The 122,768-nt window shown below is 39.1% G+C and overlaps 2 protein-coding genes and 1 long non-coding RNA gene across 6 annotated transcripts; 2 read left to right on the top strand and 1 right to left on the bottom strand.

Annotated features, from left to right (window-relative positions):
- Positions 1-857: 857 nt before the first annotated feature.
- LOC131228537 (probable amino-acid acetyltransferase NAGS1, chloroplastic) lies at positions 858-26,674 on the bottom strand. 2 transcript variants are annotated; one of them, XM_058224260.1, is made up of 10 exons: positions 26,070-26,674; positions 23,307-23,394; positions 20,650-20,858; positions 19,600-19,751; positions 18,646-19,069; positions 17,230-17,327; positions 15,999-16,110; positions 15,622-15,781; positions 3,130-3,202; positions 858-1,310 (listed from the first exon to the last, which is right to left on the bottom strand). In XM_058224260.1, the coding sequence occupies exons 1-10, from the start codon at positions 26,445-26,447 to the stop codon at positions 1,157-1,159; spliced, it is 1,848 nt and encodes a 615-aa protein (XP_058080243.1). In that variant the 5' UTR covers positions 26,448-26,674; the 3' UTR covers positions 858-1,156. The 2 variants fall into 2 exon arrangements, with proteins under 2 accessions (XP_058080243.1, XP_058080244.1); XM_058224261.1 differs by having other exon boundaries at positions 23,307-23,407; positions 26,070-26,188.
- A 23,391-nt stretch (positions 26,675-50,065) lies between these two features.
- On the top strand, positions 50,066-116,045 carry LOC131229289 (folylpolyglutamate synthase-like). Of its 3 annotated transcripts, XM_058225200.1 has the most exons (16): positions 50,066-50,219; positions 50,320-50,485; positions 70,508-70,573; positions 86,528-86,637; positions 88,239-88,299; positions 89,658-89,741; positions 92,726-92,782; positions 93,147-93,207; positions 103,029-103,075; positions 103,239-103,316; positions 104,179-104,337; positions 105,938-106,234; positions 106,753-106,831; positions 107,944-108,093; positions 108,364-108,560; positions 115,715-116,045. In XM_058225200.1, the coding sequence occupies exons 2-16, from the start codon at positions 50,336-50,338 to the stop codon at positions 115,772-115,774; spliced, it is 1,656 nt and encodes a 551-aa protein (XP_058081183.1). In that variant the 5' UTR covers positions 50,066-50,219; positions 50,320-50,335; the 3' UTR covers positions 115,775-116,045. The 3 variants fall into 3 exon arrangements, with proteins under 3 accessions (XP_058081183.1, XP_058081184.1, XP_058081185.1); XM_058225201.1 differs by lacking the exon at positions 103,239-103,316; XM_058225202.1 differs by lacking the exons at positions 50,066-50,219; positions 50,320-50,485 and adding an exon at positions 58,745-58,768.
- On the top strand, positions 66,268-69,721 carry LOC131229290 (uncharacterized). Its single transcript, XR_009163248.1, has 2 exons — positions 66,268-67,434; positions 68,723-69,721. It is a non-coding gene; the product is annotated as an uncharacterized LOC131229290 (long non-coding RNA).
- Positions 116,046-122,768: the final 6,723 nt, after the last annotated feature.

Here is a 122,768-nt window from a genome sequence, read left to right on the forward strand (position 1 = left end):
TGACCTAAAAGATCCTTGACATTGGAGGACCACTCAATCATGTGGCGCTTGGCCCTAGTAGCAACAATCCCTGCCAAACTAGAAGAATTCCTGAAACATCTGTTATTCCTTTCTCCCCAAACTGACCACCAGACTGCAAGGACTAACATCCTCCAAATGATTGTCTTCGCCTTTCCTAGATGAACCCCATGCCACGCTTGCAGGAACTGCTTAACTTCCCATTGCCAGTGGTTGACTCCCTATTTCTACCCTCCCTACTCTTCACATCACTCCCACGTGGCGAACCCCTATCCTACGATGATTCCCCAAACGACTATGCTCCCTCAATTGGCTTTGAGTGTCTTGCTTCTTACTCTGTGAGTAAGTTGGTGTGATTTCCATAATCTCGCCTCTTTCGCTAGTGCTAAGGTAGATGGTCTCCTGCACATCCCGTCTCCAAGCGCAGCCCCTTGCTTCCTCTCACTATTGGTCCAGTGACCAGGATTTGGAGAGGACTTGGTATCCCGATCTTGCAAAAACCCTCCAATGAGATCTCCTTGAAATCCCTCTTGAGATCCTCCAATACAAATCCCTAGATTGATCGTTGAGTGCTTCTAGCACTCTCTCATCTTCGAGTTTTTGATTGTTCGTGGTTTTCTTGAGAATATAGCAAATAGCAATTCAGCGAGACTGGAGAAGGGAAAGACTGGAGAAGCTATTGATTAAATGGCTCTAAGCATCTGATCAGTTCAATTTTCAGGCTATGGGTGGCCATACTCACATTATCAGGATCGATGAGAGTTTTTTATGAATGGACAGTAAAGATGGTTTATACACAGACTGTCAGTATATAGAGTTTCATCTGCTGAGTAATGATATGGGTGATTAAGAAACAATATCATTAATTTAAAAATCAAATTAGTGGGTACTTACAACACTAATCCGCAAGCTGAATAGTTTATTCACCTTTAAAATACTAAACCAAAGCATTAAGGTTGTAGTTTTCTGGCCAGTCAACAGGCAGGCCACATGTATATATGGTGTGGACCATTGGTCAATCCTTCTTTGTTATCATACATATACGGCCCACTGGACTAACCTGATTTCTGGCCACAGCACATACAGGGTAAGACCAGCCTGGTGAATGGATAACCTTTGCATTTCTTGTCCAATACTATCACCTTAAGGCAACCTTATCAAGAGGAATCCCGCTTCGCTCTGGCTGCAGCTTCTTCATATAGTACTTCGATCCACGGGAGAGATTTATCCTTTTCCTCCTTGCCTCTGGAATGGACTCAAATGGACACTCTGAGAAGCCACGGCGCACAAACCTGAAAAATGCGCATAGAAAGTTCATTTTTAATAAATATGGGTAATTATTTCAATTAAATAAAATCAAGTTAGATACATCAATGACTGCAAGTGCATCAAGAATCCTCCACAAATCAGATCAAAGCATGTATCAAGAAATGTAGGGATTCAGAAAATACCATTATGCCGGATTCCACTTTTCTGTTTTTTATTCCAGAAATCAACATCTAGAACACATCAGGTTGGACATGAAAGATTCTGGATATTGACCTGGGTTGATAAGTTCCATTTTCATTATATCAAAACGTAGACAAATAGGGGTCAGCTAAAGAAATCCTATTAACCCATTCCACTCTATCATGGACAATATCCCATCTAAACCATAGGTCCTCAAAAGTCTTTTCTTACTACCTCCAACACGTCCTTTTGGGCCTTCCCTTTGCGCTGTTACAGGCCTTCAACTTGAACCAAATCACTCCTAACGAGTGCAATTCTGGGTCTTTGTTACACATGGCCAACCCATCTAATTATACTTTCCCTCACCTTATTACAAATTGGTGTGACTAAGTTTTCTCAAACGCATTTATTTCTAGTCCTACCATTGTCTTGCCATTCATCCATCTCAACGTCCTCATTTTTGCTACACTTCCGATGAACATGTTCCTTGATTGCACAACATTCTAATGTTCCTTGATTGCAAAACATTTTATCCTATAAAGCATGGCTGGTCTTATAGCTATCTATCCTACAAAATTTCGCCTCTCGTTTCATTGGTTTGCGTTGATCACATAAAACTCAAAAGGCACATCTCCGCTTTATACACACAACTCTAATCCTATGAGAAACATCTTTTTCAATTTCTCCAGCCTCCTAAATTATTGACCCATGATATTGAAAATAGTCATTTTGGAGTCCCTCTTAGTCAGCACTGTCAACTAATTCCTTATTTTCTCTCCTACTGTTACTAAAATTGTATTCCATTAGATTCTGAAGCATCCCTCCATAATTCTAGCTTGTTGTTTACCTCCTCCCTCATCTTGTCAATCAAAACTATGTCATGAATTATCAACCTAACATCAAAGATATCAAAATGGTCATTTCAAGGTACTTATAGGTTAGAAATCTTAACAGATTCCTCGTTTCAACTCCTATTATTGTTACTAAAATTGCATTCTATATAATCTGTTTTTGTCCTACTGATTTAAAAACATTTAGATTCTAAAACATCCCGCTATTGTTCTAGCTTTGTGTTTGCCCCCTCTCTCGTCTTGTCAATCAAAACTATGTCATGAATTATCAATTTAAGATATTGAAAATGGTCATTTCAGGGCACTTCTTGGTTAGAAATCTTAACTTATTCCTTGTTTCCACCCCTATTGTTGCTAAAATTATTCTATATACCCTGTTTAGTCCTACTGATATAAAAACATTTACATTATAAAGCATCCTTCAAATAGTTCCAGCTCTGCGCTTATCTCCTCTGTTGTCTCATCAACAAGCAACACATACCACTGGACCTCTTCCTGTAAATGCCTATTTAAATCGCCCATAAACAATGCAAAAGGATATGGGCTCAACGCCAACCCCTGGTGTAAGCCTACAATAATTGGAAACTTGCTCACAAGAAGACCTTGCACAGATTAAATGGAAAGATATAAAATAGAGAGGGTGCCTAAAGTAACCAGTGCAAGTAGAAAATGTTAGTGAACGAAATAAATTAGAAAGGTGAGAAAATTCTATATTGATAGTAAGGTAAACCAGGAGTGATTAAGTCATTGGGAATTAAAATCGTTGGCGAGCATAGAATCACTTTGAAATTTAAGGGTTCATCGGGCATACCAATCTGCAGCACGAGTTGTAAGCAGAAAAAGTTTCTCCAATCCAAGGGATGATGCCTTCTTCTCAATGTAGTCTGCAAGTTGTGATGGCAAACAGGAAAGTTGATCAAAATGCAAAAGATATATCAAATATACATGCTTGATAAGAGTGCCAATTTTTGTTTGCGAACAAAAAGTTATAACCACTTATCAAGCCCAGGTGTCCCAGGGAGAGCTCAGTGTATATGCAGGATGGGGTGTGGGTATCAAGTATACTAATCTAGGTGTTGGACATGCGCAATCCTAATTCTCATAGTACGGGATTTTTATTTATTATTTTTCTTTTTTCGAAACATGTTGATTTTTAAATTTTCCCACGGTAAATTCTTAAAATGACATTTTTAACATTTTGCATAATTTTTTTGTTGCTTTATATAAAATATCCAAGGATGATTGTATCTAGCAAAGACCCATGAGCATACCCATGTATTGGCATATTCAACCAGGGGTAGTGTTTGTGGATTTGAAGGATGCAGTAACCTAAGACTCAAGTAGAAATGAAAATATAGTGGTAGATACCAAACTCTAGCAAATGCATTGAAGCCATGCAACACTTTCACTATATTCAAAAGAGTAAAAAAAATCAAAAGGTCCTACACATGTAAATGTGTCTGATATAAATCAAAGGAAAGACCACATCAATAGGGGACCAATAGTCCTCATGACAACATGAAAGCAAATAAAAGCAAAACTATACAGAGGAATGAGGATATGACATGCACAATTGAATCAACGACGAGAGGCAAGAACTACAGTGTATGCGAGGTGGCCCGCATAACAATCAATGAAAATTTATAGGCAAAAAATGAATTGGCCCCGTTTTTGCCCGCTAGACGCCTGTAACAGTATGTACCAGCCCCATATCAGCCCGTTATGGGCCATTTTTCAGACAGCAGTTACAGCCCCATACTGCGTAACTGGTCCCACCCTTACCATTATGTTACATCTGTTATGTAACCATTTTTTAATACCACGAGTCCATGGCTTTGGTATGAGAAGGTAAAACAGAATTTTGGAGTTTTGGTTTGAGGACCGTAGTATGAAAAAAAATGATCCATAGGTTTGGTTTGAGAAAGAGAAGTACGCGTTTACCAACTTAGTGGCCTTTCAGTTTAGCAGTTCTTGGAAAGCAAAAATTAGTTAATTTGCTATAAATAATATATATATATATATATATATATATATATATATATATATATATATATATATATATATATATATATATATTTGCTAATTTATTGCTATAAAAAAATATTTACTAATTTATAGTTGCCATTTTTTTTCCCTCAATTTTTCGTTTGTTTTCCTTCTCTTTACAAGGGTTGGAGAAACACACAGATAACTGTAAAGTAGAAAATATGTAGTACAATTAACCACTTGCTCTAAAAGCTCGAATTGTTAGAGTATGGCGAATTAATCCCTTTATCTCATTAGCCCAAACCCCACATCTCATGGGTTAGGACCTCAGCCGAACCCCCCCTCGTGGGCCCCAAATCACATGGGTCGCCCACCCCGAGTGTGTCCCCGCATCCCACGGGCTACCCTACTTGAGCCTGCTGTGAAATGCGCACTAATCACCCCCGGTAAGGAGTCTCGAACACGAGACTTCCTCCATGGGCCCCAAATCACATGGGTCACCCACCCCAAGTGTGTCCCTGCATCCCACAGGCGACCCCACTCGAGCCCGATGTGAAAATGCCCCTACATTAAAATATAAATGGAAAACAAGCGGAAAGACGAGGGAGAATGATAAATTCTATTTTTATTTATTGTGTTTTGTCTATGTGTTTCTTTAGTTAGTTTGTTAGGTACACTTAAGATACACGTCATATTGTAAGTTAGTAAGGGGTATTTTTGAGAAATGTCTTTTTAACTTTATATAAAAAGGAAGAGAGGAGGGGTGTGTAGCCCTAATTCACTCTCTCTATTGTCTTTTTCCCATCTCTTAGTCTTTCTCTTTTCTATTTCTTTTCGCTTCCACATAATTCCACATGGTATTAGAGCGGATGTCATTATGATTTACTCAACTTTCTTCTCTTCCGTCTCTTTTATCTCATAAAATTTTCTTTTTCTTTTCCTCTTTGCTCTTCATATCTGCCTTGTGCGGAAATTTCCTAAGAAACCTAGGGTTTCTTCTTTCTTTTTAGTGTGTCGGGCCTTTGTAATGGTCCACGTGTGAGAGGGTGAATGTTGTATTCGTGATCATCACTCCTCTCGTGTTTGGTTGGAACTTGTGGGCTGATTGTTTCAACAAATGTGGTGTGTACATGGTATAGAGCATGAAACTGGAGCATTCCTAGATCTGAAGGAGCCCATTCGTGTCAGCATTATGGTATTCTCTTTAATTTCCTTTTCTAATGGAGATGAAGAGTCAAAGATCCAGGTTCCTAAATCGATCTATTTTTAAGGGTTCAAAAAACCTCTATAAAACTAAATTGAGCAAATTATCTCTAATGGCCTAAATTGATCCAAGTATTTTTTACGGCCAAAGGCAAATTAAAATATCTTACCACAAATTAACCTGATGAAAGTGACAGCACATAAAATCAATGGATTGAGGAAAATGCTCAGATCATGACATAGTTTTAGAACAGTATGGAAACATTTGTTAATTGAAATGTGATGTTTCTAAATACTGCAAAGGAGGTGTGGAATACATTACGAGAGATGTATTCATTTGATAAAAACATATCTCATGCATATCAATTGCTTGAAGAGAATTTTGCATTCCAATAAGGAGATCAGTCCCCTTATTGAATATTATTCAAAACTCAAAGAAATGTGGAAGGAGCTAAATGTGTATTAGCCACTTACCAGTGATATGGAGAAATAACATCAGCAACATGAGTTCTGTGTGCCTAAATTTTTGTTTAGCTCAAAACGAAAATATGAGTCGATGCATGTGCATATCTGAGGTGTCAAGGATGTTCCATCTATAAATGATATTTATGCTTGCTTTCAACGTGTATCTCCTGGTTTTGTAGGTGGAGTTGAAAATAACTCTGCTCTGGCATCATTTGTTGGACAAGACAGAAGTGGTGGTCATGGTGGCCAAGGTAATCAATGAGGTGGCAGAGGTAATCAAGGTAATCAAGGTGGTCGTGGTGATGCAGGGAGAGATCATGGTAGAGATCGTGGACCTATAAAGCGTACTCAATGTGGGCTTACAAATGACATTGTTGAGAAATGTTGGGACATTCATTGGAAGCTACCTAGGGCAAATCAGGATTCTTATTTTGAAGGGAGCAGTGGATCTTGTTCTACTAGTTCTACTCCTACAACTTAGCAGCCAAGTACATTTGGTGACATGGTCACACTTACCAAAGATGAGTATTCTAAGTTATTGAAGAATCAATTATCTTTGTTGCTACTCCCACTTTATAACCACATTCGTGAACTCATGTACGACTTGTGTAGGTTTCAAAAGTCCTTTGCTCCATGGGTCATTGACTTTGGGGCCTCTAACCATATGATAGATGAGTCCAGTGCCTTGTCCTCTATTAATACATTGTTGTTGAGTTCACCGGTCACTTTTGCAAATGGTACCTAGTCCAAAGTGTAGAGAACAGGTATTGTTCATCCAAGTTCCTTTCTTTCATTGTCATTTATTCTCTACATACCTAAATTTCCTTTTAGTCTTATGTCTTTTAGTAAACTGACAAAATCACTTAACTGCTCTATAACTTTTTATCCTTCACACTATGTTTTTCAGGATCTAAAGACAAAAAAAAAAAAAAAAAAAACATTGGTAGAGTACATGAACATGGTGGGCTTTAATATATTGTGAAGTAATTAGAGCAGTGGTGCAGAACGTCTCTAATTACGAGTGTCATTGTCGTCTCGGCCAGTGTTCGAAATATTAGTATCGTGGTATGTATCGCACCCTTGGGACACAGATACGTATCGGTTATCGCACGGGATATATCGTTTGTATCGCATAATTTATCGCACTTTTTGGGAAACATTGGAAAAATGGTTGAATTTTTTAATGAAACTTTAGGGATGGTTAAAAAAGACCTTAATACACACTTTTAAATAATAACATCTCAAAAAAAAATGTGCATATAATAAGTTTCCTTTGTATAGGGTCCTAAGTTATGCAATGTTTTACTCAACTAATGCAAATATATTTAAATTGAATGCATGACATTTTATAAATGTATCAAAGACATGTATAAAAACACAACCAATTCATTGAGATCATATCCTGAAATGATCTTTCAAAATTGTTGGACGGTGTAGAATTAAGACAAATACATCATCCTGAGTCCTCACTTGGATTTCATGCAGAAGCCTTGGTAGAAGTTCGTGTGTTGAGAACCTAGGTGGGCTCACCGTGATGTTTGTGAGAAATCCACTCCGTCCATACGTTTTATGAGCTCATTTCAGGACATTAAACAAAAAATGAGCCAGATTCAATACTCAAGTGGCTGAAAAATGAAGGATTGAACGTTCACAGTTGAAATATTCATGGGGCCATGAAAGTTTTGAATCTGGTTAATATGTGTTTTCAGTTCATCCCAGCAGAAATGACATTATGAACAGTATGGATGGCATGTAAACATCACTGTCAACCCCAAGAAGGTTTTAACGGTAGAAATTTCCCTACCCACCTTTTCCTTTAGTGCGGCCCACTTGAGTTTTGGATCCCGTTCACTTTTTGTTTGAAGTCATAAAATGAGCTAACAAAATGGATGGACGGAGTAGATTTCTCACAAACATCACGGTGGGCCCCACCTATGTTTCTTGCTCAAGGCTTTGGTAGGAAAGCCGCGTGGGAGTCTCACCTAATCCCTCCCGTGCGGACGGAAGCAGTTGGCTGGTGCGTTGACGTCACCAAGTTATGCGTGTCCCATCATGAGGTATGTGTTATATCCAAACCGTCCGTCCATTTGGCGAGCTAGTCGTATGGCTTGAGCCGAAAAATAAGGTAGATCAAATTATCAAGTGGACCACACTGCAAAACGTAATAGGGGATTTAATGTCTACCATTGAAACCATTTTGGGGTCACAAAAGTTTTGGATCAATATGGTACTTTTTTTTTCCTTTTCATCCAGATATGTGTGATCTTATGAATAGATTGGATGGAAAATAAACATTATGTTGGGCCCTACAAACGTTTTAATGGTGAGAATCATTGTCCCACTGCTATTTATGGTGTGGTCCACTTGAGCTTTGGATATGACTCATTTTTTGAGTTTATGATCTAAAATGATCTCTCCAAATAGATGAACAGGGTTTATATAATAAATACATTATTGTGTGGCCCATGTAACATTGATCTCCTTTGAACCATTGCTACAACTTGGAATGTCAGCACTCATCTTTGCACCACACGTAACCACACATTGAGTAAACTCTGTGGGGTCCACCGTGATTTATATATTTTATCCACTCCTTTCATCCATTTTATCAGATAATTTTAGGGCTTGAGCCCAAAATTGAAGTATATCCAAATCTCAAATGGACCACACCACAGAAAACAGTATGAATTGAACGTATACCATTGAAAAGTTCTCCAGGGCCACAGAAGTTTTGGATCAAGATTATATTTATTTTTTACAATCATCCATGTTTTTTTGATCTTATGAACAGCTTGGATGACAAATAAACATCACTGTGGAGCCCAGAAAGGTTTCAACGGTGGAAATCATTATTCCCATTGTTTCCCAGGGTATGGTCCACTTGAGCTTGGGATATGCTTCAATTTTGGGCTCAGCCCCTTAAATGAGATGGAAAAAAGATTGGACAGCGTGGATAAACCACATACATTGGCAATGGCCCCACTGAGTTTTCTCAGTACAATAAGAGCGTACCGGACTCGGTACAAAATCCAATTTCGACATAGGCGGAAGCCATTTTCGAAGAAAGGGAGGGTTCCAAACCTTCCAGAACCCTAAAATCCCCAAATCCTTCTCAATCAAACCTAACTTTGAAAAAATTTTACAGATTTTTCGCCGGAATCTCCATTGATGTATCTCCGATTACGTGATCTTCATTTCCAGGTACCGAAATCCCCTTTTGACTTTTTTTTTTTTAAATCTTGATAATATCGAAGAAAATCCTGCGATATCGTATGATATATCGTGCGATACAAATATTTTTTTCTTTTTTTAAAACTTCCTGCTGGTTTCGTGTGGGTTTTGTGTCGTTGGCCAGCGATACCAATAATATCGCCCGATAGTATCAATATTGCGAACACTGGTCTCGGCCACCCGTCCTTCAAGATTTTAAAAAGTGTCCTCATTATCGTCTATGTCAACTTTAGAATGCGAAGTGTGTGAGTTAAGTAAGCATCATCGAATCACTTTTCCACCACATGTGGAAAGCCAAAGTCTAGTTCCATTTAATTTAGTTCATCAGATGTGAACCAGTTTGAGTCTCTAGTTTGTCAAGGTAGATGTATTTTGTTACTTTGGTTGATGACTTTTCAAGAATAACCTAGCTTTATTTAATGAAAGATAGAATTGAATTGTACTCTATTTTTTCAATTTTTCATATGGAAGTATAGAATTCATTTAACTCTAAAGTGTTTGCGTTTCGTTCAGATAATGCTAAGGATCATATATCCAATTTTAGCTTGTATTTATTTGAAAATGGTATTCTGCATGAAATAGTGTCCACAGTCCACAACAAAACGGTATTGCAAAACAGAAAAACCGTCATTTGCTTCAAGTGATACGTGCATCACATGGATGTTGCCCTCTACTATTTTAATGGGTTAGTCCCCTCATGCAATTTTATTTCCAAGTGTTCCATTGTTTTCTTTGCCCCTTTAAGTGTGTATGCTTTGCTTGTCAATTCAAGTCAAACCATGATAAATTAGATCCTAGAGCAATTAAGTGCATTTTTCTTAAGTATTCTGGAACACAAAGGGATTACAAGTTTTACAGTCCTCGTATTCGAAGATTATTTGTGTCAATGTTACCTTCTTTGAGTCAACTACATTCTTCTCAAGTGGCAGTAGATCTCTTAACCTAGAAGCTTCACCATCAGTGCCTGTGCCTATTCCGGTTGAAGAAGACACTATGCAATCACCTCCGTCCACTAGTTCATCCATTCTTGTTGTTATGCCTACACTTAAAGTATGCTCACAACGAAAATGGGGAGATAGTGCCATCAATCATGATGTGTTACCTACCATATCTTCTTCAAAGCATGTAGATTCAATCACTCCACCTATATCCCTATCGATCTAAGGAAATGTAAGTGTACGTGTACTGACCATCGTATCTCCAAATTTATTTCATTCTAGTATCTACCTTCCACCTTCCGTAAATTTCCCCTGTATTTGTCATCTCATTATGTTCCTAAGTCATACTAGGAAGCCTTGTCACATAACGAGTGGAAGCAAGCTATTGAAGAAGAAATGGTTGTAGTTCATCAAAATGACACTTGAGAGCTAATTAGTCTTCCCACCGGTAAACATATCGTTGGTTGTCAGTAGGTATATAACATCAAATTTCAGCGCGATGGCACAATTGAACAATTGAAGGCTTGCTTAGTTGCTACGAGATACACTCACTCTCAACATTGCCTATATTAAGACCTTCTCTCCAATTGCCAAGCTTAAATCCATTCGTGTCATTCTTTCTGTTGTTGTTAATCATGGATGGCCCATCTTTCAGCTCGATGTTAGAAATGCATTTTTTCATGGTGATCTCACATAAGAAGCATATATGAAGCAACCACTTGTGTTTATTGCTCAGGAAGAGTCAGATAAAGTTTGTAAACTAAGAAAGGGGATTTGTGAGTTGAAGTGGTCACTGTGTGCATAGTTTGGTAAATTCAGTAAAGTTATGTTGGCCTATAATTTTGTTCGAAGTCATGTTGATCATTCTGCCTTCATACGAAGAGATGCCTCTGGTTTGATTGTAATAGTTGTCTATGTAGATGACATTGTGATTATAGGAAATGATAGTACAAAAAATGAAGATATTAAGAAGTATCTTCAACGTCACTTCCTAACAAAAGATTTAGTCCATCTTTAATATTTCATTGGGTTAGAAGTTGTTAGATCTAAGGGAATAATCTATGTTAAATGAAATATGTTTTGGATTTTCCCACATAAATAGTCCTTCTTGAGTTGATACACTACACCAATGAATTCAAATAATAAACTAGTTAGTGACCAATGAAACATGTTCGAAGACCCATGAAGGTAGAGGATTGGTCAGAAAACTTATCCACCTAACAATCATCAAGCCAGATATATCATGTATTGTGAGCATGGTAAGTTAGTTTATGAGTTCTCCTAGGGCGCTTCAATGGATGCATTCATTCGGATCCTGCGATTTCTAAAGGAGAGCACTTATATAAAAGGAATAATCATCTTCAAGTTATAGGGTATTTTGATGCAAATTGTGCAAGCTCCCTAATTAATACAGGGTCTCCTATTGGGTATTGCACGTTTGTGGAAGAAAATTTGATCACGTGGAAGAATAAAAAACATGGCATTGTAGCCTGATCAAGAGTCAAAGCAGAATATAGGCAATGGCTCACACCACTTGTGAGCTTGTATGGATCAAGAAATTGTTGCATGAAATGGGTTTTATAATGTACCTACCAATGCAATTATTTTGTGATAATCAAGCAAACTCCTATAATTGCAAATAGTTTGGTTTATCATTAAAGAACTAGGCATATTGAAGCCAACTTCATTTCATACAAGAGAAGGTTGCTAGTGGTGAAATTTCTACGCCATTTGTTTGCTTTCAAGATCAAGTTACCAATGTGTTCACCAAAGCTCTTGGCCACAATCAGTTTGCACATATTTATTTCAAGCTAGGCATCAACAACATCTATGCTCCTGCTTGAGGGGGAATGTTAATGGCTGTGGATGGGGGTCGTACGTCTGTACAACCTACCTAGGTGAATGAAATAAGGGGTTGTATAGTGGTACACTCAACATATACATGACAACCTACTCTTGTATTTTGTTCATGTGTTCCTTACTCTATTAGGTACACTCAAGATATACATGTCATATTGTAAGTTAGCAAGGAGCAAGGAGTGTTATAATGGTAACAATGGGCATAACGGTCCCCACCATTGCTGTTACACGGGGGGGAGGGGTTTCCAAAAAAATCAAAAATATTGAGAGGATTCCAAATATGTATTCTTTTGTGGCTTTGAACATGTTTATGATGGTGTAATGATCCACACTTTAGTAGGATTTTCTTTATAATCAGACTTTAGTAAGAATGTTGTCTTGGCCTATCTAATGATTTTATTGATCTAATAGACTTAGATTCACCCCAACTTGGCCCAAAATTCATGCAAGCAATGACACTCATCCCAAAAATGAAAATCACTAAGCATTTGACATCATTCCCCCATGTAATTCTACAATAAATAAATAAAAAAAATAATAATAAATTAAATTCAGATGAATAGTATCAGGATTTGGGGACCACTCAAATTACCCCATATCGGCCTGAATTCATGTACTCTATGGTACTCATCCCACTAATGCATCTCTAAGGATTTGACAACAATCCCCCAAGTAATCAAAAGAAAAAAATAGAATTAGATTCAAATAAATAGTGTCGCCGATTTAGGGACCACTTAAATGCCCCTAAATCAGCCCAAATTCATGAAATCTACAGTACTCATTTCACTAATACATATTCCTAACCAATTGACGCCCCCTAAATAAATTTTAAGAAAAAAACGAAACTAAACTTGGATGAATAATATTGCAGACTCAGGGGACCACTCGAATTGCCCTAAAATGGTCAAGATTCATACAATTATAACACTTATTCCAATAATGCAATCAGCCTCAAATTATGATTATTTCATCATCTGACTATCTGATCAGTGGACATTTATTGGACGGTGAAGAATTAAAAATGTCTAGTGGTCCCATTTCAACAAACAAGTGTCCACAAATCAATGGTTAAGATCACTCAAACAACCTAATTTGGGATTGTGACTTAGCAACAACGGATCACACATTAATCGGGTTAATACATGCCACGTGTACAACATTTGAGCACAAGTGTATAAAGCGTTACACACCACCAAAGTATAACACAAGGAAAAAGAGGTCCCAAGTCAAACCGGTTGGACCACAAGGTACGGTCCACGCAGCATATGACTTCCAACTGGTTAAGTGCATATGAAAACCAACCTTTCCAATAGATTGGTCCCAAAATGAGGATCACCTAATGCAAAAATCATCCAGATCTACACATCAGGTGGGACCGGTGTTTCAAACAACGCTTGTAGCATAGCTAAATAGCGTAAATAGCTAAATACGTAGCGTAGCTAAATAGCGTGTACCATTAGTAGCGTATGCTACAATGTTTTTTTTTTTGTGTTTTTTGTTTTTTAATAGCTTTGTTTGTTAAAAATGGTGTAAAACTCACATCATGAAAAACTTAAAATGTAAAATCAAACCTTTCTTTGTTTAGTTTAACTTAAAATAGTAGTAATCCTTTGTTAAAGTTGGTGTGAAACTCACACATTAAAAAACCTTTAAAAGTAAATTTAAAAGAAAAAGGGTTTCGAAAGGGTGCTTTTGAAAACCCCTCTTCGTATTGATGACATTCGTATTGTACTTAATACTTTTGACCTATGGGATTTTATTTCTTTTTCATACCTGTCAATTGTGACTTGTCATTTCAATTAGACTATTAATTAAGGTGGTTTGCTTAGTTGCTGATGTGATAATTATTTGATTTGGTTTATAACTTTATATATCTAGATTGGCTTTTGATAAGTGATAATTAATAACTTTTTAAAACATGCTTATACTTGAAAAATGAATCATCTTTTATGCATATTTATATTTTTTTTGTTTTTTCTTACTATTTATCATGTTTTTACTATTTTTAAATTAAAAAATAGAAGTACCATGTAGCTCATGCTACACGCTATGCTATTTGCGCTACACGCTATAGAGGGTTGAACGCTATGCAACACGCTACCGCTATTTAAAACACTAGGTGGGAGATACCATGGACAAATTTCTAGCCATTGATAAATAGCAAAATACAAGTGCCACTCCATGAGTGGATATAGAAGAAGAAGAAGAAGAAATAGGTAGGTTTCTTTTTCGAAAGAAGAAGAAGACGAAGAGAAGAAGAAATAGGTAGGTTTCTTTTTCTTCTTCACTGGTAAATGGATTTTTTTTTTTAAGTTTTTTCAGGCTTTTTCCTAAAATGGGTTTTTGTGGTGTCGTTAAAGTGTTACAATGGACTGTAACCAATGTTATCGGTATCGTGTTACGTATCACATTCTTGGGATACGGATGCATATCAGTTACCACATGGGATATATCGGTTGTATTGTGTAATGTACCGATGTTGTTGGAAACATTGGGAAATTGGTCGAATTTTTCAATGAAACTTTAGTGATTGTTAAAAAAAGACATCAATACACTTAATTAAATCAAAAAATTTAAAAAATTTAAAAAAAAAAAAAAAATACAAGTGCACGTAATAGGTTTTCTTTATATGGAGTCCTAATATATGCGTTGTCTAACTGAGTTGATGCAAGCATATTCAAATTATATTCATTTAATTTATAAATGTAAGAAAATGTGTGGAAACACAAGCAATACATTCAAAAACGAAAGAAGAATCACTAGATTAGGTTACCTACATGTTTGAATTTATGTTTGGACACAAAGATTGCAATCGATTTGCGAGAAATTGAGATTTCTTTTTTCAGTTTTCCACAATTCGGCCCATCTCCGCCAAATCTCAAAATCGAAGCTTCGAATCTATGAATTTTCATACAAAATATGGAATAATAATAATAATAAATTGGATTTATAACAATTTGACACTGATTTAACATGATTTACAAAAAAAAAAAAAAAAAAGATTGAAATTTGAAAATGCTCACCGAATCAAACATGTGGGATATATCACACTACTTGTGCATTTCGTATCGCACAGGTGGGATACAAGATATATCATGGGATATATTGGCCGATATCGTCGATATTTAAAACACTGACTGTAACAGAGTTTCACTATTACGATGGACTGTAGCGGCGATTACGGCCCCATGACAGTCCATTACGGTACGTTTTTTCGAAGTGGCCTGTTACCCATGCCATTACCATTACATAATGGCCATTACATAACCGGTTTAGCATACCTTGGTGAGGGGTATTTTTGGAATATTTTCTTTTTTTACTAAATATATAAAGGAAGAGAGGAGGGGCATGTCACTCTCTTTATTCCCTTTTTCCCATCTCTTTTTCTTTCTCTTTCTCATTCTTTTTGCTTCTACATAATTCTACTAGTATGAAATATAACCAGCAGGTCAGTTCTTTCATTTCTTTTGAGCTCAATGGCAAGCACAATAAAAAGATCATGTTCACCAAGACAAGGAACTGATATTTACAGAAGTCTAAACCAGTTTCAATAACATCAATACTTGCAGTTACAACAAACAAAATGAGTGATGCAAAGTTTATATATTGCAATGTCATACCTAGCAATTTGTCTCCTTGTCCATGTCCACGGCATTCAGGAGACACAGCAATAGCGGCAACCTCTCCACACTTCTCCTCAAAGAAAGGGAAAAGGGCAGCACACGCAATGATTGAACCATCTCTCTCCACAATGCTAAACGAATCCAATGCTTCAAGCAGCTGAAAGCAAAGAGTGTGTAAGACAACAGCCTCAATACTATTCATTAAGCTTAAGCCCAATCCAAGTAAAGATTTAAGTTATAGATTATGGTTTAATCGTTCTTCGTGATCTATATTGGGTAGAGAAAACCTCACCAATTATTAGAATAATAAAATGTTAGGATAAACTTGGTAAATGCAGGTATGTATATATGCATGTATGCAGGAAAGCTGTTACCTCTTCATTTGTCCTTCGCACCAATGCACCAGATTCTTCTAAAGGTTCTATAAGTTGTTTTATTCCGGAGAGATCTGTAACCCTAGCCATCCTTGTGCCTTCATAAACATCACTGAAAAGAGTAATGAAAGGACTTGAAAGCATGAAGATTTAATATACCATGAGAAGTTGGCTTTTGAGCAAAAATTAAGAATAAAATGTGAGGGATTCAATTTACTGCTATGCATGGAGAAAAGATGTTCAGCAATATATTTTGTGATATATTATAGGTTTTGAAAATTAACATCTTACAACCTATACATCACATTGGTATGGTGAAATCCTAAAACCAGATCATATAAATCATGTTATCAATGAACAAATTAGTTTTAGTCATGAAACTGAATCACAATGGTTTGAGAAAAAGCATTCTTTTTTTCTCAGTAAAGAATGCATTCATTAAAGGAAAATGCTTTATTAACAGAGACCACAATAAGACTATAATGTCAGTGAAGGTGCCAAAGGGCCACGTCATAGCATACAAAATTTGCTGCATACCAAAAAAAAAGTTCTGACAGAATGGTCCCTCAAAATACAAATTACTGGGAATAAGATGTCAGGGAATCATTAAATTTTGGAAATGAATTCTTTGAGGAAACAGGTAGCAATCAAATTCAGAAAAGGCAAAAGTAACTACCAGCCCATCTATTTACATTAAAAAAGCATCATATCAATTAGTAGAATAAATTTTATATAGTCAGCAAGCCAACCAAACATAGTATATATTGTCATATTTGAAACAGTGAATTTAAAATCAAAAGCTAACCAAACAGAGCATACATTGTTATTTTTTAGACAATAAACTAAAAGAAAGTGCCTTTCAAATATTACTAGTTGAAACTGTATACAAAAATCACATGTGCTCACATCCGTGGAGATATTAGGGTGAAAATGTCTCAAGCTGTAGGAAGATTGCATTGAAGATTTCTCTAAGTGATTTAACAAGATGAAAGATTAATCCCATTGTAAAAATTGCAGGAAAAGAAGCGATATAAAATAAGGAAATAAAATGTGCAGCTAGGTTTTTTTTTAGAAGAATAAATGTGCAGGTAGTTCAGTATATGAATCACAAAATTGGATGGTTGCTAATGAGTAAGCATGTGATATTGCACGTAAATCATGGATTGCAGAAAAACATTACTGGGAGGAGCACCATGAACGCTGCAGCATGATAACAAGCAACGCTACATACCTCGCCACCATTGTCCCCACTCCATCTCGTGTGTACAATTCCAATAACAAAGCCCCACCAAGGGTTCCATCTAATAAATGAACTCTTTGTACACCACCCTAGACAAGTAAACGAAGATTAGAAAAGTTGAAAGTGACACTTCAAAGAGAATTCTCACAGGAAGCATTAGACAAAGGCATTTTGGTATCATATTTAGCAATATAGAAGATTTTATGGTAAAGAACTGATTATCTTTTGGGATTTTTATGAAATGCCACCTTCTTTTCTTCTTTTTTTGCCTTTATTAGACAAAACCATCCAAAAAGATTTTCTTTAGATTTCATCACCCATGTTTTGAGGGATCTCTTTATTTTACCATTTTCTGTCAAATTCAAGGGCTGTTAGTCTATTTCTGAAAATGACGAAATATCCATAATTGTGGAAACCGTGGACAGTGATTTGGGCCATTCAAAACTATGCAGACAAATATTTGGTCCATAACAAGATGGTGGACGGCAATCTAGCAACACTAGAAGTTTAGCAATTTGGACCATTCAAAAGTAAGCGGACAGCTATTTGGACAGTTCGAAAGTATGTGGACAGCTACCTGGATCCAAGATGAGGGACAGCGATCTAGACCATTCAAGAGTACGTGGACAGAAATCTTGACTGTTCCAAGACGGTGGAGAGCAGTCTGGACTGATCCTTCCATCAATATATGCATAATGGTTGTAACTTGGATTTGACAGAAAATAGTAAAATAAAAGACCCCTCAAAATGTGGGTCAATGTTGTAGTATCAGTATCATTACTTGTATTGTTTTTTTTTTTTAAGAGAGAGATTCATTACATGTATTGTTGGTTGGGGATATGAAAAAAATGTATCGATATTGCCAATATTTTTTTTCGTTTTGAATTATCGCCGATACCTGGAAATGTATCGCTGGTTGAGGGAAACATTGGGGAAATATGGGGAAAATGATGGAATTTCTCAATGAAACTTCATGTATGTAGACTTACTTCTCCATACTTTGAACACTGGGTAAGTTATTGTAGACTTACATGGAAGGCCTCAAATGAATTAAAAAAACAAGCATCCAAGGTTTTAGGAAAAGTGCAATCAAATAGCTGAAATCATGAAAGTGAAATAGATTTGCAGCAACATAATGCATAAAATGGGAAAGAAGACTCAAAACCCTGAGTATCATCATTCATCAATACAACAAAATGCGTAAATACTAAAGCACAGCCAACAGGAAAGGGGGCATCTGTGTATGATATAGTGGGCTTAGTCTGCATAAGAAAGCTGCAGATTACTCAAAAAGGAAAGAAGACTCAAAAACGTTATGCAAGGCTACATAACATCACTAATTAGAGATGTATAGATATAGAAAGGTGAACACCAAGGTAAGACCATATGTATTGTATAGTGGCTTACTCTGCACACAAAAGCTGCTGCAGCCAATTCTGAAAGGTAACCATTTAATCTGCTCAGTCGTTCCTCACCTCCAATGGCAAAACCCTGTTCACCAGACCACATCCCATTCCCATTGTCAAAACCAATGCCATTCTGAAAAGTTGCCTTATATGTTTCCCTGAATCCATTTCCATTCTGGGGAAGGTTGCTACTTCCATTTGAACCAACATATCCTGGAGAAACAATATCATCTTCACCAACAGCCTTCACATAGTTTGCAGCTATTTCACTTTGCTGAGCTCGCTTCCGTATCAGCATGTCTGCATCTTGAAGTGTCATGAAACGAATAAGTCGTCCAGATTCATCAAGAATTGGACCGTCTACAATGCAAATGAGTTTGTCTGCCCCGATAGCTAAAGCACAAGCAGTAGCAACCTCATAAGTGCTGCAACATTCAAAAGCATAAACCATCAGAATCCTCAAACAGCACAGAAAAGAGGTACACAGAAGATATTAATTAAAAGAGCAAAACCACATCAACGAAACAATAAGTTGCCATTCAGCATCAAGTGAAAACTGAAAAAGGAATTAATAATAGCACCCACATAGTAAAAAGGAAGCAAAAGCATTGTGGTTTACTAAGTTTTGGTTGAGCATACATAACACTTTCGAGTTTCGGTTGGCATGTTATTGTCTTGTTGGCTTACTGCCAAATGAATTATTTGTAGTAACTGACATAAGACTAACATATATCAATGGGCTTAGGCAAACTAGTTGAATAGCTCAGGCACTCAAGATGATTGTTCCGCCCCATGATTTTGCACCCATAATTACTGAAAATCATGGGGTGGGGAGAAAGCCTTTCCACCAAAAATTAGCATTAAGACAGCCTTGGCAAGATAGCAACATCTAGTAGAGACTATGCTAAGCCAAAATAATTGATCTATGGAAAAAGAAAAAAGCTAAAAAGCATACTTGCAATTTAAAACTTCTCCAGAACTGGAAAAACCCACGTTGCTTACTATAACTATACAGTCTCTGGCAAGCCTTTCACGTATTCGGGCAATATCGATTTTCTTCACCTCACCTGTTGCTCCATAATCAATACCTTCAACAACCCCTCTCCTCTGGTGAAAATACAGAAAATTAATTAACCTTCTCACAGTAAAATTGAAATAAGAAACACAGGGATACATGGCCTGATTAAAAATTCTATTTAATTTTTTTAAAATTTTTTTTAAAGGAGAGAGAGAGAGAGAGAGAGAATTCATCCTGTTAAGACAAGGAGGTGCAAAGAAACTGTCGGATTCAAAAGTTAACAAAAAGAAAAACTGTTGAGCATATTTTGTTAGGGAAGATTAGCCAGTCATAAAAAAAGAACTCAGTGCTATGTATCCTGGGTGAACCACAGGTATACATGGCCTGATTAAAAAAATCTATTTTTCATTTTATTTTTTTTTTAAAGGAGCATTCATCCTGTTCAAATGAGGAGGTGCAAAGAAACTGTCGGATTCAAAAGTTAAACAGAAAGAAAAACTGTGACTATATTTTGTTAGGGAAGGTTACCTGGTCACAAAAAAGAACTAAGTACTATGTATCCTGGGTAAACAAAAATGCCATTCGGATGAACACGGTTCAGTGGTGCAATAAAGGAGAAAAAAGAAAGTTGTGCCAACCCATCAAAAGAAGAACATCAAAGATTTGATCATCTTAAGGCCATAAATTTTGTGTTTGCATGTGTTCTTGCAAAAGATTTAGGTTAATGAGATGACAACATCAGGATTTCTATTTCAAATAGATATTCAAAACAACATTCAGCCAGGTAGTTCTAGCCAGAATCTTTTCAGCAAACTTCATTGAGCTGTTAAATACCAAATCATAGAAAACAAAGAAAACGTATTCGATAACTTCTCTTTCTTATCAAGATACCATGAGGAATTGCTTCAAGCATGCATACTGAAATTTAAAGCCAAACCAAAACAAAAAAAAAAAAAACTTGAACACAAAGCTTATGTGCGGACTCACCTTAGCTGCAAGAAAATTGCCGCTTGCAACACTGACACCAACATCATGCCAACGACTGTTGTCACCATGTCGACGAAGGCTCAATATAGGAGGTCCAGGAGACAGCTTTGCTTCAATTGTGAGTCTGATTCTCCCTGCCGCTTCCATTGCTGCCTCCAGTGAATCAGAATCTGTAATCCGGTATCGACCAACATACTTTCCCTTGCTTCCTGCAAGATGAATATTTGAAAGCAAGTGCATGCATGACCAAATCATGAGGATAAATAGCATGGCTTAATAAAGACATCAGAGCATGAAGCAACAAACCATGAACCAAGATTAACAAAATTCAGCATCCAGTAAGCATCATACAATAGGACATTATTTGATGCTGCCTAGATGTATTTATTCCTGTGTAATTTGGAAATGTGTCTTGGAGTCCGACAGTGGGATTAGAAAAAGTCAGATTTTCCAACATGTTTGTAAATACTTAATATAATACTATATTTTAACAGTAATATTATCGGCATGTAAAAACTAACAAATAATTAATAATAGTAATAATGATAATGATCCTATAAAGGGGCAGGTACACCCTGTCGTCATTAAAAAAATAGTAATTATGATAATAATCCTATAAAGGTGGTCCAATATGGAAAGCCCTGCCATTTGGAAGGTTCAAATTGAACTTCAATGGCTGCTCCCTCGGAAATGTTATTGTGTTCTCTCTCTGGGCCTACGGCCTTTGGTTACTTTTCTTTTGCGCAGTCAATGACAATGCTCTCCGGGTTGAGGATTGCAGCCCAGCAAAATATGGGGCAGATTATCGTTGAGGTTGATGCGAAGAATGTTATCAGCTGGATCTAGTCAGGCGTTGTTCCTTGGAGGCTAGCAGATTGCCTGGAGAAAGCAAAGGATGTTGGTGCCATTTTGGATGAAGGTGAGTTGGGCACTCTGCTAGTGCTCGGGACAACACGCTGGCCGACGAGGGTGCATCACGGAATTCCTTCTTGATTTCGCGTAAGGATTAGTTCTGGGTCAGATTTAGTCCAAGCTGCTGGCATTGGCTTCTTGTATCTTTTAGCGACCCTTTTTTGTTTTCTTTTTGCCTGGTTTGGCATTTTGTATAGTATCTTCACGCTGTTTTGCAACTTTTAATAAAGTTTCACCAATTATCAAAATAAAAATAATACTAGCCCTAAAAATTAATTATTCATGAGAGATGATCAGATACGGTGCCAAATACTATAAGATTTACCATAATGCATCTTTTTTTCCTGCAGATTTGTCACATGAGCAGGAGATCCACATGTGACACATATAGGAGATCCATGCCATGCAGAAGGTCAACCCCATCACTAAGATCATTTGGCTTGAAACTCAGGCTGATCCACTCATCAGGTGGCCATACTTAATCTTGGTTCAGATCATTGGATCTCCACTGACATCAATAGGCATGGCCCACCTAATCAGTGGATCGGCCTCTTTTGCACACCGGTTGATCTTGATGATGGACCAACCTTTTGCATGGCTCAGATGTCCTATACATTTAGCACATTCATGAAAAGAAAAAGGTGAATTATGGTAAGCATACGGTACTGGAGGCTGTATATGATCATTTCTCATTATTTCTATATAAAAATATCCTTAAAATGAATGATAGTTAAACATAAAAAGGAACTACATTTTATATGTGCCTTGTCCAAGAGTATAGAACCTGTATTGATATGGAAGGATTTCAAAAAGGTGGTCCTTGCTAATCATGGTTTGAAAATGCAGAATTGAGACCTTCTATTGAATCCCGCGACACCAACTTGGATTGGATGATTACAAGTTCATTTTGAATGGGATTTTATTTTTTATTGTTTATTTTTTTTGAAATATGGCATGGAAATGTTTATATAAATATACTTTTAAATATTAAAAGGTATATTAAAAATAGTAATAAAAAAAAACAAGAAATTTTAGCATAATGGGTTCAGTAGCAATACACAAGAGGTCCATTTCTAACAGTCCAAAGCTTTCATCTGGTAAGCATTGATGGTCCATTGTCCAAAACATGCCCCATCAATTGATCCTAACAATCCAATTGGTGAACTTTTTCACCAAACGTGGATTTCATCAAATTTTACAGTCCATGTGCAAACCACTGATCAGATGTTTAGAACCATCTCTGGAAGAGATTTTGAGATGACCCATCCCATGATAGATCGTCTAAAATGAGCAGTCAGGATGCCCAAATATTAGCTCTACTTTGATGGCTGTTAGAGTAGGGGCTGGCTTCTGGTTATTTGTTTTTGGCAAAGTACCTAGAATCAGCCAATTGATTGAATCAGCATCTGGTTCATAATTCAATTTAGGAAATCAGATGAATCCTGGGAAATTGGTTGAAACCAACTACTCGGAATGGATAATGGTTGCTCAGCATTGAACCGAATTCGGTGAGGAATCAACTGAATTTGTTGAGTATAATGTAAAAGAACCACTGAGTTGCAAAAATAGAGTAGCAAAATGAAATTAATGAACTACGAACCATATTTATAGAACAAAAATCATTCTCTTTTTAAAAACACATGGATATAGGAGCCCATGTCCAAAGCCGATAAGAACCTGATAAATGTAACATTGTGGAAAATAATAATGGAAGCGGAGTAGTAAGCTGCAATTGTTCCTCATACCTCTCTCTGCAAGAAGCTCGTCAATTTGCACATGAGTTCCAGGAACAAGCACAAATTTGATCCCTACACCATGAAGGAGTGAAATATCCTGCATGGAGATTCTTTCATTTCCATAATCAGTATCGAATCAGTTGCCAATGACTAGATTTAGAATAAACTCCAAATGGTAATCTATAACTCTTGAGGCATAAAAGCTTTCTCATTTGGGAAGAAAACACATGAGATGGAAAAGAATGTTTGCAAGTTCAAAAAAGAAAAATAATCACCATTGAAGTGCAAAAAGCAGACCATAAGAGTATTTCAATGTAGCTGCATATATCTACCAAGAGGCATGCTCACTTGCGCACCTGCGCACACGTGTCATGGGCGTCTAATCCGAACAGTCCATGTGATGCGGCATCCCGTGAACCCAAAGGGACCAATTTTCACCCCGATCTAAAACTCTAGTGGGCCATAGCAAAGAGAGATGCAAATCAAGGGAGGAAAATGCTTTCTTTTTTCATGGCCCACCAAAGTTTTGGATCAAAGTAAAAGTTGGGACCTAGGGGTTTCATAGGGTGCTGCACCACGTGGACCGTTCAGATTTTGGACTCACATCACATATTATAAGTTCTCAAAAAGTTCACATGAGTTCCGTGCAAACTGGTGCGCAGATGAGCATTCGGCTATCTACCAAAACTTGTTCATTCAGTTTCAGATCAGTCCTTTACTTTTCTGCTTCATGATAAGATTATGCAATTGTTTTCCTTCACGTAATGAAAATAAACAAACCCCTCTGGGATCCTTACTCTTGCTCCGGTGGTAGACTCTCAGGAGTTTCAACACCCGGTCAAGGGTTCGAGCATCCATAGGTGGTGAAATCCCACTACAGCGTGAGTGCGTGGGGGTGCGTGAGTGTGTTTTTTTTTTTTTTTTTAAATGCTTTAAAAATAATAATAATAAACAAACCCCAATTTTTTCCTTTCATGGTACTTTAAAAACGCTAAATTGAACTTGTAACACTTTACGGATATATGGTAGCATGCACCAGTAAAGCACGTCTTTGGTTCCATCACTTCTATAACTCCCCACAAAGCACATGCATTTGCTAATCTGATGATTTAGAGCGCATTAGCTCACTGACTGACATGCAAACACACGCTGTTTCACTTTTTAGAAAGTAAACTCTATTGTACAAGAATTCTTATTTTGGATAATCTTAAGGTCTTTTATATGTAATCCTCATATCTCTAGTGGACAGCTCGCCGGATCATCATTCACGGGTATTCCACTAGGAACAAAAGGTTCAGATTGTTGTAATTATGTGCACTAGAAGCCTCCAATTCAGCTTTAGATTGGCTGATAACATCAATGATCTGGTTTTTGGGTGCTTTTGGATGGACAAAACTAGATCATCTGCAATCATAGGCAATCATAGCATATTCCAAATACTGCATTGCTAAAAGAATCCACCCTCAGTACAATCTATGCCAATGAAATATATAAAAATAATCAGGTGCCCTGTTCCTTGTTTTCCCCTCACACTGTGCCCTATGCAAAGCTATACAACCAACAACCACCCAAACAGCCTGCACAAGCAGGTTCATAATACCAGAGAGTCTCACATTGTCATTCTGGATGTACTGTGATAAATTCACTCAGTGATATGATCATATGATACAAATGTCTGTGTCCCAATTTAACAGAAAGTATTATGAGTATTGGTTTCTCATATCGATGCTCAATAATTTTTTGATATAAATGCATTGCATCAGAATGTATTGTCAATTGATTCCTCCCTATCCAATTTTAAGGGAATACAATATCACAGTAAGGTCAATAATATCACAAGGTACCATACCATACTGAAATTGTATTTGACAAATCCATACAGCGATATGATATTTTTCAAACAATATACCAAACCTTGCCCAACAGTACAGTTTATATTCTGGATGACCAAGTGCGGTTTATGTTATTGTGATGGCATCTAATTTACAACCAAAAACTACAAAACAAATCCCTGCTAATGGAAAATTTCTTCACATCAATAGTATAAGTCCACAACTCCACATGGTAGTCTGCCGGACTTCCAAATTAAAACCCCGTGATAAAATCAACCACTTTCAACTATTTGGCTTTCCTATTAAAAATAAATAGACATTGTTATCGTTGCTATTATCACTTGAATTTTCTATAATTAATCCCAAAAACTGTTCATCCAAAGTACGAGTCCAAAGCTGCAAGCCGGTGTCGGTCAACAACTATGATTGTTATTTCTTTTATCAAATTAAATTGCAATAATGTATAATAGGGTGGAATTAACCAAGTTAAATTTCACTCCTTAAGGTGTGTTTGGATGTGGATACTGAATTGAATTGCAATGATTAGTTTAATATAGCAGAAATGAAAGAATTTTAAACCTACTTCAATTTGAGAGCTGTCTCATCACGAATACTAGATCAAGTTACCACAACTTGGACATTTCCCTTGATTGAACTGTTGTCAGCCATTGAATTCAATTGTGCATCCGAATGAGCCCTTAACATGCATGTTGAGGATGTCTCCAAACTGTAATTACATTACATCCAGATAGGAGTTGCAACAAACATGAAATGCAATTCAACCACTCAAGGACTACATCCATTTAAGCTGAATGTTTGCAATTCAATTAACTAGGGCATCCAAACGGAGCCTAATCGAAATACGCAAAAATCCAATCCAACCAAAACATTAATTAAAAAATTCAGAGACAGAGGAAATTAAAGAAAAAAGAAATTCTACCTGTAAAATGCCGTCCAAATGTGGGCTGCCTACAATCTCCCCCGAAATGATCACAACAAATGTGCTGCCACTGTGCCCGCGAATGTACGGCCAGGCCTGGCGAAACCATCCGACGAATTGCTCATTTTCCTTGCTGAAATTACCATCGCTGCCACCAGCGTTCTCCGTTTCCCCGGGGAACTCATTTGAACTGCAAACTAACGGTCGCCGAGTGATGGTTTGGGGTTTCGGAGTCAGGAAGCTTCTAGTTCTCCTCCTACTTATCGTCTGGCGATAAAAACACGAGATTTTTCTATTGATTGGTCGTTTCTCGACTGGAGGACATATTTTCTCGAGAATTTGCACAGAAAGCCATGGGCTCGAGCTCGAAGCGGCCATGAGAGAGAGAGAGGGAGAATGAGAGAAGACGCGGCGAGGAGAGAAAAAGAGGGGGAGGGGCTTTAATAGGCACGTGTTCAGGGAATCTGAGACACGCGGCACTGGTCCTCGGGTCACGTGACTAGGGGATGTAGTAGCCTAGGAGGTGGGTTTTTTGAAGGAGAGCGAGAGAAGAGGCCGCCATTGGTGAAGTTGAAGAGAAGCTTTGATTCGAGTGGGGCCCACACGTATATCTCTCTTTGTTGGTATTTATATTCCATTTGACTGCTCCTCTCGCTGCGTCCATTCCGACGACGCCGCCCTGAGAGCTGGAAAAATAGACTCCAATAGAGTTCTTTTTTCGTCCGCCGCGACTCTGGCGAAACCGGATTGCGTACGGACTTACTCAGTACCTTTTATCGTACTGAGTAAACTAAGTTGGGCCCACTGTGAATGTATGTGGTTTATCCACACCGTCTATCCATTTTTCCTGCTAATTTTAAGAGTTGATCCAAAATTTTAAGTAAATCCAAAGCTCAAGTAGACCATGCCACAGGGAACAGTGTGGAATAAGGATTTTAACCGTTGAAACCTTCCTAAGGCCCACGGTAATGTTTATTTGTCATCTACTGTGTTCATAAGATTAAAAAAAATACATGGATGAAGAGAAACCACAAAGATCCGGTTGATCCAAAACCTCAGTGGTCTCCTGGAATTTTTCAATGGTAGAGGTTAAATCACAATGTTTCCTATTACTCCACTTGAGCTTTGGATATGCTTACGTTTTGAAATAAATCACTAAAATTATCTGTTAACATGGGAGAAGAGTGTGGATAAAACAAATAAATAACCATGAACCCACAGAATTTACTCCGTACACTAAGGGTAAGCTAAGGGCGTGTTTGGGCAGTGGGATTAGAAGGGATTTGGTGGGATAGGATTCATCTGGTCTGTGCCAATTTCACTCCATGTTCAGGGAGGATGGAAAAGCTCGGAATTAGATTAGATGAAATTACATCGGTCCCGTGACAATTTCACTCAATGTTAGCAAGTTGTGTAGGTCCCACCATGATGTATGGGCTATATCCACACCGTCCACCCATTTTTTGAGATTATTTTAGAGCATGGGCCTAAAAATCAAGTAAATCTAAAGCTCAAGTGGACCCCACCATAGAAAGCAACGGAGATTGAGTACTTACCATTGAAAACTTCTTTGGGGCTACATAAGTTTTGAATCTACTTCATTTGTAGGCCCATGCCATAAAATGGGGTTACAAAACACATTTTTAGGCCCATGCCATAAAATGAGGTTACAAAACAAATGAACAGCTTAGATATAACACATGTATGTTATTCTCAATAATTTTTAATGCCAGTGAGTATATCCATTCAATGTACCACAATGTTACCAACAAAGCAAGGCATTAATCATTACCCATGTCAATCGGGGACAATCCCCGCCATGGGTAATAATTATGTTTTTTGAATCCCATCCCACATAATCCCTTCTAATCCCACGGGGGTCCCACCTGTTTGGGCCGTGGGTGAGACCCCTGTTTGGGCCGTGGGATTAGAAGGGATTAGGTGGGATGGGATTCAAAAAACATAATTATTACCCATGGCAGGGATTGTCCCCCATTGCCATGGGATAGGATTAATGCCCTACTTTGTTGATAATACGGTGGTACATTCAATGGATATACCCACCATCATTTGAAATTATTGAGAATAACACATATGTGTTATATCTAAACTGTTCATTTATTTTGTAACCTAATTTTATGGCATGGGCGTAAAAATGAGGTAGATCTAAAACTTATGTGGCCCTAAAGAAGTTTTCAACTGTAAGTATTCAATCCCCGTTGCTTTCTATGGTGGGGTCCACTTGAGCATTAGATTTACCTGATTTTTTGACCCATGCTCTAAAATAATCTCAATAAATGGGTGGACGGTGTGGATATAGCCCACACATCATGGTGGGACCTACAACAACTTGCTAACATTGAGTGAAATTGGCACGACACCCCATGCAATTCTATTTAATATAATTCCAAACTTTTCCATTCTTCCCAAACATGGAGTGGATTTGGCACAAGATCAGATGAATCACATCCCACCTAATCCCTTCTAATCCCACTGCCCAAACAGACCCTAAGGGTACTGCATTACTCAGTACGGCGTGAATGAGATACAGACAGGTAGAGCGGCCAGTCCGCTACTGAAGTGATGTCACTAAGTTCTGTGGGCCCACCATGATGTATGTGTTGTATCCACACCGTTCATCCATTTTAAGTTATCATTTTAGGGCATGAACGAGATAATGAGTACGATAAAAGTCTGTAGTGGACCCCATCATAGAAAATAGTAGGAAGAGTGATTTCCACCGTTGAAACTATCCTAAGGCCTATTCAAAGGTTTAAAAAAACATGAAATAAGGGAAAACTCAAATATCAGCTTGATTGTGGCCTTAAGAAGTTTTTAATGGTGGCATCATTGTCTCCACTATTTTCTTTGCTTAGGGTACACTGGAGCTTTAGATTTAATTAATTCTTTGGATATTGCCTTAAAATGATCTCTCTAAATCGATGAGAGGTGTCGATACAAAACAAACATCATGATAGGGCCCATGTAACTTGGTGATGTCATAGTAGCTAATCCGCCTGCGTGCATGGGAAGTGGATTGGCTGGTGTACCACACACCGTATATATAGCTAGTGTAGGCACATGTCATGCCAAGATGAGTGCCAAGGGACCTTGAGCTCCGAGTTGTACGAACTGTTCAAATGAAATCAAAGTTACGTGGCCCCACAGTGATGTATTTAGTACATCTATACAGCATTAGACCAAAAAATTTAATTATATCCAAGATCAAATGGACCACACCAAAAATAGAAGCTAGGATAATTATTTTCACCATTAAAAAATTTATAGGGCCCACCATAATATTTATTTTCCATCCAATCTATTCATAAGGTTAAAAAATATATGGATAAAGAGAAAAAATAAATTTCACATTGATCCAAAACTTTTGTGACCCCCCAAAAGGGTTTCAATGGTAGACGTTCAATCCCCCACTCTAGTGTAGCATACTTGATATTTAGATTTGTCTTATTTTTCGGCTCAAGCCTTAAGACAAACTCTTTAAATGGATGGACGGTTTGGATATAACACATACCTCATTATTTGATCCACGAACTTGCTTATGTCATTACACCAGCTATATAGCACACCAACTATATAGCTGGTGTGTGGTACACCAGCCAATCCGCTTCCGCATGTATTGCCACCACTGGGGTCAACACGCTGAGTAGTCACAAAAGCGGTTTGTGGGAGCTTTAAGCGTCGGAGCAGATCTGTATAGGCCCACTGTCATGTACCTGTTCATCGGCATCGTTCATCCTTTTGAGATTATGCTAGGGTGTGGGCCCAAAAATAATACAAATCTAAATAGTAAGCTTGTACGCTTGGTTGCGTTAAATGAAAAAAGCTAAGTTGCATTAAATGCAGAGTCCTATCTAATGAGGTTCACTATTGAGTTGGATCTACCTCATTTTTTGGGTCTTTTCCTTGACACGATCTGAAAAGGGGATAAATGGCATGGATAGATAGATACATCACGATGAGCCCCGCACAAATCTGATCAGACGTTTAAAGGTTCAACTGTGTTGGGGCCGAATGCAATCGGCTTCAATAAATCTGATGGTCTAAATCGGCCATGTCATAGAATTTATAATATAATGGTCATCCTAAGAACAGTTATGAGAAACATGAGTTTAATATGTTGCATCTCAGCACGTGGACTCCACTCCCAAGCGAGTGGCGACATATGCTGGTCTTCATGGGGAGGGAGGCAAAAATGAATTCCCTCGCGAATACATGAAGCTGAATCCACTAGGGAGTATTGTGCTAGTACTTGCCTCTCACACATGTTAGATAATTGGCACACGTGGGAGATATTTGAGCCGATCATCATGTGAAATTGATCATGTACATTTCTTGGAACGAAAATCAAAGGCCACATGTGTGTAGGTAATCCACTTAGATCATACGTGGGCATTACTTTTTTAACTAACTATCAAAGCCCATATGAAACGGCACCTAGGCTCCTCGATCACCATTGGATTGAACTGATTCGAAGATTACCAACGCTTGGTCCCACCGCAAAGTCCTTAGATGACTGTCTCTATAACTCACTACCCCGGCATATTATGATAAAATTACACTTACATATCAAAAAAACCCTTAAAAGCTCATTAAATAAAGATAAGTAAAAAAACTCAAGCTCATTAAATAAAGATAAATAAAATAACTCCTACCGGAGAAGGTAAATGGATTGGATCCCCTGATTTATAGCCGTTAATATCATAAAAAATCTCAAAAAACTCAAGGAAAAGTAAGATAAGTACAACCGTTGAACTTTAAACGAGGGAAGCGCACCGTCAACCAACCGCCACCTGAAGAAACCCTTAGCACCAACCGGAGATTGAGACACCCTCGGACAAATTGTACATGACAAAAATTCGTTATGTCCACCGTTGGCCAAGCCATAACCGACAGTTTCCTCTTATAAATATAATGTAATGCTCTGGTTTTTATCGCTTGAGTACGATGTTCTTATGGTTGAAACCCGGGGGTCACTCAAGGAGGCCGCACGTGAGGGTACTTCCCACATGTATACATAGTTAGATTAACGTTCATCACATAAGTAGATTAAATCGTAACAGCACATATTAATACAGCGATGGCCATATATGAGTAAGGATAACTAAATTTCCACAAGGAAGACAGATATCCAAAAGTATATTAATCCAAAAGATGCCCACAAGGACCACCATGGATAAAAAAACAATTCCAATATACGAGACATGAATATGAAAAGTAAAAGACATAATATATTGGCTCGAGCTCCTATGGCTCGACCAAGCTAGCGCTGCTCCGCTTCAATTACCCAATCTTTACTCGAATGTTTTAAGCTCCATGACTCAATCTATACCTCATCAACTATTGTTTTTTAAATTTAAATTGTGAGTTGCTAACTCAGTAAAAAATCTCTTCAAAATTACACAATGACATATTAATCAAGTATAGTTTTATAAAGGAATGCAACGCAGTAGCCATTACGATGCAATCTTTTTTAGCTGTATAAATGTGTGAATACACATCTAGATGGCTTTTGGGGTAGCTACCAGTGAAAATACTTTTAGGTACACACATCAACAATGGCTGCCCACACACAACAATAATTGCTAGGAACCCGTAAAAGTTAACAATGTATATGCTACTACAATATCTAGCTCACAATGTACGTATTCACAACAACTAGTACACCAAAAGGGTAATTCGAACGGTGGACTAGGAGTCAGTGAAAATAAATAATGTACGTACTACCACAACATCTACCCACTCAATAACATCAGCGTGCTATGGATGCTTGATTAATCTGACCTTTATTAAACCGATTTATAAACAACCTATTTAAACAAACTTCTACAATTAGTGGGCAATCATGATCCGACAAGTACACCTTACCATCGCTACACACACACACACACAAACACACACGCACATATATATATATACTCAACAAAATAGTTCCTCCCAACAAAATCAACTAGGAACCAAGTAAATTCTAGGACACAATAAAAATGGATTCCACCTAACCAAAACAATTAGGGCACAACAAGTGGAATTCCACCCAACAAAGCCAATTATGCTGATTAACTTACATGGATGGTAAGTCTACAATCAATTTTGTTTAATCCATTTTACATGATGGTTAATAGTTCAATATCCAAATACAAGTGTGTGGTCCATCCACACAAAACATGTGTGACTTTATTAGAGTATATTATAAATCATACCCACATAAATCCTATGAGACCAAGATTATATTTAGGTGATTTAGTAGTTTAAGGAGTACTGCATGTGTGTAAACGAACATGAGCAGAGGGTTAAGCATGTTATGTGTAACTAAACGGATTTTCAAAGTATAGAGTTATTTCAAATAATCTCAAAATTAACACATGTAACATACATTGCAATAGTTATCACATGATTCAAAGTTTAATTAACATGATTATCAAATACTGAGACTATCATAGGTCTAAAAATGTTTGCAGGAAATTCGAAAGGTATGTCTCTCTTTATAATCATAAATCTCGTGGTCCCATCGTGGCTCAGGTGTGAAAATTTGGGAGAAAAGCTTCAAACTCTATTTTAATAGCAAATATATCGTTAATTACTTATATTTTATTATGATTAAACTAACAATGAAGATACAGGGGTTTACCTACATCGATTTGAATAATCTCTAACTCGACTTGGTGAATGGGGCCCGAGCTTGGGGCAAAACTGAAGCTCATATGAAGCCACACTCAAATATAACTCCCGAATGAGAATAAGTTATCTTTAATTACTTGTTGGAGGCCCAAAACCTAACATGCACAAAATATATCATCAAGATTTCTAAGATTGGAACAAACAATAAATATTTCTTACCCTATTAGCTTCAAATCACAAGAAATTTGGGAAAAACAAAGTACATGCATGGCTAGAGCACCTCTTACTCGGTTAACTGAAGTTTATTCAGCCTACGATCAAAGGTTTCTGGCTAAAGAAGACACACGACAATGTACATGATGCGAAATTGAAGAGAAATAACCCGGAGTGATGATCTGCTCCCAAAGGCTCTTAATATTTATCTTACTCTCACATTATCACTCTCCTGCCCTCTCCCTCTCTCATTCTCTATTAGGTATAAGCAATGAAAGAAAACTGGACAAATGCGCTTTTATAGCCCCAAATAAAAGTTCAGTGATTCACTAGCATGGTGATTTACAGAGTGTCGGTCGGACTGGCAAGAGTTGCTGCCTAGAGTGACAAGAGCCGACAATTATGTCGGTCGAATCAACATAACATGGATTTCTAAGTTTTTGGGGCTTACACAGGGCGGCTGGACTAACAAGATTGTAGGTTGAACCGGTAGAACACAACATTCTCTTATAAATAGAATTTTTCATTGTTCTAAAAGTCCAGGAGTTTCAACCCATGTACTCTATTGGTTATTTGCTTGAATTGATCATTTTGATTAGTGCATCTCAACGAGATTTTATCTAACTACGCAACAGGGTCAAACGGACCGGGAATCCGATAGCCCGGGTCCTAAAAGTATCATAACGTGGTCCGACTTGCTGGGGTATGAACTTTAATTGTGTTCTAAATTTTTAAGTTTTGAGTTTTGGCTCACTATCTTTAAGTTTTTTAGTATACACGCATGTAAACATGGGTGATTACTGGTTTTAATCGAAAATTTATTGGTAACACCCGAGTACATCCAATACCCGAGTATTAGAGAGTTAGAGTGTCACATACTATATCCCTTCAAAACCCAATATCCGAGTACGGAGACCTCGATCCCGAGTTCAAGGGTGTTAACTAAATATAGTCGTATGTGGGTGGATTTCTTGTGTAACTACTAGTCAGATTAATAATCGTCTCACAATTAATAACTAGAGTCGTGTCTAATAACGCAATGTGTATTAAGAGATGAGCAATGATAACTAAACCATAAGATATTAGGAAAATTTTTTTTTTTTAATTACACTAAATCCAAACTCCCTCGACTGGTGACCATATAAGCATAATGGGAATAAAATGTACGGGATGTAAGACTAAACAAAAAATGGCTCAATAACTATTGAAACCTTGATAAGTTATACGAAAGTACTGTCGCTCTACTCTGATTCTAAATCACTTGTATATAGCAAATGGAATGTATTAAGGGCCTTTATAGTAAATAAATATTATTAAGATTTTTGCATTCGACGTGTTAGCCAAGTAAAGTATTGCTACAAATATGGATTCCCAAGCACACTTTAATCTAAACATGCACTTATTGTAAGCATACAATTATTCATGTCACCAAGTGTAATTGCAAATAAGTAGCTACGACATGCATACGATTTACACAAGTTTATCTTATTTGGATGTATGGAGGTGTGAAATACATTCAACTTGGAGATGCACATCCAGTTGAAAAGGACGCCTATAGTAAACTAGTCAGCTGGTAAAATACCATACAATACGTTCATACCGACTAGCAACCTAATAAAATCCATGCGGAAAGGACACCCATAATAAGTTAATCACTTGGTAAAATATACTCAGGTACACCTATAGTGATCAATCACCCGGTAAAATCCTTTCGAAATGACACCCATAGTAGACGACAACGCGTGCTAATGACTCATAGTCACCTGGTAAAATACTATAAGGTACACCTATAGTGATTCGAGAAACTTTGTGTCTAATGCCGACCACTCGGTAAAGTCCACGTGTCATATGTGCATTATTAGCCCAACCATTATTAGTATAGTTTACAAACACTCTAAGTTACAAGCAATATAATTTACAAACAATCTAACCAACAAGCAATCCAACTTACAATAATCCCCTCGACTAGTGGGCCTTTACAAATTGATAACAACGAGGTTTGTAATATATGTGAAATAATCATTCCCATTTAAAAGTTTAGTCACGGACGAATAAATGGTTCAATCGGTAAGGACACTTTGGTGGGAAAAAAAAAGTCTGAAAAATGACAACAAAATGGGTTCTTCTCGAGGAATGTCGAAATGGGCCCATTCATTGAAAATAAATTTCATCAACAGGTTCAATTACTCAAATAAGATGAGGCCATGAATTCAGGGCATACTTCAAACAATTTACAATACAAACATTATAACTCACAAGAATAATTCATTAAAACAGTATAATGAACCTACAAGTACAATTCATATTTTCATGATTTTAAATATGGTAATAAGACTAACACAAGAAAATTATAAATTAGCATGCCTAGGTTCATATTCAAAGGTAGCATTCATATTTACAGGAGTAAACATGGTTAAGGCTTAACATGAAACATATACAATAACATTTATTGAATTAAAATGTCAAGAAAAACTTGAACAGTAGATCTTCACTATGAAGGCCATTGACGCCTTCCATTTGGCATATACATGTAATTTAGTAGTAGAGTGGGGTGATGATGCTTGGATATAGCTTAGCAACGTTTTAATAATTATGCAACCTATTTTTAAATTATTATTTTTTTAATATTAATCCCACATATTATATTCTTATCGTGGTTATATGGTTCTCATTGAGGGAGTTTGGATTTGGTATATATATATTTTTATATTTTCCCCAACATCCCATGGTTTAGCTATCACTGCTCATTGTTTGACACTCGCTATATTACTAGACACGACCCTATTTGTTAGTATGATTAGCGGTCACGTGGGAAATCCGCCCGCGTTCGACTATTAGGGCCCGTTTGGCCGGTCGGATTGGAAGGGATTGGATGGTATTGGAAGGGATTGGAAGTTAAATCCTGGGATTGGCCGGGCGTGCCAAACAGAGTCGGTGATTTGATCCCAATCCCATGGATCTTAAGACAATCCACTGACAACACCATCATTACCTTTAAATCCCATCCAATCCATCCTAATCCTTTCAAATTTGCCTGGGACGTGTTTGGTTCGAGGGATTGGAAGGGATGGGAAGGTCTAATCCCGGGATATAGCAATTCAAGGATATAGCAATCCCATGGATCTCAAGACAATCCACTGACAACACCATCATTACCTAGAAATCCATGCCATCCACCCTAATACCATTCAATCCCTTCCAATTGTAAGACCCGTATCCTAGTCCGTACTGTTCCATCGAGTCCCGCGATCCTTCCTGTCGAATTTCGACAACCTGTGACGTATAATCGACGTTGCGATCGACCCTAAGTCGTATGTTGTAGATTTGAGTCGGTTTAATTCGAGACTTGTAGCTTTGCGACCGCACCGTCATCGCGGTTCTAACGCCGCGTCTCTTGTACCGATCCGATACCCTGGCAGGAAGATGTGAGCCGGCGTTTATTTCGAAGAAAACGCCGCGCGTTTGTAATTCCAAGGGAATCTCTACAATGTGTCAAATCGATCCCATCAATCAATCCCATCCATCACCTCATGTCAAGTACACATCACCTTTCTCCACAAGTAAAGCAACCCATGCTTTTTCTCACCAAAGTCAAACCACCTCTCACTTCACCCATCCCTCACCTCACATCACTCACCCATCACACCCATCACCCCTCCTTATCTCTCTCTCTCTCTCTTTCTCTTTTCTCACACCAATTCCAAGCAACCCATAAGCCTCACACGTCCATTTTTTTTTCCAAGGAGAGAAAAAAGAGAAGTGAGTAGTGTGGCCCACTTTCCATCCCAAAATCTTCCATCTTAGCCCTTGAATCTTCATCTCCCCCCATCAAAGTGAAGCTCAAGGAGGTCGGCTTTCCATCGGACCAAGAAGATCGGACGGTGGGTGCCTTATAGGATAAGTTTTTCATGTTTTAATGATGGACCAAGTGAGGCCTACCGATCAATGGTATGGATCTCACTTGGGACCTTAAGATGTGGTCGATGGCCCACCTTGATCTTCATGATCATTCCGTGATGGGGCCATTCTCTATGAACCCCATCATGATGTCTATTTTCTAGCTTGTAAAGGGTCATCTAGACCTTTCATTTTGGTGGAGAAGGGATCTCCACCGTTGATCCTTGATTTGGTGGGCCCACATGCAATGGGACCCACTCGATGTATGATTGCTTGTAAGGGAGGGCTCATAGTGGCGGAGCCCTCCATCATGCGTGTCCCATTTCTCTCTCTATCTCTCTCTTCCTCTCTTTTATTTGTTTATTTATTTATCTTTGTGTGTGATGGGGTGGCCATGTGACCCACTTGGATGGGCCCCACCTTAATGTATGTTTTATCCTTACCATTCATCCATTTGGTGGCCCACAGGAGCAAGGCCCACCTTGTGCAGGCACTATGCATAGGCCGTCCCTGTCCAGGGACGTCCCTGGACTGAAATGAAAGCACAAATATCAGCTTGGTTCACACCCTATTGAGGTGGTCCACTTGTGGGGACCCCACATTGATGTATGAGATCAATCCATGCCGTCCATTCCATTCTTGAGTTCATTTTAGGTGTTGAGCCGAAAAATGAAGCAGATCCGAGTAATTGGTGGGCCATAACATGAGAAACAGTGGTGGTTACCGTTAAAAATCCAACTGCTGTTTTTATTCACCAAAATATATTGAATATTGGGCTCATCCTTCTTGTCTTGAGCTATGGGGATCGATGGCGAGCTCAGATCTCCCTGATGCGGGCCCCACGTATGCAAAACCTTGAGAACAGAGGTTTTTCAAAAAAAAAAAAAAAATTAGATATAAGGGCAGCAGCTTTCGCTGCTGCCGCTGACAGCGCCAGAGGCGCAGGCGCGCGTGTAGGCGGGCGTCCGTGCAGGGACCCACGGCCCCTCATGTGGGCCCCACCATGATGTATATTTTGTATCCACGCCGTCCATGAGGTAGACCACCCCTTGAGGTGGGTCCCCTCCAAAAATCAGTCAGATCCAGACCTCAGGCAGCCCACACCACAAGAAAACAGCAGGTGATTGAACTCTACCATTGAAACCCTTTTATGGGCCACAGAAGTTTCGGATCAAGCTGAAATTCATTTTTCCTCTTCTTCCAGGCCCGTGCGACCTTGTGAACGGGTTGGATGGAAGATAAACGTTATGGTGGGCCCCACATGGGACCCACAGGGATGTATGTGTTTTATCCACCGCCGCATACGGTGGGGCCCACCTTGGTATATGTGCTCGTCCGCACCGTCCACCCTGGACGGTGGGACCCCCTGCTGTGCGCGTGTGTGTGCGTGTGTGCGTGCGTGTGGTGTGTGTGTATATACATATATATATATAAATATATATATATATAAATATATATATATATATTATATTATATATGTTATATTGTATATATTATATATTATATTATATAATATATATTTGTTGGTGGGCCTTAGGGATTTTAATGGTGGAAATCATCATCACCACTTGTATTTTGGTGTGGCCCACCTTGGTATAAATGTAAGGCCCATGTGATGGGGCCCATTCAATGTATTTGAGGCCCATGTTACAAGGCCCATTGTGATGCATTCAAAGGCCCATGGGTTATAGCCCATTGCAATGTACATAAGGCCCGTTGGTAAGGCCCATTAATGTGGCTCAATTGATGAATGTAAAGCCCATGTGATTAGGCCCATTCTGATATATTCTAAGGCACATGGGTTATAACCCATTGCAATGTACATAAGGCCCGTTGGTAAGGCCCATTAATGAGGCTCATTTGATGAATGTACGGCCCATGTGATACGGCCCATTTGATGTACCTAAGGCCCATGGATCGAGGCCCAACGGGTTGTCCTTAGGGTCCATTGCAATGCATGATTTCTTCATGGTTTGTGGCAAGCTATGCCTTGGGAGCAATGTTGGTTTGACGTCCATATTGCAAGTATAATGTTGGTTAAATGTCCGCATTACGACTCTCCCTAGGGCCCATTGATAGGTCGTACTTGTGGTGTGTAGGCCTTCTAGGCCCATCTGCATTGTAGGGATAATTCATCACTTTATAACATGCTTAGTATAGCTCCATAATACATGCTCATACGCATCATATGTATGCTTGATATGAGGAATGTTTGATCATAGCATAAGCCGTTGGGTTGAAATAATTACGGGACTCCTTATGAGACGGAGTGCCCCCACATGAGTGCGTGGTACGCGCAGGATTGCTATATGATTTGACGATGTGACTCATGCATTCCACATATGTGTGACTTGATTACTGCACGCCCTACTGACATTTGGGCCATGGCCTCCACAGGCACATCGTGGATGGTCGTATCGGATACCGAAAATATCAGCTCTAGCATTGTGGGCACTTAGAATATCCTTGGGTGAAAATCCCAGAACCTTTTGGTACCAGGAGATGCTCCAACGCCTAGACCGAGTGGATACACGAGCGCTCGAGTGCCGAATACCAGTAGGCCGCGTCTCCCACTGTTTCGTGGTCGGTTGGAAGGGGGTGTGGCCTTATCCGCCCGAGTGAGGGGGCTATAAGCTAGGCTGAGTTTGACCAGCTCGCAAATGAGTCCGCTATCGACGAGCCGGGTAGGTATTGGCATACTACTGGTCAGGCAGATAGTGTGGTCTCTTCCACTTGCTTGACTGTGCAACTAGGGAGGAGGCAGTCAGTGTGAGGTCTACTAGACCCCGGTGATATTAAGAGAGGAACTGTACTGATATGTGTACTTGATGAGGACTGACATGCTTGCTTCGCATCTCGCATATGACATTTGGCTACATAGGCCTCGCATCGCATGGCCTTGGTATGGCCGATAGCATTCATGTCTTGCATCATATAGCGTTGGTACAGCTGATAGCATTCATGGACTTATCGCATATTTCCGCATTACTCTGATATTGTACACTTGGCGCTGGCCTTGCACACACACTTACAGTACCCTCTAAGCTTTTGTAAGCTTATGCACGACCGTTGCGTGCAGGTAGTGTTGGACAGCAGCAGCGCTGAGGCAGGAGTGCACATCAGTTTATTTTGAAGCTTTTGATCACCCTGTATTTCCCTTTCTGCATTGTACTTAAAAGTTTTCGATATAGTGGATATGTGGTGATGTTGTTTTGTGACTTGGTTATGCTTATGGTTATGCTCTATTACAAAAAAAAAAATTCTACTGAAAATCCTCCTTGTAGGATCCCAGGATCGGAATCTGGCATGAGAGTGCCGGAATCCGAGAATGGGACACTACGGAGGCTGTCGGCACTAGATTTGGCGATCGGGAATTTTGTGAGCCCGTTTTCCGAGTTTGGGACGTGACACCAATCCACCCGGCCAAACGGGCCCTTATTTAATTAGTACGATCAATCTCGGGATCGAGATCTCCATACGCGGGTACTGGGTTTTGGGGTATTACAAAGGTGGAATCAAAGTGAGGTATTGAGATAATCTGGCCTTGGGGATATAACTCATACAACCACGATGACTTAATATTAGAATATTAAAAAATAGAGATATGAACCTAAAAAGGATATCCCTAAGACTATATAAACTTGATAATGTAGAGACACCACCCTTAGGCCCCCTTAAGAAGTCATAGGTTTACCTTTTTAAACTTATAAATGGAACAAATGCGCCATTGGAAATCATTGTCCATTGAACTAAAACTAAATTGAGTAAGAACGGTCATTAAGCTTGACCCCCTCGTTGAGAATTTAGATATTTAAAACTCATGTCTATTTCCCATATGCCCGGGGAAATCCTTATTGTAAAAGTCGAAAATTTATACAATATTCCCCTAGATCCTATAATGACTGGGGTCATGGACTTACTGAACAATGTTGAGCAAAATATTCACAGCTTAATCTGAGTTTTAAATCTTGGACAGTTACTAATGGATTCAATGCCCTAATCGAGCAGAATACCAAAATTTACCACGATCAGAAAACAATGCAATGGACTTCTTACCTTGGTCGGGTAAAAGATCAGTGTATCTGGCTCAAACCCATTACAATCATACTTTTGTGTTAACCGAACACTGGAAACATAATATTTTACCATAAATAACGAGAACTATCATTGTAAATTTTTATAATGAATTATATGTGTGTGTAGCACTAGTAATCAAATTATCTTTTATATGTTAGTTATCACTTGCATTAGTTCTTAACTTAGGTAGACGTCGAAAGAATGTGTGTATTAAAATAAACCCCTACCTTTTAGAAGGCATTGGATTAAGTTTCAAATTTTACCCCGTTTCGACTTATGGGATGAACATGAAAGTTATGCGAGTAACTGACTGTTCATCAGATCATTTTAATTTTATAAAAATTTTCACTTGTAAATTATAAATGTGCAAATTAGCTTATAATACAAACCCTAAACTCGTACAATAATTTTTTCGATGGAGTCTTAACCCGAAGTCGTCTGTCTTTATAGGAGATCATGGCTCTATAACATAAATACCAGCAAGAGCAAGCTAAGTACATGATAGTTCTTATAGATGGGCAAGTTAGTCTTGAGCTTAAGCCAGAGTTAGGAGTTGTCCCATTGTCATCGTTTGCGAGCCTCGATAGCCTACTCCAACTCCCTTGAGTGCCTGACTGAACCCATTACATTCACTGTATTAGGCCAGATGGTAGCTTTGATACAGCAATGACAACTTACTTTTTTTCTCGTGTTAGAGAATACGTAGTGTATCAGTCTGGCGTCGGCTCAACATTATGAGGAAATGCGGGAGGCAAACATATTTAAGAACTCTATGAAGTTAAGACATCCTATTTTTCACAGGAGTGATCGATCTTATGAAAGCTAAGCTTTAAGTGAAACGTATCGTTAAGTAAATGGGAATTTTCGGATGCTCTAACACTTAGAGGATAACCCTTGCCACCTTCGCACTGGAGGGCGAAGCCGAGGATTGGTGGGACTCCATTAAGAGGTTGACGCCCCGCTGGTTATTGTTAGACACGGGAAGTCTTTTATAATAAATTCTACAATAAATACCTTTCCCGGACATATATGAATGAAAAAGTGTCGCGGTTCCTCAAGTTAAAACAACTCTCAATACGAGACACGGTTTGCATAACTGTCTCAGTATGTGTTGATAGTGGTCGAGGATGTCAGAGTTAATATGCAGATGTTCACGTAGAGCCTTTAACTGAAAATTCAAATAGAGATGGGTTGTGGGTATTTTAAGAGTTATCATGAGGTCATGGACAAGGCCCTATGTGTGGAAGAAGATGGTGAGTATCTAATGAAGGAATATGCCCCGCTTAGTGAGTCGGCCCTTGCTCCAATTCATCATAGCCATTGCAGATATCATGGAAAATCAGGTCATAGAATATGGAGTTGGTATGGGAAGATGTGGACTAAGAGGGTCTTTCTCATGAGATTGAAATGTTGTAAATTCCCCTTAAGTCTTCGACCTCAAGCCTATAAGCTAGGAGGCTAGCAAGTGGTGCCTTGAAAATGTTCGACCTTGAAAGAGCTCATTAAGGTTTGATCCTCATCAGCTCACTTAGTAGTAATGTGGCAGACTGGTGATACTTGGATTAAAATAATATATATAACTAATAGTGGGTCGCCGGTGAGGGAGAATGGAGACATATGTTTGAAATCTTGAGGGTTAAATTATTTTAAGGGGGTGGAGCATTTTAAACCAAGTTCGTTAGCTTGGTGTGCGCGTTCACCTAGTTAAGGAGAATTGATCCAAATTATACATATGGTTAGATAATTAAATAACATGTTAGAGTATCTCATCATTTTAATTGTGTGATTTGATTAAATATTGTGAGACTAACACTTTAAAATAATGATTTATAACGTTAAGTATAATCTGAGTCCCCATCACATCATTAATAATGAGCCCATTAAAAGAACGCAATTAGAATTTATAAACTAGACTAAGTCATGCGAGCACTTGGATCGTTAAATACAATACAACTAAACACGTTATACAATTTTGGGGATGAAATTATTTTTCAAGGGGTAGATTGTAACACTCCAAACATTTCAATACTTGAGTATTAGATGTATTCGGATATTATCGTAAATTTTTTTATTTAACTATGAGAACGCATGTGCACATACATGCCTAAGTCCCAGCCTTGGAAGCGGTAAGCAGAACCTTAACTCCGGAAACCTAATTAAAACTCATAACTCGGTTCAAGTAAAATTTATTCAAAATAATAAAATTTACTAAAAATAATAAGTTTTATAGTAACATTGGTTGATCTTATATGATAAGGAGCAAATTATAAGAAAATATTCTAGGTTAAAACTTTAAGATAAAAGATCTACGTTCAACTTAAAACTTACTAAAAATAATAATTTTTTTATAATATAATGATTTTGAAATGCAGTTAGTTATTTTATCATAAAACGAGGTATACACCTGCTTATGAGGTATGCTGGCTCCTAACGAGGTAATCCCGTTAAGATTCACAGGTCGTGCGCCTGTGAGTCCCACACCATAATGATTTGTTGTATGTTGTATTGTCCTTTCCCCTTTCCGACTAAATTTATAATTCATTAAAAAATTAAGTAATCCAAATCTAAGGTGGAACCGTGGAAGTAGATCTAAATCAAAGATGGACCACATCATAGGAAGCTGTGGTGATCACGCCCACCATTAAAAGCTTCCCAAGCACACCATAAGAATATCCATTATGTTGACTTTCAATCCTAAACGTTGATAAGGTCAAACAAACTAGGATTTAGGTAAAATACAAATATCAGCTTGATCCAAAACATTTGTGGATAATAAATTTTTTTTAATGGTCATTCACAACTCTTTCCATTGTTGTGCTCCACGAGAGATTTAGATCTTCGTAAGTTTTGGGATAACATCATATGATTAGATTAAACAACGGATGGACGGCGTGTATATACAAATATTTATCAAGTTGGGCCCCACCTGGTAAAGGTAACACCTAATCTGCTCCCCACAGCGAAGTCCTGCTCGGCCGATCTTCCACACATCACGTGGGCTTGCATTCTTTAATGCTTGGAAACGGGAACGGATTGGCTACTCCCCTGTGGTCCACTTGATATTTGGATACACCTCATTTTTTGATTCATATTGTAAAATGATATGTAAAAACAGTATTGAATGAGGGTCGGCCATTGAAAACATTTTGGTGGCTATAAAAGTTTTGGATCAAGCTGATATTTGTTTTTTATCTTCATCTGGGCCTGTATGACCTAATTAACAGATTGGATGTCAAATAAACAGTATAGTGGGCCTTAGGAGGATTTTAATAGTTGATATCCAATCACTATTGTTTTCATGTGGTGTGGTCCAAATGAGATTTATATCCCTTTCATTTTTGGGATAAAACAATAAAATGATCTTTAAAAATGGATGAACAGAATGGATGAAACACATACATCATGTGGAACCCACAGAGCACCGACCACTAGCCAGGGAGCTGGTGTCAGGGGGAGTAGCCAATCCGTTTCCCTTGGAAACATCGGGACCATCGAAAGAGGGGATACGATGCAATAGGAAGCGGATTGGCTGGTGTACCACACACTACCGACCTGGCTGGCGTGGGTACGTGTCGTGCGAAGACGAGCTCCATGTTGTACGAACGGTTCAAAGTAGATCAAACTTATGTGGCCCCAAAATGATGTATTTATTAAATCCACACCGTTCTTCCATTTGACTAGATCATTTTAGAGCATAGTCCCAAAAATAAATCATATAAAAAGGTCAAGTGGACCACACCATAAATATAAGTGGGACAATGGTTCTCACCGTTTAACATCCGTGGGGCCACCATAACGATTATTTTCCATCCAATTGGAAATCATTGTCCATTGAACTAAAACTAAATTGAGTAAGAACGGTCATTAAGCTTGACCCCCTCGTCGAGAATTTAGATATTTAAAACTCATGTCTATTTCCCATATGCCCGGGGAAATCCTTATTGTAAAAGTTGAAAATTTATACAATATTCCCCTAGATCCTATAATGACTGGGGTCATGGACTTACTGAACAATGTTGAGCAAAATATTCGCAGCTTGATCTGAGTTTTAAATCTTGGACAGTTACTAATGGATTCAATGCCCTAATCGAGCAGAATACCAAAATTTACCACGATCAGAAAACAACGCAATGGACTTCTTACCTTGGTTGGGTAAAAGATCAGTGTAACTGGCTCAAACCCATTACAATCATATTTTTGTGTTAACCGAACACTGGAAACATAATATTTTACCATAAATAACGAGAACTATCATTGTAAATTTTTATAATGAATTATATGTGTATGTGTAGCACTAGTAATCAAATTATCTTTTATATGTTAGTTATCACTTGCATTAATTCTTAACTTAGGTAGACGTCGAAAGAATGTGTGTATTAAAATAAACCCCTACCTTTTAGAAGGCGTTGGATTAAGTTTCAAATTTTACCCCGTTTCGACTTATGGGATGAACATGAAAGTTATGCGAGTAATTGACTGTTCATCAGATCATTTTAATTTTATAAAAATTTTCACCTGTAAATTATAAATGTGCAAATTAGCCTATAATACAAACCCTAAACTCGTATAATAATTTTTTTGATGGAGTCTTAACCCGAAGTCGTCTGTCTTTATAGGAGATCATGGCTCTATGACATAAATACCAGCAAGAGCAAGCTAAGTACATGATAGTTCTTATAGATGGGCAAGTTAGTCTTGAGCTTAAGCCAGAGTTAGGAGTTGTCCCATTGTCATCGTTTGCGAGCCCCGATAGCCTACTCCAACTCCCTTGAGTGCCTGACTGAACCCATTACATTCACCGTATTAGGCCAGATGGTAGCTTTGATATAGCAATGACAACTTACTTTTTTTCTCGTGTTAGAGAATACGTAGTGTATCACTCTGGCGTCGGCTCAACATTATGAGGAAATGCGGGAGGCAGACATATTTAAGAACTCTATGAAGTTAAGACATCCTATTTTTCATAGGAGCGATCGATCTTATGAAAGCTAAGCTTTAAGTGAAACGTATTGTTAAGTTGATGGAAATTTTCGGATGCTCTAACACTTAGAGGATAACCCTTGCCATCTTCGCACTGGAGGGCGAAGCCGAGGATTGGTGAGACTCCATTAAGAGGTTGACGCCCCGCTAGTTATTGTTAGACACGGGAAGTCTTTTAAAAAGAAATTCTACAATAAATACCTTTCCCGGACATATATGAATGAAAAAGTGTTGCGGTTCCTCAAGTTAAAACAACTCTCAATACGAGACACGGTTTGCATAACTGTCTCAGTATGTGTTGATAGTGGTCGAGAATGACAGAGTTAATATGCAGATGTTCACGTAGAGCCTTTAACTGAAAATTCAAATAGAGATGGGTTGTGGGTATTTTAAGAGTTATCATGAGGTCATGGACAAGGCCCTATGTGTGGAAGAAGATGGTGAGTATCTAATGAAGGAGTATGCCCCGCTTAGTGAGTCGGCCCTTGCTCCAATTCATCATAGCCATTGCAGATATCATGGAAAATCAGGTCATAGAATATGGAGTTGGTATGGGAAGATGTGGACTAAGAGGGTCTTTCTCATGAGATTGAAATGTTGTAAATTCCCCTTAAGTCTTCGACCTCAAGCTTATAAGCTAGGAGGCTAGCAAGTGGTGCCTTGAAAATGTTCGACCTCGAAATAGCTCATTAAGGTTTGATACTCATCAGCTCACTTAGTAGTAATGTGGCAGACTGGTGATACTTGGATTAAAATAATATATATAACTAATAATAGGTCGCCGGTGAGGGAGAATGGAGACATATGTTTAAAATCTTGAGGGTTAAATTATTTTAAGGGGGTGGAGCATTTTAAACCAAGTTCGTTAGCTTGGTGTGCGCGTTCACCTAGTTAAGGAGAATTGATTCAAATTATACATATGGTTAGATAATTAAATAACATGTTGGAGTATCTTATCATTTTAATTGTGTGATTTGATTAAATATTGTGAGACTAACACTTCAAAATAATGATTTATAACGTTAAGTATAATCTGAGTCCCCATCACATCATTAATAATGAGCCCATTAAAAGAACGCAATTAGAATTTATAAACTAGACTAAGTCATGCGAGCATTTGGATCGTTAAATACAATACAACTAAACACGTTATACAATTTTGGGGATGAAATTAATTTTCAAGGGGTAGATTGTAACACTCCAAACATTTCAATACTTGAGTATTAAATGTATTCGGATATTATCGTAATTTTTTTTATTTAACTATGAGAACGCATGTGCACATACATGCCTAAGTGCCAGCCTTGGAAGCGGTAAGCAGAACCTTAACTCCGGAAACCTAATTAAAACTCATAACTCGGTTCAAGTAAAATTTATTCAAAATAATAAAATTTACTAAAAATAATAAGTTTTGTTTTAACATTGGTGCGCCTGTGAGTCCCACACCATAATGATTTGTTGTATGTTGTATTGTCCTTTCCCCTTTCCCACTAAATTTATAATTCATTAAAAAATTAAGTAATCCAAATCTAAGGTGGAACCGTGGAAGTAGATCTAAATCAAAGATGGACCACATCATAGGAAGCTGTGGTGATCACACCCACCATTAAAAGCTTCCCAAGCACACCATTAGAATATCCATTATGTTGACTTTCAATCCTAAACGTTGATAAGGTCAAACAAACTAGGATTTAGGTAAAATACAAATATCAGCTTGATCCAAAACATTTGTGGATAATAAATTTTTTTAATGGTCATTCACAACTCTTTCCATTGTTGTGCTCCATGAGAGATTTAGATCTTCGTAAGTTTTGGGATAACATCATATGATTAGATTAAACAACGGATGGACGACGTGTATATACAAATATTTATCAAGTTGGGCACCACCTGCTAAAGGTAACACCTAATCTGCTCCCCACAGCGAAGTCCTGCTCGGCCGATCTTCCACACATCACGTGGGCTTGCATTCTTTAATGCTTGGAAATGGGAACGGATTGGCTACTCCCCTGTGGTCCACTTGATATTTGGATAGACCTCATTTTTTGATTCATATTGTAAAATGATCTGTAAAAACAATATCGAATGAGGGTCGGCCATTGAAAACATTTTGGTGGCTATAAAAGTTTTGGATCAAGCTGATATTTGTTTTTTCTCTTCATCTGGGCCTGTATGACCTAATTAACAGATTGGATGTCAAATAAACAGTATAGTGGGCCTTAGGAGGATTTTAATAGTTGATATCCAATCACTATTGTTTTCATGTGGTGTGGTCCACATGAGATTTATATCCCTTTCATTTTTGGGATAAAGCAATAAAATGATCTTTAAAAATGGATGAACAGAATGGATGAAACACATACATCATGTGGAACCCACAGAGCACCGACCACTAGCCAGGGAGCTGGTGTCAGGGGGAGTAGCCAATCCGTTTCCCTTGGAAACATCGGGACCATCGAAAGAGGGGATACGATGCAATAGGAAGCGGATTGGCTGGTGTACCACACACTACCGACCTGGCTGGCGTGGGTACGTGTCGTGCGAAGACGAGCTCCATGTTGTACGAACGGTTCAAAGTAGATCAAACTTATGTGGCCCCAAAATGATGTATTTATTAAATCCACACCGTTCTTCCATTTGACTAGATCATTTTAGAGCATAGTCCCAAAAATAAATCATATAAAAAGGTCAAGTGGACCACACCATAAATATAAGTGGGACAATGGTTCTCACCGTTTAACATCCGTGGGGCCACCATAACGTTTATTTTCCATCCAATCTGTTGATAAAGTCACACAGACCTGGATGTAGAGGAAAAACAAATGTCATATTGATACAAAACTTTTGTGACCCCAAACTGATTTCAATGATATATGCATAATCCCCGCTGATTTTTCCACTGTGGTCCACAGCATCTTTGGATTTGTCTTAATTTTAGGCTAAAGACTTAGGACGAGCTCGTCAAATGGACGGACGGTTTAGATATAACAAATACCTCATGATGAAACCCGCGGAACTTGGGTGACGTCAACCCACCAGCCAGTCGGTGGTGTGTGCTACACCAGCCACTATCAATGGCAACGAAGGACGCGGATTTCCTGCAAAAGCCTTGCGAGAAAGTTCCTGCGCAGGGATACTGGGTGGGGTCCACAGAGATGTTTGTAATAAATCCACCCCGTTCATCCGTTCTTAGAGTTAATTTTAGTGGTATGGAAAAAGAAATGAGTTGTATCCAACACTCAATGAAGCCACACGAGAGGAAACAGTGGTTATTCAGTGAGAACCGTTGAAGCATTCTTATGGCCATTCAAGTTTTGTATAAGGCTATATTTTTGATCTTTTCACTTCATCACATTGGGAATGACCTTATAAACGGTTTTGATAGCATATAAACGTCAAGGTGGAGCCAAAAGGTTTCAACGGTAGAAATTTCTTTCTCCAATTTTCCCTCTCGTGTGACCCAATTGAGTTTTTTATCCATATAATTTTTGTTAGTACGTCCTAAAATGATCTAAAAAAACGGATGAACGGAGTGGATTTCTTACATACATTGCAGTGGGCCCCACCCTCCATCCCTGCGCAGGAACTTCCTGCGAAAGGCTTTCGCGGCAAATCCGCGTCCGGCAACCAAGGAAACGGATTGGCTACTCCCCCTGACACCAGCTCCGTAGCTGATGGTCGGTGCTCTGTGGGCCCCACCATGATGTATGTGTTTCATCCATTCCGTGAATCCATTTTTAAAGATCATTTTATTGTTAGTCCAAGAAATGAGATGGATATAAATCTCAGGTGGACCACACCATATGAAAACAATAGTGATTGGATATCAACCATTAAAATCCTCCTAAGGCCCACTATACTGTTTATTTGACATCCAATCTGTTGATTAGGTCATACCGGCCCAGATGAAGAGGAAAAACAAATATCAGCTTGATCCAAAACTTTTATGGATCCCAAAATGTTTTTAATTGTCGACCCTCATTCAACACTGTTTCCTGTAACGTGGTCCACTTGAGATTTTGATATACCTCAGTTTTGTACTCATCTGTAAAATGATCTGTAAAAACAGATGGATGGAATGGATGAAACACATACATCATGGTGGGGCCCACATAGCACCGACCACTAGCCATTGGCTGGTGTCAGGGGGAGTAGCCAATCCGTTCCCGGCAACCAACGGTTGGTTGAAAGAAAAAGAATAAAAAAACGGATGCGGGATGGTGGGTAGAAATTTCTACGATCTAAAAAAAAAGCCCTAGATTGTAGAAATTTAAAACAATTCCTTTTTTTCAGGAACATTGAACTTGGAAGCAAAGGAGCTCTGTTATTATTATCAGCTGCCGTTGTGTATACCTTCAACCTCTTCTTTCTTGGAATAATTGTAAAAACCTCCCCTCTGGTTTTGATTATTGCAAGCACCTCCTGATTTTTCTTTTTGGATTCACAGGGTTGAGATTGTAAAGATGGCTTCCAAAGGACGATCCCAAGAAACGTGTCTTTCTGATTCATATGAAGCTGCAATGGAAGCACTGTCTTCCCTCATTACTAGGCGTAAACGTGGAGATGGATCAAATAGGGTCGAAAAATTTTCTTTGATGTTTAAGTATATGAAGGTAACTGCTTTTTACAATTTACTTGGATTGAAAAAGAAAATTTACTATGTGGGTGACTTTTTTTTTTTCCTTTCCTTTTTGATGTTTAAGTATAAGGTAACTACTTTTGGCAATTTACTTGGATTGAAAGAAGAAAAATTACCACGTGGGTGACTTTTTTTTTTTTTCCCTTTCCTTTTTGATGTTTAAGTATAAGGTAACTACTTTTAGCAATTTACTTGGATTGAAAGAAGAAAAATTACTATGTGGGTGACTCTTTTTTTTTTTTTTTTTTAAATTTTAAATTTTAAATTTTTATTTATTTATTTTTTATTTTTAATGTTTAAGTATCTAAAGGCTCGTTTGGATGCCTGTAAATGGTTTAAGTTGTAAATGATTTGTAAATCACGCCTATACTGTTTGGCTTTAAGCTGTAAATGATTTACAGGTAAATGATTGTATGTGTTTGGATAGCCTCTAAACTGTTTAAGTCTTGTAAATGGAGAGCCTGTAAATGAAATCCGAACCTGTTGCCTGTAAATGAGATGGGGGTAAATGCTGTAAATCATTTATAAGCACAAAAGGCCATCCAAACACTGAGTGTAAATGATTTACCTGTAAATCATTTACAACTTGGCCCATTTACAGGCATCCAAATGACCCATAAAGATAACTGCTTTTAACAGTTTACTTGGATTGAAAAAAAGAAATATTACTATGTGGGGTACTCCCCCCCTCCCCCCCTTTTCTTTATTGTCGTTCTTTTCTTTGTTGAAGTTCCATTAATGCAAAGCTGATGTAACTTTTGCAGAGAAAATATGGGTGTCACAGTTGATAGTCTTTATTTATTTATTTTTTATTTATTTTTTATTTTTTAATGATTATGAATTTATTAAGTTCTGTTTGCGATGAAGGAAATGAGACTATGGATTTGATAAATTCATGAACTTAGGATTTGTATTGGATTTGGATTCAACAATCTCAAACTCCAGTGTTTGGAAAGCAAGCTACAACTTCTTGGATTCAGGGGCATTTATGGCAATTTGAGAGCATTTCTTGCAATGCAATACCTTTTTATTGCTTTTAAACAAGTCTTTCATTTTGTAGATTTGCAAAGCATTTTATTTATTTTTGGGATTTGGATTTGCCCCACATCCATGGATTTATGGGGGGATTTGAGAAATCCATGAATTCGATAAATCTCCAACAAAACACAAACATGGGAGATTTGAAATTCATGGATTTCACATATCCCTGCCTCAAATCCCTCACTGGGAGCAACCCCAAAGTACCCAAAGATAGGTGGAGGGTGACCCTCTCGTCAAGAAAACAAGCTAAACAAAAAGGATGCAAGCCAAGGCACTTAGAACCATGTAAGCATCACCCAAATACAATTGAGACCCAGTGACTTTCAGCACTGTTGACAAAGAGATTCCAGTGAATTCAGGTTGAGCTAGACCCATTTGAAGGTCTAGAAGGCAATGGAACCAATATGAGATTCTGAGAATTCCTTTGAAGATGCTAGTGTTTCTTTCTTTCTATATCCCCCATAAAATGGAAAAAGGGGACAACTTCCAGACATGACTGCCTTGGAGAGAACAGACCAGCATACTTTACCTCTATCTCCTCGAAGATAGACCTTTCTATCACCCACCCAATGCCACATAACTGCCAAAAATGCTCCCAAACTGCCTTCTCTTCTGTACAATGCAAGAATAGATGATCCCCCCACTCTTCAGCATTCGTATACATAAAACACATATTTGGAATCACTGTGCTCTGCTTCTTCAGGTTGTCCACCGTTAGGATTTTGTTTGCTGAAGCAACTCACTCAAATGCCTGGATTCTGGGGACTTTCAACACATATGCACATGGGTGGCTGAAGCTTCTGCTGTCGGCTGTTGCATACTTGAACACAATTGATTTGGATGAGAAGGTTCTCCCAGCTGACCATCTTAGGAGGGTCTGATTGAAGGATTCAATATAGGCAGAGATGAGCTGAATGTTTTGCATTTTCAGTATACTGATGATACACTAATATTTGTTGACGGAGACAAGGAAGAGATGCTGAATCTTTGTTGTATTATGAGATGCTTTGAAGCGGTATCTGGATTAAAGGTCAATCTAAGTAAGAGCGAGATGTTAAGATTAAATGTGAATTAATCAACTCTTAAATAGCTTGTAGCTATCCTTTTTTTTTTTTTTTTAAAGATAACTCCTCCAGGGATTAAACCCTGTATCACTCACACATACAACAGTCTCTATGACTCTACCAGTTCATCTGATAAGCGGGATACAAAGAGCTTGTATCTATAGCTATCAATGGATGCAAATCTGGAACCCTGCCCTCCACATACCTATGTCTGCCTCTGTGTGTAGGCTGCCCTTCCAAAACGCTTTGGGACCTGTTTATCTTAAGAATGGAAGGAAGGTTTGCTGCTTGGAAAGGTAGTCATCTATCAATGAGTGGTAGATTTATTCTCATTAAGGTGGCAATGATAACAGTGCCAATCTATTTTATGCTTCTCTTTTGATGTCCAGCTAGCGCAAATGCATGCTTTTGAAAAAAATCAGGACTTTTTTTTTTTCTTTTCTTTTCTTTTTCTGGCAAGGTTCAGAATCCAAACTATTTTTCATCTGCTTGATTGGAAAGAGGTGTGTAGACCCACTAGTAGAGGGGGTGTTGGCCTTAGGACTGCTCAAAGCGACAAACAAAGCTTTGCTGGGCAAGTGGATTTGGTGATTCACAATGGAAAGGGAAGCTTTTTGGAGGCTCATTCTGGTAGAAAGATACAGAATCTGGGATGATGGTAGATGTACCCCGGATTCATCTAGATATGGAGCATCTGGTTGCTGGAAAGTCATTGCATCCATGGATACTAAAGTGCTTCATGGGATTGCTGTGGAGATCCACAATGGCTGAACTATGAGTTTATGGATTGATCATTGGTGTGGTGATGCTGACTTCCAATCATCCCATCCTTGCTTATTCTCACTAGCAGTGAATAAGACAACAAAAGCGAGGGGTTGCTACAAGATAGCGGGTAATCAGATTGTGTGGATTCTGGTCTCAAGAAGAAATCTAATGGAGGTGGAGGAGACAGAATACATGGAGATGATGAGCCTTCTCTCCTCAGTGAAGATTGATTAGGAAAGAGATGATTTTCTTCTATGGAGGTGGGATCTGCCCAAATCATTCATGATTAAGTCATTGGCCTCAAAATTATCTATAGAAGGAGCACATAGAGCGCCAATTGATGGGTTTGGAAGTTGAAAACTCCCGCAAGAACTATTGTTTTCGCATGGCTTGCTGGTAAAAACTGTCCTTTCTGTGGACCGCTTATGATGACATGATTATTGTTTATCAATGCAACTTGAGGGATGCTGAAAAGGTCAACCACCTCGTTATAGATTCTCTCTTCTCATATTCTGTATGGGGTTGGGTGCTGAGACAATTTGAAGCGGTACAGTCCATGCAATCCTTCATGCAACAACTGCTCGATTCTTGGATAATCAGCCACTCTTGTGAGAATAGGAAGATCCTTTGGCAGCTTTGCTTCGTGGCTGTATGGACTGTAACAATAGCATGTTTAATGGAATTTGCTCGTCACATGGGGGGAAGTGGTGAGTCTTTCCCCTCATTCTGTTTTGGGGAAGCTCCCTTCTCTTGATCGGTTTTCTTTGTATTTGCATTGTTTTGCCCTTTGGGCCCATTCTTTTTCTTTTTTTGCCAAAAAAAGAAGAAGTTAACTGTAAGAAAATCAACAGGAAACATGTTGTTGTTTCAGAATACTCTGGGAGCTACTATTTATTTGCTGCCAAAAAAAGAAGAAGTTAACTGTAAGAAAATCAACAGGAAACATGTTGTTGTTTCAGAATACTCTGGGAGCTACTATTTATTTGCTATGATGGTTCAAGAGAAGTTAGAACCTAACTTGTTGGGCTGATATCAGAATCATCTAAAATAATCCAGGACTATTTAAACCATCTTTGTGTTACAGATAGGAACTTCACTTTGTGAAAATGTTTTTAAGGCATTTGAGTATTATGCATTGGCCAATGGCAGCAAGATGACAAGTCTCTGTTGATGTTTGCACCAATTTAGGATGGGTCCCTTCGTTTATGTTGCCCAGGAAATGTAGTAAGCCAATAAAAATAAATTGATTTGTCAGTATTTTACAAAGTGGTTTGCTTCATTCTGCAGATTATGGTGGATAGAAGGCAAATAGAAACTATCCTTTTTTTCCCCCCCCAAAGAAATGAAAGAAATACAAAAAGTTCAATATATAGGAGAAGTCTTTTGATAACAAGTGACCTTTGCATCACTTGCTCCAGAAATAGAATCGACCATCTGATTCATCTCTCTTGGAAAATGAACAAAGGATACTTTCAGGCAAGAAGTAGTTACTCATAATGTTAAAGGAGGGCCTCCGTAGCTCTCGTCTGTGGACCTTTTAAGAAGTCATAGGGGGATCAAGCAAGGGGACTTGTTGTCTCCCTTCCTCTTCTCTAGATTGGGGCAGCCTTAAATTAGATGCTGGTGAGAGTGGTGGAAGTGGAATTGTCAAAGGGATGGAAATACGCAGTTCTTCCCCTAGGGTGACTCACATATAGTATGCTGATGATACTACTTCATTCAATTTAAGCGAGGTCTTAAGGATTTAAGGCTTCAGGGATATTCTCGGATTTTATAAGTTGTATATGGTTTGAAGATAAACATGATAAAGAGCAGTATATCTGGGGTCCTGATGTAGTGTTTTGGCTTGCAGAGAGATTGGGTTGCAACACAACTAGGTTGCTGATCACTATCTTGGGTGTGCTGGTAGGCGTGCAGAGATTGTCCATGGAAGCTTCGTATTGGGTAATTGGGCTGTGAATTTAGTGTTTTTTTTTTTTTTTTCGGAAGGCAAGAAAAAACTTTATTACCAACTAAGAAGGGCTAAAGCCTGAAAAAAGAAGTTACAAGGAGAGGTAGGAGAACCCAGGAAAACAAGAAAGCTCACATGCTTGTCTAAGGAAAAATAATGAAAAGAGCCCACGCCTCGGGAGGGAAGTAAGAAAGCCCACAACCTGGCCCAAGGAAGTCTTTCTAGAAGAAAGAAGGCTAGACAAGAGAAACTACAAGGCAAGATAGAAGAAAAGACGGGCGCATAAAGAAATGCCAGGTTAGGAATATGGCAAGTTTTAGAGGGCGTGAGGAATCTCATTCCATGCGTGGAAAGCTGAAAATCCTCAAGCTTGGCTTAATTTTGCGTTCTTTGGGAAGTAATTTTTTTAACACTTTAGGGATGAAATTTGGAAAGAAGTGATTGAAGGACTTTTTCCTACATATGATATTGCCAACATACCTAATTTGGATGTTGAATGGCAACCACAATATCGTTGTTATGCACTTCAAGACAGACAACAGGGGCAAGTTCATTTTTAAGCTTCAAAAGGTCCACATGAATGGCTTGTAAGGATTGGAGAGTGCTGCTAGAAAGATTTGCTAGAAAGAGGGGCATTTAGCGGGGGCAGTTTGGAGGAGACCAGCACATAATTGCTGCTTTATTGTCTGACAATATGGTGCAACCAGGAATCCAGCTAAAAGGAGATGGAGGGGGTTGATTTCTGACGCCGGTTTGTTGATGAGTCTGATGGATGGTCGGAAGGTCATAGGTGGCTGAAATTGAAATTGAGGCAGCAGAGATGATGCTTGGAGTTATAAATAGACATCTCGAGGGGGGCATCCTAAAAAATGCAGTGGAGGAGAATCTCTTTGGTGATTGCCTGATTTTTGAAAATTCTGCGGTTGCACTCCTGCTGGATGTTTCATGTTATTGATGGGAAGCGTAGCTTACCTAGGGTTTCGCCACAAGGGAAGAGGAAGCACCTGAAATGAAAATTGCAATTTCCTAAGAGAGATTGGTGGCAATAAATGAAGGCAACCCAAAATTTGTTCAAAATTTGTCCAAAGCCATATGGTGAAATTGCATCAAAAGGAAAGGTGATTACGACTTTTGCTAGCACTACAACAAAAAAACACAAAAATCATAAATAATATTCATGCTTTTAAGGAGAGCATTGGTTTTTAGCTTATTGAGGAAAGCAAACCACACAATAAATGATTGCCTGGGAATGTGACCTGAAAACCAAATAAGATTAGACCAAGAAATATGAGCATTACGAGGTCTGTAAATTTCAATGGCAAATGAAATAGGGAAATTCCCATGAGATTCAATGATCCACACTATTTCATCTAAGGTATCATAGATGAAGAATTTCATCAAAGATATGCATAAAAGCTGAAGAATTAGCAAGTGGCAAAGCCCGACCACCATTATTGATAAAGATAATGATTTCGATATCCTTACCAAAGCCGAGATTGTAGATTTCTTGATCACCGTAAGTATCAAGAAGCCTTGCCGTGGGCAGCCAAGGATTGGTCCAAAAATTGGTAGACTCACCATATCCAATAAGATACTTGATGTTAGGCTTGTCTAGATCTTGGATGCTACACCAAGCTGATAAAGCATCTCTGCTGATTTTATCATACCAAATGGGTTCACACTTGAGATATATACTTTTCACCAAATTGGTCCAAATGTTATTTTCATTCGACACCAAAGTTGCACGAAGCATGAAGCAAAGCAGCAACAAGTTTGAGTGTGGGAGTGGGGAAGCGTCCATTTCAAAATGTAAACAAGTACAAATAGGTAGGAAGTGAGAGTGAGAGTGAGAATCCAAAGCAGGGATTCGAAGCAGGAGCAACACCTACTTAGAAGGATCCTGCAACTAAATTTGACACTAATATCCAAAATTGTTTTATTAGGTAAGCTTTTTTTGAGCTGCGATTGGAATTAAGCCCAATTGTCCTTGCATTTAAAGAAAAAGGTGATTGGAATTTTGCTAGCATTGCAGCAAAGAACCCAAAAAATCATTAACAATGATGTTCATGCTTTTAAGAAGGCTTTGGTTTTAAGCTTATTGTGGGAAGCAAACCACACAACAAATGATTGCCTGGGAATGTGACCTTAAAAAAAAAAAAGATTAGCCCAAGAAATAGGAACACCATGAGGTCTGCATAGCCCAAGAATCATGCATAGACATAGATTTCCATTGCAATCCATGCTTACATTTGGAAAAAAATGAAGTTTCTATGGATTTTTCATCACCTTTGAGCTCCAACCCGTCTTCGTTCCGAGTTAAGATGTCTCTCCAAATCTAGACTTTGATTCAATAAAAACCAAGAATGATCAAAATCACCAAAGGAACAAAATTCTTAAAAAAACCAAAAAAAGAAAAAGAAAAAAAGAAAGGAGATTTTTCGGTAAATTTCCCAATTTTCTGTCAGTTTTCATCTATTTACGGATGTTTCACTGGTATCAGGGATATTATCGCTGGTATCGCCAATGCCAGGGAACTTTTTATAGGGATTTATCCCAAAATATCACTGATGTTGCCAAATATTGCCGATAAATATTGGCAATATTTAGAAAATTTTAAACTTCTAGCAGTTTCAGTATCGCTGTCCTGGCTATACTGATAGTATCGGTGATATTAATTACCTTTCCTCGAAAAAAGAAAAGAAAAGAAAAAGAAAGATAGCATCAGCAATATTATCAATAATATTGCCGATATTTGGAATGCTGCTTAAGACTGTTATTAGGTGTGCTATGAGTTAGGTTGGAGGTTTGAGGAGTAGGTGTAGAATGTTGCCCTGGGGCAACATTAACTTGCAAGGACAAATTCTGGACAGGTGGTGTCTCTTTCTTGGTTGGATGGACCCCAAAGGTTGGAAAGCTCTGCTGGATCCAACCCCCCACCCCCCTGTTGACTTGTAGCCACTTGCACTAACAAGTGTCCTGGCTCTACCCCTTTCTTACTGATGCTTTCAAGGTTCAACGACTTTCTCTTTGCTATGTTGGTGATGGGTATTTGGTTGCTAGAGTTATAGCCCCATTTACTGAGTTGGACATCTAGGCTGTTGGAAGAGCAGGGCTTTGAGATACAAACTTGCCATTGCCTTCCTTCGCATGCTTGTCCGCCATGGGCTTGAAGTTGGGATGCTGGACCTTCGCCCGAGCCGCTTTGACAAGGGCAAGATTGACATCAAATGGTATAATCTTCACACCTTCCCGAATTGCAGACGCTATAATTTCTATCTTCGTTTCATCATCTGCACCCAGGAACCGCTGTTAAGTCTAGGCTATTATCCTTCTCCACGACTTCTGTGGCATTGGCTTTGAGTTTCATCTTAGCCACGTACAAAGGATTTTGGGGACTTATTTTGGCAATAGATTGCTCTACCCTTTGATGATTCTGGTAAGGAACTCAACATGGCTTGTGTCATCTTTGCAGGCTTGGAAGTTTGCTTCAATATCTGTTACTCGCAAATGCTCTCCATAAAGCTCCATCTTTGCAGCATCCAACAAGGATATCAGTATGTTATTTGGCAACATAGGTCCATTTCCACCTTAAAACAATCAACTACAAAGCTAATGCTACTCTATCGTTGTTAAAGCCTCTGATTTTTGCAAGAATCTTGTCCCTTAGCTTTGCTTGAGGATCTGGCAGCTTCGATGGGGATCGATATTTTCCCATTATTGCTATAGATCTAGGCTAGGGATAGAAATCAAGATGAAAGGGGCTTAGAAGAAATTAAAGGGCCTTTCAAAGCCTTTGATCCTTGTTTTAAAGTTTGCTGGAAAGGGATGTTTCTGTTCCTCTGGGAGGTACAATCAACCTAATTAAAGTGGGGCTTGCTAATATTCCAACCCATGTCCTCTCATTATATATATGTCTGCATCAAGCCACCACACAAACATCTCATTATATAGATGTCTATACACCGTCAAGCCACCACTATAAATCTCTAGTGCGTGGAAGCTATCCGATAATCGTAACAGCCAGCATAACAGCTGGCCTTCTGACCATCACGATACGGCCAATACTGCCTGCATCATAATGGCCAGACGACTGGCTGTTACCGTTACCGTAATGGCCGATACAGTCCTGTAATGACTGGATTTTTTATAGAAAAAATGTAAAAGAATCAGAAAAATCCAGAAAGTGCGAGGATCCCAAATATGTATTCTTTTCTGGTTCTGAATGTCAATTTAACGAGTGATGACGTAATTACATAAACCCCAATCACACAAACAGAATAACTCACAACTATAATGTATGTCATGATAAATAATGAGTTTATCCCTAATCATGCAATATGTGGGATTGATTCCACTAATGCATACCTCTAATCATTTTACACCATTTCTCTTAAGGAATTTGAGGAAAAAATTTAAAAGTTTCTGTTACTATTTATCCAGGAAAGGGCCAGAAATGTACCCCCCCCCCTCCCCCCAAAAAAAAAAAAAAAAGAAAAAAGAAAAAAGAAAAAGAGAAAAGAAGAAAAAGTGTTCACAACCACTAATGCATGCATATTTAGATCTAAATTCCAAATATTCGAAGTAGAATAAAAAATAGAAAATCAATGGAAATCATTGAAAAACAGAGAAAAATAAAAATGCAAAAATGCTCAAATCAAACACAAATCTAGTAACATTTGGTCGATTTGGCCATAGCATGTTGAATTGACACAATTGTAACAAGAAAAAAAAGGAATCTCCACTTCCTTTTTCTCAAATTTCCCAAAAACCGGCTCCGGGTTTTTGATCGTTGATTCGAGCTAAAATCTTATAGTTTGATCTCGCAAATGGGCGTAAATCTGGTTGAAAATGGGTTAAAATAATCCCATGAAACTGAAATGAGGAAAGGAGGAGAAAATGAAAAGAATGCAAAATAACAACTCATTAGTGGCTTGCTTATATACACATAATGACCCAGGCTGATACACGTGTGCTGTTGAGGACCATTACAGCTTGTAATGGTCATTGCGATTGTTACAGGCTCGCGACATACCATTTTTTGGATAAGCCGTTACAACTTGCAACCCCGTAATGTGTAACAGTACCCACCATTCAGGCAGCAATCAGCCCAATATCACTAGCAAACATATCATTGAACCAACCAACACCAAAGACCGGCACTGAGCATCACTCTAATCCTTCAATAATTCCCATAAATCACCAAAAACACTCAAAAAGGATGGTTTACAGAAAACAACTCCCAAGAAAAGTACAAATGGTTTGGCAGCAAGATTTCCACAAAATTGCAACCACACTCTCCTGATTATTGCTGTTTGTCTACATAAACAAACAATAGTGGCAGCAACTCCACAAAAAAGCCCACAAAAAAAAAAGGTACATGCAAGAAACCCAAATCAAAACTTCTTGTCCTGAATTTTTTCTCTAGATTTGAGAAAACACACCCAAAAACTTACTGAAGAATCTTAGAAAAATCACCAAAAATCTTCTAAATTCATCCTCTACGAGGATATAATACACAGTGTTCGAAGTATCGGTATCGCTACGAGTTTCGTTGGTCGGGGATATGGAAACAATATCGATATTGCAGATAATATCGCTGATAACCAGAAATGCGAGAAAACATGGGAAAAATGGTAGAATTTTCAATAAAAATTCAGCAGATGCTAAAATACACATTTGCATATTTAGGAATAAAAAATTGCAAAAAGAATGTATACACAATAAGTTCCCATTTTACAGGGGCTTAAAAGCATGTGTCGTCGTAAGAAACAATCTTAACCATCCCACCCATCCCATTTAACCATCCAATCGTCCATCCAACCTTCCATCCAAACATCCATCGATATTGCAGAATATCGACAACTCGTGATATTTTGCAAAGAAATCATCAACAACAGTAAAGGAAACAAAAGATTGTAGTCTTGATATCGCACATGTTGCGATAATGATAATATTGAGATATTATCAATATTAGCAACAACAAATTGAAAACTGCATACAACAATGCGCTCATAAAATTTTTTGAAATATATATTTTTTTAATAAACAAACTTTTTGTGATATCTCTACGTTGATGATATTATTGAAATATTGCCGATACACTTGTGATACAAGTGTCACCTAGAATTTACACGGTTGAAAATATCGGCGATACATTGGTGATATCAATACATTAGCAATACACGCGACACATGAAATTTACGCAATTTAAAATATTGGTGATATCGATTCGTTGGTAGTACTTAGCAATACATTGTTGATGCTTGGAATTTCTAATACTACCGGTGTTATCGGTATTGCCAAGTTGGAGATAATGATAATATCGGAGATAATTCAAATAATGATAATACATACGTACATACGTAAGGTACGTTATGTATGTTACATATTCGTACGTATTTGTATGCATGCATGCACACACACCCGCGCGCGCGCACACAAACTACAAAAGATGACAAGATGTCATCCCGAAGAAAGCAAACTGGGGGGGGGGGGGGGGGGGGGGGTGGAAGGGGCCTTAGTGTGTTGCTTTGATATAAAGGTGTGATTGGTCCGGTACTCACATGACTACATAAGAACAATATGAATATAAAACTGGTACATGCAGGAGCCAAAATTGATTTTTTTTTTTAAATAAATAAATATTTTCCCCCTCTAGATTTGAGAAAACACTACAAAAAACTTACCAAAAAAATCTTGGAGAAATTTACTTAAAATCCTTTAAAATCATCCTCTACAGGAAGATGTATATTTTCATTCTTCATGAAGAAACGTGTACTAAATGACTTCTTCTAATGACATTTGTAGTGGGCCCCTTTGTCCTAGTCATTTTTAAAAAATGATGATAGGGTGTTCGCGCCTCTTTAGGGCGAGACTATTCCTTGCGGATGCACGTAATCACCTGCCAACCACATGCATTGGATAATCCATGGAGAGGGGAATCAAACTCGTGTCTATGGGAGAGCAAACTCGTGACTGGAGACATTCGCCCAAACCGTGATGAGTCCTTTGTCTTAGTCATAGTTGCACAAAGCGCGAAGCATATTGGCAACATGTTTGGGCACAAGAGCGGCCAAAGCGTCTGTGTGAAAATGTTGTCAAGTATAAAATTGTTAGGAAGTGGGAGTCCAAAGTGTGATTCAAAGCAGGAGCAACGCCTAGTTAGAGAGGAAGGGTGCATGATTAATAAAATGGGACAATTTTGTATTCTAATGTTGTTTGGCCTTACGAGTAGGTTTATTGTTTTGGGTGGTGGATGTTGATTTTGGAGAAAAAGAAAGAAAGAAGAAAGGAGCAGAAAAGGAGGAGAAAAACATGAGAGAGAAAAGGGGATGCACTAGTAGCCCCACACGTCCCACTACTTGTTTTATTATATTAGGGCTTTCACTTAAAATGTGAAATTACAAGAATACCCTCAATAGTTAACCCATTACCAAAGAGCCAAAGGCTCATGTACACTGCCCCCAATACATAAAGACTGAACCCATCAAGATGACCACACTTGTGATCATGTCACAAACGTGTCCACACATGTGATCACGTTACACATGTGATCATTCTAACACTTCCCCTCAAGCTGGAGCATATATATCGCAAATGAGCTCGACTTAAAGCCTTCGTGCACGTGTCGGCAACTTGATCTTCAGATTTAATGAATGGGGTTGATATTTTTCTTGTTCGCGGCCTTCTCTCTGATGAAGTGACAATCCACTTTAATATGCTTGGTCCTCTCATGATAAACTGGATTATTGGCGATATGTGATGCAACTTGGTTATCACAATATAGATTCATGAGAATATCAACCATAAAACCTAACTCATACATCAACGTCTTTAGCTAGCCACACAAGTTCACACGTGGTATGAGCCATGGCTTTAGATTATGCTTCTACACTAGAACGAGCAACGACTTGTTACTTCTTACTGCTTCAGGTAACAAGATTACCTCCTACAAAGGTACAATAACTTGTAGTGGATCGCCTATATGAAGGAGATTCAACCCAGTCTACATGAAAAAATCCTTCCACTCTAAGGTGTCTATTTCGCTTGTAGAGAATTCCACGGCCTGGGGTGCCCTTCAAATATTTAAGTATGTGGAACACAACTTCCATATGGGATACATGAGGGACTTGCATAAATTGACTAACTACACTGACTGGATAAGTAATATTCGGTCGTGTAATGGTTAAATAAATCAATTTACCAACCAACTGGTGATATTTGTCTAGATCATCAAATATGTCTCTTTCATCTGCACTTAACTTAGAGTTCATGTCTATGGGAGTCGTAACTAGCATAGCCCCCAGTAAACCTGTCTCACACATCAACTTGATGACCATACTTGTGATCACGTCACATGTCCACATGTGCGATCACGTTGCACGTGATCATTCTAACACTTCCCCTCAAGCTGGAGCATATATATCGCAAATGAGCTCGACTTAAAGCCTTTGTAAACATGTCGGCAACTTGATCTTCAAATTTAATGAATAGGGTTGATATTTTCCCTGTTCGCGACCTTCTCTCTGATGAAGTGACAATCCACTTTAATATGCTTGGTCCTCTCATGATAAACTGGATTATTGGCGATATGTGGCGCAACTTGGTTATCAGAATATAGATTCATGAGAATATCAACCATAAAACCTAACTCACACATCAACGTCTTCAGCCACACAAGTTCACACGTGGTATGAGCCATGGCTTTATATTATGCTTCTGCACTAGAACGAGGAACGACTTGTTACTTCTTACTGCTTCAGGTAACAAGATTACCTCCTACAAAGGTACAATAACCTGTGGTGGATCGCCTATATGAAGGAGATTTAACCCAGTCTACATCAAAAAATCCTTCCACTCTAAGGTGTCTATTTCGCTTGTAGAGAATTCCACGGCCTGGGGTGCCCTTCAAATATTTAAGTATGTGGAACACAACTTCCATATGAGATACATGAGGGACTTGCATAAATTGACTAACTACCCTGACTTGATAAGTAATATCCGGTCGTGTAATGGTTAAATAAATCAATTTACCAACCAACTGGCGATATCTGTCTAGATCATCAAATATGTCTCTTTCATCTGCACTTAACTTAGAGTTCATGTCTATGGGAGTTGTAACTAGCATAGCCCCCCAGCAAACCTGTTTCTTCTAACGAGTCCATAACATATTTCCTTTGCGATAAATTAATTCCCAATTTTGACCGAGCTACCTTAATACCTAGAAAGTATCGAAGGTAGCCTAAATCTTTTGTATAAAAAAGTTGCTGTAAGAATTTCTTCAACTCAGATATGCCTTTACGATCGTTTCTAGTAATGATGATGTCGTCCATGTAAACAACAAGAACTATAGTGTCAGTATCACTTTGCTTAACAAAGACCAAGTGATCAACCTGATTGCGTTTTATCCCAAACTGAATTACCACGTTACTAAATTTGCCAAACCATGCGTGTGGAGATTGCTTTAACCCATAAATTGATTTTTTTAGACGGCTGACTTTATCAGACTCCCCTTGAGCAACAAAGGCAGGCGGTTGCTATATGTATACTTCTTCAAGCAAATCACCATGAAGAAACGCATTCTTTACATCCAGTTGATATATGGGGCTAGTCCAAATTTGCAGCAATAAAAATCACCACATGAATTGAATGAAGCTTGGCCACCGGGAAGAAGGTTTCAGAGTATTTTACTTTCAAAGTCTAAGTATACCCTTTTGTCACCAACTAGGCTTTTAAACGATCCATAGTGCCATTAGACTTGTACTTCACCTTTTATACCCATCTGCCCCCTATTGCATGTTTCCTTGTAGGTAACTTAGCCAAAGTCCAAGTTTGATTTTAATGAAGCACAACTATTTCTCATTCCGTAGCTTTTTTCTACCCATCAGTATGAAGAGTTTTGAAATGATCGAGTGACAAACATAGGCGATAAGGACAAAGCAAACTGCGGAAATGAAGGTGATAGACCATTTAAAGAAGTAAAATTGAAAATAGGATGCAGAGTACAAGAACGTATACCCTTTCGAATAGCAATAGGTTGATTAGCTTCATTCAGCAAGTCTGGTGGAGACTGAAGAGGAGGATTTTCAGATGGATTGGTAGAACTGGTGGAGAGCACATTACTAGGAACTTCAGTAGTTATCTTGGAACATCTGGAGGAGACCTGCAACGGTGATGGATTTGGATGCAACTCGGTGGCTTGCTTTCCAGGTAAATCTGTGACTGTCACTACAGGAAGGGTGGTAGAGTTTTGGAAAATTGTAATGTTTTCTCACCATCTGAGAAATTTGGAGTATTTTCAAAGAAGGTGAATTTGTGGACACATTTCATTTACTGGTGATAGGAGTATAGCATTTGTAGCCACGCTAAGTATTTGAATACCCTAGAAACACACTTTACAACTTTGGGTTCAAACTTATCAAAGACACGATCAAATTTATGTACAAAATATACACAAATTTTTTTTTTAAAAATTTTATTTATTTATTTATTTATTTAAGAGGAAGAGAAAAAGAAGGATACTAGGGATACAAGATAGAAAAAGAAGTTTTACCTCCTAATACTGATGAGGGCATCCGATTTATAAGATAACATGCAACTGAAACGGCATCACCCCAAAAACTCTTTGGAACATTCATGTCCAATAATAATACCCTAGCCACTTCAAGCAAATGACGGTTTTTACGCTCCACAACTCCATTTCTTCACAGTGTGTGCGCACAAAATGTTTGATGAATGATGCCATAAGATAAGAGATAGGAGTGAAAAAGATTTGATGTGTACTCCTTGGCATTATTTGATCTTAGAACACACACTTTAGATCAAATTGAGTTTGGATTTGTGCATGAAAATTTTTAAAACGCATAAACACCTTAGAACGATCTTTCATCAAACTTTTGTGCGCACGGGTTCAAACTTATCAAAGAACGATCATTCTAGACCAATCATCCACAAAGATGACTAAATATTTAAAATCAGATAAACTAGAAATATGAATGGGTCGCCAAACATCTGAATGTATCCAATAAAAAAGTTTATCACTAACTTTTTCTTCACAGGATAGAAAAGACACTCTGTGATGCTTGCTTAACTCACAAGCTTCACATTCTAACTTAGACACATAGGATAAAGACGGGACGACTCTTCAAATTAGTTAAAAATGGGTGCCCAAGCTTGGAATGCCATTGATGAGGAGAGATGTTAGTTTGCAATGTGGCTCCAGCTCTGGTCGTTCCATTCTTGAGATAGTAGAGTCCACTAGATTCATACTCTCCACCAATCATACTTCCCATCTTTAGATCCTCAAACTCACAATAAGAAGTATAAAATTTGATAGAGTAGTTTAGGGATTTGGTTATACAAATAATAGCTTAACGAGAACTTGGGAATATACAAAACTGAAGACAAGGAGAGATCGGATGTAGGATACATAGTGCCTTCACCAGATACATCAGTTAAAGTACCATCAACCAGGGTGACAGATGAAATAAATGAAGACTGGACTAACTTGGACAACAAATTACGCTTATCGGTCATATGATCGAAAGCACCATAATCAATAATCCATGTAGTACTCTCAGAGAATGTAAGACAATATGTACCTGACTGTGCAAGGATAGTCGTGGAGGAAGAGGTATGAGTGGAATGATTTTTCAGAAGCTTGGCATATTCTTCCTTGGACATAGTGACTCTGTCACTTGAAGTACTCGACTCAGTAGGAGTAGCAGGATTGGATACGTAACCTTTTGAACTATCCTCTAGTGAGTTGACTTGAATAGCCTAGATAGGCTTCCCATGTAAATCTCAGCATGTATCAGCATTATGATTGTTGAGGCCATAAGGAGTGCAATGATGATTACTGTGACCATGACCACTATTGCCACCACGACCACGACCACGACCACCACTAAATCTATCACCTTGACCATGACCACCTCGAATTCTCCCATCACCTTTGCTCGATGTAGAGATAAAAGCCGAACGATCTGATGAAGCGGAATTCTGAGTATACATGCTAGTTGTCCTCTGAACTCTGGCGAACGTTTGTCACTGAGGGAATTTCACTACTTTCAAGAATCTGGGAATTCGTAGGCTTGAACTTAGGTCTAGAGCTGGGCATCGGTCCGGGTCGGACCGGATTGGGCCTAACCCGGTCAGATCCAAAATTATAATAGGCTGACCCGAAATTGATCCGATCCGAGACCGAGTCCAGGTCACCTGACTCGAATAGATCCGTTGCTTGATTGACTTGACTTGATCCGAGTCCGACTCGGTCAGGGAAACCGAGTCCGACTCGGTTTGGGCACTATTCGGATCATTTGATACGGTGTGGTCCACTTCAGTCTTTAATGTATCGTAATTTTTTGTTCAACGGCTAAAATGATATGTCAAAATGGATGAACGGCTTAGATAACATATATACATGAAGGTGGGCCCCACGTGACTATTAAAAATGTGTATCACGCTTTCTTTGATGTATTAATGTATTACGTTGACGTGCCTGCAGAGACTTTCTTTTCACGCTAAGTATGTTACTTGCTTTATTGAGTTTAGCTAGTTATATGGGTCTGATGGTGGGGTATATGTTATATCCAAACCGTCCATTCATTTGGTGAGCTCGTCTTAAGGCTTGAGACTAAAATTAAGACAGATCTAACTATCATGTGGACCACACAAATTGTTTAACGGTAAAAATCATTCTCTGCTGCTATTTGTGATGTGGTCCACATGATCGTTGGATATTATTCATTTTTTGAACAATGCTCTATAATGGTCTCTAAAAATATATGAACAGTGTAGATATAATAAATACATCACTGTGAGGCCCATGTAACTTTGATATCCTTTGAACCGTTCGTACAACTCGGAGCTCGAGGAGCGTCAGTGCTCGTCTTGGCACGACACGTAACTATAGCTAGCGTCTACACATAGCTAGTGCATATAGGCTACAGCTAGCTACATAGCTGTGTGCGGTACACTGGCAAATTTACTTGCTATTGGACACAACAAACTCTGTTGGGGCCCACCTTGAATGCGTGTGATTTATCCACACCGTCCATTCGTTTTTGCAGATTATTTTAGTGGTTGAACTCAAAATTGATGCATATCCAAAGCTCAAGTGGACCATACTATAGGAAAAAGTAGAAGGATTAATAAAAACTACTCCGGATCGGGTAGGATTGGATCTGTTCGGATCCAATCGGATCGGGTTTTCGGGTCGGGTCGAGTCGGATCAGGGCCAATCCGAACCCGACCCGAAAAACTATCGGATCTGGACGATCAGAATCGATCAGGCCCGATCAGACCGTCGGTTTTGTTCGGAACGGTACCGAGTCGGGTCTGGTCGGGTCGGATCCACCCAATCGGGCCTAAGTTGCCCACCTCTACTTAGGTCGAAGGCCAAAGAGGAATTTGGCAAAACGAAATTCCTCTCTTTGCCTAAGCACAACCTCAAAATCTATTGACAATGGTTGGTATACATCCAACTCTTCCCACATCTCGTGTAGGGCAAAATAATATTCTCCCGTACTTCTATCTCCCTGCTGGAATGCGAATACATTCTGTAAGAGTTCATAAATATAGATTAAGTTTTTCTCACCAGAATGCATCTCCTTCAAGGTGTCCCAGACGTTTTTGACGGTCTTGAGGAAAATTACATTGGCACTAATATGTGGTTCCATGCTATTCCACAACATGCCTTAATTTGGGCATCCTCTGCCACCTAATCATCATAGTCCGTCGCCATGATATTAGGTTTATGCGATGTCAAATATTTAACTTTTCTCTTTCCAGTCACAAAATCTTCTACAGATGTGGCCCACTGTAGATAATTCGTGCAATTCAATTTCGTTGATGTTATTTGGAGAGGCACCACATCCGATGAGTATAAAATACTGCTCTTGGGATCATTCTTGGAATCCATCTGAATAATAACAAATAATTTTTCTTCAACACAAATCCTTCTGCAAACTGACCTACTAAAACAATACGTGCTTCCAAGCTTCAACTTATCTCGATCAACACAATAAAGGAGGGCTTCAGGAAACTTCTGAATTTTCAACCTTCAAATCTAATTCCATGCTTCAAAATTGATTGTAGATTGCATATTGGATTGAAGATGACCTGTTTAGTCCCATCGCGCTGGTTGAATGTAAAAGCAGGCTACACGCCTTCGTTAAACATGATTTACCACCCATTACGTGGGAATACAACAACCGGAAGAGATTAGGTTAGGTCAGACCCAGGCACGTTAGGGTTTCCCACCAGAGAGAATGAAAAAAAAAAAAGTAAGATGAAGAAGTGAGAGATCAAGAAGAAAAATGGATCGACATAGCTCTGATACCATGTTGATTTGGAGAAAAAAGGAAGAAAGAAGAAAGGAGCAGAAAAGGAGAAAAACGTGAGAGAGAGAATGCGATGCATGAGTAGCCCCGCATGTCCCACCACTTGTTTTATTATATTAGGGCTTTCGCTTAAAAATGTGAAATTACAAAAATACCATCAATAGTTAAAAAACACTACCAAAGAGCCAAAGGTCATGTGTACACATGCCTCCAATACATAAAGACTAAACCCAATCAAAATGACCACACATGTGATCATGTCACACGTGTGGACGCATGATCACGTCACACGTGTGATCATTCTAATAGTGGAAATCGAGCATCTTCATGAGAATTGTGCATGAGGTGCACCACATTATGAGGTGCATGTCCATAGGATCCTACACCATGCTACCTTCATTATGCATTTGCTTATTGACTTGGTGTGTTTTTAGAACGCTCTAAAATGGTTTCTGTACCCATATCTAGCTCTTTAATTTTTAGTATATATGCTCTTCATGAGCCGGATCCACTGCCGTACTAGGGTAATGATGTGTGTTTGTTGGGAACCCTGACCTGGAATCTGGATTGCATTGATTATTTTTTGCTGAAAATAGTACTCTTTTTCTACTTTTTTGGTGCCTTTGCTTCAATTTTAGAGATGAAATCCTAGATTTTTGTGAGTTGCTTGAGAAATCTTCATAATTAAATGACTGATTAGCCAAATCAGTCATTGATTTGCATGATCAATTAAATGTAGTTATTTACTGCATCCTTGTGCAATAGCTATTTTATCACGGTCTCATCTTTGTAGAAGCCCATAATGTCTAATTCCTTTCTTTCTTTTTGTGCAGGTATTAGATCTGGAAGAACATATAGCTGGGCTTAAAATTATCCACATTGCTGGAACCAAAGGGAAGGTATAATTTTACGCTCCATCTTATCGTTTGAAATCTATACTATTAAAAGGTTAAATAACTATCTCCCGTTTTAGAACTTTTGCATGACGACAATCCCCTTGATATTCAGGTTTATTCTTCAAGTTATTCACCTGTGCATGAATTTATTCATTGGCATATTCATCTGTGCAGCAGGACATGCTTATTCTTCTAGCAGCTGCTTGTAAATAATTATTCACATGCATGCAAAATTTATTCAGCTTGTAAATATTAAATAGTTATTCACACGTGTGCAACATATATTCATTTGCATATTCACCTGTGCAGGCTTATTCTTCAAGTTATTCACCTGCTTGCATATAGTTATTTGCTTGTAAAATTATTCATCTGTGCACATGAAATAATTTGCCTATGTGGGGCCCGTTGTGTTGTGTATGCCATCTAACCATTCCATTAGGTGGAAACCACTATGATGGCGGGATGCCCCAAGAATCAGGCCTGTCCAATAATTATGTGGGCTACACCATAGAAAACAATGGTGCCCACCCAAAACCTTCAAATCTACGCGGTGGCCCACATGATGGTTACATATGCCTGATTTTTGGGGAGTCCAACTTTCATAATGACGTTGGATGCCATACACACTACAGCATGCAATCCTTGGAGAATAAGCTTATTCAACAAAAATACCCTTGATAATTAGGCTAGTTCTCCAAGTTATTCATCTGCTTTTAAATAGTTATGCGTCTATTGGTAGAATTTATTCATCTACATATTCACCTGCATATTCAACTGCTTATACAGTGTTGCCTATGTGGGGCCCAGCATGTTGTGTGTATACCCCCAAACCCACCTATTAAGTGGACTTTATGATGTTATGATGCCCCAAAAATCTGGCCTATCCAGTAGTTTTGTGGGCAACTGCCACAACATAGAAAACAATGAATAACAACCCCACTCCCTCAATCCACGTAGTGGCCCACATGATGGTTGGATCAGCCTGATTTTTGAGGTGTCCGACTTTCATGGGGAAACTCTGTTGGGCAGGTTGCATGCCATACACGCTCCACAGTGGGCCTCATGTGAATAAACTTACTCTATAGGGACTTGTAGAGGATCTGGCCTCTAACCAAAATAAGCGCCTAATAATTGCTATATGTGTGAGTGACATAGGCACATAGCTTGCAAGTTGATGAAAAAGTTGTTTGCTATATGTAAGTTCATGTCCATATCAAGGTATTCTATAACGGTAATGGTGCCCATAATAGCCACCACTGTTACCTTTACGATACGAGCTGTAACAGCCGTTACCACTGTTATGGTCTCTCTCTCTCTCTGTTTTATTATTATTATTTTTTAATTTTTATTTTTAAATTTTAAAAAAACCCAAAAAAACCTGTATCAGCTTCATAATCTATTACGGGGCTGTTACAACCTATACGGAGGGTGTAAGTAATGGGCCGTTACAGGGATTGTAACAACCGTTATGGGTCATTTTTTTTCGTACCTTTAGATAATGGCCTTTACGGCCTCGTAATGGTTGTTGCGACACACCATGGTCCACATTTGGAGCAATTGTGAGATCCTAGCCATCCATCAATGGTGTTAAAAAATGGTCACACTACGATCATAAAGGCCATTGCATAAAGTAAACAATCATCCCCGTTACGTGATACGAGGGTGAATAAGTCCGTAATGCAAAATTTGACCATATCAGCCGATATAGGCCGGGCCGATATGTGTTGTATAGGCATTGTTACTAGGCCAATACACCATTTCAGGTTGATACAATCATAAAGGGCCATTGTGATTTTATTTTATTTTTTCCTTTCAAATTCTCCCGTTTTTCTGCCTTTTCTTTCTTAAAAAAATAAAATAAAATCATTTCAATCTTAAAGGAGGTGTAGAAACTTAGTTTAAACTAGATGTCGGACTCTTCTTAGGATCAAAATACAAATTTGTGTGGGATTCAACGAACCAAAGCAGAGTAGACCATTTTGGTAAATATCGGAAGGGGAAAACTCACCTTTTTTTTTTCCCTCCATTTTTTGCCATCTTTGTAGTTTTTGTACTTATGTGTAATGGGTCATAATTCACCAAATCACGTTTGACTTGTGTTCAATTGGGGCTATTTGGTCTACTTTTAGTAGGCAAGTTGACACTACCCGATAGACAGCATTCTCATATGTCCAAAACAAAAAAAGAATACATATTTGGGATCCTTGTATTGTAGAATATTATTCATAATTTTTGAGATTTTTTTTCTCAAAGAAAAAAGTTTAAGCTGTTATAGGGCCATATCATATCAGCCATTACCTTACATAATAACTTGCATCATCAGATTGGGGCTATCTTTTAGATGCTTCTAGGGGAAAACCTACACATGTCCACTGATAAGCTGAGCTACAGTTTATGAAAGTAAGTGGATGTTAAAAAGACTAAAATTGTGGCCCATTGATGTGCAAAATGGCATGATTTTTGGGCAAGGAGATTACACAAACAATGAGTAACACCTTACGTATGGCTTGGATCTCGCACATGTCTGCCATGTTGGCACATGAATTGGTTGTATGCATTGTAAGTTTATGGGATGTAAAATAACAGTTGAGGCATTTTCCAAGTATAGAGTCCTCTCTAATTCTACTATTCCACTTTCTGTACTTTTCTTAATATACACCAATTGTATCGGCGCTGACTAAAAAGTTGGTCCATTGATTAGGGAAGCCATAATCTATAAACAAATCAATGGTTAAAAAAATATATTTAAAGTTTTTAGGCTATCTATTTGTTTAAGATATTATGACCCATGTAAAAGGTGTATTCCATCGCGAAGACTGCCTTGCGTAACTATGCTGATGAATTCATCAGGCAGCTCCATCAAAATCCATTGATGGTTGAGAAGCTAACCCCACGTACACGTGGCTAACTTGATGAGTGGATTGGCCTAATGTTTGTGTCAGGCCATCTTCAATTGCTGGCATCAAGTTAAGAAGAGTCAAACACATGTGTATGCATGTGCATATATACATCGTAGATTTTTTTGGAGGTTAATGGGAATTTTAATAAAGGCCTACTTGCATGCAAGGCAGGAAAGAATACAAAGGGAATCCTAAGGAACTACATCCTTAGAAGTTAGAACTAACATTATAAGATCCTGCTTGACATTTAGGGTTGTAGCGCAGTGAAAAACAAAAAAATTAACAAAAACTATCATGGCTTTGCTCGACGTAGATGTGTCCTGAAAGTGACGTCTATTTGGGTTCCCCCAGATAGCGCACCAAACTACTGGAAAGATCAACTGCCAAACAAGCTTCACCTTCCTATCCATGTCCCCTCCATGCCATACCGAAAGGAGATCTCGAAGCGACCTCGACATAACCCTAGAGATACCGAATAAGGGTAAGAAGTGTTGCCATGCGTAAAAGGTGAAAGGACAAAAAATAAAGAGGTGGTTGATGGATTCGACATCCTGATCACACAAGCAACACATGTTCGGGATGGGCATTCCTCGCTTTTGAATATTATCAATCGTCAATACTCTCTTTTTGCCCACCAACCAAGTGAAGATTGTCACCTTAGTGGGAGCTTCATAGGATCATAAATGAAAAGCATGCATCCTGTCTTCACTTGATGACTTCAGACTTAGCATCTTATAAAAAGAGGATACTGTAAACCAGCCCGAACTATGGTTAGTCCACACCATAGAATCAGCCTTGTCCGACGGCACCACAATATGAAGATGTGAGCTAAAAGGGACAGGAGTTGTTCCATCTCGCTATTCGATAGGTTCCTCCTGAAAGGGGGCATCCGACATACTGATGGCCCCACTTGAGAGAAGCAATCAGCTACTTTCAACTCTTCAGAAGTCGCAAGATTAGGTAGGCAAGGAAAAATCTAGATACAGGGGATGATAGGACACCAAGATTCCTTCCAAAATCTGATTCGCGCTGCATTCCCAAGAGAGAAGGAAATGCCTTCCTTGAATTTGATTCTCAAGGATGATATTTTTTTCCATATATGAGAAGCCCGATAAATTGAAGATTCCTTCATCTCCCATTCCCCCTCCTTAAGGCCATACTTAGAAGTTAAAATCTTGCGCCAAATATGACCTTCCTTTGTCCCAAATCTTCATAACCACTTGCCAAGTTCATAATAGACAAGCTTCAGATTTTTGCACCGCCTAGAGAGATAGGCTTACACACCTCTTTTACCATCTTCCGATCCTTTCCGTAAGAAATTCCTTCTAAGCTTGTCTAATCTATCCTGAACTAATTGTGGACACTTTTACAAGGACATAAAATAAGTCGGCATATTAGAGAAGGCCGTTTTGAATAGAGTCAAACATCCGCCTAGGGAGAGATACCGACTTTTCCACTTAGACAACTTGACGCAGGACAGCCCTAATTATGATGCATGCTCATGGAGATAATTAAACAGCGGAAATAAAAGGAATAAATGATCTAAAATTCTAACAATAATCATCATAACTGAGAAAATCATAAAGGAAACATGCAATGGAGCGGGCCAGCACTACAACCATGGAGTATGGAATTCAATTACTACTTAGGTTGGATCCGGCGAGGGATGAGACCTCCCGATCTTGCATGGTCACACCCAATCGATCAATGAAGATCACTAGTCCGAAGAACCAAGAAGTTTCTCGGATTAGGGATTTGAGAATTTGGGGATTTAGGGTTTAGATCGGTTCTCAAGATTTTGATCGAAGAGGAATTAGCCAAAACAAAAAAAATAGAAGAAAGAAAGTTATTACCTTGAGGAAGTTGGAGGGGCACAAGAAGAAATTAGAAGAAGAAGATTAAGGGGAGAGAAGAAGCACCATTAGAGAGAAGAGAGAAAGGAGGCAACCAAAGGGTTTGCTTTTCATTCATCAATAGTTGAAATTCGTGTTTAGGGCTTTACCCCACTTAAATAAGCACATAAAGACATAAAATTACTAAAATACCCCTAGGATAAGCAAATAAAGATATAAGATTACTAAAAGACCGCTAACTAAGTCAAAAAACGTGCAAATAACATAAGTATGGGAAAGTTTGGGCGCTCGGTCCTCTTTCTCCAATCTTCCTTCACATGTGTCTTCCCTAAGTGGGGTCTTCTATATGTCCAATCACATGTGAAAGGTCTTCAACTCCTCAATATTCGCCTATCCACAAGGACAGCACTTGTGGTTGGCGCTTTCTTCGTTGGTATACCTTGAATGCACCCGTGTCCGCATCAATTCCCTCGGGTGAGAAAAACTCGACCCCGACGAGTTGAAACTTTTGTAATGCTCAAGTAGATATACCCTGCAATGCGTCGCTCGACAGCCACATAGATTTAGACGATGGTTTGTTCTTCCACTTGATAAGATACCTTTGGAAACCCCCATCTCTCGTGGATACTATCTCGTCATCCAAGATTTCCTCAATCGCTTCTTTATGGGTAATGGGTGGAGGAGGGGGTGGAAGGGGTTGGGTAGCAAACTCAAAAAAAGGCCATGAAAGGGATGATGTATCAACAATGGGAGTATGGGCACGGACTAGATCTTCCACATTAAAAGTTGGATTAATGCTCATTTCAGATGGAAGGTCAACCCGATACGCGTTGGACCCAACCTTTTGTAATATCTTGAATGGTCCAGCACTACGCGCTTGTAATTTCTTTGCAGATTCTTGAGAGAATCGCTCTGGCCTTATTCGCACCATTACATAGTCTCCTTCTTGAAATTCTTGCACTCTACGATGAGAATCAGCTAAAACTTTATAATCATCATTGCTCTTATTTAACCGCTGTCTAATATGTGTATGCAAATCATGAATATGGCGTGCGAATGCATCGGTTGACTCAGAAGACCTTTGGGTAACAGACATAGGTAAGAGATCTATGGGCATTCTAGGTTTATAACTACTTACAAGTTCAAAAGGACTCAAACTTGTAGATCTATTAACTGACCCATTATAAGCAAGTTCAGCAGTTGGTAAAATTAGGTCCCAAGTCTTAACATGTTCACCCACTAGACAACGTAGAAGATTTCCAAGGCTACGGTTTACTACTTCAGTTTGACCATCTGTTTGTGGGTGGTAAGCAGTAGAAAATTGCAAATGAGTTCCCATAATGTGCCACAGTGTCTTCCAAAAATAGCTAGTAAATCGAAGATAACGATCAGGACACTATGGTTTTAGGTAACCCATGGAGACGCACCACACCATCAAAAAAAAGACGAGCAACAGACGCATCTGACATCTTCGAACATGGGAGGAAATGCACCATTTTAGAAAAACGGTCCACAACGACAAAAACAATCGTGCTTTTTATAGTCTTGGGAAGCCCGAGCACGAAGTCCATACTAATGTCCTGCCACGGAGCATTGGCAATGGCGTGTACAACCCAGATTTTGCTTTCTTTGCTTTGCGAGCTGGATGCTTCGACCGCCTAAAACTTTGGCTACGTCTCGCGTGAGGCTATAAACGATCTTCCACGAGGGCAATGGTCTTATCACGACCAAAATGGCCCCTATCCCTCCCGAATGAAGCTCCCATGAGGAATTCACGAAGGGACATACGGGAATACAAAGTCTGTCTCCCTTGAAAAGAAAGCCATCTTTAAGAACATATCCACCCATAATATGCTGGTCACTAGAGAGCGACGTGTAAGTACCCCCAAAATCAGGACATATGGGGTATTCATCTTTTAATTGCTCAAATCCGACTACCTCTACACTCAAAGAGTTGAGCAACGCCACTCTCCTACTAAGGGCATCCGCTGGTTTGTTTTCAACCCCGGCCTTGTGTTTCAAAACAAACGAATATTCCTGAAGAAACGCTACCCACTTGGCATGCCTTGGTTTCTTCTGAGAATGCAAATATCTGAAAGCCTCATGGTCAGAAAACAAAACGAATTCTTATGGTAGGAGGTAGTATCACCAATGTCTCGGGGATTGCACTACCGCATAAAATTCTTTGTCGTAAGTGGAGTATTTTTATTTTGCCTCATTCAGTTTCTCACTGAAATAGGCCACAGGGTGTCCTTCTTGACTCAACACTCCACTATACCGACACCAGACGCATCGCACGCTACTACAAAGATTGTAGAAAAGTCAGGTAGACGCATGACAGAGCTTCCACCATCTTGCCCTTAATTTCTTTAAAAGCCTTGACGGCGGCTTTAGACCACACGAACTCTCCCTTTTTCATGCACTTAGTAATGGGATGATCGTGATAAAACCCCTAATGAACCGACGATAAAAAGTTGCTAGGCCGTGAAAACTTCGCACCTCATGAATGTTCCTTGGTTCTGGCCACTCAACTATGGCCCTGACTTTTTCAGGGTCTGCTTGCATCCCTTCAGATGACACTATAAATCCTAAGAACACAACTTGGTTAGACATGAATGCACATTTCTTAAGATTAGCGTACAATTTTTCCTTCCTAAGGACACTACAGACCTTCTTTAAATGTTCAAGGTGTGATTCCTTAGTGGTACTATAAATAAGAATATCGTCAAAGTACACCACTAGGAATTTTTCCATGAACGGCCTCAAAGCTTGGGTCATCACCCGCATGAAAGTACTGGGTGCGTTAGTCAAGCCGAAGGGCATGACCAACCACTCATACAACCCATCTTTCGTCTTAAACGCCGTCTTCCACTCATCTCCTGGGCGTATACGAATTTGGTGATATCCACTCTTGAGGTCTATCTTAGAGAATATAGTGGACCTGGCCATCATGTCAAGCATATCATCAAGTCTAGGTATAGGGAACCTATACTTGACAGTAATTTTGTTTATGGCACGGCTATCCACACACATGCGCCACGTGCCGTCTTTCTTTGGCGTCAACAATGCAGGCACGGCACACGGGCTCATACTCTCTTGGATGAAACCCTTTTGCAAAAGCTCATCAACTTGCTTCTTCAACTCTGCATGCGCTGCAGGGTTCATCCTGTGGTGAGGAAGGTTCGGTAGAGTAGACCCTGGGACAAGATCGATGGCATGTTGTATGTCCCTCATAGGTGGCAACTCATTCGGTAAGTCTTCAGGAAATACATCACTGTATTCCTTCAGGACTGAGGTCATCTGATGGAACCTCAGGTGTAATTTCTCTAGCCACAAGGGCATACACCATAGAATCCTCCTTAGCCTCTTTTTCAAACTCTCTTGCGCTGATTACATGTAAAGACTTAGGTTTGGATTTCCCCATTTCTCTAGGCTCACTTGCCTTCTCATCCTTCTTCTTTCCTAGTGTATTCTCAGGTGGCATGGGATTAAGTTTGATCTTTTTACCATTATACATAAAAGTACACGCATTCGAACGGCCAAAGATCGTGACATCATTATCGAATAGCCACGGTCTACCTAGGATAACATGCCCCACATCCATAGGTAAAACATCACACCACAGAGACTCTTTGTATGACCCAAACTCGATGGGGACTAGACATTGCTGGGTGACAGGTAGGGATGTCTTGTCAACCCAAGAAACTTTATATGGGTCTGGATGAGGTGTGGATTTCAGTTTTAAGCGATCTAAGGTGCTAGTGGAAATCACATTCTGACAACTTCCACTGTCCACTATCACCTTACAATTCTTTTCACCACACTTGGCAATAGTGTAGAAGATAGTGCTTCGATGGTAGTCAGCACTACTTCTAGACTGAGCTAACACACGCCTGACTACTGCAAGCGTTGCTTCTCCATCCACTTCTTCTTTATCAGTAAGTCCTCCTTCAGGGTGATACTCTTCAACTTCATAATCACCCTGGTCATCTCCACCCTCGTGGGACTCGCCTATAACTAAGGCTCTCCCACTGCTCTTCGTAGGACACTGATTAGACATGTGGCCAAGGTTGCCACACTCATAGCACCTCACTTGGCTCATGTTACTAGGACCGGCACCACGAACCCCTTTGCCCTTGTCCTTCCTAAGCCTAGGCGGAATGATCACCTGTGCCCTAGGTTGATTACCAATATTAGGTCTAGTTCCTTGGGAACTAGATCTAGCACTGGAGTCTCGGGACTCAAAACAACGAACGACAGGAGCCTTCAGATATTGGTCTAACTCCTGCACGACTTGATATGCTTCATCTAAGTCCGTTAAGGGCCGAGTAATAAGCTCGCGTTGAAGATCCGCACAAAGGCCCGTCTTAAAACGCGAGAGCGTTACTAGAGGGTCTTCTCGGATATCACATCGCATCACATACTCTTCAAATTTAGCGATGTAGTCAGCGGCAGGCATTGACCCTTGGCGTAAGGATTGCCATTGGCTTTTGACGGTATGAGAGAGGAAGGTACTTCTCCTTCAACTTCTCTTTCATCTCATACCAATGTGTGATAGGGGCTCTACCAACTCTCTCTACCCTACGCTCGGTGTTGGTCCAGAAGAGCTTGGCTTGACCCACAAGCTTCATCTTAGCAAACCGCATTTGACGGTTTTCTGACATGCCATACCACTCAAAGTAGTGGTCCATGTCAGCAACCCAGTCAAGGAATGCCTTGGGATCCAAGCGTCCATCAAAACTCGGGGCCTCAACTCTCACACTCTTCATCGCACGCTCATCTGGATCATAACGGTCTTGATAACCACATGTGGTTCGTGCCTCTCGCACCATACCACGACCGTTACCACGATCTCTATCCTCACTACCACCACGTGTGGCAGCACGTTCTTCAATGATTCCTTCCACTTGGGAGTGCGCATCTTCCCCTACAGCGGGGTTTTCCTTTTGGGACGCCTCTAGTTGCTCCACCTTAGTCATGGTGGTGGTAATTTGGTTCTCAAGGCGGGCAAACTCACGCCTTTGACTCGCTTCTAGGGTGGTTATCTTTTGTATCAATTGAGCAAGTTGCTCAGATAACTGCTCGTTATTCATGGTAGGTTGAAGTCCGAAACCTCTACCTCTTCTCGTGGGCATACAATGAAGACTTGAACCAAACTCTACCTAACTAGACTACTAGGTGTTATGACTTTCAAGATGAATGCGATGAATGCAAAAATACGATGAACTGACAAAATTAAGTTGAAACAGGAAACAACTCAAATCTAAAATTTTCCAGATTAGAAACTTTCTAAAATTGGAAAGTTTCGAAAATTGAAAACTTTCTAAACTTGAAACTTTCCCAAGTTAAACCTAAAAATCAAAACCCTAATTTGATAACTCGATCTAGACAAAAACCATGCAAGCCTAGGCTTTGATACCAAATTTGACGCAGCACAGCCCTAATTATGATGCATGCTCATGGACACAATTAAACAGCGGAAATAAAAGGAATAAATGATCTAAAATTCTAACAATAATCATCATAAGAGAAAATCATAAAGGAAACATGCAATGGAGCGGGCCATCACTACAACCATGGAGTATGGAATTCAATTACTACTTAGGTTGGATCCGTCAGGATGAGACCTCCCGATCTTGCATGGTCACACCCAAACGATCAATGAAGATCACTAGTCCGAAGAACCAAGAAGTTTCTTGGATTAGGGATTTGAGAATTAGGGGATTTAGGGTTTAGATCGGTTCTCAAGATTTTGATCGAAGAGGAATTAGCCAAAACAAAAAAATAGAAGAAAGAAAGTTATTACCTTGAGGAAGTTGGAGGGGCACAAGAAGAAATTAGAAGAAGAAGATTAAGGGGAGAGAAGAAGCACCATTAGAGAGAAGAGAGAAAGGAGGCAACCAAAGGGTTTGCTTTTCATTCATCAATAGTTGAAATTCGTGTTTAGGGCTTTACCCCACTTAAATAAGCACATAAAGACATAAAATTACTAAAATACCCCTAGGATAAGCAAATAAAGATATAAGATTACTAAAAGACCGCTAACTAAGTCAAAAAACGTGCAAATAACATAAGTATGGGAAAGTTTGGGCGCTCGGTCCTCTTTCTCCAATCTTCCTTCACATGTGTCTTCCCTAAGTGGGGTCTTCTATATGTCCAATCACATGTGAAAGGTCTTCAGCTCCTCAATATTCGCCTATCCACAAGGACGGCACTTGTGGTTGGCGCTTTCTTCGTTGGTACACCTTGAATGCACCTGTGTCCGCATCACAACTTTCTTTTGATTTGTTCAATAACCTCGTCCCATAAATGCTTGGGAGGTTTCCCGATGCGTAGAGGCAACCCCAAATAGGAAGAAGAAAAGGACCCAACCCTGCATCCAACCCCTGAAGCAAGCCTCGTGCTCTCCACTAATGAAAGATGAATCCCCAACATTTCACTCTTTCCCACGTTGATCTTCAATCCTGAGACTGCCTTAGAACATGCGACTATTTTTCGAAGATTAGATGACATGGAATTGTCCGCATCACAGAAGATGCTCATGTCATCCGCAAACTAGAGGTGCAATGTTGAGTTTGTTGAATTGGCGACCTTAAAGCCGCTAATGAGATTGGTCTCTTGACCTCTGGCTAGCAGCAGATTGAAAGCTTCTGCTACCACCAAAAGAGGTAGGGAGAGAGCGAGTCCCCTTGGCGAAGCCCCCGAGACGGCTTGAAGAATCCTTTTGGGGATCCATTCATGAGCATTGAAAAACTAGGAAACTTAACACACAACTGGATCCATCTTTTCCATTTTTCACCACAACCCAACCTGTTGAACATATGGTCCAGGAATTCCCACTCTACATCGTAGGCCTTCCCGGCATCCAATTTGCATACAACCCCTGGGATCTTTTGCTTAAATCTAGAGTGTATGCACTCATGGGCTATGAGAGCACTATCTAGAATTTCTTTGACCACCACAAAAGCACCCTGATTTTTTGAGATAGCACTTCCCCACACATTTTGGAAGTGCAAAGCAAGAGTCTTGGCTAGAATTTTGTATGGGCTCCCTAATACATATATTGTACATGTGCATGGATGCATGTGGAACTAAGGGCGTTTGGAAGTAAAAATACTCCAAACCACATAGATCTTTGTCAATCACGAGGCTCATGCGCCTAGGTGTGTATCATTTGACAGATGAGAATCTAAATTTGCGTATATGGCTCACATGATGAGGGGCTCAACTTGATTTTTTTTTTTTTTTTCAAATGATTCTAAAGAAAAAGGAGCCAAAAGATCAAAGGCGGTTGAAATATTCTTAATCTATGAGTGTTTATTTTTTGGCTATCCCCCATTCAAGGGGAGGTGATGCAGGATATGAAAATTAAATATGATATGCAAGATTTCAGGCTTGAGATCATACTAATTTAGAAACAATCACATAAAAATTCACGTCCCACATATGATCAAGCATTTAACAAGGGGAATCTATAAGGGTACAAGCCTACACATGTTAGGGCTGGATCAATAATTAAAAATTATAGACCAAACAATGCTCAAAGGAGAGTAAATTCATCCACACATGCAAATGATTATTTCCCAATCTAAGGGATTCACATGTTTCAAATCGGGAAAACCTAGGGTTTGCAAAAGTGGAATAGAACTTGGGATTTAGGATTATGTAGGGTTAGGGTTATAAAAATAAGGTGATAAAGGAGTGAAAGAGAGGAGAGAGAGAACCTATAATCAGTCCACACGTGTGGACAACAGGTTGGCCTGATGCACGTGCATGGATTGTTGCCCGCACGTGTGTGGGGCCCACGAACCCAAAAAGGGCCAACTAGAGGTTGGTCGGCCAGGGATGGGCCACCCACACACCAAGTTTCAGGGCAAACGGATGATTGGTTTGAGCACGGTGCTCCACCGAAGTTTCAACCCTCCTGCAGAGCCTGATTCTGGAAATCTGTTGCGGAGAAAGATTGATTGCAAAATAAAGGTGGATTTGAAGAGTGGATGGCTGTGAGAGATGATGAATATAGAGGGTAGTAGGTGGGGGCGATTTGGGATGGGTGTGGCTTCGCACCACGATAGTTAACCCTTCGAAGAAGGGAGGGTTTCGCACCCAAGTAGATTTCCACAACTCAGAGAATTAGAGAAGCAGGAAAACTCAAAATTTTATTAATAATCTTCAATCACCAAAAACCTACAAGGGGTTGCCTATTTATAAGAAAACACTATACCTCAAAAGCCGCGCCATGTGCGCGCACTATTACTTAGAGACGAAGTAACAAAAATAACAACTAATCAAAATAATCTAAACCGTTCATGATGTTCCTAATAATGATAATAAGTAAAACTCAAAGTCCCAGATCATCTATGGTAGTGGGCCACGATCATGAGATTCAATGGTGGGATCCACATGATGATCGGGTTCACCCCAAGGATCCAAAACACAATCCTCTAACTAGGAGGTCCTCCATGGATGTCGTCATCGATCCAGATCGAAGGTGGGGCCCTCCTCCTTGCGTACATGCGTAGGGGGGGTGTGCGTGTGCGCGAGATGTCCCTATCAGGAGGCCCATTATAAAAACAGTTCAGATCATTGAAAGCGGGCCCCAAATGATGCATTTGAACAAACCTATGTCCCTATTGACAATTTAAGTGCCGTTGCACATGCATTTTAAAAATAGTTTAGATCACTAAAAGCTGATCCCAAATGATGCATTTGAACAAACCTATGTCCCTATTGACAATTTAAGTGCCATTGCACGTGCATTTTACTAGTTTTGTTAAATGACCATTTAATTTAATTTAATTTTTTTAAAAATGGCTTATTTGTCCAATGCCTAAATTTATGGCAATGAAATTCTACTTGACCAAGCATGCAAATTGATCATTACTACCCATGGAACTTGTCTTAATTATGCCTCGCATGAACTTGCGTCCTTTTTATGTGTTTGTTAGTGCTATTTAAGTTGGTAATTTATTGTCTTTTTTGTAAATCGGTATAAGTCCATTCCCATGATGGATTTAGGATATCATTTTAAATACTCTTCAATCATTATTATCAACTTATCCTTTCCCATCCCTCTGATGCTAGAATAGCTGTATGAATAGCATGGTTTCATTTCTTAAAGTATCGCGATGGGGTTGATCCTCATGTTGCTATGCCATGAGCAGTTTTCTAAGTATCGGTATCATTACATGTACCAATGACCAGGGATCTGGAAACATGTACAGGTATTGCAGACATTATTGTCGATACTCGGAAAAATATTGCTGTCTGAGGGAAATAGTGGGAAAAAGTGGAATTTTTCAGTGAAACTTTGGGAAATATTAAAAGACACCTAATTACATATTTAGGACTCAAAATATTGCAAAAAACAACTAAATATTGCAAGTTTCCATTTTATAGGGGCCTAAACCATGTGCTATCAAAAAAATCGGTACAAACTAAATATAAAATTTGTAGCCAATCAATAGATCAGCAAATACTCATTTAATATATAAAAATATCACATTAATCAATGGTAAAAAACATATTTTCCAATAAAAATGGAGAAATTTATGATTTCCGTAATTTTCTTGTTAAAGTTTCACCATAAATCCATGTCAATGTATGAGAATCGTGCATAGACATGGATTTCCATTGCAATGCATGCTAGCATTTGAGAATAGAAGAAGAAGATTGTATGGATTTTTCATCACCTTTAAGTTTTGGCCTATCTTTGCTTCAAGTTGAGATTCCTCTATCAAATCAGAACTTTGATGCAACAAAACCAAGGGTGGTCAAAATCACTCAAGGAATATATATATATATATATATATATATATATATATATATATATATATATATATATATATATATATATATATATATATATAAAACCACAAAAATGGAGATCTTTTGGATTTTTGGGATTTTTTTTTTTTTCCAATTTTCTATCAATTTTGTTTTCTGTTTACAGATGTTTCCTTGGTATCGCAGATATTATCATATTGCTAGTATTGGGATTATTGTCGATGGTATCACCGAACTAGGAAACTTATATAAGGGATTCTTCTAAAAAATATTGTTGGTATCGATAATATCGCCAAATATTGCCGATATCGAAAATATCGGCAATATTTGAATTTTTTAATAATGCCAGCAATTTTATGATCGTTGACCTAGCAATACCGATAATATCGGTGATATTAGTGATAATATCAGTGATATTTGGTAGACTGGCCATGAGTGCCTTTGTTTTGATGTATTTGGGTGGTAATGTGATTCTTCCTTGTTATCTTCTATTATCTGGGTTGGTTTTATTGAAAATTTACATCCATATTTGACACATACAGATCCAAAAACATTCTCTGTAACATATGTTGATTTAGAAGGTAATGTTTTTGGATTTTAGTGGTATATTATCTGGTTACTCCTACCAATCTAGCTTTCTTTGCCCTTTTTTTTTCCTTGAATGGAAATTGTTGCTGTTCATTTTATCAATGATTTATTTGCATGCCATCGATCAAGGGCTACGATTATACCATCAGAGCGATAGGTATGGGAAGGTCCCTTCACAATGGGGCCACTGGATCAATGGTTTGGATCACATAAATATGGGCCCCAACCATACAAACTCAGGGATAGAGGATACTGTACATATCCTGGGGCTGAGGATGATATAATCCATATAATCCCTTCATGGTAGATCTTCTGCTAGTGTTTCTCTGCACAGCTGGAGCTCTTCTGTGATTGCAGATTTAAGCTCATCATAAGTGACTGGAAACCTGCACACGCATGTGGAAGAGATTTAGAACATTCTCTTTTATTTATGTTCATGCAACACTATCTCAAGAAAATGGAAAACATGGTATGTCTACATGCTGGAGAAGTGCAGTCGGCTCAATCTCTGCACTAAGAGCACATGAAGCGTTGCACATTAATTACTTGAAAATGCAGTCTCTTTTAGTATCTCCATCAAGAATGCTGTTTTGACTCATGAGAGCACCAGTTTTATTACTTGTAACGAATGCCATGTTCAAAATTTCTTTGAACACTACTGCCATATCACTTGGCCTAACATGCTAGCCTTATTTGTGTGCGCTTGTAATACTTTTGTCCATCTTTTGATAAGCTTTGACTGTTTCCCCCCATTTTTACTGAGATGTATACATCACAGCTGAATTTTTTAAAACATACGTGCTCTTGTTCTCCCACCAATCATATTTCAGGGTTCGACATGCACATTTTCTGAGGCCATTTTGCGGGAATGTGGTTTTCAAACTGGACTGTTTACATCTCCGCACCTAGTTGATGTGAGGGAACGATATCGTATTGATGGGTCAGTATTCCAGAGTATTAGTATTTATTAATACACATTAATTCTTATGTTAGATGTTGGTTGAAACTTTCCATCTTCCAGTATGACACTGCAAACCCAACGAAATGCACTCAGCCAAGCTGGTTATCATTGTCACAAGCACGACTCCCTATTTTTATGCAAACTTGTTAGATGAATATCAAGTAATGGTAAGTAACCATTCATTTAATGCTAGTAGGTAATTAAGCGATGCAGGGGGCACATGTGGAAACACACTTCCCATGTGCCTATGTAGAGAGTTTGTGCCAGATACAAGTTGCTCAGTAGGTGGCCTCCATTTTGTATCTGTTGTGGCCTACTATCAGGATGACCTGATATCAGCCACACTTTTAAGAAAAGAGGAACACCCACATATTTCCTGGTAGACGAAGGGGGTGCATAGACCTGATAACCCAATGTCACAGATCTAGGACCATTCATAGATGAAAACCACCCTTAATATGTGCTGACACAAAAATAAGCAATCCCACTCATTATGCAGGAATAGATCTGATGTAGAATCGTACAGTCCACAGTCAACATGGAAGGAGATGAAGGACACTAAAAATGGAAGGATGCACATGCTTTGATTCACAAGTGGGTCTCATCGGTACAACCAATAATGAGTGGAATCACATAGAGATGTGTCTATCTATCTATCTATCTATCTATCTATATATATATATATCCTCTGTTCATTCTATCCCTCTAGATCAATTCTGCATCCGGAACTTAAAAAGTACAAATGGTTTTTGCAGTCATTCATTGAGAAATGGTAAAGGTCAAGAGCATATCTTTGCTTGGTAACTAGAAGACCTTGAGAGGTGTTTGAAACCTCTATACCCTTAAAGCAGTGAAGATTCTCCACATCTTTTGTTCTGAACTTCCAAGTGCCTGAAGAACATGATGAAAACAGGCAATTTCCTTCTGATCATTCCCAGTGAGCACTATAATCCTTAAGAAGCCACAGGATAATAAATATTAAACTACTATATTTAATAATACGCTGTAACTTTTTGGTTGGTAGTACTAGTAGTATTGTAAAAGATTCTGAAACTACAAAATACAAAAAAGAAGAAGAAAACTATCAGAAAACCTGAAAATTATTAAAACATAATGATGCATGTTCATACACATGTTGACACAACAAAAAATCTTAATGCTGTTGTATCCTTGTTATCTGTACAGCAAATTTACTTGCCAGACATAACGTTTTGCAGAGACTGGACTGTGAGACAACCTGTTCTTTACTAATGAGCTTTAATTCAGATGTCGGACAAATAATGGCAGTACTGTATTTAAAAACGCTAGATTCTCCAGCAAAATCCAGCTACACTAAACATTATCACTGTTACTTGACAGTTTATTGACAATCTCTCTCTCTCTGTCTCTCTATTATGTTGGATAGAATGCTAGTAACTTTTTACACGATGTTGTGATTAAAGCATCTCATAAATTTTTTCCGTAACTTGCTTCCTTCTTTTGACCAGAAAGTCATTGATTAGTTGTTTGTTTGGATTTTTGTGTGCTAGTCTTGGGAGTTCTTTATTTTGTTGACATGCGTTCTTTCATGGTCCATGTAGGGTTAATATTTCTGAGGATAAATTTCTACAGCACTTCTGGGATTGTTGGAATCAATTGAAGGTATTTTTGTGTCCCACCAAATGGTTGCTTGCTTGCAATATATGCCCTCTAGCTTCTTGTGTTTTATCTCAGCACCTTCTTTTGAAGGTGCTTTCCTCGGTTCTTGTATTCCACATTTTCTCTCACACTTCTTGAGCTGGTGACAAAACATCCTTCACTTCTCTTGTGGAATTTCTTTTGCATGCATCTTGTTTGGTTTGGGGAAAAAAATTGTTCTATTGAAGTTCTCATCTCTGTTTTTGAAGTTGAAAGCATGTTTAACCATATCACTCCTTTCTAAAAACTTTGTTTCCCAATCATCCTAAGCTGCAGTTGGTAGGCGTGGTTACAACAAAATAAAAATAAAAATTAGAGGAATTATTCTTGATGTTGTACTCCAATCTGAAGCAGTGTTATAGTAATCCCAATGTGATAAAATCGAGTGCAGATTGAGATGATTCAGTCGTTAAGCAATGAAAACTGGTGACTGCTATGGTACGGAGTGGAACATTGATTATGTTTGAGGTGCCTTAAGATGGTACGAGAGGAAGACCTAAAAGGACTTGGATCAAGTTGGTGATAAGGATAGAAAGATGTTTACTTACCAAGGGTAGGGTCTTGTATATGATTGGTTGGTGAAGTAGGGTTCGCAAAGTTGACACCAAAGTAGGGGTGCAACTCGGGTGGGTTGGGTCAGGCAGAGGGTCAACCTGAGCCCAAACCCACAACTTGACCTGACCCGAATTCCAACCCAAGGTGCCCAATCTGAACCCAGCCTGAATTCCTCTATGGCCAACCTAACCTGATCAAATTACATGTGACTGTTCCCAACCCAACTTAACCTGACCAGCATTTGTGCAACCAGAGCTCAACCTGATGTCTAATCGGGTTGGTGTTTTCCAACCCAAACCTGACCCCAACCCAACCCAAACTTGAGTTAGGTCAATTGGGTTCAGGTCTTAGTTGCACGATCCTTCGAACTAGGTGTCCCTCCCACTTCGAATTGCTTTTCTGATTTGCGCTTGTGCTCCTGCTCCCACTTTCTACCTGTTTATACTGGTAACATTTTGAAACAGACACCTCTTGGCTCCCGCACCCAATTTTGTTGCAGCTTTGCTTCACGCTTCGTGCAAACTATAAATCAGGTTGACCTGAACCCAAGTTGCAGCGCTACACCAAAGGGCTGGAAGAAGGCTATCATTATGGTTAAACGTAGTTTCATTTACTTCATCATCTGATCAATTTCTAAAAACCAAAAAAATAAAAATAAAATCAATTTCATAGGTAAAATTAGTATGTTTTATTTTCATACTTGCTCTGGCATGATGGCATGATGCTGGCAATGGAAAATGGCTTATCATGAAAATTTTGATTTGCAGGAAAAAGTAACAGATGATTTGCCAATGCCTCCACTGTTTCAGTTCCTCACCTTGTTGGCATTTAAGATATTTATATCTGAAAAGGTTAGCTGCATCTGTTTTGCCTTGTTTCTCTTTAATTGTAAACCTTGTCTGAACAATATTTTTAAGCTCAATGTTAATATTTTATGTTTTGTGAAGCAAATTATGTATACAATTTGCAAACAAAATGAAATAACAATATCTGAATTTTTAGTGATTGATACCCTGTAGTCCAGTACTTCATTAACTAATATTGTAGTCCATATGTATAGTTGCATGCATATGGACTAATATTGTTGTAGTTTATATGGTTTGGTCATGTTCAACAGAAACCAAGAATTGTGCTGGTTAGGAGTGAGTTGGTACAAGTTGAGGGGTCTAAAAGGCCAAGGGAAGGCCCAAAAGGAACGGTTGGAGGTAGTAAGAAAAGACTTGATGACCTATGGTCCAACTGAAGATCTGATTCTCAATAGAGTGGAATGGTGGAAAAGGATTCGCCTAGCCGGCCCCAATTAGTTGGGCTAAGGGTCAGATGATGATGATGGTGGTGGTGGTGATCTATAGTTGCATGCACATTTGAAATTTCTGTAAATGAATAAGAGAGCTATCTTTCACTAAAAAAAAAAGAAAAAGAAAAGAAAGAAAGAAAGAATGGAACTATCTTTGCATGTCAAAGATTCTATTTATTAAGTGTGGCTATTGTTTTTACAGAGTACCAGACGCTCTTTCTCAATTATTCGGCACAATATAAATTTCATGTCAGTAACTTGTTGCATTCTAATATGGAAGTTGAAGTGCTTTTGCCCCAAGAGTTGACTCCTGGATGCCAGTCCTATGAATTCATTTCATATTCTTCTATAGTACATCAAGTGTTCCAAATCTCGCTGATATTATCGCTATTGCCAGGTTTGTGATACATATACTAAAAGATACCAAATATCGCCAATAAATAGGTGATATTTAGCAGTTTTATCGACTCAATGATATTTTGGGTAGGTTCCTTTATAGAAGTTCCTTGATACTGGTGATACTTGCATAAATCAATGAAATTCGAGAGAAAATCAGGAAAATCCCAAAAAACTAAAAATCTCCATTTCTGTGGGGTCCCCCTCCCCCTCCCCCTTGTTGTCTCTGTGTGTGATGGATGCATGGATATATTATTTGTATGTATGCATGGGCGGATGATGCATGTATGTATGGATGCATTGACATATTATGTATGTATGTGTGAATGGATGGATGGATGGATGATGTATGTAGGTATGCATGGATGGTTGGATGTTTCATATGTGTATGGATGGATGAATCAGGATGATTCATGTGTGTATGGATGGATGATGTATGTGTGTATATATGCATGGATGGAGGGATATATGGATGGATGGATGGATGAATGATGTATGTATGCATGTATGTATTTTATGCATCGATGGATGGATGGATGTATTTAATGCACAAAGATTGTGACTTCTGATGCAAGACATGAAATTTAAGTATGATGTGCAAGATTTCAGGCTTTAGATCACACTAGTTTAGAAACAATTACACAAAATTCCATATCCCACACAAAAGTTCAAACACTCAATCAAGGAGAATTTTATGCGGGTCCAGGCCTACACATGGTAGGGCCGGATCAATGAAAATTATAGACCAAACAAGAATCAAAGGAGAGTAAATTTATCCACGCATGCACATAAATAATTCCCCTCATCCAAGGGATTCAAAAATTTCAATTTGGAGAACCTTAAGGTTGAAGAAATGGTATAAAATTGGGGATTTTAGTAATTTAGGGTTAGGTTTAGGAATTTTGGATGAAAGAGGAGTGAAAAAGAGGAGAGACGAAGTAGAGAAGTACCGCACGTGTGGACAACAGCAATGGCCCAGACGCACGTGCGTGTGATCTCGACCGCACATGTGTGGGGCCCACTATTCAGGAAAAGGTTACCTTGACCCTGGTTGGCTAGGGATGAACTCCAAAGCCCCCAAATCTCAGCTCGATCTGATGCGCGGTTTGTGTGTGGTGCTTCGCTGAAGTTTCAGCCCTCCTGTAGGGCTAGACTATGGAAATCTGCTGTAGAGAGAAAAACGGCTTCAATAGAGGATGGATTTGAAACGTAGATGATTGTAGGAGGAGAAATATGGATAGAAGAAGGTGGGGGCAAATTGGGATAGGTGTGGCTTCGCACCACGGTAGTCAACCCTTCAAGGAAGGGAGGGTTTCGCACCCAATTGAATCTCCACAACTCAAAAATTTAGAGGAGCAGAAAAACGCAACAATTTTATTAATTTTCATTGAATGAAAAAGATTACAAGGGGTGCCTATTTATAATAAAACCTTATACCCCAAAACTCGCGCCATGTGCGCAACCTATTACTTGGCGACAAAGTAATAAAAAATAACAATTAGTCAAAGAAATTTAAACCGTCCATGATATTCCTAATAACAATAATAAGCAAAGCCCAAAGTATTAGATTAATTAGAATAGTGGGTCACGATCATGAGAACCCATGGTGGGATTCACATGATTATCGGGTTCACTCCAACGAACCAAAACGCAGTCCTCTAACTAGGAGGCCCTCCCTGGACGTCGTCATCGATCTAGATCGATGGTGGGGCCCTCCTCCTTGCGTACGTGCGTAGGGGGGTGTGCGTGTGCGCATGATGTCCCCATCAACTTCGAGCTGCCTTGTAACTCTATGGGTTTACGGCAAAGGTGTTATTGTATTATCTTTAGTTTCTAGATGTATTGCTTATGATTTATTACTTGCATTCGTTGGTATTAGAATGATATGAGTTTATTTTCGATATAATTGCATTGTTTTTATTTATTTATTATTAACAGCGCATGATTTAGGCCCATGTAAATGGAAACATATTATGTATAGTTGTTTTTTGCAATATTTGATTCCAAAATGTGCAAGTATGTGTACCGCACTTTTGGTGTTTGTTGTTTTAAAATGTGAGCTTCAAGGTTGGATGCATGCCATATATAGTTCAAATAATATATTGGTACATTCATTGCTAACACTATCTCTCATGTTTTTAGGTTGATGTTGCAATTCTTGAAGTTGGTTTGGGGGGGAGGTTGGACTCAACAAATGTGGTATTTAGTAATCTTGTTTGGCTTGATTGGGGATATTTTTTCTTGTGGTTGTGCATTTGGAGATTTTTTGTTTTTAATGCCTTAAATGCAAACACGAAGAGTAAGCTACTTTATTCTTAGGAGCCACTAATTACACCACCCTCCATTGATAGATATGCTCATTCTTTCGTCTATTGGTAATACAATAGTAAATACATTTACTGTTGTGTCACTAGAAGTAGAAAAGAAGAGCATCAATAAAAGAGGGTGGATGTAGACATTAATTTTGTTATTTTCTCTCTTTAGCCCTTTTCAATTGAAATATTGAAACCACATTATCAAATGAACTTCTTGGTCATGGAATTCAATGGAAAAAATTTTACAGGTCAAAGAACCTGTTGTTTGTGGCATAACTTCGTTAGGGATGGATCATATGGAGATATTGGGTACCTCCTTTCTCTATTCAATATAATATCCTCAATAGCCAGTCATTTTCCTTTGTTCTTTGTTTATTGATGGATGGGCTTTATGTGTGCACTGTCACGGTTGCCAAACATTTCCCATAGATGGTTAGCCTCGTAGATGCCCACCTTGTGGAAATGCATCCCCTAGTGGCATTGGGACATTAGACATGTTCCCCCTAATTGCTCTTAACAAGGTGCAAAACTTGTGTGTGTGTGTGTGTGTGTGTGTGTGTGTGTGTGTGTGTGTGTGTGTGTGTGTGTGTGTATTTTATAATTATAGAAAAGCGTTGGGATGGCGCAAAAAACTACTACCCAAACAAAAAGGAAAAATTACAATTCTCAAGAGCTTTTATACAAGAGGTCCATTCTGCAACATAGAGCTTTGCCCTGATTGAGGACCACCACTAGCCTACTCTTATTTCAAAAGCATCTTGTTGTATTCTTACAACTTATGCAAATTATAAAAAGACTTGGGATGGGTCTTTTTAAACGCCAACCAGAAACTCTCCTTTACTAAACGATTCATTCAACTACTTTTGTAGATTAATATAGAAGAGAAAAAAAGTAGAAGAGGAAGAAAAAGCATTGTAGAGAAGAAAATGAGAAGGCTAGATAATAGGGCTAACCCCCCACCCCCATGTATTTAAGTGATGAAAAATGAAAACACCCAATGTACCCCTAAATTGACAAATAAGACTAAACACCAAGACTAGGTGGGCACTACAGTTGCACAACTCATACCCATGTTCGTTAACACTCCACCTCAAAGTTGGAGCATAGATGTCATTGATGCCAAACTTGGAGTAAATGCGAGTAGACTGACTGTGACTGAGAGCCTTGGTTAACGCATCAACAAGTTGATTTTGAGATCGAAAATATGGCTTAGAAATTTCTCCACTGGAGACCTCTCGTATGAAGTGACAGTTGACTTCAATATGCTTGGTTCTCTCATGATAGATTGGATTGTTCACTGCTAAACCCATTTCCTGCAACGACTTCTTGATCCACACAAGCTCACATGTGATATGGGCCATCGCTTAATATTCTGCTTTAACGCTTGATTTGGCTACAACATTGCTTCTTATTCTTCCATGCAATGTTCACAATATCGGTATCACGTTACATATCGCACCCTTGGGATACAGATACATACTGGTTATTGCACGGGATATATCATTTGTGTTGGGTAATGTATCGCACTTTCTGGGAAACATTAGGAAATTGGTTAAATTTTTCAATGATACTTTAGGGATTGTTAAAAAAGACCTTAACGAACACTTTTAAATCACAACATCTAACAAAAAAGTGCACATAATAGGTTTCCTTCGTATATGGTCCTAGGCTATGCATTGTCTGACTGAACTAATACAACTATATTTAAAGTGAATTCATAACATTTATAAATGTAAGAAGACATTTATGAAAACACGACGAATTCATTCAAACGAAAAAGAAGTAGAATTTGGGAAATTTCGAATTATCCCCAAAATGAATTCATAACATTTATTAATTTTTAATTAAATTTTTTTATTTAATTCTGAAAAATATAAAAATACATGAACTAATAGATCATGCCTCATACATGTTTGATTTCACGTTTGAAGTGTAAGATTGAAACGAATTTGGGAGATATTTCGAATTATCCCCAATTGCCCCTAAATCAGACATTCGGTCAAATCTTGAAATTAGAGTGTCTGTGATGATCATTTCATTAAACACTCCTAAATACTTTGAAATTGTACTCAATTGATTGTTGCTAGGAGTTGAATTTTGAATTTTTTTTTTATATATTTTTACAATTTTTTATTAATTTTGAATTATTTTTTTTTTTTTCCAAAATTTCACAAAAAACATCATAAATCAGTAGATCAAGCCTCATACATGTTTGATCTTGTATTTGGAGTGTAAGATTGCAAGCAATTTGGGAGAAATTGGGGAAAATTCAAATTTCCCAATTTTCCCTAAATTGGGCCAACCTACCCTCAAATCTTGAAATTGAAGGTTGAAATCCTTAATTTCCCATGCAAAACATGAAGAATCAATGATTTTTCAAAAATGATTTCACACTGATTTTATATGATTTAAACAAAAAAAATAAAAGAATCAAAATGCAAAATAATTCACCTTTTGAGAAATGGCCCCAAACGCAAGAAAAACTTTATTCTGACTTCAAATGTAGGTTTTTCTCCAAAATCAAGCAAAAGATTGACCAAAATTCACCCACAAACAGGTAGAAGAGAGAAAACTGAAGAAAATGTGAAAAAATCGGATTTCAGGTGGTTTTGGGAAGTTTTCTTGCGGTTCCTGGAATGTGTCGACGATATTTGTCGATATTGATAGGTATCGTTGTTATCTTTGTAGAGGGATATGTCGTGATATCGTGAGATATTGCTGATACATTGCGATATGGTGCAATATTTTGAGCGATACTCGAGATTTTTTGTTTTCCAGTTACACTCCAAGGATGTTTTGTATCCTTGGAGTGCGATATCGACAATATCGGCTGCGGTAGTAGATCGTCTATCATACGAATCTATTTCTTTTCTCTATTTTTTTATGGGCCATACGAATTGTATGTTTTGATGCCAACACAATTCAGGAGTCCCAAATTCAAAGGACATTCGGTGTGTTTTTTATTTTTATTTTTTTGCTTTTTATTGAAAAAAACATAAATCCCACCTCTCTCAAGGTATGTTTTTTAGAGAAAGGAGAGGATTTGTGGCTTTTGAATACTCAAAAACCTATAGCAAAGAACGCCACATATCTTTCTTGTTTCTAAACGGAATTGGACGGTGTTTATTCCAATGTGTTTCTACATAAAAAAAGGTACAAAAGAGTGCTAATATTTATAAATTCTTTTCTTTTTTCTCAAAAGATTTAATTCTTCTAAATTCTTTTCTTTTTTCTCAAAAGATTTAATTCTTCTCTTTTGATTTAATTCATTTTAAAGATAATTTCATGAAATCTCTTTCACCTTTTATTTATTTATTTCTTGTTTTTCTTTTTGTTTTTTAAAAAGCATTCTATTGGATCTTTTGGTTTGATTCTCAAGATGTTGACGGTAAAAGATGGTAATGACATTACATGGGAGTATTGCTCTAAAGTAAGGACACCAACCCCTTGTATGTAATTATTCTGGAAAGTTGTATTGTGAAGGTGTGTTTCAAATGAAACATCACCTACCCCAAACCAAGAAAAATGTTGCGGTATCTTTCCAAGTGATTCACGACGTGGCATTTAAGTTGTTGAGTGGCGTGGATAAAGAGAAGCAACAATACAAAAGACCATCTTTGTGTGCATGTGAGTGCATGCGTTAGTGTGTGCGATTTGGGTGCAACCAATATAGACTTTGGTTACATTTCTATGCGACTCTGGTGCAATCAAGCATAGTTTACTTTGGTTACAATTCTATGTGACTTGGGTGCAAGTGCAACCAATATTAAGCAGACTTTGGTTACAAAAGAATAGTTTAAGTTGTTGACTGGCATGAATAAACAGAAGCAACAAAAGAAATTACAATCTTTCCATGTGTGTGTGCGCGAATGCTTTTGTGCATGTGTGTGTGACTTGGGTGTAATGGATATAGACTTTGGTTACATTTCTTTGTGACTTGGGTGCCACCAATATAAAGTAGACTTTTGTTACAGTTCCAAAAAGTCTCTACCTGCTCCATGTTGACCATGATTTGGTGAATCTTATTTTTCAGTAGTATTTGAATGAAGTACATGTAAATACTAGTATAAGAATGAAATAACCAAATGATTTCTGCTTAAGATTGGCAGCATCAGGAATTCTTATTTTCGTATGTATACTGGTGGCATATATTTCTATTGTAATACTTATACTTGTGATAGTTGATCATATAAAGTTTGGCATCATAAACTGGCTGGTCGCTCAAAATTCCAGGGGATCTCAAACTAGAGATATTTCTTTAACTGGCATGTGTCATATAGTGAAGCTGTCTTCCCAAAGTTCTGCTTCACTTTAGTTGTCCACTGCAAGGGTGGTGGCAGCTCAATTTTGATGGTTCTTCATGAGGCAACCTTAGTCCTTGTAGCACAGGAGGTCTTCTCTGCAACAATATGTTCTGATGGCTGATGGATCAAGTGATCACTTTGAATGCAGACTGTGGTTCTTGCCCTTGGTGAAGGTTTGAGGCTTCTAGAATAGGCATGTTTAGTTATTATAGAAGGTGACTCTGTTAGGGCCTGTTTGGTTTTCCAATTACAACTGTAAATGGCTGGAAATGGATAATGATTATTTACTCTTGTAATTTTGTGGTGACATCACTTACATTTGATTAATGATAATTTTGCTATATTGTTTGTTTCACCCACAAATCACTGTAAAAATGGTAGTTTTATAATGTGAAAATGTAATGATTACAATTTACTTTACCTACTTTACAAGTGTATTTGACTCTTGATTTATGAACCATAATTCCTATTTAAACAAACTCCCGGAAATGATAATGATGGCTCATTTACTTTACATTTTATAGGAAATTGGAAAACCAAACAGGCCCATAATGTTATTAAATGGGCAAACGGGGATCATTCCATGCCTTGGAGACTCATTAGTTTTTGATGAAATTCGCTTCCTCTTGTTTATGCTAAACATTTTGTTTGCCCACGCATATTGCCACCGGGCCACTTGATGTCCTTTGTTTCTCCTTTTGAATAAAATCTTCGAGTTGCTTCTCTATATATGTGTTTTTGTGTGTTATTATTATTTTTTATATTACAAACTGGGCCTTGGGAAAAGGGTGACACGGGAGCCAATATGGGTGAGGGGTTGAGAATTGCCTACTTTTCAAACAATAGAGAGTATTATAATACATAGGAATCTTTTTTTTCTTTTTTTCTTTTTTTTTTTTTGGGTGGGGGGGGTGTAATCTCACATACGTTAACATGAGACCAGTGCTATTAAAATCTTACGATTCTACGATTTGAATAGTACACACAAATCTTAAATAATCGTATGAATCGTGCAATAATCATATTCATGATGTGAATTGTATGATTCATATCGTATCTTGTATGGGTGTATGATTTGAATAGCACACGCAAATCTCAAAAGACTGAATCGTATGATAATCGCATCAAATTGTACGAATTGTGTATTTGGAATTTTCTTCTTTCTTTTTACCTGTTTGCTTATAAAACATGAAAAGACACTTCACTATTAAAAGTATCCTCATTTTTTCTTTTGAGAGAGAGAGAGAGAGAGAGAGAGAGAGAGAGAGCAAGTCTCAAGTCCAACTGGTTGGACCAAAAGTTTTTTTTTTTTTTTTAAATTTATTTTAAATGATAACTGCATTCATAAGAGAAAAAGATACAAAGAAGGGAAAACAATCTGCCGAGATGGCAGAAAACTAGCAACCTAAGAAAAGAAGATCAACATCCTTAAGACCGTTTAAAATGCCCGCCCATTCAATAATCAGATTTTTAGCTCTGGACCAAATAGATTGAACCAAAGTAGCTTTGTCATTAAAACACCTATTGTTTCTTTCCTCCCAGATTGACCACCAGATGGCAAGAATAGACAACCAGATATGCGAGTCTCGGCTTTTCCTATCTTGGCCCCATGCCAAGCCAAAAGAAGATAGCTGGCTGATGAAGGATTGCACCAGTTCATATGAAAACGACCGAAAAATTCTACCCAGATTTGTGAGACAAAAGGGCAATGGATAAGAAGATGATCCATAGATTCCTCCTCTTTCATGCAACATAGGCAAATATTAACGATCTGCAAACACCCCCAAGCAACATACTTCCAAATGAACGGGGTAGAGTGGGCCGAGGAGTTAGAAGGGGGGGATAGCTGAGCATAGAAAGAACGAACCGAGAAGACTCCTGTTTTATCCTGAGACCAAGTCAGCTTGTCGGGGGTGGAGAGATCTGGGACAACTTTAGAGATAAGCTTAAGAAGATCGATGAATTCGGATATCTCCCAGTCATGAAGGTTCCTGGTGCATTTGACGTCCCAAGCAACATTCTCATTCGAGATGGAGAAGCAGGTAGCTTGGACCAAAAGTTACAGTCCACCTAATGGATAATTTCCAACCTGTCTAGTGCATAAGACATCCAACCCACCCAATAGCTTTGCCCCATCATGAGGATCACCTTGCACAAAAATCAGCCATATTGACTCATCGGGTGGGCCAAACTTGTATTTTCTATTGATCAATGGCTAGACAATTTTCTATGCTATGGTCTACCTAATGAACAAACAGGTTGATTCTTGCATAAGGTAATCCTAATGGTGGTATCAAGTTATTGGATGGGTTAGATTTCACATGCGCTTAACAGGTTAGAAGTTGCCTACTGGGTGGACCGTAACTTGTGAATGCAGGGGCATTTTCACACCGGGCTCGAGTGGGGTCGCTTGTGGGATGTAGGGGCACACTCGGGGTGGGCGAGGCCCACGGGGGAGATCTCGTATTTGAGACTCCTCACCGGTGGTGATTAATGCGCATTTCACACCGGGCTCGAGTGGGGTAGCCTGTGGTTGCGGGGACACACTCGGGGTGGGCGGCCCATGTGAGGCGGTACCCATGTGATTTGGAGCCCATGAAGGGGGTTCAACCGAGGTCCTAACCCATGAGATGTGAGGCCTGTGCTATGAGATAAAGGGATTAATTCGCCATGCTCTAACAGTTCGAGCTTTTAGAGCAAGTAGTTAATTGTCCTGCATCACTTGCGGTCCAACTACTTGGACTTGAGACCCCTCTCTCTATTTTAGAGGTGTACATGAGTCGAACCAAGTTGAGCTTGGCACAACTCGACTTGGCTCGGCCACTAGCTGACCTCATCTCAAACTCTGCTCGGCTCGATCCTTGAGCCTAACTGGCTAACTCGGCTCGGTTCGGTCAGCAGCTCGGGCCAGTTCGAGCCGAGTTCGAGCCTTTGCGACATTTTCTCAAACACATGGAGTGCACCTTCAATTTCTCATGGAATGTAAAATAACAACATCAGTTTACAGGTATTTCACCAAACACTTAGTAGGCAACATAAAAATCAAGATACAAGGGTATTTGTTTCATATCCATACCTTCCTCGCCACCAGCTGACACTTCATTGAGTCATTTCATCAAACACTTGCTGAGCAACATCAATATTAAAATAACCGAGTCACCGAACTGGTTCGATCCGAGTTCGATTCAAGTTGGGGTTCAATCCGAGTCGAGCTCGGGCAAGCTCGAACTTGGCTCGAAAATTTTTTGAGCTAAAAAAATCAGTTGCTCGAACTGAGTCTTAACCGAGCTAACTCGGTTTGTGTACAGCTCTACTCTCTCTCTACACACACACACACACACACACACAGACAGAGAGAGAGAGAGAGAGTCATGCTCACCTGCGCACCTTCTTAGGTGAACACCCGTGTGCACCTTTTCGCACGTGTCATGGGCACAAAATCTGAACGGTCCATGTGATGCAACACCCCATGAAAACCCTAGGGCCCAACTTTCAGCCACATCCAAAACTTTGGTGGGCCATAGCAAAGAGAGGCAAATCAAGGGACGTAACTATTTGCTCTTGCCATGGCCCACCAGAGTTTTGGATCAAATTGAAAGTTGGGCCTTGAGGCTCTCATGGGGTGCCGCATCATGTGGAGCATTCAAATTTTGAGCTCACACCACGTATCGAAAAGTGCTCACAATTTCTCGTGAGAACTGGTTCCTAGGTGTGCAATTTCTTTTTTTTCCTGTTAGCTTGTTAGTACACCCACTGTTAGTTCACACTTCACTGTTAGCCACCCCCACTAGGGAATCAATACCAAGACCTCAGTGTTAAAACGAGGTATCTTTCACTCAGTCTACCACTTGAGCTTCAGATCAAGGTGTCCTAGGTGAGCATCACTATTAGCCACCCCCTAGGTGAGCATTTCACTATATATGAGAGAGAGATGGTCTCCTGCGAAGTAGACCACGGGAAACCTCAATTACGGTCTCGAGTGGTGGACGACTTAAGTGGGCCCCATCACGATGTTTACGTGAAATCCACCCCAACCAGGTTGTCATCCGATGTTAGGCCTAAGGCCCAAAAATTAACACTATTCGTGATTCAAGTGGGCCACACCAAGGGAAACAATTTGGAGGTTGAGTGTCGCCTGTACACTATCCAATTGTGTGGTCCCCCCGAATAACCAATAGAGCTGATTTTTCATCCCTAGACCTAAAATTGGGTCACTAACCTGCTGTTTGGAGTGAATTTGGGAAATACATGATGGTGGGGCCAACTCTAACTACATCATTTACATTAAATTTAGGTAGAAGGCTTTACGTGGACGCCAGTTTGTTCAGTGAGGCGGTCACCACCATTTACCGTGCTGCTAAGACTGTGGGACCCACCGTGATGTATATGTTTATCCACACCGTCCATACGTTTCTCTAGCTGATTTTAGGGCATGAGCCCAACATAGAAGCAGTTCCAAAGCTCAAGTGGACCACACCACAAAAAAACAATGGTGATAATGACATCCGCCATTGAAACCATCCTAGGGTGCATGGTGATATTTATTTGTCATCCAAACTGTTCTTAGGTCATACAGACCTAGATGAATGGATGAAAACACAAATATCAGCTTGATCCAAAACTTTTGTGGCCTCCAAGAATTTTTCAATGGCAGGTATTCAATTTCTACTTTTTCTATAGTGTGGTCCACTTAAGCTCTTGAAATGCTTTAGTTTTGGGCTCATATCCTAAAAAGAGATAGATAAATATATGGACGGCATGGATAAAACACTACATCACGGTGGACCCCATAGTCTTCACACCACATTAAGGGGGTAACCACCTCACTCGCACAATTCTAGTTGACGTAGAAGTCTTTTATGTAAATTGCAGGTAACTTGTTATGTAGTTGGTGTGGGCCCCACCATCATGTATTTAAAAAATCCACTCTAGCCAATAGGCCAGTGATCCAATTTTAAAGCTACAGATGAAAAACCAGCCCCACCCGTGATTCAAAGGGACCATACAATTGGAAACAACGTATAGACAACATTCACCCTCCAAACTGTTTCCCTTAATATGGCCCACTCGAATCACGAATAGGGCTGATATTTGGGCCTTGGGCCTAACATGGGATGACGCACTTGGTGGTCAAGGTGGATTTCATATAAATATCATGTCGAGCCCACCTTAACAGGCCAGGCCTCCGGTACTTGCGGTTGCTTGGGCCTAACATGGGATGACGCACTTGGTGGTCAGGGTGGATTTCACATAAACATCATGGTCAAGCCCACCTTAACAGACCAGGAGCCATGAATAACATACACATGAGAGAAACATATAGTGCTCCACAGGAATACACGAATAACATACACATAAGAAGCACCTTAGGTAGAAGGTTTCTACATCTAGGGCTGGGACTCAAACCCGGAACTTGTGGTTGCTTAAGATTTCCAATTTGCCTTGTGATCTAGTTTTTTTGTTTTTTTTGAAAGGTGATACTTTATTGAAAAAGAAAAGCCAAAACAAAGAAAACAAGACAGACAAAAACCAAAACAGAAAAAGAAGAAACCTAAACAAAGAGAAACCTAAGAAGACTAAAAGAGAAAAGAAACCTAAGAAAACTAAAATGCAACAACAAAACCAGTTATGTCTATTTGTTTATTGTGACCAGTCTATGAACTAAATGGACAGGATCTGTTGTATATTACTTTCTTTGTCATCGTTGTCATCATCTTCTTCGTGCTTTCGTTATTCTGTAATCTTTATTAACTGGCTGCCACTAAGAACTTTGGCAGAGCAGCACATGTGCCTTAAACTCAGATATCTTGTGAAATCTCTATGCAGGAGATACCCTAGGTAAAATTGCATCTGAGAAGGCTGGGATTTTCAAGGTAAACTCTTATAAGTGTAATGGCTAAAAACCTAGGAAAAATGAATCTGACATGCGTTATTCAATTGTTTATCAAACTATTTCTTTTTCTTTATTATTCGATCATGCAGTCTTCATTTTCAACTATTTTCTGAAATGGGTTGATGTCATCGCTGCTCATGAAGCCTCAAGTTCCCGCATTTACGGTCCCTCAAAGTTTGGAAGCAATGGATGTTCTTCGAGAGAGAGCGTCTGAGTTGAAGGTTGCATCTCTGCCAAGTACCTCATGTGTGAAAGATTGTATGACAAATGGATTTTAATTGGGTGAATCTTTTTTCTTCTGTAGAACATCTTGCACATTATAGTTTTTTTAGAATGCACCCGTGATTTCTCTTGAAACTATCAAGCATTGATGAGTTTCTACAATGACCAACATTTAAAGATGCGCTCATGCCACCATTTTACAGATTTTAGTTGACAACCCAAAAATTGTGATAAGGTTTAGATGATGATGATGATTTGGCACTTGGCAAACCAAAAATTCCCAATAGTAGAAAGATAAAATCTATTCCAAATTGCCCAGTAACGTTATTTTTGGTTGAGCAATGCCGTTCTCTTTTCATAGAGCATTGGCCAATTACCTTGTTAGCGAATTTGGATAATTTGTGGCAGCATAATACAACTTTCTATTTGATCCACGCTATCAAAAGGCATTAGGTCATTTTATTGTCATTGCCTAGCAATGTACTTTTTTTTCTTTTTCTTTTAAAAAAGAACCTTTGTTTCCTTCAAATGGCTAAACTTATCCCGATTTTGAGGAGAAAATTCATTGCTCTTGATTTCTAAGCACATATGATTATCCGTATTTTTTCATTTTTGTAACCCTGATTTTCAGGTAAGACCAAATCTGTACAAGTTTGCAAGAAAGCATCTACATTGCCATTTTCCTTTCCTTTTTTTTTTCCCCTGCCAAGTGCAAATCCTGGGAACTTGTTTAGCATGAAATGGAGCATCTTAGAACTGCCAAATTTTAGTTTAACTTCCACGATTTCTTTCTATTTCCTTCCCCTCTACATGTCTGAATGATTGCTAATGTTATCATCTAATATTTCTTACCGATTGCAGATTCCACTAAAAGTAGCGTCACCGCTAGATCGAGGTAAGTTGGGTGGATTGGAGCTCGGCATGGCTGGTGATCACCAGTTCATAAATGCTGGCCTTGCTATTGCTCTTTGTAGATGTTGGCTTCAACAGACTGGCCACTCCAAGGTTCTCTTTCGAAATGTCAGTTCAGATATCGTTGACCCCCAAATAATAATTTGTTTCTGCCTTATATGGAGTAAAATGATATTGTTACTTATGGATTACATAAAGCCATCTTCATACCCGAATTTTTTTTACTAGAAGCATGGACGTCTAAAGAACTTAGTCAACAAAAGATGAGCAAAAAATATATAGTCAAAATATGAATGATCCATAGAAGCCTAATGATCAGTAAAAGACAAATGATCTTAGTACTCAAGAAATAATTGGGATGTAGCCATAGAGACCAAAAAATGCAATAGCCACTAATGAAATTTTGGGTGGAAAAGGAGCTAACAAAATTAGCTTTTATTTTCGATAAAAAGAAAAGAAAAACCAAAATTGGCTTTAGTTTACTCTATAGCTGCATCAAGAGCTCCGCTGTTGGTCATGACCACAACAAAATTAACTTTAGTTTCTTCAATAGCCACATCAAGGTAACTGCTGTCTCTCATGACCATACCTTGGAACATAAGTCTTCATCTCTATCGAAATGATCATAGACCTAGGAAACATTGGTCTTCATCTCTATGCAAATAACTTGCCACCCGAGGGTGATTGCCACTTTGCAATATAAATATATGCGACACATGGTGGATGCATAGTTTGTATTTTAGTATTTCTGTTGTTAAACACTCTCAACATATTCTTATTAATTTATCGATGTTTTCCAACCTTTCTACTTTTTTAGATTAATTCTTATGTACTGCTGAACGATGTCCAACATTGATCCCATAGTCGTACCTGTGCCTATGGTGTGTCATATCTGATGTGGAAATCTTCACTGATTTGAAGGATCCAGGTACAACAGATCTCAATGACCACCTACCTCAAATCAGCAAAAAACCGTACTCTTTACATTATGCTGGCCCTTCCATACCAACAGATGGAATTGTTGCCATTGTATTGTATGAACAATGGGTTCTGTCAACCATCATTAAATACATTTATAGACTAACCAACAAGTTATTGACCAGAATAGTCCCAATGCAGGACAGAGTTGAAGAATAAAGGATATGGGCATTTAATTTAAAAGTTTTTTTTTTTACTCATGAGTGATGTGCTGATCATTACCAATTTCTTGATGTTTAATGATTTGTGGATTTTGTTACATTGAGAAGTCAGTGATTACTCCAACTGCTATTCTCCTTGATCATTTTCACTATTAAGCAATCAATGAAATTTAAATGATAGGAAGACCCATTGATTTCAATCTTTTGTTGTGCTTTGATCAAATAAAGGACATCCTTCTTTTTCTTTTTTTCTTTTTTCATTTTTTTTTTTCAAAGAACTAGCTGCAAGTAAATGCATGTTTTTCTTTTGTATGAAATATCTTTGAACTATGAATTATGACTTTCTAAGATATTTCTGGTCCAAGGACCAAACTATTACACAATTAGCTTACACTCTAGATTTTATGTTTCCAAAAGACCATTAATTTTACGGTAGTTTTTTGACATAACAAAGTTGAAGTTTACATTTGTTGATGCTTCTTTTCCAGGAAGTTATTTGTGGTCTTATGAATCTTTTGGTTGTGGTATCAGATACTTCTACCGTCTGACTTATGAAGATTTCAAAACAGGAAAACCAGGAATCAGATCTGCCAGAGGCATTTCTTAAAGGTCTTTCCACTGCAAATCTTCCTGGACGGGCTCAGGTTGTCTATGACATCTCGGTGAAATCTTACGAGTCTGAAGTGAATGAGACTTCTTCAGGTGATCTGATCTTTTACTTGGATGGAGCTCACAGTCCAGAAAGTATGGAAGTTTGCGCGAGATGGTTCTCCAATGCTGTAAAAGAAGACGTACATTCTTCCAAGAATGGCATGACGGAACATGACGATAAGAATTTTGATCGGTCTAACAAAATTTCAAAGCAGGTGAGGTCCTTAATGTCCACCCCGCGCTTACCACATATTGATGTTTTAACTCATGGAATGGATCCAGTGGAAAATGCTAATATGTTAGTTGTTATCAAGCACCACATGTCCATGCATGTGGCATAAATATGTGGTCTGGACCATTCATTTGTTGAGAATGGACTGGTCGTATGCCAAATATCACACTGTCAGATGATCCTAGCTGCCGTTTGGTGGATGTTCTACCATTGAATGTTGACTGTTGGTTGAGATTTCAGTAAATATTCATATGTAATCCTCAAAAATCCTCAACCATCAGTGGTTAGGATCACCCAACTGGGTGATTTTTGGGGTACGTCCAATCCGCGGCAAGTGTCAATGGATAAAGGGTCTAGATGTGTGTTTGGAGATGGAGTCCTTGATAACTAAGATACTACACACTCCATCTTCTATCTATTTTTGTGATTTTATTTCAATTGATTGTATTTAGATTACTGATTTTTAAAAAAAAATTGTAGTCTAATGAGCTGCGTTTGTAGATTCTTTTGTTTAATTGCATGGAGGTGAGAGACCCTCTGCTTTTGCTTCCACGGCTTGTCAACACCTGTGCTTCATCAGGTATGCTTTCTCAAGGCACAGAATTATTCATTTCATGTCTACCTGCGGTGGGATTTCTTCATTGAAGTGTTACTTTCTCTCCAATTGGTTATAATTCGTCTCATATGCTGAAATGTAATTGTTGTTGCTATTTGTATTACTCTCTCCAAATTGTTATTGTTGTTGTTATGTTCTTTGGATTCATATTGGAAGTTATTTCATTAGTTTGATGCCGGCTTATGTTGGGTCCCTAGTCATGGCTCATTGGTAGACTGTGAGTTTCAACGCTGAAGTCATATGTTCGAGTTCCCATGCGGTGTGTGTGAGTGTGTAAAAAAAAGTTTGATGCCGGCTGCCAACCTAATGCAACCCTCCTTTATACGGGCTGGGGACCAGCAAAGAGCACAAAACTCCCATAGGCACAATGTAATGGACTATTACATAGGTTGATTACAATCAATGAGGAATTATTATTACTATTACCACTATTACTGTTGTTACTATTATAATGTCTCAAGGAATTTTAGTTTAGATTATGTGATGTATACTTCCTAAATGACCAGATTATTTGAATCTTTCCAAGTTGTTTGTATTGCGCCTCACCTGTGATGAGATGAACATCCGAAAGCCTGTTGGTATAACGAGAATAATTATTAGTTTTGGAGAAAACCTTACTGTTCTTCATTAATATTTTGGACATGATAAAATTTTGGCTTTGGATTTCCATGATGGACAAAATGCAATGGTTGTTGTCCTCAAATGGTTTTAATAATGTTGCTTCTTTAAGGAGAACCATAATCCTGATCTTGAATAAATGGTGCTCTCTGGAAGTTTTAGAATCCTCTGTTTCTCAAGTATCTGTGGTGACCATGATGTATTGGTCGTTGTCAGAATCCCTATTTTCTGAGTTCGAGAAAGGAGTAGTTGTTTCTGAGTTCAAGAAAGGTGTAGTTGCCCACAGAAATCTCCTTTTAAAAAGACCAAATAGTGTTGAATATTTTTAGAAGGTTATCACATATTCAATTTCTTTTGAACGAGCACATCTAAAATTTGGTGTCTGATGTGATGCCTGCATGCATGATATCTCTCTCTTGAAAGCTAACATGAACCTGAATTGGTATTGACTTGGCCAGGTGTCCACTTCTCAAAAGCCCTTTTCGTCCCGAGCATATCGACGTACCATAAAGTTGATTCTGCTGCATCTATAGCTTTAGAGACCACTAAGGACTTGTCATGGCAATCCACCCTCCAAAGAACTTGGGAAAAGATAATCCATGGAAAAGGTTTTTTGTTTTTCTTTTTTCCATCATTTGCAAGTTCTGCTCAATTTTCACTTTGGCTTCTACTAGGCTTTGGAAATTTTCAAATGGAACTTGTAAGTATTCAGAATGAGTTCGAGTTCTTCTTCTTCTTCTTCTTCTTCTTTTTTTCTCCCAGTTTTGGTTGCTTGAAAACAAACAGGAACCATGAATATGAGATTGTTCATAGTACCGCTGTCCAATAAAACATGAGTGATTATCAGATAGCTGTTATCTAACTGGTTCAACTTTCAGGTGCTATATCTGAAGAGAGCTCCAATTTTGATAATCCAGAGACATTGCCATCTTCTGGGTTTCTTTATGGAGATCCTTATCACAAGTGTAATCCCGTGAACAAACAGTTCACCTGCAGTGCAGTTATCCCTTCCTTGCCATCAACAATAAAATTGTTAAGGGACTGTGTTAAGGAAAACCCTTCTATCAGACTTCAGGTAAAACCATTCTCTTGAACTGTATTCTCATCATCATCATTATCATAGCCTTGTCCCTGCTATTTGGTGTCGACCTTGTGAATCTTGTTTTGCCAATGAATCCTATCTAAGGCCATATCTCGGTAAGTGAATGAGCTAATCCACTTGTTAACAGTGTGTTTGGTTACAATCTGTGAATTGAATTGCAACAGTTAGTTCAATAAAGTGTTAGTGTCAAAATTGTAGCTAGCTTCCTTGACATCCATATAAAGGGACCAGGCCTTATCACAGTTACATCACTTCCATGTTAGAATTGGAAGACACGCTACGGCAATTTCAGGGTTACTTCCTCATTATGAATGCTCGAAAAATGTCATCAAAATTCAGTCATTTCCTCTCAGTCGAACTATAGGTTCCCTATTCAATTCTGCTTTGTTTCCAGATACACTAACATGGTAACAATGTTTGGCCTACCCACTTTTTGGTTTGAGCCATGTTCTGATCTTCTTATCTGTAGCTTTACCACCAGAAAATTTTATAAAGCCGAGTCTTTCTTAACTTTGAAAACTGATCATGGTGGTACACAACTTTCTCAAAGAACTAAATAGGGATGATATGGCACAATTCTTGGAAGGTTGAGTCATTATAATGCTAGAACGAAGGTCGTCAAGAAGTAGATCGTTTGGACGTCAGGGCAGCAGTAACATAGGTCATTTTGGATCAAGTGGCATCGGTGCGCAAGGTTGGAATAGTTCCAGAGCTAGGATACGAGCATCATCAAGTTGGGTGTGGTGAAGAAGGGGAAACCTGGCTGCAGGGAGACAGACAAAGGAAAAGGGGGTTGTCAAATTGGAGTCTATGACAGCCAATCACGGGAATGAAGGTGAGTGGACATATGTAGAAAGGAAAAAGGGGGAAAAGGACTCCACTGCACGTGTAGAAGTAGAGCCTTTTCTGAGTAGCCCTGACGCTCTTCGTTTCAAGGTACCTAGCAAGATGGCTCCCTATCAACTTTTCGAGGGTTTTTGGGAGAGTAGGCGAGGTTTTGGAGGTGGTCATACCTAGATGCCGCGACATAGGGGCTCTTAGAGGGTTTGCATTTTTTAGAATGAGGATAGAGGAGCTGGAAGAAGAAGTAAAGGTTCTCAATGGTGAGAGTTTTACAGGGAGAAGGATGGTTGTGCAAAAAGCTAGGTATGGCCCTGAGATAGCAAACATGGAGGATAGAGCTAAGCTAGCAAGGAAGGGAGGTAACGAGAAAGCCAGAGTAGAGCATGGGGCCTTGGGAGACGACAAAGGTTGTGACTGGGGGAAGGAAGGAGTCGATTTGGCCATCAAGGGACCTACGAAGGGGGCAGTAGGGAGGGAGATGCTTCGATCCTTCAAGGAGGCTCTATCGGGGAAGGAATCTTTCCTCCAGGTGGAGAAGGGGATGGAAGGTGGCAAGGCAGTCGTCGCTCCCATCACTGAGGAAAGCAAGGTTTGGAGGAAGCATTCGGCAACAGAACCAGAAGTGTGTAGATCTGGCAATGGTGGAGGGTGTTCGCTTGTCCTTTCAGTGGTTGATGGTTGTCGAAACCAGGGAAGGGGCTCTTCCTTCTTGGTTAAGGGTCTGGCTAAGAGCATGTTGTAGATTGGAGGACTGTGACTATAGGCTCAAACCCATCTTAGCCTGTGAGGTTTAGATCTCAATGCAGTCGGGAACTAACATTGATTAGATGTTCATGGCCGAGGTGATGTTCAATGACGGCCCCATTGTTTATATTCAGAAATGGGAGGAAGGTTCCTTCCTCGGGGGTGAAAAAACCTAGTTTCTGTTTTGGGGTAAGGAAGTGTTTATGGCCTTGGGGGAGTGTATCAGAAAAGTTTTAGTTATCGACAAAGCGTCGGAAGTTGGCAGGGACATAAGTGTTGCCCGTTTGTGCATTAGCATACGTAAAGCCACATCAGTGTCGGATTCGATTCCTCTCTCAGTGGGAGAGATTCTCCTCTCAGTTAGGGTGGAAGATGAGGTAGAATGGGGAGTCCTGGGTAGACGGGGCGAAGCCTAGAAGCATCGGGAAGTGGCAATGCAATAACGGCTAACCGACTTGCATTTCGAGAAGACGGAACTTTAGTCCCGAATTTATCCACCTGCTCAGTGTTCGCGTCTGGAGTTGACACATGAGGTAGGTGGCCACGTGGCTTCCTCTCCTCCATCTTAGTTGGGTATCCTGCCGGAGCTCCGAGAAGGGTCGGTGCTTCATCTCCCCCTTGTGTGGATGTGGGAGAAGCCTTGCACGAGTTTTTGGCCTCACGTGTTGGCCTTTTGTTCGAGCCTTCGATGGAACTTCAGACGTGCTCTTGTCTTGCCCAAGTCTGGGATTCCTCTCGTAGTTTTGGCCCAATTTCTTGCTTCGGAGCCAAGTCGGGTGCTAGAGCAGACTTGAGCCGATTTTAGATAGGCTCCCTTAGCGACAAGCGGTGGGGTCTCCTTCGCGTTTGAGGCGATTTCGACATGTGGATGCAAAGACAGTTTCTTCATCCATGCGTCGCCTCTCATCGGTCGAGGCTATCGTTTCATCCCCGTTGACCACTCGTGTGCTCGTGCTGACGCAACCCACTTTATTCACACGTGGTCCTCTCCTCGCACATGTTTTGGGCCCCGATCTAGGCTATTAGCCCCCATTTCTAAATCTCTATGCTCTTATTTTAGAGGGGGCCTGAGGGCTATTCTTTTCTGACGAGATTCAATAGCTCCTTCTTTAGTTGTTGGTGATTGCAGTAGTGGAGGAGGATCCTCTTATTCTCCTTCCGGATTCCTTAGAGTCCAAATCCTCTTATTCTCCTTCTGGATTCATCTCCAGTCGATGTGGAAGATTCTCTTGCTTCAAGATTCCAAAGCGATACCAGTTTGTTAGTGCTTTCTCTTGCGGTAGGGGGAGAGGTGGTGGAGAGGGTTGAGATGGATGAGATGTTAGTCACTCCACTTGAAGCGACGACAGGGTGAATAGAGAGCATCTTGTATGAAGAATCAACAACAACTCATTAAGTTGTGGCTCCAGAAGGCTTCTCGAAGGAAAACCCCATGTGGGCAGAGGATTTGGATTGGACCAAGGACATCATTAACCGAGTAGGGAGAAAGTTGGGTATGTCTTTTCAAGGGATGATGATGCGGTAGCCTTATTCCAATACATAGAGCGGAGGGGCAATGCTATTCTGAACCAGGCTTCAAGACGAACTCCTAGAGGGCAGTGGGAGCTTCTGAGACTTGAAAGCTCTGTTAATTACGACACGAGTAGCAAACCAGCAGGGATGATCAGGGGGAGAAGGGCAAGGTCGGTGTCTTAATGAAGATTCTCAACTGGAATGTGAAGGGTTTGGGGGATCGAGGGAAAAGGTTTTAACTAAGAGCCATGTGTAAGAAATTGAAGGCTCAAATAATCAGTCTTTTAGAAACTAAGATCTCTTCCTTCAGTAGTACAGACCTGGAGTCGGTTTGGGACAAAATTCAAAAGATTATTTTTCTTTGGATGCGGTTGGTTCTTTAAGGTGTATCGTGGTGGTTTGGAACTCCAGTTTTTTGAGGAAGGAGGATAGCCGGTGTGATGATACTCGGTCTCGATGGTTTTAGTTGAAATTTCTTCCGACTTTAAATGGCTTTTTCCTATTGTGTATGGCCCCTGCAGAGCAAATACAAGAAATGCTTTCCGGGACGAGTTGAAATCTTTTCCTGTAAGGTGGTCAGGCCCTTGGTGCATGGTGGGGGACTTTAATGTTCGATTCAATTTTGAGAAGACCCACGACACGCGCATCTCTAAAAGCATGCATGAATTCTCTTCATGGATTCAACATTTTGAGCTAGTTGATATCCCCATGTTAGGGGCTAAATTCACCTAGTCGAATGCCTATAATTCCCTAATGATGTCTCGCCTCGATAGGTTTTTAGCGTCTGTAGATTGGATCTCAAAATTCCCAATGGTCCAGATTCAGGGTCTTCTAAGGACCACGTGAGATCACAGACCTATAGTGTTGCATGCTTTAATTGAGAGCTAGGGTCCAAAACCCTTTCGGTTTGAATTGATGTGGCTGGAGGCTGAGGGGTTCAAGGATCTAGTCTTGGGGTGGTGGAGTTCCTTCAATGTGGACGGCGCAACGGGTTTCAAGTTGCACAAGAAGTTGAAGCTTTTCAAAGGGAAACTAAAGGAGTGGAATAGGGAGGTTTTTGGGGCTAGATAAGACATTGCTACTAGTATTCTTGAACAAATCCACTCGATAGATATCAACGAGGAAGGGGGAGAGGCTTCTTTAAAGGACATTGTTAGTCGTGGGAAGTTGGAAGCGGAGTACTCTTTAAGTTCCTTAAAGAGGAGGAAAATGAAGTGGAGGCAGCTGTCACAGGCTTTGTGGCTGAAAGAAGGTAACAAAAAAATAAGAGATTTTTTCACATTGTTGCCTCAACAATAGCAAGTTGCAATCAAATTTCATGGCTAGTGGTTGAAGGCAATACGTTAAAGAAGAAGGACGATATTTACGAGGCAATTGTTGTCTTATCGCCAGCTTTTTCTTTGGATCATTGGTCTTGGCTGAGGCTAGATCATCTTCATTTTGAGAGAATTTCTAAGGAAGATACGAGTTTCTTAGAAAAGCTTATATTAGAAAATGAGGTCAAGGAAGGTGTCGAGAGTTTGGGGAGGGACAAGTCCCCCAGTCCTGACGGGTGTCCTGTTGCCTTTTTCCAGGTCTTTTGGGATAGTTAAAAGGGATTTGTTAGATTTCCTAGAGTTTTTTACGGATGGTCGTTTTCCGGTGGAGTTAGGTGTATCTTTTATCGCGCTTATTACTAAGGTGGAGGGTGCAAAAGAGCTCAAGGACTTCCACCCGATTAGCCTCATAGGAAGTTCATATAAAATTCTTGCCAAAATCCTAGCGACGAGATTTAAGAAGGTGGTGGGAAGTGTAATCTCTCCCAACCAAGGGGCCTTTGTAGAAGGTAGGCAGATTTTGGACATGGCCCTAATCGCTCATGAGTGTATCAATTCTTGGTTCAAAAAAACAAAAGGAAGAAAAAAAAAAAAGGCAAGGGTGATGTGTAAGTTGGATGTGGAGAAGGCTTACAATCACGTTGAGTGGGATTTCTTGGATTACATGTTGGGTAGGTTGGTTTGTGGAGCCAAATGGAGAAATTGGATTCGTACTTGCATGGGATCTCCTTCCTTCTCGGTTCTTGTCAACGGACCTTCTAAAGGCTTTTTCAAAGCTTCTAGGGGTCTCAGGCAAGGAGATCCCTTGTCCCCTTACCTCTTCCTAGTTATTGCAGAGGCTCTCAGTTGCATGCTAGCCAAAGGTCAAGAAGTCGATCTATTGAGTGGTTTTAAGGTGGGGAATATGATGGATCCTTTTCTCATATTAAATTTGCAGATGGCATGCTAGTCTTTTGTGAGGCAAACCTAGTTAAGGTTGAAGACGTGAGGAAAGTGGTGATTTGTTTTGAAGCGGTTTCCGGTTTGAAGATTAATGTGAGGAAGAGTGAAATATTGGGAATCCACTTGTCGAAGGAGCCTTCTCAATTAGCATTGTCCTTCAGCTACAAGGAAGGCTCTTTGCCCATCTCCTATTTGGGCCTTCCGCTATGTATTGGGAGACCGGCGATCCATTTATGGGATGAGAACAAAGTTTCAAAATGGAGAAGCCGGTTTCTAGCTCTTGGTGGTCACATTACTTCGATTAAGGCAGCTTTTTCAAACATGCTGCTCTAATTTATGTCCATCTTCAGATGTCTGCAAGCCATGTTAGCCAGGTTGGAAAAAGTAAAAGAGACTTCCCTTGGAGGGGTTCTGATGAAGGCTTCAAGTTTCATCTTTTGAAGCGGGAGGAGGTATGTAAACCGGTCACTCAAGGTGGAGTTCTTCTTGATAAATGGCTATGGAGATATGGTACAGAAGGAGGTTGCATGTGGAATGGAATCATCTCAAACAAGTATGGCACTCTCAATGGGGGGTGGGAAACAAAGAGGTCCTCTCTTTATAGAGCCTCTTATATTTGGAAGTCAATCATGAAGCTTAGAGATATTTTCTGGCAAGGTGTGTTGTTCTTGGTAGGGGATGGGGCTAGAATTCAGTTTTGGGAGGATTGCTCATGCAGTGATCGTCTGCTATGGTCTGATTTTCGTGCGCTGGCGGGTCTTGCACCTTCTTCTGATTTGGTGGCGGCGGATTGTTTCCCTCAAAGTGGCTCGTTGGTTGTTTGGGCCCCTCCCTATAGGAGGAACTTAACTGATGACAAGGTAGCTGATTTTGCTTATTTGTCTGGCCGTCTTCAGTTCGTCTTCCTACAGGGAGGTCCTGACTCGTTGGTGTGGAAGATGCACAGTTCAGGCCCGTTCTCAGTAAAGTCCTATAAAATGTTTCAGCCTGAAGTTATGGTACATCAGGAGCAACACACCTTTCATTTTTGGTTTTATTGCATGCCCACCAAAGTAGCTGCCTTCAAATGGTTAGTGGGGAGAAAGAAGGTTTTGATGATTGATAACTTACAGAAGAGATCTATGATGATCCCTAATATGTGTTGTACGTGCAACTGAGATGCTGAATCGGTGGATCACCTCTTCATTTTGTGTCCGTTTGCTTAAGAGGTTTGGGACCACTTGGCCATATTCAGAGTGGCTTGGGTGATGCCAAGGTTGGTCTGGGACCTTCGCTGGGCTTGGCATGGGGGAGGTGGTGGGAAGCTTTTTTGCTCTAAATGGCATCTTACCCTCCCAGCAATTTGGTAGGCTTTATGGGGTGAAAGGAATCGGCGGTGATTTCAGAATCATTCTACGTCTCTTCAGGCGGTGTTGATCGTGGCTGTTTTGTTGTTGTCCAAGTGGAATGAGATGTAGTGTTTACAGCTTTTCGTTTTTTCGCTTTGCGGGCATTGTCTCCTTCCCTTTTTGTTTTCCTGTATAGTTTTTTGCTGTTTCTTAATAAAATTTTCATCCTTCAGAAAATAAAAAATAAAACATCTTGGCATTCAACTTTCGGTGCAGGCAATACCTAGAAACCACTGGACACCTGAAACTGATCAGGCAATGGTTCCCTTTTGCTTTGGAGATATCAGTGGCTGATGTTCATGGCAACTGAAAAAATAATATATAATTTTTTAATTATTGTTTAGTTGCAGAATAGAATCTTACGCGTCCCATGGAATCACAGGTTCTTGTGACTGGATCCTTGCATCTAGTTGGCGATGTATTGAAGCTTTTGAGAAGGTGATGCATTTACAATTCAGGTTTTCTTACCCATCCAATCTCATGGGTTTGAAGTTTACTGAGGATTCCCAAAACAAAATCATTTTCATTGCATTTACTGAGTTATTGCCACATTGTTTTTGGTGCCAATGTTCCATTTATTGTCTGCCTGAATTAATAATGGCATCTTGTTGTGAGTCATAGATATATAGGGGTCTGAATTTGCTTTCCATTCTAATAATCTCGAACTTTGTATAATGTTTTACTACTTATTTCGCGAATGGTTTAAAACAGTATGATTGATTCTGCTCCTAACCTTCACTAATCCAAAAATGAATGTGCCCATCTTGGATCTGTCAGAGAACTGAAACACCAAACTCTGATAACTGGGATATTTAGATAGTGGTAAGGATCCTCCTCCTCTGAGGCCTGGATTCTCCTCTACTTGGTTTTGAGTAATGGATTTTCTATTATCTGAATTTAGAGTGAACAGTACTCACTCATTACAAACTGAACTTTTAGATGTTAGATGTTGTTAAGGAAACGTCAAGGGAAATTTTCCAATATCCTCCCTCCCCATGAGCTCATTTCCATTCCAAGAAGCCCCTCTACATCGATCTGTCACGTAACAGCCCCCATGGACCATCCACATTGAAGGTGGGCCCCACATTATGGAAGGTTCACATCCATCCACATTAAAGGTGGGCTCCACACGATGGACGGTTTGCATCAAAGATGGGTTGCATACTATAGGTGGTCCGCATCAAAGATGGGCCAACATGGACGACCCACATTGATGGTGGGCCCCACATGATTTATGGTATTTGCTTAGTGGGCTAGGACGAACCGCGCTTCCTAGCTTGCAGATAGGGTTGGGTTTGAGCCTGGCTAGGGTCCTTAAGTGAACCGGTCTGAATTGGACATGCTTGGGCCAATGCCATTTGCAACCCTACTACGGATGATCGGTTTCATGTAGAGGAATCTTTGATACTCGATATACAGGCACCGAAAAAATTACCTGGTGTTACAAGTAATTCTATTGAACTGGCCAATTTATGGCTCCCAGTTTAGATGTATCATAAACAAGGATTAAAAATCGGTTTCAGCAGGTTTTGTCGTTCACAGCCGATACAGGGTCTTAGTGCCCTGTGTCACCTTGTATCGAGCAGCTTCAGGTCAATATAGTTTTGTAGTTGACGAAGCAGGCATGTATCGGGTCATACATTGTGTTTTCAGATGACATCTTAAACGGCGCAGCTTCAGTGGATCTGGATCCCTGACTATGGGGCCCACTGTGATTCGTGCTGTCCATCCATTTTGAAAACTTATTTTAGGGCATGATTCCAAAAATGAAGCAGATCCAAATCTCAAGGGATTTAAAATACAGGAAACAGTGGTAATCGACCATTAAAAACTCGTTGTGGGCCACAAAAGTTTTAGATCAAACTGATACTTGCGTGGTCTCTTCATCTAGGTCTTTGTGATCTTATCACGAGGTTGGATGGCAAATAAACATTCCGGTGGCCCCCATGAAGTTTTCAAACGCGTCCATTCAATCAAGACTTTTTCCTGTGGCATGGTCCACCTAAGATTTGGATATACTTCATTTTTGGGATCATGCCCTAAAATGAGCTGTGAAAATGGATGCACAGTGTGGATGTAAGGCAAATACATCACAGTGGGCCCCACAGTTAGAGATCTACCAACCTGGGTGGATTTGGGGATCCACCCAAACCACACCCATCTTAAACCACGATCATAAGCCATATGTTACACCTATTTGATTATATAATTCTCTATTGGTTGGGCCATGTTTGGATCGTTGTGGTGAAGAAATATAAGGGCCCGTTGCGATACCACCAAATAAGTTACTTTTTCTAATTACAGCAGTAGATAAGTAACTTATTTAAGACGAGTTTGGTTTATGATTAGTTATGGTAACTTTTTTACTTAAAAGTATTTAATCACTTCAATTATTATTTTTTAAAAAAACTTTTCTACTTTAGTATTTAATCACTTCAATTAATCTTTTTAACTTTTCTACTTTTCATCAGTTGCTAAAGAGAGGCAATGGGGAAGGCCAAAGAGAAGAAGCTGATAAGTATGTTGTTTACAAGCATACATATTTTCTTAACAAGTAGAAAATAAAGATAAAATAAGTAACTTATCTTAAGCAACTTACCATGCAAACGCTTGCTAAAGTATCCCCGAGTCAAGGTTAGGGTTTTTCTGACCAATCTAGTGTTTTTTTTTTGGGATTGGGGCTTATAGTGAATTCCACATTTGGGTGGTTTGGTTTGAGTTAATGTACGCCAAATGTGTAATTTTTGAGTGCCTGTGAATCGTGGTTCGCTGCCAGAGTATAAAATGATTCTCCCTCAGAAGTCGACTATGGAGGGAGACCACCTGGAGATCAAAAGCATCATCACTTGTTCCGGTCCACACCAAAAGCCTTTGCAATAGGGATTCGTTGACCTTACTGGGAAAATTTAGATAAGAAAAGTTTTGATACTCTGCAAAGTGTGATTGATGATCTACGGGCACTTCTGAATACTTGGAAATTGCACACGTGGCATACAAGTAATTCAAACTGAACTACCCAGATTATAAGCCCTAGTTAAGATAGATTATAAGCCCTAGTTAAGATGATGTATCATGAACCAAAATGTATGCTTATTTGATTACCTATTAGATTGGTGGACATTTATTGGACGGTTAAAAATGAAAATTATCCAATCTTTCCTCCTATGCTCCTATTTCAACAGAGAAATTTCTAAGAATTATACTCACTACGTGAGGCATGGATTATCAGTCTCTTTGAGATGAATAGCACCCTTTCCAGATTAATCTCTTATTACAGCAGGTATTGTCACTTTTGTCTATTGGAGACAATAATAGGACAGATCATACTATAATTGCATACTTAGGAATGAATCATAATGTTGAAATTCAATCAAACACGAGGCCAAATGTGTCAACAAACAGTCTATATTCTGTCAACATGCATGATTAGGATAGGTGTGCCAAAGTCATATTTGGCTTGAATTGATTGAACGCTTGTGATTCTAGGGGCCAAATTAGTCGTAGGACTGGACCTGTAAAAGTTGACTTAATTATCCAACCACCAATGTTGCAGCAATCAACAACTACAATTGCATGGAGTTTCAACACCAGATCAAGGGTTCGAGTACCCACGGTGGTGAAATCCCACTGTGTGCGTGTGTGGGGTGTGTGTGCGTGTGGCGTGAGTGTGTGGGGGTGTGTGTGTCTGCGTGTGTAAAAAAAAAAAAAAAAACTGCCTTTGACTTGTCAATCTATGATTGAAGGTGTGCAAGCAAATTTGCATACATTAAAGCTTATATAAGACCGTCATTGATAGAGTTGGGCATCGAGTCGAGTCGGACCGAGTTAGGGTTGACCCGACTTGATCTGGTTTTAAAATAGACTTGACTCGAACTCGACCCGACTTGATACTAAGTCCAACATGCCTGATCGAATCCGAGCTTGGGTCTTGGAATGGACTAATCCGGACCGAGTCCAACCCGGTTAGAGGTACCAAGTTGGGTCGAGTCGGCACAAACTCGGATTGGGTGCAGCGGGTATCCACGAGTTGAAATCACAACTCAAAACCCAAGTGCACCCACTGGAATTGCAGCCTTTCCATTAGTTATATGACATCTTAGATCTGAAATCGAATCTGGGCTATATTTTAATCCGAACGGTCCATGTAATGCGGACTCTCATGAAATCACAAGGTACAACTTTTCATCATAATGTAAAATTATGGTGGGTCATAGCACAGAGAAATGCAAATCAAGGGAGGAAACTGTTTCAATTTTTCATGGCCCACCAAAATTTTGAATCAAAGTAAAAATTGGGTAAGGGGGTTTCATGAGGTGTTGCTTCATGTGGACCATTCGGATTTTGGAGTTCTCAAAATAGTTCGCACAAGTTCCGTGCGAACTGGTGAGTGGTTGAGCACTCGGCTATATATATATATATATATATATGGGAAAATGTTCTATGCCATCGAGCTTATGGGAACTTCCCATGAGGTCGAGTTGTGTGGGCCCTACCATGATGCGTGTTGAACATCTACCCCATTAGTCAGATCCACCATTCCATGGTGGGCCTCGGGCTTAAAATTCAAGTCAATTTGTGACTCTTATAGGCCACACCACATACAAAAGTTGAGAAGGGTTATCCTTCCATTAAAACATTCATAATCATTTGTTGGGCCAATCGAAATGTGGTTCACAAGTCCAGCCCATCCATTATGTGTGTCCCACTTGGATGAGGGGTCAGACCAAGTTTCAGACACATCCAAATTTCAGGTGGGTCCCACCAAGTGCTTTTATATGTTTTAGGCATGTCTTCACATGATTTTAGATGGTATGGCCCACTTGAGTTCCATATATGCTTGATTTTTGGGATATCCCATAATTTAAAGGGGACCCATCAAATGTATGGTGTTAATGTTCGACACACATCATGGAGGGGCCCACACAACTCGAACTCATGGGAAGTTCCCATGAGCTGGACGGCATAAAACCATTTCCCATACACACACACACACAAGTTAGGTTCCAGATCAAGTCAAGTCAATATCGAATTGAATTTTGGGTCGAGTTGAGTCAAGTTACTGGGTACCCGAACTCAACTCGCTTTGAGTTTGAATTGGATGAAGTCTACTGGGTTCGAGTATGAACGAGTAGGATGAGTCGAGTCGTCCGGTGCCCAGCTCTACTTGATGTGTGTGGAATCTAAGCCGTGCATTAGGGGTGCTGCCTTATGTTTGCTGTCCATTGCAGAACTTGGGCTGATCCAAAACTCTAGTAGGGCACACTGCAACAAACAATTCAAAGTGTCTCATAAACCTTTCAAGTTCACGTGGTGTGGCCCACACTAGTTATGTCACCACTAGTTATGTAATGACGTAAGTTTTGGCACGTCCCTTCATCTTAGTAGGGCATGTCCTGATTAATAGACTGGATGGAATATAAATAACACGTGGCCACATCTGCTGGACGGTTTAGATGGCACAGATGCATCACAGCTTTATCGAGTACGCTTGAATGTATGTGACATTCTCTTACATTAAGGTTTACATATTACACGGCAGTGGATCCCACCTCCCAACACCTGCAACGTGTGGAGCATCTGAACCTCTCATCGTATAGACCACCATGTGGATGACCTGGCTGAAAATGCAAAGCTGCTCCACTTTCATGAATGAATGGACGGCAAAGAGAAATGGGACCATCAATAATCCATACATGGCATGGATGCCTATTTGATTTTTGAGCCATTTAGCATGTGCAATGGAGCTTCTCTGCCTAGTTACAAATATCATTCTCAGGAATTTCTTGGAGGTTTTCTCAGGTTTTTATAGGAGATCAGGAAAATCTCGTTTTAAAAAAATTAATATTAATTATAGACTGATAAATAGATTTTAAATTTTAATATAATTATTAAAAATGGGCAAAAAATTGATATTTTTTATATCAATAAATGGGTAATTTTGTAAAAAAATATTTTGAGAAATGATTTTTTAAAAAATCTTTCTAGAGGTGTCAATGGGTCAGGCTAGGACCTGGTGGGCCCTAGTATAGCCATAGTCACTTAAGCCATGGCCTTGCCTGAAGCGGATTGCGTACCGAGTAAACTGTGGGGCCCACCGTGATTTATATATTTTATCCACTCCGTCCATCCATTTTACCAGATAATTTTAATGCTTGAACCCAAAAATGAAGTATACACAAACTTCAAGTGGACCACACTACAGGAAACAGTGTGAATTGAACGTCTACTGTTGAACATTTTCTTGGGGACCACAGAAGTTTTAGATCAAGCTGAAATTTTTGTTTTCCATTCATCCATGTCTCTGTGATCTTATGAACAGGTTGGATGACAAATAAACATCACTGTGGGCCCTAGGAAGGTTTCAACAGTGGAAATCATTATTTCCACTATTTCCTGTGGTGTGGTCCACTTGATATTCAGATATGCTTCAATTTTTGTTTCGATCTCCAAAAAGATCTTTAAAAATGGATGGACGGCTTGGATAAACCATATACATTCACGGATCAACAGAGTTTACTCAATACAATAAAAGCAAACTGAGTGAGTAGTCAATCTGATTTCGGCCTCGGCCCATTTACGGGCTTTGCCCTTTGCGGGCCTGTAAAAAGATTTAAATGATCACACGCTTCTATATAGTCAATTTTATTTTATTTTTTTAAATATTGGATATTAGATATCTTGTCATAAATAATCTGGACCGTAGAAACATGCCTAGGATCTGACGAATATCACCTATATGAAAAATGGTAATCACTGACAAGTGCTTTCAAACGGTCATTCTTGTTAAATAGTGGTGGCCCACTTGATAAGTTGACTGGGCCCAATTCATCATTGACCTTAGTTAAAGCACCCAAGCCCTGGCCTTACTGGGCCTGCTTATTCTGCCTGCCGGGCCCATTGCCCCGCCCCTAGATATTTATAAAATTTAAATGTAATTGAGAAATGCTTTCAAACTGTCCTTCTTTGTAAATAATGGTGGCCCACTTGATTATTTGACCGGGCCATTCATCATTAACCTTGATTTAGGTGCCTAAGCCCGAAACGGATTGGCTAGTCCCCTTGACACCATCCAATAGCTGATGGTCTGTACTCTGTGGACCCCATCATGATGTAAGTGTTTCATCCATGCCGTTCATATATTTTTACAGATCATTTTAGGGTATGAGACCAAAAATTAGGTATATTCCAATCTCAAGGGGACCACATTACAGAAAAAAGTGTTAAATGAGCTTCGATCATTACAAACATTTTGGGGGCTTTGGATCAAGCTGATTTTTGTTTTTTCGTTTCATCCGGTCCTGTATGACGTAATCAACATATTGGATGTAAAATAAACACTACAGTGCGCCTTAGGAGGATTTTAATGGTGGATATCCAATTACTTTTTTTTCATGTGGTGTGGTCCACCTGAAATTTATATCTCCTCATTTTTGGCT

The sequence above is a fragment of the Magnolia sinica genome, chromosome 16 (assembly GCF_029962835.1).
Source record: "Magnolia sinica isolate HGM2019 chromosome 16, MsV1, whole genome shotgun sequence".
Taxonomy (NCBI): domain Eukaryota; kingdom Viridiplantae; phylum Streptophyta; class Magnoliopsida; order Magnoliales; family Magnoliaceae; genus Magnolia; species Magnolia sinica.

What these genes read in the sequence shown, in the direction of transcription:
- LOC131228537 (XM_058224260.1), bottom strand. Translation starts at nt 26,447, where the DNA reads ATGGCCGCTTCGAGCTCGAGCCCATGGCTTTCTGTGCAAATTCTCGAG. An exon ending in GCAATTTTCTTGCAGCTAAG is followed by an intron (nt 19,752 to 20,649) that starts GTGAGTCCGCAC and finishes TATTTTCACCAG; the next exon opens with AGGAGAGGGGTTGTTGAAGG. An exon ending in ACAACTCGTGCTGCAGATTG is followed by an intron (nt 1,311 to 3,129) that starts GTATGCCCGATG and finishes CGCATTTTTCAG; the next exon opens with GTTTGTGCGCCGTGGCTTCT.
- LOC131229289 (XM_058225200.1), top strand. Translation starts at nt 50,336, where the DNA reads ATGGCTTCCAAAGGACGATCCCAAGAAACGTGTCTTTCTGATTCATAT. An exon ending in TTGCTGGAACCAAAGGGAAG is followed by an intron (nt 70,574 to 86,527) that starts GTATAATTTTAC and finishes ATCATATTTCAG; the next exon opens with GGTTCGACATGCACATTTTC. An exon ending in GAACGATATCGTATTGATGG is followed by an intron (nt 86,638 to 88,238) that starts GTCAGTATTCCA and finishes TGGTCCATGTAG; the next exon opens with GGTTAATATTTCTGAGGATA.